The 144,179-nt window shown below is 41.8% G+C and overlaps 3 protein-coding genes and 1 long non-coding RNA gene across 5 annotated transcripts; 3 read left to right on the top strand and 1 right to left on the bottom strand.

Moving 5' to 3' along the window:
* Positions 1–13,824: 13,824 nt before the first annotated feature.
* On the top strand, positions 13,825–20,382 carry LOC139374631 (uncharacterized). The gene is made up of 3 exons (XR_011627704.1): positions 13,825–13,968; positions 14,072–14,338; positions 20,293–20,382. It is a non-coding gene; the product is annotated as an uncharacterized lncRNA (long non-coding RNA).
* Positions 20,383–38,747: 18,365 nt separating this feature from the next.
* On the top strand, positions 38,748–69,254 carry LOC139374626 (receptor-type tyrosine-protein phosphatase H-like). Its single transcript, XM_071115660.1, has 13 exons — positions 38,748–38,990; positions 42,468–42,510; positions 42,696–42,962; positions 43,367–43,633; positions 47,415–47,684; positions 53,364–53,624; positions 54,119–54,388; positions 60,156–60,431; positions 64,683–64,766; positions 64,851–65,225; positions 67,357–67,496; positions 67,739–67,848; positions 68,583–69,254. Exons 1-13 carry the CDS (start codon positions 38,988–38,990, stop codon positions 68,710–68,712), a joined length of 2,496 nt encoding a protein of 831 aa, XP_070971761.1. The 5' UTR covers positions 38,748–38,987; the 3' UTR covers positions 68,713–69,254.
* A 4,731-nt stretch (positions 69,255–73,985) lies between these two features.
* LOC139374628 (fibronectin-like) lies at positions 73,986–103,151 on the top strand. The gene is made up of 11 exons (XM_071115661.1): positions 73,986–74,046; positions 78,579–78,854; positions 79,193–79,459; positions 84,458–84,727; positions 91,604–91,873; positions 94,675–94,944; positions 97,428–97,511; positions 97,596–97,994; positions 101,313–101,452; positions 101,529–101,638; positions 102,075–103,151. The coding sequence occupies exons 2-11, from the start codon at positions 78,794–78,796 to the stop codon at positions 102,205–102,207; spliced, it is 2,004 nt and encodes a 667-aa protein (XP_070971762.1). The 5' UTR covers positions 73,986–74,046; positions 78,579–78,793; the 3' UTR covers positions 102,208–103,151.
* Positions 103,152–106,904: 3,753 nt separating this feature from the next.
* LOC139374625 (interferon-induced very large GTPase 1-like) lies at positions 106,905–137,354 on the bottom strand. 2 transcript variants are annotated; one of them, XM_071115658.1, is made up of 8 exons: positions 137,269–137,354; positions 121,826–122,231; positions 121,627–121,682; positions 120,329–120,419; positions 116,028–116,083; positions 115,717–115,800; positions 114,919–115,003; positions 106,905–114,591 (listed from the first exon to the last, which is right to left on the bottom strand). In XM_071115658.1, exons 2-8 carry the CDS (start codon positions 122,163–122,165, stop codon positions 109,928–109,930), a joined length of 5,376 nt encoding a protein of 1,791 aa, XP_070971759.1. In that variant the 5' UTR covers positions 122,166–122,231; positions 137,269–137,354; the 3' UTR covers positions 106,905–109,927. The 2 variants fall into 2 exon arrangements, with proteins under 2 accessions (XP_070971759.1, XP_070971760.1); XM_071115659.1 differs by lacking the exon at positions 137,269–137,354 and adding an exon at positions 130,302–130,704.
* Positions 137,355–144,179: the final 6,825 nt, after the last annotated feature.

Below are 144,179 nucleotides of genomic sequence, written 5' to 3' on the forward strand. Positions count from 1 at the left end.
TGCAACTGGGTCCTGGACTTCCTGTCGGGCCGCCCCATGTGGTGAGGGTAGGAAACAACATCTCCACCCGATGATCCTCAACACTGGGGACCCACAAAGGTGCATTCTCAGCCCTCTCCTGTACTCCCTGTTCACCCATGACTGCGTGGCCATGCACGCCTCCAACTCAATCATCAAGTTTGTAGACAACACTACAGTGGTAGGCTTGATTACCAACAACGACGAGACAGCCTACAGGGAGGAGGTGAGGGCCCTCGGAGTGTGGTGTCAGGAACATAACCTCACACTCAACGTCAACAAAACAAAGGAGATAATTGTAATTGTTTACCAAGACGACAATGAATGTTCCCGAATCGCCTAGTTACAGTTTTGATTTAAATGGGCTTGAAAATCTATGGCAAGACTTGAAAATTGCTCTCCAGCAATGGTCAACAATTGTTAAAAGAATAATGTGCAAATATTGTACAATGCAGGTGTACAAAGCTCTTGGCAGTTTACCCAGAAATGCTCACAGCTGTAATCCCTGCCAAAGGTGTTTCTAACTTGTAATGAGTCAGGGGTGTGAATACGTATGTCAACTTGATAGTTCTGTACATTCAATACATTTGCAAACATTTCAAAAAACATATTTTCACTTTGTCATTATGGTGTATTGTGTGTAGTTTAGTGAGATTATTTTTTTAATTCATTTTGAATTCAGGCTGTAATTCAACACAATGTGGAATAAGGGCTATGAATCCTATCTGAAGGCACTGTACATTCAACTGTGTTTGGTATTATAGCACTGCAATCACTGAGCTGTTTGAATATACAGATTATTGCTGCAAGAACTGATTCATATAAGCATAATGACACAACTATACAGCATGGGAGAGAAAAGTGGATTGATTCTTTGTTCAAAATCTCAGCATTCTTTTATCGTAGAAAAGTGCATGCAACCTATTTCGATTAATCTGTTAAACATTTACAAACAAAGATGTACACGATTTATAATTGAATACTTTTTAAAATAACAATTGTTTAAAGGACTATAAATGAAAAACATAAAAAATAAATACAACTCTGTAACATTATTTCTAATTGTGGTGAATGATCCCAAATAAACTACAATAAGTCTGTATAAATAGAGAGGAAATTGAAAGAAAATGATGGAGGAAAAAGAGAGATGGAAGAGAGAGATGAGGAGAGGGGGAGAAAGGTGTAAAGAGAGATGAAAGAGAGAGAGGGGGAGAAAGGTGTAAGGGTGAGAAGGGTGCGGCTCGGGTCGGATCGAAGTTCTTTCCGGTAAGAAACTGAAAGTAAATTCGTAAACTCTTTTATGTGGCTTCAAGTGAGTCTGCTCGACAGGAAGAGAAATGGTAGGTTCTTATTTTAATTATTTAAGTCAGGTGTAAGATCATTTAGGAGTCAATTCTTATTTATCCCAACGAAACGTGAAGATAATAAGCCCGATTTTCAATTTATTTCTAATAGACGGCAGGTAAATACCCAACTAGGCCCAGTATGGCGGGGAGCGCACAAAAGTCTACGGAAGGTGTTCTCTTTTACACAGCGATCTGAAGCTGAGATGTATTCGATTAAGCCGATATATTTATCCTAAATATATTTAGCCTAAATAATACATTATGTAGAAAGTAACAATAGGTACTCGTGTGTATACAGTTTATTTCTTCCAAATTTTGATAGGCGGTAATGTCATTGAGTGCGCTTATAGGCCTATTTGAGTTTCATGACATTTTTACAGTGCTGTCCGTATACCCATACTTACCTAATATGCCTGCTAATTAAACGCATGTGAAAATAGAGAGTTTGGTGAAATTTGGAAAATAATGTAACATTTCAAAAGTCGAGTGCTTAAAATGCCATGATTTTATACTAATTTAGGCTTTGGTAGATTAAGCTCCACATTCGAGGAAGTGTACCCAAATGAACGGTGAGGCTAGTATGAATAATGTTACTTACTGCATTCATTTTTACTAAACAGTACGTTCTAAATTGTATGTAGTACGGATTAGTACACTGCGTAATTTTAGTAATTAGTTAACAATAGATTTCAGACATGGCCTATGACTTCCTGTAGCAGGTGCTCCCAGTCAACCCGGACAGAATGGATGTAAGAAAATGGCAAACACTGCCATCTATATTTAAGTTGGGACCATGAAGTTAGAGGACTCCTCTTCGTATCTATGCCATTTATCATCTCTGATATCATGGGCAGCACCGATAAGGCCATCTCCATTTTAAAGTAGTACATTTTCTTCTTCAGCCAGTGAAGTTGGAAGTCCCACCCAGTTGACTACATTAATATGATGGCATCCCGCAATGTGATGGCAGGTAGCCTAGTGGTGGGAGTGTTGGGCCAGTAACTGAGAGGTTGATGGATCAAGCTGATACATCTGTCGTTCTGCCCCTGAACAAGGCAGTTAACCAACTATTCCTAGGCTGTCATTGTAAATAAGTTGTTCTTAACTGACTTTCCTAGCTAAATAAAGGTTTAAAAACATGACAGTTTTTTGGCCACTAGAGGCCTCTATCATGCTCTATGGTTTGGGCAGGTTGGGAAGTTTGGGCTAGAAGGGATACATCTTTGATGTCAATTATACATGAACTGACCCCCATCTAGCCATGACTGGCGGATAGGTGTCTAGTCTTGGCTTGGGTCATTTCTACAATGCTTTGCGTTTTCTGTCTCCAGGAAATATCACTTATTTTAGTTTAAAATGTGGATTCCAAAAGGCTTTAAATATATGGCCCGGTGTGTCATCACTTCTTTGGTGGGAAAACAATGGTCTAAATCTACATAAATATAAAGACTCAGTTGTATCTATTTTTCATTTGTCTACACTATGTCCCACTGCGTGTCCCACTCATATCTGCGTGTCCCACTCATATCTGCGTGTCCCACTCATATCTGCGTGTCCCACTCATATCTGCGTGTCCCACTCATATCTGCGTGTCCCACTCATATCTGCGTGTCCCACTCATATCTGCGTGTCCCACTGTATGTCCCACTCATATCTGCATGTCCCACTTATATCTGCATGTCCCACTGTATAACCCACTCCTATCTGCATTTCCAACTCCTATCTGCATGTCCCACTGTATGTCCCACTCATATCTGCATGTCCCACTGTATGTCCCACACATATCTGTATGTCCCACTGTATGTCCCACTCATATCTGCATGTCCCACTGTATGTCCCACACATATCTGCATGTCCCACTCATATCTGCATGTCCCACTCATATCTGCATGTCCCACTGCATGTCCCATTCATATCTGCATATCCCACTGCATGTCCCACTCATATCTGCATGTCCCACTGCATGTCCCACTCATATCTGCACGTCCCACTCATATCTGCACGTCCCACTCATATCTGCATGTCCCACTGTATGTCCCACTCATATCTGCATGTCCCACTCATATCTGCATGTCCCACTGCATGTCCCACTCATATCTGCATGTCCCACTCATATCTGCATGTCCCACTCATATCTGCATGTCCCACTGCATGTCCCACTCATATCTGCATGTCCCACTCATATCTACATGTCCCACTGATATCTGCATGTCCCACTGCATGTCCCACTCATATCTGCATGTCCCACTCATATCTGCATGTCCCACTGTATGTCCCACTCATATCTGCATGTCCCACTGTATGTCCCACTCATATCTGCATGTCCCACTGTATGTCCCACTCATATCTGCATGTCCCACTGTATGTCCCACTCATATCTGCATGTCCCACTGTATGTCCCACTCATATCTGCATGTCCCACTGTATGTCCCACTCATATCTGCATGTCCCACTGTATGTCCCACTCATATCTGCATGTCCCACTGTATGTCCCACTCATATCTGCATGTCCCACTGTAGGTCCCACTCATATCTGCATGTCCCACTCATATCTGCATGTCCCACTGCATGTCCCACTCATTTCTGCATGTCCCACTGCATGTCCCACTCATTTCTGCATGTCCCACTGTATGTCCCACTCATATCTGCATGTCCCACTGTATGTCCCACTCATATCTGCATGTCCCACTGTATGTCCCACTCATTTCTGCATGTCCCACTGTATGTCCCACTCATATCTGCATGTCCCACTGTATGTCCCACTCATATCTGCATGTCCCACTCATATCTGCATGTCCCACTGTATGTCCCACTCATTTCTGCATGTCCCACTCATTTCTGCATGTCCCACTGCATGTCCCACTCATTTCTGCATGTCCCACTGTATGTCCCACTCATTTCTGCATGTCCCACTGCATGTCCCACTGCATGTCCCACTCATTTCTGCATGTCCCACTGTATGTCCCACTCATTTCTGCATGTCCCACTGCATGTCCCACTCATATCTGCATGTCCCACTGCATGTCCCAATCATATCTGCATGTCCCACTGCATGTCCCAATCATATCTGCATGTCCCACTGCATGTCCCAATCATATCTGCATGTCCCACTCATATCTGCATGTCCCACTCATATCTGCATGTCCCACTGCATGTCCCACTCATATCTGCATGTCCCACTCATATCTGCATGTCCCACTGTATGTCCCACTCATATCTGCATGTCCCACTGTATGTCCCACTCATATCTGCATGTCCCACTGTATGTCCCACTCATATCTGCATGTCCCACTGTATGTCCCACTCATATCTGCATGTCCCACTGTATGTCCCACTCATATCTGCATGTCCCACTGTATGTCCCACTCATATCTGCATGTCCCACTGTATGTCCCACTCATATCTGCATGTCCCACTGTAGGTCCCACTCATATCTGCATGTCCCACTCATATCTGCATGTCCCACTGTATGTCCCACTCATTTCTGCATGTCCCACTGCATGTCCCACTCATTTCTGCATGTCCCACTGTATGTCCCACTCATATCTGCATGTCCCACTGTATGTCCCACTCATATCTGCATGTCCCACTGTATGTCCCACTCATTTCTGCATGTCCCACTGCATGTCCCACTCATTTCTGCATGTCCCACTGTATGTCCCACTCATATCTGCATGTCCCACTGTATGTCCCACTCATATCTGCATGTCCCACTCATTTCTGCATGTCCCACTGCATGTCCCACTCATTTCTGCATGTCCCACTGTATGTCCCACTCATTTCTGCATGTCCCACTGTATGTCCCACTCATTTCTGCATGTCCCACTGCATGTCCCACTCATTTCTGCATGTCCCACTGTATGTCCCACTCATTTCTGCATGTCCCACTGCATGTCCCACTCATATCTGCATGTCCCACTCATATCTGCATGTCCCACTGCATGTCCCAATCATATCTGCATGTCCCACTGCATGTCCCACTCATATCTACATGTCCCACTGCATGTCCCACTCATATCTGCATGTCCCACTCATATCTGCATGTCCCACTCATATCTGCATGTCCCACTCATATCTGCATGTCCCACTCATATCTGCATGTCCCACTCATTTCTGCATGTCCCACTGTATGTCCCACTCATTTCTGCATGTCCCACTGCATGTCCCACTCATTTCTGCATGTCCCACTGTATGTCCCACTCATTTCTGCATGTCCCACTGTATGTCCCACTCATATCTGCATGTCCCACTGCATGTCCCACTCATATCTGCACGTCCCACTCATATCTGCACGTCCCACTCATATCTGCATGTCCCACTGTATGTCCCACTCATATCTGCATGTCCCACTCATATCTGCATGTCCCACTGCATGTCCCACTCATATCTGCATGTCCCACTCATATCTGCATGTCCCACTCATATCTGCATGTCCCACTGCATGTCCCACTCATATCTGCATGTCCCACTCATATCTACATGTCCCACTGATATCTGCATGTCCCACTGCATGTCCCACTCATATCTGCATGTCCCACTCATATCTGCATGTCCCACTGTATGTCCCACTCATATCTGCATGTCCCACTGTATGTCCCACTCATATCTGCATGTCCCACTGTATGTCCCACTCATATCTGCATGTCCCACTGTATGTCCCACTCATATCTGCATGTCCCACTGTATGTCCCACTCATATCTGCATGTCCCACTGTATGTCCCACTCATATCTGCATGTCCCACTGTATGTCCCACTCATATCTGCATGTCCCACTGTATGTCCCACTCATATCTGCATGTCCCACTGTAGGTCCCACTCATATCTGCATGTCCCACTCATATCTGCATGTCCCACTGCATGTCCCACTCATTTCTGCATGTCCCACTGCATGTCCCACTCATTTCTGCATGTCCCACTGTATGTCCCACTCATATCTGCATGTCCCACTGTATGTCCCACTCATATCTGCATGTCCCACTGTATGTCCCACTCATTTCTGCATGTCCCACTGTATGTCCCACTCATATCTGCATGTCCCACTGTATGTCCCACTCATATCTGCATGTCCCACTCATATCTGCATGTCCCACTGTATGTCCCACTCATTTCTGCATGTCCCACTCATTTCTGCATGTCCCACTGCATGTCCCACTCATTTCTGCATGTCCCACTGTATGTCCCACTCATTTCTGCATGTCCCACTGCATGTCCCACTGCATGTCCCACTCATTTCTGCATGTCCCACTGTATGTCCCACTCATTTCTGCATGTCCCACTGCATGTCCCACTCATATCTGCATGTCCCACTGCATGTCCCAATCATATCTGCATGTCCCACTGCATGTCCCAATCATATCTGCATGTCCCACTGCATGTCCCAATCATATCTGCATGTCCCACTCATATCTGCATGTCCCACTCATATCTGCATGTCCCACTGCATGTCCCACTCATATCTGCATGTCCCACTCATATCTGCATGTCCCACTGTATGTCCCACTCATATCTGCATGTCCCACTGTATGTCCCACTCATATCTGCATGTCCCACTGTATGTCCCACTCATATCTGCATGTCCCACTGTATGTCCCACTCATATCTGCATGTCCCACTGTATGTCCCACTCATATCTGCATGTCCCACTGTATGTCCCACTCATATCTGCATGTCCCACTGTATGTCCCACTCATATCTGCATGTCCCACTGTAGGTCCCACTCATATCTGCATGTCCCACTCATATCTGCATGTCCCACTGTATGTCCCACTCATTTCTGCATGTCCCACTGCATGTCCCACTCATTTCTGCATGTCCCACTGTATGTCCCACTCATATCTGCATGTCCCACTGTATGTCCCACTCATATCTGCATGTCCCACTGTATGTCCCACTCATTTCTGCATGTCCCACTGCATGTCCCACTCATTTCTGCATGTCCCACTGTATGTCCCACTCATATCTGCATGTCCCACTGTATGTCCCACTCATATCTGCATGTCCCACTCATTTCTGCATGTCCCACTGCATGTCCCACTCATTTCTGCATGTCCCACTGTATGTCCCACTCATTTCTGCATGTCCCACTGTATGTCCCACTCATTTCTGCATGTCCCACTGCATGTCCCACTCATTTCTGCATGTCCCACTGTATGTCCCACTCATTTCTGCATGTCCCACTGCATGTCCCACTCATATCTGCATGTCCCACTCATATCTGCATGTCCCACTGCATGTCCCAATCATATCTGCATGTCCCACTGCATGTCCCACTCATATCTACATGTCCCACTGCATGTCCCACTCATATCTGCATGTCCCACTCATATCTGCATGTCCCACTCATATCTGCATGTCCCACTCATATCTGCATGTCCCACTCATTTCTGCATGTCCCACTGTATGTCCCACTCATTTCTGCATGTCCCACTGCATGTCCCACTCATTTCTGCATGTCCCACTGTATGTCCCACTCATTTCTGCATGTCCCACTGTATGTCCCACTCATTTCTGCATGTCCCACTGCATGTCCCACTCATTTCTGCATGTCCCACTGTATGTCCCACTCATTTCTGCATGTCCCACTGCATGTCCCACTCATATCTGCATGTCCCACTCATATCTGCATGTCCCACTGCATGTCCCAATCATATCTGCATGTCCCACTGCATGTCCCACTCATATCTACATGTCCCACTGCATGTCCCACTCATATCTGCATGTCCCACTCATATCTGCATGTCCCACTCATATCTGCATGTCCCACTCATATCTGCATGTCCCACTCATATCTGCATGTCCCACTGCATGTCCCACTCATATCTGCATGTCCCACTCATATCTACATGTCCCACTGATATCTGCATGTCCCACTGCATGTCCCACTCATATCTGCATGTCCCACTCATATCTGCATGTCCCACTGTATGTCCCACTCATATCTGCATGTCCCACTGTATGTCCCACTCATATCTGCATGTCCCACTGTATGTCCCACTCATATCTGCATGTCCCACTGTATGTCCCACTCATATCTGCATGTCCCACTGTATGTCCCACTCATATCTGCATGTCCCACTGTATGTCCCACTCATATCTGCATGTCCCACTGTATGTCCCACTCATATCTGCATGTCCCACTGTATGTCCCACTCATATCTGCATGTCCCACTGTAGGTCCCACTCATATCTGCATGTCCCACTCATATCTGCATGTCCCACTGCATGTCCCACTCATTTCTGCATGTCCCACTGCATGTCCCACTCATTTCTGCATGTCCCACTGTATGTCCCACTCATATCTGCATGTCCCACTGTATGTCCCACTCATATCTGCATGTCCCACTGTATGTCCCACTCATTTCTGCATGTCCCACTGTATGTCCCACTCATATCTGCATGTCCCACTGTATGTCCCACTCATATCTGCATGTCCCACTCATATCTGCATGTCCCACTGTATGTCCCACTCATTTCTGCATGTCCCACTCATTTCTGCATGTCCCACTGCATGTCCCACTCATTTCTGCATGTCCCACTGTATGTCCCACTCATTTCTGCATGTCCCACTGCATGTCCCACTGCATGTCCCACTCATTTCTGCATGTCCCACTGTATGTCCCACTCATTTCTGCATGTCCCACTGCATGTCCCACTCATATCTGCATGTCCCACTGCATGTCCCAATCATATCTGCATGTCCCACTGCATGTCCCAATCATATCTGCATGTCCCACTGCATGTCCCAATCATATCTGCATGTCCCACTCATATCTGCATGTCCCACTCATATCTGCATGTCCCACTGCATGTCCCACTCATATCTGCATGTCCCACTCATATCTGCATGTCCCACTGTATGTCCCACTCATATCTGCATGTCCCACTGTATGTCCCACTCATATCTGCATGTCCCACTGTATGTCCCACTCATATCTGCATGTCCCACTGTATGTCCCACTCATATCTGCATGTCCCACTGTATGTCCCACTCATATCTGCATGTCCCACTGTATGTCCCACTCATATCTGCATGTCCCACTGTATGTCCCACTCATATCTGCATGTCCCACTGTAGGTCCCACTCATATCTGCATGTCCCACTCATATCTGCATGTCCCACTGTATGTCCCACTCATTTCTGCATGTCCCACTGCATGTCCCACTCATTTCTGCATGTCCCACTGTATGTCCCACTCATATCTGCATGTCCCACTGTATGTCCCACTCATATCTGCATGTCCCACTGTATGTCCCACTCATTTCTGCATGTCCCACTGCATGTCCCACTCATTTCTGCATGTCCCACTGTATGTCCCACTCATATCTGCATGTCCCACTGTATGTCCCACTCATATCTGCATGTCCCACTCATTTCTGCATGTCCCACTGCATGTCCCACTCATTTCTGCATGTCCCACTGTATGTCCCACTCATTTCTGCATGTCCCACTGTATGTCCCACTCATTTCTGCATGTCCCACTGCATGTCCCACTCATTTCTGCATGTCCCACTGTATGTCCCACTCATTTCTGCATGTCCCACTGCATGTCCCACTCATATCTGCATGTCCCACTCATATCTGCATGTCCCACTGCATGTCCCAATCATATCTGCATGTCCCACTGCATGTCCCACTCATATCTACATGTCCCACTGCATGTCCCACTCATATCTGCATGTCCCACTCATATCTGCATGTCCCACTCATATCTGCATGTCCCACTCATATCTGCATGTCCCACTCATTTCTGCATGTCCCACTGTATGTCCCACTCATTTCTGCATGTCCCACTGCATGTCCCACTCATTTCTGCATGTCCCACTGTATGTCCCACTCATTTCTGCATGTCCCACTGTATGTCCCACTCATTTCTGCATGTCCCACTGCATGTCCCACTCATTTCTGCATGTCCCACTGTATGTCCCACTCATTTCTGCATGTCCCACTGCATGTCCCACTCATATCTGCATGTCCCACTCATATCTGCATGTCCCACTGCATGTCCCAATCATATCTGCATGTCCCACTGCATGTCCCACTCATATCTACATGTCCCACTGCATGTCCCACTCATATCTGCATGTCCCACTCATATCTGCATGTCCCACTCATATCTGCATGTCCCACTCATATCTGCATGTCCCACTCATTTCTGCATGTCCCACTGTATGTCCCACTCATTTCTGCATGTCCCACTGCATGTCCCACTCATTTCTGCATGTCCCACTGCATGTCCCACTCATATCTGCATGTCCCACTCATATCTGCATGTCCCACTGCATGTCCCAATCATATCTGCATGTCCCACTGCATGTCCCACTCATATCTACATGTCCCACTGCATGTCCCACTCATATCTGCATGTCCCACTCATATCTGCATGTCCCACTCATATCTGCATGTCCCACTCATATCTGCATGTCCCACTCATATCTGCATGTCCCACTCATATCTGCATGTCCCACTCATATCTGCATGTCCCACTCATATCTGCATGTCCCTGTTTTTAACAAAGTTTACCTACGGGTAGTGTATGCCCATGGGCGACTTGTCTTGGTTCCCCCTTTTCCCACCAGCAAACAAACACCATAACCAAAAACAATACTCACAGGTGAGGCCAAAGTGATATGGAGGTACTCAAACAAAAGATAGCTCAATACATAAAGAGACATAGTAGGAGCGCGTGAACCATAGAGATCTACAGACATATGGCATATACAGAGAGATTGAGCTCCAGAGCAAACAACTGACAGGGTTTTTAAACCAAGGGATATGTCCCACTCATATCTGCATGTCCCACTCATATCTGCATGTCCCACTGCATGTCCCAATCATATCTGCATGTCCCACTGCATGTCCCACTCATATCTACATGTCCCACTGCATGTCCCACTCATATCTGCATGTCCCACTCATATCTGCATGTCCCACTCATATCTGCATGTCCCACTCATATCTGCATGTCCCACTCATATCTGCATGTCCCACTCATATCTGCATGTCCCACTGTATGTCCCACTCATTTCTGCATGTCCCACTGCATGTCCCACTCATTTCTGCATGTCCCACTGTATGTCCCACTCATTTCTGCATGTCCCACTGTATGTCCCACTCATTTCTGCATGTCCCACTGCATGTCCCACTCATTTCTGCATGTCCCACTGTATGTCCCACTCATTTCTGCATGTCCCACTGCATGTCCCACTCATATCTGCATGTCCCACTCATATCTGCATGTCCCACTCATATCTGCATGTCCCACTGCATGTCCCAATCATATCTGCATGTCCCACTGCATGTCCCACTCATATCTACATGTCCCACTGCATGTCCCACTCATATCTGCATGTCCCACTCATATCTGCATGTCCCACTCATATCTGCATGTCCCACTCATATCTGCATGTCCCACTCATATCTGCATGTCCCACTGTATGTCCCACTAATTTCTGCATGTCCCACTGCATGTCCCACTCATTTCTGCATGTCCCACTGTATGTCCCACTCATTTCTGCATGTCCCACTGCATGTCCCACTCATATCTGCATGTCCCACTCATATCTGCATGTCCCACTCATATCTGCATGTCCCACTGCATGTCCCAATCATATCTGCATGTCCCACTGCATGTCCCACTCATATCTACATGTCCCACTGCATGTCCCACTCATATCTGCATGTCCCACTCATATCTGCATGTCCCACTCATATCTGCATGTCCCACTCATATCTGCATGTCCCTGTTTTTAACAAAGTTTACCTACGGGTAGTGTATGCCCATGGGCGACTTGTCTTGGTTCCCCCTTTTCCCACCAGCAAACAAACACCATAACCAAAAACAATACTCACAGGTGAGGCCAAAGTGATATGGAGGTACTCAAACAAAAGATAGCTCAATACATAAAGAGACATAGTAGGAGCGCGTGAACCATAGAGATCTACAGACATATGGCATATACAGAGAGATTGAGCTCCAGAGCAAACAACTGACAGGGTTTTTAAACCAAGGGAAAGGAACTGTGATTGGGTAGGAAACAGTAGGAGGTGTGTCTTCTGATTAATGATTGATTGGTGACTGATTGGGGAGTGATGATTTTCACCTGTGAGGGGAGAAGGAGAGAAAAGAACACAGGACACACACACACACACACACACAGGATACCTGTATCCGTAACACCATGCACGCCTCCGACTCAATCATCAAGTTTGCAGATGACACTACAGTGGTAGGCTTGATTACCAACAACGACAAGACGGCCTACAGGGAGGAGGTGAGGGCACTCGGAGTGTGGTGTCAGGAAAATAACCTCACACTCAATGTCAACAATACAAAGGAGATGATTGTGGACTTCAGGAAACAGCAGAGGGAAGACAGTTTAAGTTCCTCGGCATACACATCATGGACAAACTGAAATGGTTCACCCACACAGACAGCATGGTGAAGAAGGTGCAGCAGTGCCTCTTCAACCTCAGGAGGCTGAAGAAATTCAGCTTGTCACCAAAAACCCTCACAAACTTTTACAGATGCACAATCGAGAGCATCCTGTTGGGCTGTATCACCGCCTGGTACAGCAACCGTATCATGAGATACTCTACCTCAGGCGAGCAAAACCTTGAGACTTCCTTAGATATCGTGCACCCACTTTTGTTTACAAATATACATAGACCGCCACCCCTTGTCTTACCAACACGCCGCTGTTCTAACCTGCTGATACAGTGTATAACCCACCAGCTGTATGTTAATTATGTCGTCATTCAGCCACGACTCGGTGAAGGATAAGATATTACAGTTTTTAATGTCCCGTTGGTAGTTTAATCTTGCTCGTAAGTCATTGATTTTATTTTCCAATGATTTCACATTAGTCAATAGAACGGATGGCAGTGGGGGATTATTAGATCACCTACGAATTCTCAGAAGGCAGCCCGACCTCCACCCCCTTTTCTTCTCTTCACGCAAATGGCAGGGATTTCCCGGGAAAGCAGTATGTCCTTCACGTCGGGCTCGTCGGACTCTGTTTAAATATCTGTTTGACATTTTTCAACGTAACAATTTCTATGTTTTTAAAGTAATGACTGATTCATATTTTGTTCCCACACTTTAAGAGTTGTTACGGCGACCAGCACACAATGCTGTCCTCAGATGATGGTAGGTATGGAAGCACAGAATATACTGACACAAACAAAAGTATTTCATTTAAATCTACATTTAAGAGGATACATTTGCTAAGATATCAAGTGTTGTCCCTTAACTGCTGGGATAAATAATACACGTTTGTTTATATAATTTTATTTTCAATAAAGTCTGGTTTCACTCTCTCTCATTATTCCTTCACCAGTGCTGCCCCCTCCTGGTGACTTCCAGGTCCGGTTGCTGACATTAGATTCTGTGTCTCTGAGATGGAGTTCTCCTCAGGGGCTGACAGGACCACAGACATTCAGAGTGACCTGGGGGTGTGACGGTGAAACAAGATCAACAAGAGTGAAAGGTGGGCATCATCTTGAAATAAGCAGTCTCAAACCTTGTGAAAAGTACCAGTTCAACATGGCAACAGAGGGAGAAGATGGAAGACGAAGCAGATGGGTCTCAGCATCCCTATCTACAGGTACAGTAGGCTAACTTGTGTTTTTATTCAGACTACATATTTAATTCATTCCATGAGACATTTTTGGACTCTCTTTCTAAACAAATCTTGGTTTTTGTTCCAGTGGTCCCACCCAGAGATTTAAAGGTAGACCATTTGGAAGAGACCTCCTTCACTCTCCACTGGTCCAAGGCTGAAGGGATGGAGAAAGTCCCACAGCGCTTCTTCATATCCAACTGCATCCCAGGAACAGACCCTCTCGCAGCCGTTACTGACGACTGCCACAAAACCTTCTCAAACCTGCATCCTGGCACCGAGTACACTGTTAGTGTTGCAACTGTGCTGAGCAATGGGGAACAGAGTGAACCTGTCTCTACAACAGTCTGCACTAGTAAGAGATCTTCCCCCAATTACAGCTCATTGTCTCTTTACCAGTAACTACAACAATTGTGTTACATTACAAATACAAGTTTTGTTCATTTTGTTCAGTTTCTAGCTTATTTCTTCCCACATCAAAAGCCCTGGATTTATTCTACTTTTCCATCCGTAAGGCTATAAACATTTGATTAAATGTTTTAAGGGATTCAATTTTCTTTTAAAAAAAGAGGTGGGTTAAAATTTAAGGTAGACTAGTTGTGGATGTGGATGTTGTTTCATAGTCAAACACAACAAAATGAACAGTGCTTTCTAAGGTGATGATTCATTCAAAACACCCATGAGCATAAGAGTTTATGTATAGGCCTATATGAGCCCCCCAAAATAAAACTGAATTAAAATAATTATTGTGCCGCCATACAATACATAGCCTGCGCGGCAGAAAAACGTAAAACATAAATACATGTCAAGATGTCTTTGGTACATAGCCTCTAGATCACCCTCAACTCTTGGCGGCAGTAAGAAAGACATCTCCATCTGCACCCATTCAGCATAGCCTAGATTTACGTTTTTATTACTTCTAAACAAAATAACTTTTTGGGGTTCTCATACACTCACAATTATGATTACAAAGACTGCGTCGTCATCGTCATACCCCTCTCCTTCTCAGTGGCTGATGTAAGACATTTAAACGTGTTAACCCTCGCAAGGCTGCTAGCCCAGACGGCATCCCTAGCCACGTCTTCTGAACATGCGCAGACCAGCTGGCTGGTGTGTTTACAGACATTTTCAATCGCTCCCTATTCCAGTCTGCTGTCCCCACATGCTTCAAGATGGCTACCATTGTTCCTGTACCCAAGAAGGCAAAGATAACTGAACTAAAGGACTACTGCCACGTAGCACTCACTTCTGTCATCATGAAGTGCTTTGAGAAACTAGTCAAGGATCATATCACCGCCACCCTAGACCCACTTCAGTTTGCATACCACCCACAGATGACGCAATCGACTGCACACTGCCCTATCCCATCTGGACAAAAATAATACCTATGTAAGAATGCTGTTCATTGACTACAGCTCAGCATTCAACACCATAGTACCCTCCAAACTCATCATTAAGCTTGAGACCCTGGGTCTCAACCCCGCCCTGTGCAACTGGGTGCTGGACTTCCTGATGGCCCAGGTGGTGAATGTAGGAAACATCTCCACTTCGCTGACCCTCAACACTGGGGCTCCACAAGGGTGCGTGCTCAGCCCTCTCCTGTACTCCCAGTTCACCCCCGACTGCGTGGCCATGGACGCCTCCAACTCAATCATCAAGTTTGCAGACGACACATCAGTAGTGTGCTTGATCACCAACAATTACGAGACAGCCAACAGGGAGGAGGTGAGGGCACTCAGTGTGGTGTGAGGAAAATAACCTCTCACTCAAGGAAAACAGGAAAAGAAAGGAGATGATCTTGGACTTCAAGAAACAGCAGAGGGAGCACCCCCCTATCTACATTGTAGGGACAGTAGTGGAGAAGGTGGAAAGTGTTAAGTTCCAGGGCGTACACATCATAGACAAACTAAAATGGTCCACCCACACAGACAGTGTGGTGAAGAAGGTGCAACAGCGCCTCTTCAACCTCAGGAAGCTGAAGAATTTCATTCAAAACCCTGACAAACTTTTACAGGTGCACAATTGAGAGCATCCTGTCAGGCTGTATCACAGCCTGGTACGACAACTGCACCGCCCTCAACCGCAGGGCTCTCTAGAGGGTAGCGAGGTCTGCGCAGTGCATCACTGGGGGCAAACTATCTGCCCTCCATGACACCTACAGCACCCGATGTCACAGGAAGGCCAAAAAGATAATCAAGTACAACAACCACCCGAGCCACTGTCTCTTCACCCCGTTATCATACAGAAGGCGAGGTCAGTACAGGTGCATCAAAGCTGGGACCGAGAGATTGAGAATCAGCTTCTATCTCAAGGCCATCAGACTGCTAAACAGCCATCACTAACTCATAGAGGCTGCTGCACACATTGAGACCCAATCACTGGACACTTTTATAAATGGATCACTAGTCACTTTAAACAATGCCACTTTAAATAATGCCACTTTAATAATGTTTACATATCTTAAATTACTCATATCACATGTATATACTGTATTTTATACCATCTACTGCACCTTGCATATGCCACTCAGGCATCGCACATTCACGTACTTATATGTAAATATTCTCATTCATCCCTTTAGATAGACTGGTGTTCGTATTATTCCATGTTGTTTCACGAGGTTTATTTGTTTGTACATAATTATTGTGACTGTTTGCGCGTTTTGCACTTTTGCCAATTGGCTGGAGGTTTTGACACAGTTGCATCCGTGTGTTGGTTTCTCCTGCCTCAATAAAGTGTGTGCCTGTTCACAACTCTCTGCTCTCCTGCACCTGACTTCGCTACCAGTACGCACACACCTGACAGAATATCACACCACCCATGGAGTCAGCAGGAGCAGGTACCCCGGTCCGAGGAGTTGAGGAACGTGTCCGAGAGCACTCGGCAATGCTACAACATCTCGGTGCCATGATGGATCGCGTTGTACAGCCCATGGACCGCTGGGAGAGACAGGAAGTCTCTCCAGCACCTTGACCAGCGCAACCGGGGTTACCTCTACCTGTCCCTCCTGGATCCAGTCCAGTGGCATGTGTCTCTCCCTTCCCAGGGAGTATGATGGGACGGCAGCAAGGTGCCAGGGGTTCCTATTACAGCTGGACCTCGACCTGGCCACCGTTCACCCAGCTCCCTCGGGAAAGGAGAGGGTGTCTCGTGCCTCTCGGGGAGAGCTCTGGAGTGGGCAACCGCCGTGTGGGGAGAAGGAGACACATCGTTGGACCACTTCGAGGAGTTCACAGCTCTTCCACTTGAGACAGGGAACGAGGAGCGCCCAGGAGTTCGCCCTGGAATTCTGGACCTTGTCCGCCGGAGCGGGATGGAACGACAGGGCCCTTATCGACCACTACCGATGCAGCCTGCGCGAGGACGTGTGACGGGAGTTGGCCTGCAGGGATGCCACCATCACTTTTGACCAACTGGTGGATCTGTCCATCTGGTTGGATAACCTGCTGGTCACCCGTGGACGTCCAGAGAGGGCTCTGTCGGTTCCATCTTCCAGCACCCCTGCTCCGGTATCCATGGAGCTGGGAGGGGCTACTCTTAGGGAGGCTGGAGGAGGGCTCTGTCGGTTCCATATTCCAGCACCCCCCCTCCGGTACCCATGGAGCTAGAAGGCGTTGCGCGTTGGGAGGCTGGAGGAGGGGCCTTCACGCAGTTGGCACACTGCCGGTTGGTGCCAGGTTGGTCCCTCTGGGAGTCGAGACAGCAGGCAGGGCACTCTGGCATCACCCCAGGTGAGTCTGCACCACTCTCATCCAGAGTCCTCTGTTGTTCAACTGTTTGCACCTGTTTGTTTTCATGCGTTTTCCCCGCATTCCCAGCATAAGGCGCTAGTCGATTCAGTCACAGCTGGGAATTTTATAGACAGAGCCCTTAGTTTAAGGATCCCCATTGTTCCTGTGGTTAGACCTTTCCCGGTACATGCTCTGGATAGTCGACCATTAGGGTCCGGGTTAATCAGGGAAGCCACTATCTACCTGGCCATGGTGACGCGGGGGGTCACGAGGAGAGAATCAGTCTCTTCCTCATTGACTCTCCTGCGTTTCCCTTGGTACTAGGCCTTCCCTGGTTAGCTCGTCTTGACCCCACCATTTCATGGCAACAGAGGGCTCTCGCGAGGAGTTTTCATTGATGCTACAACAGTGGAAAGTACCGACCAGGTCTCCACCCTGCGCATCCCCCCAGAATATGCCGATTTGGCTCTCACCTTCTGTAAAAAGAACACAACTAAATTACCACCCCATCGACTGGGGGATTGTGCGATAAATCTCCTGGTAGACGCTGCACTTCTCAGGAGTCAGGTGTATCCCCTGTCGCAAGCGGAGACGGTGGGTATGGAGACAAATGTCTCTGAATCCCTGCGTCAGGGGTACATTCGGCCTTACACTTCACCCGCCTCTTCAAGTTTCTTTTTTGTGATGAAGAAGGATGGAGGTCTGCGCCCGTGCATTGATTATCAAGGTCTCAATCAAATCACGGTGAGGTACAGTTACCCTCTACTTCTTATCGCCACGGCGATTGAGTCAATGCACGGGACGCACTTCACTAAACTGGATCTCAGGAGCGCGTACAACTTGGTGTGTATCTGGGAAGGAGACAAGTGGAAGACGGCGTTTAGTATCACCTCAGGGCATTATGAGTACCTCGTCGGGTTGATAAATGCTCCATCAGTCTTCCAATCCTTTGTAGACGAGATTTTCAGGGAAGGTGTAGGGTGATTATCGATGACATTCTGATATACCTCGCTACACGCGCCGAGCATGTGTCCTTGCTGCGCAGGGTACTTGAACGACTGTTGGAGCATGACCTGTACGTCAAGGCTGAGAAATGCCTGTTCTTTCAGCAGGCCATCTCCTTCCTAGGGTATCGCATTTCCACATCAGCGGTGGAGATAGAGAGTGACCGCATTTCAGCCGTGCATAATTGGCCGACTCCCACCACGGTAAAGGAGGTGCAGCGATTTTTAGGGTTTGCCAATTACTACCGGGGTTTTGGCCAGGTGGCTGCTCCCATTACCTCACTGCTGAAGGGGGTCATGAAGGGGGTCCTGTACGTCTGCAGTGGTCGGTTGAGGCGGACATGGGTTTTGGGTACCAAAGAGCTCAGTTTACCTCTGCTCCCGTGCTGGCCCATCCGGATCCCTCTTTGGCGTTCGTAGGGGAGGTGGACACATCCGAGGCTGAGATAGGAGCCGTGCTCTCTCAGCGCTCAGGCACGCCACCGAAACACCGCTCCTGTGCTTTCTTCTCGAAGAAGCTCAGCCCAACGGAGCGTAACTATGATGTGGGGGACCGGGAGCTGTTGGCTGTGGTTAAAGCGTTGAAGGCGTGGAGACATTGGCTCGAGGGGTCTAAACACCCTTTCCTCATCTGGACTGACCACCGCAACATGGAGTACATCCGGGCAGCGAGGAGATTGAATCCTCGTCAGGCAAGGTGGGCCATGTTCTTTACCCATTTTGTGTTTACCCTGTCCTACAGACCAGGTTCCCAGAATATGAAGGCAGACGCACTGTCCCGGCTGTATGACACAGAGGAGCGGCCCATGGATCAGACTCCCATACTCCCGGCTTCCTGCCTGGTAGCACCGGTCGTGTGGGAGCTGGACGCGGACATTGAGCAGGCGTTGCGTAAGGAGTCTGAAGTCCACAAAGCACATTGCATGTATCAAACAGTTACATGACCTACAGTATCAAGCCAGTAATTTTTCCGACATTTTTGGACGACTAAACCACTATTGATTTATAATCACGAGTTACCACAAGTCAAAAATGAAACGGGAGTGGCCTCCAATATTCCAGCACCATTTCAACATCATCTAATCACCTCTGTTTAGTCTAATACAGTCTCAAAAAAAGGTACCAAAAAACAACATAAGCTGAATATGATGTGGCTGTCCATGGTTCTGATTTATGTGTGTTTGCGTGCGCGTTCGTGCAAGTAGAAAGACGTGTTGACTCTGTAGAGAAACACCAAGGCCATCCTCCTCTCTTTCGTGTTGACGAAATGGTCACTCTGTCATACAGGAGAGGATTTATAATCACAACATTCTTTTCATTTATATTGATTTATCTTTGGTGTGGCAACAATCTGGCAGCGGCACAGCACCGTTACTAAATGAATATAGCAGAAACCCTTCATTTGTGTTAATTTACAAATCCAACTGCTGTTGTGACTTCTGTGTTTAGCTTGTTTCTTCCCATATCTAAAGGAATTGCAGGCAGCCTTTTCTACTTTGTCTACTATTCTACTTTTCTTCCTGCAGTTTATTTCTGGAGTTAAACTGTAGCCCTGACAATGTATTTTCCGTTAGTACTTCCTGCTCCAGACCAGCTGACTGTTGACTTAGTGGAGACCAGATCAGCTGCTGTTAGCTGGAACCAGCCACCAGGATTGGACCAAACCCAACACCATTACCAGATCTCCTACCACTGTCCAGGGACAGAACCACACATCACTACAACATCTTCACCCAGCATCACTCTCTCTGACCTGCAAGGTGGAACTCAGTACTCTGTCACTGTCTGCACTGTGCTGGAAAATGGAAAGCAAAGTCAACTGGTGTCAACAACTCTCACCACAGGTAAGGAATTATCCTACTAAAGTATTATGTTTGGTGTCAAGGGTTATTACATTTTAACTAGTTATCAAAATTACTTAACTAATCATAATGGATGTGTCAGCATGAGAAGTGAAGGTACATTATATTTGACTACTATTCTACTTTTCCTCCTGTTAGAGGATAGAAATCCTCATCATTTCATGATTTAATTATTTCTATATAGTCTAAACTTTCTCACTCTAAACTTCTAACGCCAGTGGAATGGGTGTGACTTCTTGACAATGATCACAATGTCTCCAACGTACAACGCTCCTGTAGCAATTAGGATGAAGTGCCTTGTTCAAAGGCACAACATATTTTTCACCTTGTCCGCTCCGGTATTCAAACCTGCAACCTTTCGGTTTCTGGCCCAACATTGTAACCTCGAGGCTGCCTATCTCTATCTCTACCTTACCCCTACCTACAGTACCCTCTGTTAATATTAAGGCTACCTGTCTCTACCTTACCCCTACATACAGTATCCTCTGTTAATATTGAGGATGCCTGCCTCTACCTTACCCCTACCTACAGTGTCCTCTGTTAATATTGAGGATGCCTGCCTCTACCTTACCCCTACCTACAGTGTCCTCTGTTAATATTGAGGCTACCTGCCTCTACCTTACCCCTACCTACAGTACCCTCTGTTAATATTGAGGAAACTCTAATTAACTTTGGGCCCTTTAATTCAGATTTTTACTTTGCAAACAGAAACAAATATTTTTCACGCCAAGGTAGCAGATCCAGCCAGATAGGTTCTGGAATCCATCAGTCCAAAACTGAGAGGTGCTGTTCCTGTTCCCGCAGGATCAGGATCAAATTAAACACTGATGATACAAGTAAAACACATTACCAAAGATCTGACTTTAATAACTTGTTATTCACTAGATTTTCAGTGGTGGAAGAGACCCTACAGAGTTGCTGCAGTGTTTGTTCTACTGGCTGTCATCATTGGCCTGTGGGATTCCTGTAAGTTAATGTTTTTTTATTAAACATTTGTAGTCAATGTTGTGACAGTTACACGTTTTGATTGACTTTTCCCTTTTACAGGTGCAGAGAGAGACCAGCTACAGATTAGTCTAAATACCAGGACCACTGAGCGAGACCAGTTGCAGAATATTCTAAATACCAGGACCACTGAGAGAGACCAGTTACAGAATAATCTAAATACCAGGACCACTGAGAGAGACCAGTTACAGACCAGGCTTAGGTTCTATGGTGAGTGCAGTCCTTTAATTTTCTTAATTTCGAAGTATCATGTTATTTCATACTTAGAAGAGATGTAATATATTTGTAGACTTTTAAATGCCTGCTGTTCTGTTGTGATTATCTCAGAGAAACCCTGTCTGGATGGATGGTGGAAGTTTGGCACCAGCTGTTATTATGTCTCCTCCACGATGGACTCATCTGGGGCCGGTCAGAAGGAGTGCAGAACAATGGGAGGAGAGTTGGTTATTATAAACAGCAGAGAAGAACAGGTAATAGATACTACATTATTAATACTACTGCTGCATTATTATTATTCTCTACTTCTCTGACTAATATTCAACACGTTTAACCAGTTGTATCACCAATGTTCATGTCACTGTCAATTTATAAAATATACTTCCTGTCAGAAAAGCCAGTGTGCTTGAGATTATATCTCTAATTATACTACAGTAAAGTAGCTGAGGCTGCAACTTGATCTAATAGTTTCACTTTGAAATTCAACCTAATCTGGATGAAAGTCTAGTTTGTACGCATTCATTCTGCCTGGCTACAGGGTTAATTCTACGTGGTTACAGGGTTAATTCTGTGTGGTTAGAGGGTTAATTCTGTGTGGTTACAGGGTTAATTCTGTGTGGTTACAGGGTTAATTCCGCGTGGGTACAGGGTTAATTCTGCGTGGTTACAGGGTTAATTCTGCGTGGCTACAGGGTTAATTCTGTGTGGTTACAGGGTTAATTCCGCGTGGGTACAGGGTTAATCCTGTGTGGGTACAGGGTTAATCCTGTGTGGCTACAGGGTTAATCCTGTGTGGCTACAGGGTTAATTCCGCGTGGCTACAGGGTTAATTCCGCGTGGCTACAGGGTTAATTCCGCGTGGCTACAGGGTTAATTCTGCGTGGCTACAGGGTTAATTCTGCGTGGCTACAGGGTTAATTCCGCGTGGCTACAGGGTTAATTCCGCGTGGCTACAGGGTTAATTCCGCGTGGCTACAGGGTTAATTCCGCGTGGCTACAGGGTTAATTCTGTTACTGGAAATGACACAACAACAAGTTTCCAGTTTACTATACCGTATGAACACACTACAAGGTAGCCATTCCACTCTAGGTCCATCAACCACAAGACTCCCTGCGCAGGCACATTCTTGACTGAGTGATAGCCCCGTAATAACAGAAATATAGGGATACTTAAAAAATGAACTTAACAAATTCCTTGTTACAGGGTTGAAACAGATACAACTCAAATGGTTATGTTAAGGTTAGGGCTATGGGCTGTTCCCATCAAGTACTCTCCATGCTTGATAGAGCACTGTGAACTGCTGTGGTCTGAGCACGCTTCCCCTCGAGCATCATGAGGAAGGGACCTTTTTCAAACATTCTAAATCCCCTTGTATTTCTAGTGACCAGAACGACTACATTATACTACTACTACTATTAGGCTACTACTACTATTATTTATAAAATGTAAAAGTGTTTCTCTGCTGTGGAGATTAAATGATGGCCATTGTTTTTCTTCTAAAATTCTATTATAGATATTTATCCATGGATTTAAGAATGTCTGGATTGGTAAATATAAAGAAGATGGAATCTGGGAGTGGGTTGGCAAAACACCATTTAAACCTACGTGAGTGAAGTGGTTCTGGAGGACTTTTACACTTTTCTGTTGTAATAAATGACTTTTCACAGTCTGATAATCTCGTCCTCAGCCAGCTCTCTCTCTCCCTCTCTGTAGAATGGTAACAACTGAGCCTGGGGACTAGGTTAACTGTCTGATTCTCTCTGTAGAATGGTAACATCTGAGCCTGGGGACTAGGTTATCTGTCTGATTCTCTATGTAGAATGGTAACAACTGAGCCTGGGGACTAGGTTATCTGTCTGATTCTCTATGTAGAATGGTAACAACTGAGCCTGGGGACTAGGTTAACTGTCTGATGCTCTATGTTGTATTGGATGATTTTTAACTCTGATTCTCCGTGTTGTTTATAGCTATTGGATGGAAGGGGAACCTAATAACTTGAATGACGAGATGAGTTGTGTTGAGATCCCACAGACGGCATCAGACCCATTGAAGAGTTGGAAGGTTGCACCATGTACTACTCCAAACCACTGGGTGTGTGAAAAACCGTTCACACTGTAGTCTAATTATAGTAGCAAATGTACATTGAAGGAGCGCACAACAGAACATTGTCCTACACTCGGTTTGTTGTTTATATGAAGTATTTTTCTTTAAATCGATTCTTATTAAAAACTAAAGTTTTGTTGCTAAGGATTCCACGACGCGGTTAGCCTTTACGGCTGGGACTGTAAGTTTGGGTTCCATTGTTGCTAAGGATTCCACGACGCGGTTAGCCTTTACGGCTGGGACTGTAAGTTTGGGTTCCATTTTTGCGTGGATTCCGCGAGTGCTAACTGGCTGTACTACAGACACCTGTCGTCGTCGTGGGAAAGACTCATTGTTATCTTTTTGTAAAACAACTGGTTGCAGTAAAGAGCCAATCTGGATACGAAGGAGATCCTGAGGGAAATCTACGAGTACCAACAGCTTTACGCTATGGAGGAACAACCTACTCCTTCGTGGAAAGATCCGACCACTTCACAAAATGACTTTAATCCGACAATAAAAAAATAAAAGAATTGAACCTACAGACACGTACGATTTACTTACCATTGAGGTAGAGGCTAGTGCTCTGGCTGGAATACATGCCACATTGGAAAAGTTGTGTGAGGAGGCAGCAGGGCTGAGAGTTCAGCCAGAGTGAAATTCTCACTCTCCGAAGAGAAACAAGACACTCACAGCCAAGGTAAAAATACACGATTCCAACATGGATTGTCTACTCAGGGAAAACAGGGTGATGAAGGAGACGCTACTAAACACAAAGTCGTATTGTGTGAAAATCCTTTTTTTCTGGTATTCCTGAGGACGCATCCAATAATCCAGAGGGCGCAATCAGAGAATTCATGCAATCCGCCTTAACTTCCTATAGAGACTAAACAAGTTGGCTTTCCACCGAGTACACATACTTGGAGCTGGAAGCGACAAGACCAAGGGTCCCCGACCGATCATCGCAAAATTTGAAAACACCAACAAAAGGAGCTGATCAAAAGCAGAGCTTAAAAGGGACCAAATTCGGTCTCAATGACCAATTTCCAAAAGAGTTAAACGAACGTCGTAAGAGACTGTATCCGGTACAGAGGCAACAAAGGGAGAAGGGTAAGCGTGCCTTTATCATTGTGGACAAACTCTTTATAGATGGACAGCTATTCCGAGACAGCTCCATCACACTGTGGCTGTACTAAATTCTACTGGGACTTCAGGTAACATAAAAGAAGGTATGGGAACTGTAAAAATATCTGAACATTATGAAGTGGATATGAACACACATGTACTCAACTACATGCTTGCTTACACATAAACTTATACACACACACACGTGATCTCGCTCTCTTCTCTCACTCTTTTCTATTGTCGAGAACTGTTTTATAATTTAATGTGTTTTTGTCTTTTTTATGTATATGTCAACAAGTTTATATATGTTTACAACAAGCAAGGGGAAGATATCAGAATATGGGTATTGAGGAATAATAACATATTGCATGGAATACATTTGTACTGTAGTGAAGCCGTCTCTAGATTAATGCAAGGTCTCTTTCATGATCATGTGAAACGTCAATCGCTATGGAAATGCTGGGATGTGTTTTTCAATGATTTTAAAGGTAATTATGATGCAACTATGATTGTGATACGATATGGATTAGAATTATGAATATTAAGGCCATACGCAGTACATGTTTCACACAGACACTCAAACATGCAAATTGGCAGAGTTGTTATTTATTTGGACATCACACATTATATTCTTACTCTTATACAGACATCGTACACACTCTCATTAAATTATATCCAATATCATACACATCAACCTACTCAGATTTGCTACACACATAATTTGTCTCAATTTTCTAACATCTGTGGCATTGGCTCACAGGCAAACAGGCAAGGGAATAAAACACATATTGCTAGAACCTATTTCTTGAATTCTAAATATCAGACATTTGAAAGCTCTAGTTTTGACCTTCATAATACCTCTGATGGCAGTAACTTTACAAGCACTAATTCTGGTCAATATAGCCTGAGAATTGTATCGAATTATGGTAAGGGGTGAAATAAGTAAAGCTAGTTATAATTGTAACAGTTTGGCAGATCATAAAATAAGAGGATCAGTCTTTACATGGCTAAAAGAAAAGGAATATAATATATACTATTTACAGGAAACTCACTCTACATCTTTAGATGAAGTTGCGTGGGAAAAAAGAGTGGGAAAAAGGAATGAAGTAATTGTATTTATTTTTTATTTTACCCCTTTTTTCTCCCTGATTTCGTGGTATCCAATTGGTAGTAGTTACAGTCTTGTCTCATCGCTGCAACTCCCATACGGACTCGGGAGATGCAAAGGTCGAGAGCCATGCGTCCTCTGAAACACAACCCAACCAAGCCGCACTGCTTCTTGACACCATGCACATCCAACCCGGAAGCCAGCCGCACCAATGTGTCGGAGGAAACACCGTACACCTGGCGACCTGGTCAGCGTGTACTGCGCCCGGCCCGCAACAGGAGTCGCTAGTGTGAGATGAGACAAGGATATCCCTGCCAGCCAAACCCTCCCTAACCCTAATAAACAAAAATGTTGGTCTGAATGTGCAAATAATCAGGAATGATTCCCAAGGAAGGTGGATCCTTTTGAAAATGAAAGTGGATGAGAGAGATTTGGCTCATTAATCTATATGGTCCAAATCCACACTTCTTCGAAAAACATTTATACCAATTTATTGAATTTACAGGCAACAAATGATCTAATCATTATGGTAGGAAACTATAACACAGTGTTAAGTACCATAACGGACCTTAAAGGTAATCATTCTACAAACTATCATCACCGTGCCCTTAAGGAAATCACAAATATTATGGACACATTAGAAATAGTGGATATTTGGAGACTAAAAAAACCCAACCTAGGGAGATATACATGGAGGAGACTTAATCAAGCTAGTCGTCTTGACTACTTTCTTGTCTCTTTCTCTCTTGTACCAAAGGTTTAAAAAGGTTTTAATAGGAGACAGAATGCGATCGGATCATCATCTAATTGGCATTCACATAACTCTTATAGATGTTCCACGTGGATGGGGATATTAACTAAGACAAAGTAATTTTAAAATAACAAAAAATTCCAAATTCACAAAATTATTCCTGAATCTTCAATATAGAAACGCTAACAAAAAGAATTTGCAGAAACTCGTTACTGAAGACAGTCATTTATGATTCTCTGAATGATATTTTAAGAGGAAGCTAATTATTTTAGGCAGATGTTCTCATTTCATTCTCATCCTCTCCCACTGAATGAAGATAAAGGTAAGGAGTTCTTTCCAAATAATATAAAAAATTGAAAATTAACAAATATTCAGGAAGATCAGTGCGAATGCCAAATTACAGAGGAAGACATTTTTGAGGCTATTAAATCCTTTCAGACTGGAAAAACCCCAGGGCTTGATGACATACCGGTAGAGGTATATCAAGTATTTTTTGATATACTAAAAACTCCATTGTTCGATTGTTTGAACTACTCCTATAGAAATGGTAGTCTGTCAAGTACTCAGCAGGAAGGTCTGATTTCTCTATTATTAAAACAAGACCGAGATGGCAAATTTAAAGACCCCCCAGTCTATCTAAAAAACTGGAGGCCCCTTACAATGTGTGATGCAAAATGCATAGCACTCAGAATTAAAATGGTTTTACCAGGTATTGTTCATCATGATCAAACAGGTTTTTTACATGGAAGATACATTGGAGATAATATACAACAACTACTAGAAATAATAGAACATCATGAAACATATAAGAAGCCAGGGATGGTATTTATAGCGGATTTTGAAAAGGCATTTGATAAAGTAAGACTGGATTTTATTTATAAATGCCAAGATTTTTTTCAATTTCGGTAATTCTCTTATAAAATGGGTAAAAATAATGTATAGCAACCCCAGGTGTAAAGTAGTAAATATCGGATACTTCTCAGAGTTTTGAATTGTTAAACAAGGGTGTCCACTGTCACCATATCTATTCGTTATGGCCATTGAAATGCTAGCTATTAAAATCAGATCCAATAACAACATTAGAGGAATAGAAATCCAAGGCTTAAAAACAAAGGTGTCCATGTATGCTGATGACTCAAGTTGTATGATAACTCCGCAGGCTAGATCCCTGCAATGTCTCATTAAAGATCTAGATAACTTTTCTGTACTCTCTGGACTAAAACCTAATTATGATAAGTGTATTGCGTATTGGAACTTTTACATTACCCTGCAGCTTACCTATAAAATGTGCTGATGGTGAAGTAGACATACTCGGTATTCATATCATGAGTTGATATATAAAACAACGCAAGATTCAAGACTACGTGATTTTCAGCAAAAATTATTATATAGAATTCTTGCCACCAACAAAATGTTGAATATTTGAGGCATAAAGTCATCAGTGGCAGTGTTTTTAAGCTAATGCCGGTTTGCCTGAGGCTGATGCCGTGCAGGTGTTTGTACACATGCATATACACACACTCTCATTCAAATAAACACATACAAGAACACATACATACAGTTGGCATTGCTGTTATGATTTTAGGTGTCCTTGATGTCATTTGTTTTAAATGTATTCTTTTGTTATGTATTTTTTTGCTGTTTTCTTCTGTCTTTTCCTTTTTTCTCTTTCGTTCATTCTCTTGGTTGTTGGTGCATTGGGGGGGTTAGGGGGTGGGGAATGGAATTCATTGTATTTATTATATTTTTTATTCCGGGGGGTTGTGGGAGGGATCTTGGAGGGTTCGGGTTTTTTATATAACTGTCATGCACACGCACCCTCACACATAAGGATGGCTCTGTTGTGGAAAGACTGATACATGTCTGATAGTGTCTTGATGCTGTATTGTTTGTCCTTCATGTTCCAATACTTTAATGTTACCCCTTCCTTGTGTTTTTTTGTAACACAATTTTAAAAACTACATTGAAAGATGTATTTAAAGACACCAGAGCTATGTGGAGTTTGTTCGCCATTCATCAGGCCCAGGAAAGTGGAACTGCGGTCTAGTAGGTACTAAACGGGTTTATAAAAAAATATATTTACCATATTTACAATTTTACCACTATGGTGTGCACATAACAATTTAACAAGACACTGTTTTAATTTCAAAACTTTTTCAAGTTTTTACAGCTATCAATCCATTTGAAATGCAGCAGCTATGTTCTATGTTTGCTTCCATTCTGTTCCATGTGTTCCATGTGTTCATTCTACTGATTAAATACATCTATGTACTGTGGTCCAGGTATCTAATTTACTTGTCAAGTGTACTGTATTACTAATTATTGTAATGTACTAATAGTAACTCCAGTGTTTTCCTTCTAAATGGTGTCAGTTATTAGTTAATATAGCACAGTAAAAACACTTGAGTTAATAGACAGAAATTAGTTATATCAGTAAAGTTAAAGCAGTACCAGAATTGACCACTAGAATTGTGCCATCCATGGACATGACTAGAACCTGTATTCACAAAGCATCCCAGAGTAAGAGTGCTGAACTAGGATCAGTTTGGTCTTTGACCTCTCTCTGGTAATGCTCATATTTCTTCTTTACTAAGCTTACCCAGTACAAAGGAACCAATGGGATAGTCCCAAAAGTGAAAACTCTGCCCAACCAGCAACACAATACTCCTGTTGGATAAAATATTCACATTGAAAAATCTATGCAGTATTCTGTAACATGAACTTTCAGTTGACTGTGAACTTTAGTTCCTCATACTGCCTGTTTCCAACCACCCACACACTTTCTGAATAAGCCCAAGTTAACCACATGTTACCATATATCTGAACATATCTTCCAGTAGTATATTAGTTATTAGTTCATAATTGTTTGTCCAAATAAGGTAATGGCTACCCTGATGTTGACACAGAATGTGGGCTCGTTTGGTCTTTAATACACATGAAACAACTTCAGTCTTACATTGTGTGATCACTCAGTACATTGTGTGATCACTCAGTACATTGTGTGATCACCCAGTACATTGTGTGATCACCCAGTACATTGTGTGATCACCCAGTACATTGTGTGATCACTCAGTACATTGTGTTGCCCTCGTCTTATTTACGAACCAATATATGATATTTGGATTCATCCAGTTTCCACCCTCAAAGACAGTAGTAAAATGTATTTTCTCAATTTCACCAGATATGATCATTTTATGCATTATCTGATTATTTTGGAATGTGTTTGTGGTTCTGGGGGACGGAGCAGATGGAACCACAACTTAATGATCAATAGAGCAACTAATCCCTTACAGCCAGAGAAAAGCCGCAAGTATCTGATGTTATAATACTCTGTGATTCAGTAAATTTTCTGTGGTGGGAGATGCTGTTAGCAATTTATGTTATTCTTCAATAACACAAACTCCAAAGCAAATCAGGGGGAGAAAAACAGGTTTAATCAGAGAGGACAAATCAAGATGTTATGCTGGGAGGTAGATGTTCAGTCTCCCCTGTCCTCAGCTTTTCCCCAAAGAACAAAGGAACAGGATGCCATTTATAACCCCCCACCCTAGCCTGGGGTTGGCCAATCAGAAGTCCTTGCAGTACAACTTGGCCAATGGCCAAATCACCAGTATCCCGCTCCCGACTTTATGTACAGACCAATGAAAACGTGGCTCTGAGTTCAGGAGTAACATTCCACAGATTCTGAACAGATGTTGAACTGAAACCCAACTCCTATTTACAATTCCCTATTGACCATTAGTACTATATTGACCATTAGTACTCTATTGACCATTAGTACTCTATTGACCATTAGTACTCTATTGACCATTAGTACTCTATTGACCATTAGTACTCTATTGACCATTAGTACTCTATTGACCATTAGTACTCTATTGACCATTAGTACTCTATTGACCATTAGTACTCTATTGACCATTAGTACTCTATTGACCATTAGTACTCTATTGACCATTAGTACTCTATTGACCATTAGTACTATATTGACCATTAGTACTCTATTGACCATTAGTACTCTATTGACCATTAGTACTCTATTGACCATTAGTACTCTATTGACCATTAGTACTCTATTGACCATTAGTACTCTATTGACCATTAGTACTCTATTGACCATTAGTACTCTATTGACCATTAGTACTATATTGACCATTAGTACTCTATTGACCATTAGTACTCTATTGACCATTAGTACTCTATTGACCATTAGTACTCTATTGACCATTAGTACTCTTAGTTTTTAGTCCTCTCATCCTCTCAAACTCTGCATTGTGTATTTATCTTCAACAAAATCTTATAATACGCTCTAGAGTTTCTACACTGGGATCATAGCCATGTTTGTCTATTGTAAGTTTACTATACATTAATAGTGAGTTACTGTTTGTTTTGACTGAAATATTTATCAGATTCAATGGTGTGGTAGCTTGTGTTTGATGAACTTTTCCCTTTTACAGAATGTTGGGTTAAAATGTTAATAAGGTTAGGTTTAGCTTAAAGGGTTTGCTAAAAGGGTTAAGGTTGGGGTCAGGGGAAGGGTTAGCTAAAAGGGTTAAGGTTGGGGTCAGGGGAAGGGTTAGCTAAAAGGGTTAAGGTTGGGGTCAGGGGAAGGATTAACTAAAAGGGTAAAGGTTAGGGTCAGGGGAAGGGTTAGCTAAAAGGGTTAGGGTCAGGGGAAGGATTAACTAAAAGGGTAAAGGTTAGGGTCAGGGGAAGGATTAACTAAAAGGGTTAAGGTTGGGGTCAGGGGAAGGATTAACTAAAAGGGTAAAGGTTGGGGTCAGGGGAAGGATTAACTAAAAGGGTAAAGGTTAGGGTCAGGGGAAGGGTTAGCTAAAAGGGTTAGGGTCAGGGGAAGGATTAACTAAAAGGGTAAAGGTTAGGGTCAGGGGAAGGATTAACTAAAAGGGTTAAGGTTGGGGTCAGGGGAAGGATTAACTAAAAGGGTAAAGGTTAGGGTCAGGGGAAGGGTTAGCTAAAAGGGTTAGGGTCAGGGGAAGGATTAACTAAAAGGGTAAAGGTTAGGGTCAGGGGAAGGATTAACTAAAAGGGTTAAGGTTAGGGTCAGGGGAAGGGCTAGCTAAAAGGGTTAAGGTCAGGGGAAGGGTTAGCTAAAATGGTAAAGGGAAGGGTTAGCTAAAACGGTTAAGGTTAGGGTCAGGGGAAGGGTAAGCTAAAAGGGTAAAGGTTAAATGGATTTAGCTAACCCTTCACCTAACCTTAACTCTGTTAGCTAACCCTTCATCTGACGCTAACCTTAGCCCTTTTAGCTAACCCTTCACAAAACATTTGAGCTAACCCTAACCCTTCCCCTAGCCTTAATTAACCCTTTTAGCTAACCCTGACCCGAACCTTAACCCTGTTAGCTAACCCTTCACCTAACCCTAACCATTTTAGTTAACCCTAACCTTAACCATTTTAGCTAACCCTTACCTTAACCTTTTTAGCTAACCCTTCCCCTAACCTTAACCTTAACCCCTTAACCTAACCTTAACTCTGTTAGCTAACCCTTCATCTGACCCTGAACTTAACCCTTTTAACTAACTTTTTTAATTAAAAAATATTTTAATTTGACAATTCATGATGGTGACTTCACTAGTGAATATTAGAAGGACAGTTTGTACATAGTATGGTTGGAGTCTGAGTAAGTCATTATGATAGTGTGAAAAGGGTCAACTCTGTTTAATTTGGATAATGTCAACATGAATACATTGTCAAGATGTGTTTAAATGTCCTTTGTGCTATTGGCGCCATTTTCTCTTTGTTGCAAAGAGTAGAAAGAAAAAAAGTTCCTGAATTCTCTCCTCTTTGGATACTCAAAAGCCTGCCTGGTCTTTTACCCAGTAACACACTAGGGATGAAGGCTAGTCTAGCGGTTAAGAGCATTGGGCCAGTAACACACTAGGGATGAAGGCTAGTCTAGCGGTTAAGAGCATTGGGCCAGTAACACACTAGGGATGAAGGCTAGTCTAGCGGTTAAGAGCATTGGGCCAGTAACACACTAGGGACGACGGCTAGTCTAGCGGTTAAGAGCATTGGGCCAGTAACACACTAGGGATGAAGGCTAGTCTAGCGGTTAAGAGCATTGGGCCAGTAACCGAAAGGCAGTTAACACCCCAACATCATCTGCTCCCCGGGTGCCGATGACATGGACGTTGAGTAAGGGAGCCCCCCGCACCTCTCTGATTCAGAGGGGTTGGGTTAAAATCGGAAGAATGCATTCAGTTGTTTACCTTAGTAGCTATCCCCTTTCCCCACATGCAGATCAGAAGACGGTCTGCTGATGTTCTGTGCGCCTAGAGGTCAGATGCCAAGCAGTTGCCATAACACGCGGTGATGCAGCCAGTCAAGATGCCCTCAATGGTACATCTGCAGAAATTCTTGAGGACCTGAAGTTCCATGCAAATATTTTCATCCTCCTCAGCAGGAAGAGGCATTGTCGTACCCACTTCACGACTGTTGGTGTGTGTGGACCACGACAATCCCTTAGTGATGTGGACACCAAGGAACTTGAAGCTCTCGACCTGTTCCCCTACAGCCCTGATGATGTTGATGGGGGCATGCTGGGCCCTCCGTTTCCTGTAGTCCAAGATCATGTCCCTTGTCTTGCTGACGTTGAGGGAGAAGTTGTTGAATATTCCTCAATTCCATTATTTTACTTTTAGATTGGTATGTATTGTGTGTATTGTTGTGAATTGTTAGATACTACTGCACTGTTGGAGCCAGAAACAAGTTTTGCTACACCCGCAATAACATCTGCTAAAAATGTGTATGTGACCACTAAATTTGATTTGGATTTGATTTGTTGTCCACACAGCCAGGTCTCTGACCTCCTCCCTGTTTTATCGTAGTCTGTGATCAGGCCTACCACCATCATGTTGTCTGCAAACTGCAAACTTAATGATAGTGTTGGAGTTGTTCACGGCCACACAGTCGTGGGTGAACAGGGAGTTCAGGAGCGAACTAAGCACGCACCCCTGAGGGGCCCCCGTGTTGAAGGTCAGCATGGCGGATGTGTTGTTGCCTACCCCCACCACCTGGGGTGGCCCGCCAGGAAGTCCAGAATCCTGTTGCAGAGGGAGGTGTTTTATCCCAGGGTCCTTAGCTTGGTGATGAGCTTTGAGTGCACTATGGTGTTGAACACTGAGATGTAGTCAATGAATAGCATTCTCACGTTGCCTTGGTGTTCTTGGGCACAGGGAATAATGTGGTCTGTTTGAAACATGGGTATCACAGACTGGGTCAGGGTCGAGGTTGAAAATGTCAGTGAAGACATTTGCCATCTGTTCAGTGCATGTCCTGGTAATCTGTTTAACCTTTTATAACTAGAGGGCAGTATTTTCATTTTTGGATAAAAAACGTTCCCGTTTTAAACAGGATATTTTGTCACGACAAGATGCTCGACTATGCATATAATTGACAGCTTTGGATAGAAAACACTCTGACGTTTCCAAAACTGCAAAGATATTGTCTGTGAGTGCAACAGAACTGATGTTACAGGCGAAACCCAGATAAAAATCCAATCAGAAAGTGCCGCATTTTTTGAAACCGCCTCATGCCAATGACTCCTTATATGGCTGTGAATGAGCTACGAATGAGCTTACATTTTCTACGTATTCCCCAAGGTGTCTACAGCATTGTGACGTCTTTTTACGCATTTATGTTGAAGAATAGCCGTAAGGGACCACATTTAGCAAGTGGTCACATGATGGCTCCGGCAGAAAATCTTGCATAAAGTACACAAGTAGCCATTTTTCCAATCGCTTCTTTATGAGAAACCAATTGTCCCGACGGATATATTATCGAATATAAATGTGAAAAACACCTTGAGGATTGATTCTAAACAATGTTTGCCATGTTTCTGTCGATATTATGGAGCTAATTTGGAAAAAAGTTTGGCGTTGTAGTGACTGCATTTTCCGGTCGATTTCTCAGCCAAACCTGAAGAACAAACGGAGCTATTTTCCCTACAAAAATAATATTGGGAGTCTCCTGAGTGAAAACATCCGAAGTTCTTCAAAGGTAAATGATTTAATTTGATTGCTTTTCTTATTTTCGTGAAAATGTTGCCTAATGCTAGAAGAGCCTAGCCATAGCATTATGCCATGATAAACTTACACAAATGTCTAGCGTTGGCACAAGCATTTCGCTACACTCGCATTAACATCTGCTAACCATGTGTATGTGACAAATAAAATTTGATTTGATTTGGCTGTAAAGCATATTTAAAAAATCTGAGATGACCATGTGATTAACAAAAGGCTAAGCTGTGTCTCAATATATTTCATTTGTGATTTTCATGAATAGGAACATTTTCTAGGAAGATTTATGTCCGCTGGGTTATGCTAATTAGTTTGAGGCTATGATTACGCTCCCGCATGCGGGATGGGTAGTAAAGTCTTACTCACACTGTCTACAAAGAACTTGAACACAGTCGTCCGGAACGGCTAGTGCGCGCTTGCATGGATCAGTGTTACTAGACTCGATGCGAGCCCACCAGAAGAGCTAAATTCCGTCTATGCTCGCATCGAGTCTAGTTGTCATTGGACAGCTCGCGGCTGGGTTTCCCTTTGTAATCCATGATAGTTTGCAAGCCCTGAAGTCGGAGATTTCCGAGTTCCCAGGTATTTTGAACGCGGCATTAGGGGATCTGTTCTCCACCACCCACAACCTTCCTGGGTACATTTCTACATTTTGTCATTAAAAAGATGAAAATAACAATTTATGAGATCAGATATGGTACACTGCCGGCCCAGACGGCATCCCTAGCCGCGTCCTCAGAGCATTCGCAGACCAACTGGCTGGTGTGTTAACGGACGTGTTCCATCAATCCTTATCCCAGTTTGCTGTTCCCAAATTCTTCAAGAGGGCCACCATTGTTCCTGTTCCCAAGAAAGCTAAGGTAACTGAGCTACAGTGCCTTGCGAAAGTATTCGGCCCCCTTGAACTTTGCGACCTTTTGCCACATTTCAGGCTTCAAACATAAAGATATAAAACTGTATTTTTTTGTGAAGAATCAACAACAAGTGGGACACAATCATGAAGTGGAACGACATTTATTGGATATTTCAAACTTTTTTAACAAATCAAAAACTGAAAAATTGGGCGTGCAAAATTATTCAGCCCCTTTACTTTCAGTGCAGCAAACTCTCTCCAGAAGTTCAGTGAGGATCTCTGACTGATCCAATGTTGACCTAAATGACTAATGATGATAAATACAATCCACCTGTGTGTAATCAAGTCTCCGTATAAATGCACCTGCACTGTGATAGTCTCAGAGGTCCGTTAAAAGCGCAGAGAGCATCATGAAGAACAAGGAACACACCAGGCAGGTCCGAGATACTGTTGTGAAGAAGCTTAAAGCCAGATTTGGATACAAAAAGATTTCCCAAGCTTTAAACATCCCAAGGAGCACTGTGCAAGCGATAATATTGAAATGGAAGGAGTATCAGACCACTGCAAATCTACCAAGACCTGGCCGTCCCTCTAAACTTTCAGCTCATACAAGGAGAAGACTGATCAGAGATGCAGCCAAAAGGCCCATGATCACTCTGGATGAACTACAGAGATCTACAGCTGAGGTGGGAGACTCTAGGACAACAATCAGTCGTATATTGCACAAATCTGGCCTTTATGGAAGAGTGGCAAGAAGAAAGCCATTTCTTAAAGATATCCATAAAAAGTGTTGTTTAAAGTTTGCCACAAGCCACCTGGGAGACACACCAAACATGTGGAAGAAGGTGCTCTGGTCAGATGAAACCAAAATTGAACTTTTTGGCAACAATGCAAAACGTTATGTTTGGCGTAAAAGCAACACAGCTCATCACCCTGAACACACCATCCCCACTGTCAAACATGGTGGTGGCAGCATCATGGTTTGGGCCTGCTTTTCTTCAGCAGGGACAGGGAAGATGGTTAAAATTGATGGGAAGATGGATGGAGCCAAATACAGGACCATTCTGGAAGAAAACCTGATGGAGTCTGCAAAAGACCTGAGACTGGGACGGAGATTTGTCTTCCAACAAGACAATGATCCAAAACATAAAGCAAAATCTACAATGGAATGGTTCAAAAATAAACATATCCAGGTGTTAGAATGGCCAAGTCAAAGTCCAGACCTGAATCCAATCGAGAATCTGTGGAAAGAACTGAAAACTGCTGTTCACAAATGCTCTCCATTCAACCTCACTGAGCTCGAGCTGTTTTGCAAGGAGGAATGGGAAAAAATGTCAGTCTCTCGATGTGCAAAACTGATAGAGACATACCCCAAGCGACTTACAGCTGTAATCGCAGCAAAAGGTGGAGCTACAAAGTATTAACTTAAGGGGGCTGAATAATTTTGCACGCCCAATTTTTCAGTTTTTGATTTGTTAAAAAAGTTTGAAATATCCAATAAATGTCGTTCCACTTCATGATTGTGTCCCACTTGTTGTTGATTCTTCACAAAAAAATACAGTTTTATATCTTTGTTTGAAGCCTGAAATGTGGCAAAAGGTCGCAAAGTTCAAGGGGGCCGAATACTTTCGCAAGGCACTGTAAACGACTACCGCCCTGTAGTACTCACTTCCGTCATCATGAAGTGCTTTGAGAGACTAGTCAAGGATCATATCACCTCCACCCTACCTGACACCCTAGATCAGGGGTGTAAATACGTATGTCAACTTGATAGTTCTGTACATTCAATACATTTGCAAACATTTCTAAAAACATATTTTCACTTTGTCATTATTGTGTGTAGTTTAGTGAGATTATTTTTTAAATTCATTTTGAATTCAGGCTGTAATTCAACACAATGTGGAATAAGGGCTTGGAATAAGGGCTATGAATCATATCTGAAGGCACTGTACATTCAACTGTGTTTGGTATTATAGCACTGCAATCACTGAGCTGTTTGAATATACAGATTATTGCTGCAAGAACTGAATTATATAAGCATAATGACACAACGACACAGAATGGGAGAGAAAAGTGGATTGATTCTTTGTTCAAAATCTCAGCATTCTTTTATCGTAGAAAAGTGCATGGAACCTATTTCGATTAATCTGTTAAACATTTACAAACAAAGATGTACACGATTTATAATTGAATACTTTTTAAAATAACAATTGTTTAAAGGAAAATAAATGAACACATAAAAATTAAGTACAACTCTGTAACATTATTTCTAATTGTGGTGAATGATCCCAAATAAACTACAATAAGAAAGAGAGATGGAGAAAGGTGTAGAAAGAGAGGTGTAGAGAGAGAGAGAGAGGTGTAGAAAGAGAGGTGTAGAGAGAGAGATGGAGAAAGGTGTAGAGAGAGAGGTGTAGAGAGAGAGATGGAGAAAGGTGTAGAAAGAGAGGTGTAGAGAGAGAGGTGTAGAAAGAGAGGTGTAGAGAGAGAGATGTAGTAAGAGAGGTGTAGAGAGAGAGATGAAAGAGAGAGGGAGAAAGGTGTAGAAAGAGAGGTGTAGAGAGAGGTGTAGAAAGAGAGGTGTAGAGAGAGAGGTGTAGAAAGAGAGAGGGAGAAAGGTGTAGAAAGAGAGGTGTAGAGAGAGAGTTGTAGAAAGAGAGATGAAAGAGAGAGGGGGAAAGGTGTTGAAAGAGAGGTGTAGAGAGAGAGGTGTAGAAAGAGAGATGAAAGAGAGAGGGAGAAAGGTATAGAAAGAGCAGGTTGAGAGAAAATAAGTTATGTCACTTAATCTCTGTGACCACACTCTTTATTTCATAAAAGCATTGAATATAATGAATATTTTATTGGGTCTCCGTACCGCATTGAAATCATCCCTGAGCTTCTTCACTCTTATCATGTCTGCTTTCTGACAACGTTTTAGGACCATCAGCTCCACAAATACCTCTGCTTCCACCTGGAGGAACAACGGAGTGATTACAACTGTCACAAAAATGACAAAAAAAACAAGGAAGAATACTATATGTTTTCTGGTCTGTTTGTTTGTTTGTATGTTAACAGCATTTAACCACGAGCTGAAGACATTTCAACTTGATCAAATGTTTTCATGTATAATAAATATTTTAAATAGTGTTTAACTGAAATAGTAAGTGAAAGTAGTCGTGAAACTGAAAGTAAATTCGACAACTATTTTATGTAGCTTCACACGAGACAGCTCAACAGCAGGAGAAATGGTAGGTTAATATTTGTATTATATAAGTCAGGTGTCAGATCTTTTGGCGTCACTTCTTATTTATCCAAAAGAAACGTGAAGATAATAAGGCCGATGTTCAACGTCTTGCTAATAAATGGCAGGTAAAAATATAGAATACCAAACTAGGCCCAGTATGGCGAGGGGCGCACAAAGAAGTCTACGAAACGTGTTCTCTTTTACACAGCGATCGAGTGTATTCAGTGTATTTCTTCCACACTTTGAAAGGAGGTCATGTCATTGATTGCGCTATAAGCAGAATTGAGTTCCGTTACATTTGTTCGGTGTATATCCATACTTGCTTTTAATTAGTAGGCATTTTAGGATGGGCGAAAATAGGGACTTTTATATTATGTGAAATTTGGAAAATAATGTACAATTTCAAAAAGTGAGTACTTTAAATGCCAGGATATTAAACTAATTTCTGCCGTGGTAGATTTCGACCAAGATAATCTTCTTTACATACTCAGGTATTTACTTACTGCATTCATTTTTACTAAACAGTACGTTCTATATAGTATGTAGATTTCAGACATGGCCTATGACTTCCGGTAGCAGCTGCTCCCAGTCGACCCATACAAAACGGATGCGTAAAAACTGTAAAAATGCAGACAATTTTGGGGTTGAAGGTGGGACCATGGCGATAGATAGATGACTCAACTTTGTATCTATGCCATTTAACATCTGAAATCATGGGCAGCGCCATGAGTGTATCTCCATTTTAAAGTAGTACATTTTCTTCTTCAGCCAGTGAAGTTGGAAATCCCACCCAGTTGACTACATTAATACGATGAAATCCCTCAATGGCGCTGCTCATTTATAATATAGTTCTTTGGCCACTAGAGGCCTCTATTATTCTCTATGGTTGGGGTAGGTTGGAACATTTGGGCTAGTAAGGTACAACTTTGACGTCAATTATACATAAACTGTATCCCATCTAGCCATGACCAGGTTCGGGCGGATAGGTGTCCAGCCTAGGCCTGGGTCATTTCTACAACGCAGTGCGTTTTCTGTCTCCAGGAAATATCACTTTTTATTTAGTTTCAAATGTGGATTCCAAAATTCTTTAAATATAAGGTCCTTAAAAACTAAAATATTCATCCTGAAAGGATGTTTTTGAACACTATTCTTCAGTGGATGAAAGTGTTTTTGCCATGTCCCTGGGTGTTATTTGTTTGAATGTTAATGACGAGACAGAGGCATTGATGCGAGTAACCAGTCTTGTTCAGTACATCACAACACATCCGGGTATCTCAAGCACCCCGGTAAAACACAAGAGTTGCAGTACTGAACATTTACCAACAGATGGCATCACAGATGGCATAACATTATTCATCAACTTCCGCAGGAAACATAAGCAATACATTATTGTATCTTTCTTCATTATTTTATAGTTCCTAGTTAAATTCTCTCATCAATAATGTTTTTTAAATTATTTGTATTATTGCATTATTATTATTGTGTTTAAGATGTTCTGTGTGTCCCTGATATCACTTTCCACCCTGTTAGTTTGTTGTAAATCTCCATTTAAGAAAACAACCATTTCCTAAAGTGACACCACATTCAGGAAGTGTCATAATTTCTTTGGTGGGAAAACAATGGTTTTAAGCTACAGAAATATAAACACTCAGTTTTATCTATTTTTCATGTTTCATGATGTTAGTCTGTACACTATGTCCCACTGTACGTCCCACTCATATCTGTATGTCCCACTGTACGTCCCACTCATATCTGTATGTCCCACTGTACGTCCCACTCATATCTGTACGTCCCACTCATATCTGTATGTCCCACTGTACGTCCCACTCATATCTGTATGTCCCACTGTATGTCCCACTCATATCTGTATGTCCCACTCATATCTGTATGCCCCACTGTATGTCCCACTCATATCTGTATGCCCCACTGTATGTCCCACTCATATCTGTATGTCCCACTCATATCTGTATGTCCCACTCATATCTGTATATCCCACTGTACGTCCCACTCATATCTGTATGCCCCACTGTATGTCCCACTCATATCTGTATGTCCCACTGTATGTCCCACTCATATCTGTATGTCCCACTCATATCTGTATGTCCCACTGTATGTCCCACTCATATCTGTATGTCCCACTCACATCTGTATGTACCACTTATATCTGTATGTACCACTCATATCTCTATGTCCCACTGTATGTCCCACTCATATCTGTATGTCCCACTGTATGTTCCACTCATATCTGTATGTCCCACTCATATCTGTATGTCCCACTGTATGTACCACTCATATCTGTATGTCCCACTGTATGTCCCACTCATATCTGTATGTCCCACTCATACATGTCTACCCTGTTAGGTTAAATAGAGAAAAATCACAACATTTCTAAATGTTAAAAAATGTTTGATAGAGAAGTTCAAATCCTGTTCAAGTGTCCACCATTGTACTAGCTCAAACTAGCTCAGTCATACATGTCCTTTTTCTGATAGAATACTACAAAATTTCCTAAAAGATGACGACATGAAAAAGACAACGAAATAACCTAGTTACATAACGACTATAATTGATTTATATCATCTTTGGCTACCATTACAAGATAGCCTAGGTTACCATTACAAGACAGGTAGCTACTGTTTTATCTTGTTTCATTACTCAGGGTTGTACAGTACAGTTCTGAGGTGCTGAAAAGTTAGGTCAGGTACCGTATCAACAGAACTATTGTTGCAATGTGTGACCACACCGTCAGTGTTTTATCCGAACATGATATTGGTTTTAGAATGCTATGAAACGTGCAGTTGTGCTTGTTTCCTGGCACACTGCACGTCTCCTTCACAGTGGCAAATCATTCATGAGAACTTCAGTGCCCGTATAAGTGGGAATGCTGTGAAATAATATACAGGTATCTGACCAAATAAAGTATCTTAACAAGGAGCCACCATGAGCCAGAACAGCTTCAATACACCTTGCCATACATTCTACAAGTGTCTGGAACTCTATTGGAGGGATGCAACACTTTTCTTCCAAGAGAAATTCCATCATTTGGTGTTTTGTTGATTGTGGTGTAAAACGCTGCCTCAGGCTCGGCTCCAGAGTCTCCTATAAGTGTTTCATTGGTTTGAGATCTGGAGACAGACACACCCTTTAAAGCCCTTATGCTCCTTTTGAGAGCCCTCTTTCAGAGTCACTGAGATCTCTTCTAGCCCTGTTAGCCAAAATAATGGGCAACTGGAAGTAGTTATACATGACCCAATGCATGATGGGATGTTTTAATGGCTTAATTAACTCAGGAACCACACCTGTGTGTATATACTTTGTATCCCTCATTTACTCCAGTGTTTCCATTGTTTTGTAGGTTACCAGTAGGTCAAAAGCAGTTGATGTATCTTGACTTTAAAATATTTGTTGTACATTTAGCAAAATAACTATTTCTATGTTGTTATAGAAATGACTCATTCTTATTTTGTTCTCACACTTTAAGAGTTGTGATGGCGACCAGCACACAATGCAGTCCTCAGATGATGGTAGGTATGGAAACACAGAATAAACTGACAAACAAAAGTATTTCATTTAAATCTACATTTAAGAGGATACATTTACTGAGATATCAATTGTTGTCCCTTTACTGCTGGGATGAATAGTACACTTTGTGTTTAGTAATTTTATTTTGAATAAAGTCGGTTTATCTCTCTCATTATTCCTTCACCAGTGCTGCCCCCTCCTGGTGACATCCAGGTCCTGTTGCTGAAATTAGATTCTGTGTCTCTGAGCTGGAGTTCTCCTCAGGGGCTGACAGGACCACATACATTCAGAGTGACCTGGGGGTGTGACGGTGAAACAAGCTCAACAAGAGTGAAAGATGTGCATCATCTTGAAATAAGCAGTCTCAAACCTGGTGAAAAGTACCAGTTCAACATGGCTACAGAGGGAGAAGATGGAAGACAAAGCAGATGGGTGTCAGCATCCCTATCTACAGGTACAGTAGGCCTCAGCATCCCTATCTACAGGTACAGTAGGTCTCAGCATCCCGATCCACAGGTACAGTAGGCCTCAGCATCCCTATCCACATGTACAGTAGGTCTCAGCATCTCTATCCAAAGGTACAGTAGGTCTCAGCATCCCTATCCACAGGTACAGTAGGTCTCAGCATCCCTATCCACAGGTACAGTAGATCTCAGCATCCCTATCCACAGGTACAGTAGGTCTCAGCATCCCTATCCACAGGTACAGTAGGTCTCAGCATCCCTATCCACAGGTACAGTAGGCTAACTTGTGTTTTTATCCAGACTACATCAGTCATTCATTACTAGAGACATTTTTGGACTCTCTGTCAAAAACAGCACATTCTCTATTCTAAACTAATCTTGGTTTTTGTTCCAGTGGTCACACCCAGAGATTTAAAGGTAGACCATTTGGAAGAGACCTCCTTCACTCTCCACTGGTCCAAGGCTGAAGGGATGGAGAAAGTCCCACAGCGCTTCTTCATATCCAACTGCATCCCAGGAACAGACCCTCTAGCAGCCGTTACTGACGACTTCCACAAAACCTTCTCAAACCTGCAGCCTGGCACCGAGTACACTGTTAGTGTTGCAACTGTGCTGAGCAATGGGGAACAGAGTGAACCTGTCTCTACAACAGTCTGCACTAGTAAGAGATCTTCCCCCAATTACAGCTCATCATCTCTTTACCAGTAACTGGAGAGATTTTGTTACTTTACAAATAACATTTTTGTTTTGTTGTTAGTGATCTGTTTCTTTTTTGTGTGTGTGTGTTTTTCTCTCATATCTAAAGCCCTGGCTTTATTCTACTTTTCCACCCTTAAGGCTATAAACATTTGATTAAATGTTTAAGTGATAAATATTTTTGAAAATGAGGTGAACTAAAATGTTAAGGTAGAAATAGGGCTGTTGCGGCATATTGCATGAACAGTAACAGACAGTTACATGACCTTTCAACATCATCAAATCAGAACCATGGACAGTGTAGTGACTTTAAATAACAGTCCTCAGATTAATGTTAAACTAATCAATGAACTATGTACTAAAATGAATCATGTAACACTTAACTCATTAGGATTTGGGGCACCACGAGAGCGGTTCTTTAAAGAGTTACCATCTCCCGAATTAAACTCTTCAAGGTCTTTACCTATCACATCTATAAACAGTCAACTTATGAACCATGACCTCGTATCATATCACCATTCGTAAACTCGTTGCATCTGCAAAAACCTGAGTCTTACTTATGTTTCAGAACTACGGAAATTGGTTTAATTATTTATTTAGATGCTAATTAAATGGGAACACAGGTGAAAACACAACCACTGTACAGGTTATTGACTGGAGACATAATGTGATGAAAACAGGTCCCTAGCAGAATTACAACTTTGATCAATAGTTGTTTAGTGGGGGGGGGGGGGGGGGCTTCCCCTGTGATTTTACCCACACACAGCTACTGAAATTGAAAACAGATTTGACGTATTATACTGAACAAAATATAAACGCAACATTTTATATAATTTTACTGAGTTAAAGTTCATATAAGGAAATCTGTCAATTTAAATAAATTAATTAGGCCCTCATCTATGCATTTCACAATGGGAGCCAGGCCCAGCCAATCAGAATGAGTTTTCTCCCACAAAAGGGCTTTATTACAGACAGAAATACTCCTCAGTTTCATCAGCTCTCCTGGTGGCTGGTCTCAGACAATCCCGCAGTTGAAGAAGACAGATGTGGAGGCACTGGGCTAACGTGGTTGCACGCGGTCTGTGATTGTGAGGCCGGTTGGAAGTACTGCAAAAATCTCTAAAACGATGTTGGAAGCGGCTTATGGTAGAAATATGAACATTCAATTATTTGTCAACATCTCTGGTAGACATTCCTGCAGTCAGTATGCTAATTGCACAATCCCTCAAAAGTCATCTGTGGCATTGTGTTGTGACAAAACTGCACATTTTATAGTGGCCCAATATTTCCCCCAGCACCTGTGTAATGATCATGCTGTTTAATGCCATGCCTGTCAGGTGGAGGGATTATCTTGGCAAAGGAGAAACACTCACTGACAGGGATGTAAACAAATTTGAGAGAAATTAGCTTTTTGTGCAAATGGAACATTTCTAGGATATTTTATTCCAACGAATGAAACATGGGACCAACCCTTTACATGTTGCTTTTATAATTTTGTTCAGTCTAGTAAAGACACAATTAAATTGAGAATAGTTTGATGGGTGAAAATATGATCACTTGATGAGAGAACAGTGTGTGCAGTCTGAAGCTTTTTTGCTTGCACTCGGTCCCTATAGTCCTATCATGCAGCCCATATATGTTTTGATTTCTAAGACATTCTGAAGGTTTCCATAATTCAAAACTAAGGTTGCCAAATAACTTTTAATCTAGCATATAGGACCTGTTTCAAATTATCACTTTTACACTCAACATAGACACTTGGTATGCGCACCAGCTCTGGATTGGGAAAAATATCCTCTCTATTTTATTCAGCTAAGTTCCATTATATTCTTCTTACTATAAATGTATATAATATAAAATAATCGCACAGGACTTAAGCATATATTGTCTGCTAAATGAACAAGTCTACATGCTATGGCATGGCACATAGCCAGATAACATACAGTAGAACTCTTCATATATTGTCTGCTAAATGAGCAAGTCTACATGCTATGGCATGGCACATAGCCAGATAACATACAGTAGAACTCTTCATATATTGTCTGCTAAATGAGCAAGCCTACAGTCTATGGCATGGCACATTGCCAGATAATATACAGTAGAACTCTTCATATATTGTCTGCTAAATGAGTAAGCCTACAGTCTATGGCATGGCACATTGCCAGATAACATACAGTAGAACTCTTCATATATTGTCTGCTAAATGAGTAAGCCTACAGTCTATGGCATGGCACATTGCCAGATAACATACAGTAGAACTCTTCATATATTGTCTGCTAAATGAGTAAGCCTACAGTCTATGGCATGGCACATTGCCAGATAACATACAGTAGAACTCTTCATATATTGTCTGCTAAATGAGCAAGCCTACAGTCTATGGCATGGCACATAGCCAGATAATATACAGTAGGTCAAATCTTCTGTTCTTCTGAAATACATTGTCTTCATATCATAATGTTTCTTTAGTCCTGCCTAACATAAATCATTGATTATTGTGATGGTGTATATTCAATTGACTTTAAACAAATATATAGATATTGCAAAGCTATGCATCATATCCCAGGCGTTTATTTGCATAAATCCCTGGACACAACAGGCAAATATCAGAGCCAGGCTTCTATTTGAGCCAGGCATCTATTTCCTTTATGTACACACCTTTTGCTCATTTGCATAGTTAATTGTTTAATTCCAGGATTCACTTCCAGCATTGTAATACATGTATTCATTTCCTATACTAAATGAGTTATCATTTACCCGTCACATTTATTTGGTCTTAGTATTCCTCTATTTCGATTCTAAAAAAATACTTATTTTGACAGAATAATCTTGACAGAATAATTGTCTTTGACTGCATTTTCAGCAGTTCTTACTTGCACCACTAGAGGGCGATCAGCCGATTTCTTGTAGTCTGTACTCCCGAAGCGCTTCACTTTTTGTGCTTGCCAGTTAGCAGTTGTCAGCTGTTAGCAGCCAATGGCTAGCAGTTTCTTACTGGCTATAAACATGGATGATTGCCATAATGATTGCATGACAATAACCAGCTGACAAAATGTCGTGACCTCCACATCCCTAGCGAGAACATCTTAAAATACTACAGCAATCTTAGTGAAACACCTAGCAGCCTAATCAAGAGATGTTGTACTGCTGGGGAGGCTGAAAGAGGCCTAGTTCAGACATTATCTGAGAGGAAGTTATGTATGTCTTCATCAAAAGCTTGAGGACTTTCTTTTTTTTTTTACAAGTTTTACATTTTTCTGATTATACAATTTTTGAGAAATGTTAAGTGGGACATCTATTAAACATTTAATTACATTTGAGTGTACAACACATTTTGCCCTCAGAACAGCCTCAATCTGTTGGATCATAGACTCCTCAAGGTGTCGAAAGCGTTCCACAGGGATGCTGGCCCATGTTGACTCCAATGTTTCCTACAGTTGTGTCAAGTTGGCTGGATATTCTTTGGGTGGTGGAACATTCTTGATACACACTTGAAACTGTGGAGTGTGAAAAACTTAGCAGCGTTGCAGTTCTTGACCCAAACTTAAATATTTCTGTCTTGCTCATTCAAGACAGAAAGTATATTTAACGAGTGACATCAAAAAGGATCATAGCTTTCATCTGGATTCACCTGGTCTGTCATAGAAAGTCTGTCATGGAAAGAGCATGGAACCTTAATGTTTTGTACACTCAGTGTATATCTGGAGTTAAACTGTAACCCTGACAATAATGTGTTTATTTTCCCTTAGTACTTCCTGCTCCAGACCAGCTGACTGTTGACTCAGTGGACACCACATCAGCTGCTGTTAGCTGGAGCCAGCCACCAGGATTGGACCAAACCCAACATCATTACCAGATCTCCTACCGCTGTCCAGGGATAAAACCACACATCACTACCACATCTTCACCCAGCATCACTCTCTCTGACCTGAAACCTGCTACTGAGTACTCGGTCACTGTCTGCACTGTGCTGGAAAATGGAAAGCAAAGTCAACTCGTGTTAACAACCTTCACCACAGGTAACTACCCTACTTAAGTATTAAGTCTGGTTATCAAAATGACTATATGTGAATTCCCCAGATCTCAAAATGCAGTTTGGTAGTGAAATCAATAAAAGTTGTGCATCCTATTTCCATTGGTCCTCCTTGATATGTTTCTACAACTTGATTGTAGTGCACCTGTGGTAAATTCAATTGATTGGACATGATTTGGAAAGGCACACACCTGTCTATATAAGGTCCCACAGGTGACAGTGCATGTCAGAGCAAAGCCACCAAGCCATTTGGTGGATGGAAGGTCCCCAAGAACACAGTGGCTTCCATCATTCTTAAATGGAAGAAGTTTGTTACCACCAAAACTCTTCCTAGAGCTGGCCAAAACTGAGCAATCAGGGGAGAAGGGCCTTAGTCAGGTAAGTGACCGAGAAACCGATGGTCACTCTGACAGAGCTCCAGAGTTCCTCTGTGGAATGGAAGAACCTTCCAGAAGGACAACCAGCCCTGCATCACTCCACCAATCAGGCCTTTATGTTAGATTGTCCAGACGGAAACTGTTACTCAGTAAAAGGCTAATGAAAGCCCATTTGGAGTTTGCCAAGAGCCACCTAAAGGACTCTCAGACCATGAGAAACAAGATTATCTGGTCTGATGAAACCAAGATTGAACTCTTTGGCCTGAATGTGAATCGTCACGTATGTAGGAAACCTGGCACCATCCCTACGGTGAAGCATGTTGGTGGCAGCATCATGCTGTGGGGATATTTTTCAGCGGCAGGGACTGGGAGACTAGTCATGATCGAGGAAGAGATTAACGGAGCAAAGTACAGAAAGATCCTTGATGAAAACCTGCCCCAGAGCGCTCAGGACCTCAGACTGGGTGGAAGGTTCACCTTCCAACAGGACAATGACCCTAAGCACACAGACAAGACAATTCAGGATTGGCTTCGGGACAAGACTGTGAATGTCCTTGAGTGGCCCAGCCAGGGCCCGAACTTGAACCCGATCAAACATCTCTGGAAAGACCTGATAATATCTGTGCTTTGACGCCCCCATCCAACCTGACAGAGCTTGAGAAGATCGAAAAAGAATGGGATTAACTTCCCAAATACAGGTATGCCAAGCTTGTAGCGTCATACCCAAGAAGACTCACGGATGTAATCGCTTCCAAAGCTGCTTCAACAAAGTAATGAGTAAAGGGTCTGAGTATTAATGTAAATGTGATGTTTTAAATCAAATTTGCAATATAAAAAAAATACAAATGTTTTGTCACTATGGAGTATTGACATGGGGGGGAAAATTATTTAAAACATTTTAGAAAAAGGCTGTAACGTCACAGAGTGTGGAAAAGTTAAGGGGTCTTAATACTTTGCGAAAGCACTAATATCAGAGTTCACGCTTTCACACTTTCGAATAGCCCCCACGATATGCAACTTTTCAGGGAAGTTAGGGACCAATATACACAGGCAGCTAGGAAAGAAAAGGCTAGCTTTTTCAAACAGAAATGTGCATCTTGTAGCACAAACTCCAAAAAGTTCTGGGACAGTGTAAAGTCCATGGAGAATAAGAGCACCTCCTCCCAGCTGCCCACTGCTCTGAGGCTAGGAAACACTGTCACCACCGATATATCTGAGATGATTGAGAATTTCAATAAGCATTTTTCTACAGCTGGCCATGCTTTCCACCTGGCTACCCCTACCACGGTCAACAACTCCGCACCCCCCATAGCAATTGCCCAAGCCTCCCCAGCTTCTCCTTCACCTAAATCCAGATAGCTGATGTTCTGTAAGAGCTGCAATATCTGGACCCCTACAAATCAGCTGGGCTAGACAATCTGGACCCTCTCTTTCTAAAATTATCCACCGCAATTGTTGCAACCCCTTTTACTAGCCTGTTCAACTCTCTTTCATATCGTCTGATATCCCCAAAGATTGGAAAGTTGCCGCGACCATCCCCCTCTTCAAAAGGAGAGACACCCTAGACCCAAACTGTTACAGACCTATATCTATCCTACCCTGCCTCTCTAATGTCTTCGAAAGCCAAGTTAACAAAGCATTTCGGATCCCACCGTACCTTCTCTGCGTTTACATTTTGGTTTCCGAGCTGGTCATGGGTGCACCTCAGCCACGCTCAAGGTCCTAAACGACATCATAACCGCCATCGATAAAAGACAATACTGTGCTACCGTATTCATCGACCTGGCCAAGGCTTTCGACTGTCAATCACCGCATTCTTATCGGCAGACTCAATAGCCTTGGCTTCTCAAATGACTGTCTCGCCTGGTTCACCAACTACTTCTCAGATAGAGTTCAGTGTGTCAAATGAGAAGGCCTGTTGTCTGGACGTCTGGCAGTCTCTATTCAATTCTCGGGCCGACTATTTTCTCTGTATACATCAATGATGTCGCTCTTGCTGCTGGTGATTCTCTGATCCACCTCTACGCAGACAACACCATTCTGTATACTTCTGGCCCTTCTTTGGACACTGTGTTAACTAACCTCCAGATGAGCTTCAGTGCCATACAACACTCTTTCCGTGGCCTCCAACTGCTCTTAAATGCAAGTAAAACTAAATGCATGCTCTTCAACCGATCGCTGCCCGCACCTGCCGCCCGTCTAGCATCACCTGTCTGGACGGTTCTGACTTAGAATACGTGGATAACTACAAATACCTAAGTGTCTGGTTAGACTGTAAACTCTCCTTCCAGACGCATATTAAGCATCTTCAATCCAAAATTAAATCTAGAATCGGCCTCCTATTTCGCAAACAAAGCATCCTTCACTCATGCTGCCAAACATACCCTCGTAAAACTGACTATCCTACCGATCCTTGACTTCGGCAATGTCATTTACCAAATAGCCTCCAACACTCTACTCAGCAATTGGATGCAGTCTATCACAGTGCCATCCGTTTTATCACCAAAGCCCCATATAGATGACCTGGAGCCAGTGGGTTTCGCGACGAATATGAGGCGAGGGCCAGCCAATAAGAGCATACAGGTCGCAGTGGTGGGTAGTATAAGTATTTTCTAGGTAAAGCCCTGCCTTATCTCAGCTCACTGGTCACCATAGCAGCACCCACCCGTAGTACGTGTTCCAGCAGGTATATTTCACTGGTCACCCCCAAAGCCAATTCCTCCTTTGGCCACCTTTCCTTCCAGTTCTCTGCTGCCAATGACTGGAACGAACTGCAAAAGTCACTGAAGCTGGAGACTCATATCTCCCTCTCTAACTTTAAGCACCAGCTGTCAGAGCAGCTTACATATCATTGCACCTGTACATAGCCCATCTGTAAATAGCCCACCCAACTACCTCATCCCCATATTGTATTTTTTCCTCCTATGCACCCCAGTATCTCTACTTGCACCCCAGTATCTCTACTTGCACATCCATCTTTTGCACATCTATCACTCCAGTGTTTAATTGCTAAATTGTAATTATTTTGCCAATATGGCCTATTTATTGCCTTACCTCCCTAATCTTACCTCATTTGCACACACTGTATATACATTTGTCTATTGTGTAATTGACTGTATGTTTGTTTATTCCATGTGTAACGCTGTGCTGTGGTTTGTGTCGCACTGCTTTGCTTTATCTTGGCCAGGTCGCAGTTGTAAATGAGAACTTGTTCTCAACTGGCCTAGCTGGATAAATAAAGGTTAAATAAATAAAAATATACTGGGCCTTGCGAAAGTATTCGGCCCCCTTGAACTTTGCGACCTTTTGCCACATTTCAGGCTTCAAACATAAAGATATAAAACTGTATTTTTTTGTGAAGAATCAACAACAAGTGGGACACAATCATGAAGTGGAACAACATTTATTGGATATTTCAAACTTTTTTTAACAAATCAAAAACTGAAAAATTGGGCGTGCAAAATTATTCAGCCCCCTTAAGTTAATACTTTGTAGCGCCACCTTTTGCTGCGATTACAGCTGTAAGTCGCTTGGGGTATGTCTCTATCAGTTTTGCACATCGAGAGACTGACATTTTTTTCCCATTCCTCCTTGCAAAACAGCTCGAGCTCAGTGAGGTTGGATGGAGAGCATTTGTGAACAGCAGTTTTCAGTTCTTTCCACAGATTCTCGATTGGATTCAGGTCTGGACTTTGACTTGGCCATTCTAGCACCTGGATATGTTTATTTTTGAACCATTCCATTGTAGATTTTGCTTTATGTTTTGGATCATTGTCTTGTTGGAAGACAAATCTCCGTCCCAGTCTCAGGTCTTTTGCAGACTCCATCAGGTTTTCTTCCAGAATGGTCCTGTATTTGGCTCCATCCATCTTCCCATCAATTTTAACCATCTTCCCTGTCCCTGCTGAAGAAAAGCAGGCCCAAACCATGATGCTGCCACCACCATGTTTGACAGTGGGGATGGTGTGTTCAGCTGTGTTGCTTTTACGCCAAACATAACGTTTTGCATTGTTGCCAAAAAGTTCAATTTTGGTTTCATCTGACCAGAGCACCTTCTTCCACATGTTTGGTGTGTCTCCCATGTGGCTTGTGGCAAACTTTAAACAACACTTTTTATGGATATCTTTAAGAAATGTCTTTCTTCTTGCCACTCTTCCATAAAGGCCAGATTTGTGCAATATACGACTGATTGTTGTCCTATGGACAGAGTCTCCCACCTCAGCTGTAGATCTCTGCAGTTCATCCAGAGTGATCATGGGCCTCTTGGCTGCATCTCTGATCAGTCTTCTCCTTGTATGAGCTGAAAGTTTAGAGGGACGGCCAGGTCTTGGTAGATTTGCAGTGGTCTGATACTCCTTCCATTTCAATATTATCGCTTGCTCAGTGCTCCTTGGGATGTTTAAAGCTTGGGAAATCTTTTTGTATCCAAATCCGGCTTTAAACTTCTTCACAACAGTATCTCGGACCTGCCTGGTGTGTTCCTTGTTCTTCATGATGCTCTCTGCTCTTTTAACGGACCTCTGAGACTATCACAGTGCAGGTGCATTTATACGGAGACTTGATTACACACAGGTGGATTGTATTTATCATCATTAGTCATTTAGGTCAACATTGGATCATTCAGAGATCCTCACTGAACTTCTGGAGAGAGTTTGCTGCACTGAAAGTAAAGGGGCTGAATAATTTTGCACGCCCAATTTTTCAGTTTTTGATTTGTTAAAAAAGTTTGAAATATCCAATAAATGTCGTTCCACTTCATGATTGTGTCCCACTTGTTGTTGATTCTTCACAAAAAAATACAGTTTTATATCTTTATGTTTGAAGCCTGAAATGTGGCAAAAGGTCACAAAGTTCAAGGGGCCGAATACTTTCGGAAGGCACTGTATATTATTCCATTCCTGTGAGTCATCATACAGTTTGGTGCTGAAATGAATACACGTTTTTATAGTGTCTGAATTCTTGTTTTCTTCCATTAGTGTGAGTCATTATGTCAAGGAGTTGATCTGCTTCTGCTTGCTTTAACTTGATCAGTTAGTACAGTATTAAACACTTGTTATTGTGGAGATATAATTACACCATTCTTTTCATTTATTTTTATTAATGAATATAGCAGAAACTCTTCATTTTTTTTACATTACATATCTGACCTCTGTTCTGACTTCTGCTTTAGCTTATTTTTTCCCATATTAAAAGGAATTTCAAGCTTATTTTTCAAGTACTATTCTACTTTTCCTTCTGTAGTTTCTAGAGATAAACAATAGCCCTGACAAAAGTTTATTTCCCCTTAGTACCCACTGCTCCTGGCCAGCTGACTGTTGACACCACATCAGCTACTGTTAGCTGGAGCCAGCCACCAGGATTGGACCAAACCCAACATCATTACCAGATCTCCTACCACTGTCCAGGGACAGAACCACACTACACTACCACATCTTTACACAGCATCACTCTCTCTGACCTGCAAGGTGGTACTCAGTACTCTGTCACTGTCTGCACTGTGCTGGAAAATGGAAAGAAAAGTCGACTGGTGTCAACAACCCTCACCACAGGTAAGGAAGTACTCTGCTTAAGTATTCTGTTTAGTGTCAAAGCTGATTAAACTTGAACTAGTTATTGAAATAACTATGAACTAATGATAATGGATGTGTCAATATGGGATGTAAAGGTCCAGTATCTTCCCTGATGAGAAATATATGATGGTTAATTCCCCAGACCTCATCATGCAGTTTGGTGCTGAAATTAATAAAGGTTTTTATAGTGTGTGAATTCTTGCTTGCTTCCCATTAGTGTGAGTCATTATGTCAAGGAGTTGATCTGCCTCTGATTGCTTCAACTTTATCAGTAGTACAGTGTTAAACACTTGTTATTGTGGAGAGGATTTATAATGACACCATTATTTTATTTTATATTTAAAGAAATTGGAGTGGCGACAACAATGTAGCAGCAGCAGACCACCGTTGATAAATGGATACAGCAGAAACCCCTAAATCCAACTTCTGTGTGACTTCTATTTTTTAGCTTATTTCTTATTTATCTTTCTTAGTACTTCCTGCTCCAGACCAGCTGACCGTTGACTCAGTGGACACCACATCAGCTGCTGTTAGCTGGAGCCAGCCACCAGGATTGGACCAAACCCAACATCATTACCAGATCTCTTACCGCTGTCCAGGGACAGAACCACACATCACTACCACATCTTCACACAGCATCACTCTCTCTGACCTGCAATGTGGTACTCAGTACTCTGTCACTGTCTGTACTGTGCTGGAAAATGGAAGGCAAAGTCGACTGGTGTCAACAACCCTCACCACAAGTAAGGAAGTACCCTACTTAAGTTTTCTGTCTGGTGTCACATTTTGACTAGATATCAAAAAGACAAATGTAATTTAACAAATCATAATTATGTGTCTGTTTTATGTTCCCAAAAGACAAACAGTCGTCACTCCCAGAAAAGGGAACTAACAAAGATAATCACTTCAACAACCAAACACAGAAAGGGTTTCAAAAGGGCTTCTGATAGACACCATGGGGGTTCCCACTGAAAGATGGCAAAGCCACTAGTAACGGGTTCTAAAGACACCATGGGGGTTCCCACTGAAAGATGGCAAAGCCACTAGTAACAGGTTCTAAAAGACACCATGGGGGTTCCCACTGAAAGATGGCAAAGCCACTAGTAACGGGTTCTAAAAGACACCATGGGGGTTCCCACTGAAAGATGGCAAAGCCACTAGTAACGGGTTCTAAAAGACACCATGGGGGTTCCCACTGAAAGATGGCAAAGCCACTAGTAACGGGTTCTAAAGACACCATGGGGGTTCCCACTGAAAGATGGCAAAGCCACTAGTAACGGGTTCTAAAAGACACCATGGGGGTTCCCACTGAAAGATGGCAAAGCCACTAGTAACGGGTTCTAAAGACACCATGGGGGTTCCCACTGAAAGATGGCAAAGCCACTAGTAACGGGTTCTAAAAGACACCATGGGGGTTCCCACTGAAAGATGGCAAAGCCACTAGTAACGGGTTCTAAAGACACCATGGGGGTTCCCACTGAAAGATGGCAAAGCCACTAGTAACGGGTTCTAAAGACACCATGGGGGTTCCCACTGAAAGATGGCAAAGCCACTAGTAAGGGCTTCTGATAGACACCATGGGGGTTCCCACTGAAAGATGGCAAAGCCACTAGTAACGGGTTCTAAAGACACCATGGGGGTTCCCACTGAAAGATGGCAAAGCCACTAGTAACGGGTTCTAAAGACACCATGGGGGTTCCCACTGAAAGATGGCAAAGCCACTAGTAACGGGTTCTAAAGACACCATGGGGGTTCCCACTGAAAGATGGCAAAGCCACTAGTAACGGGTTCTAAAGACACCATGGGGGTTCCCACTGAAAGATGGCAAAGACACTAGTAACGGGTTCTAAAGACACCATGGGGGTTCCCACTGAAAGATGGCAAAGCCACTAGTAACGGGTTCTAAAAGACACCATGGGGGTTCCCACTGAAAGATGGCAAAGCCACTAGTAACGGGTTCTAAAAGACACCATGGGGGTTCCCACTGAAAGATGGCAAAGCCACTAGTAACGGGTTCTAAAAGACACCATGGGGGTTCCCACTGAAAGATGGCAAAGCCACTAGTAACGGGTTCTAAAGACACCATGGGGGTTCCCACTGAAAGATGGCAAAGCCACTAGTAACGGGTTCTAAAGACACCATGGGGGTTCCCACTGAAAGATGGCAAAGCCACTAGTAACGGGTTCTAAAGACACCATGGGGGTTCCCACTGAAAGATGGCAAAGCCACTAGTAACGGGTTCTAAAGACACCATGGGGGTTCCCACTGAAAGATGGCAAAGCCACTAGTAACGGGTTCTAAAGACACCATGGGGGTTCCCACTGAAAGATGGCAAAGCCACTAGTAAGGGGATCTAAAGACACCATGGGGGTTCCCACTGAAAGATGGCAAAGCCACTAGTAACGGGTTCTAAAAGACACCATGGGGGTTCCCACTGAAAGATGGCAAAGCCACTAGTAACGGGTTCTAAAGACACCATGGGGGTTCCCACTGAAAGATGGCAAAGCCACTAGTAACGGGTTCTAAAACACACCATGGGGGTTCCCACTGAAAGATGGCAAAGCCACTAGTAACGGGTTCTAAAGACACCATGGGGGTTCCCACTGAAAGATGGCAAAGCCACTAGTAACGGGTTCTAAAAGACACCATGGGGGTTCCCACTGAAAGATGGCAAAGCCACTAGTAACGGGTTCTAAAAGACACCATGGGGGTTCCCACTGAAAGATGGCAAAGCCACTAGTAACGGGTTCTAAAGACACCATGGGGGTTCCCACTGAAAGATGGCAAAGCCACTAGTAACGGGTTCTAAAAGACACCATGGGGGTTCCCACTGAAATATGGCAAAGCCACTAGTAACGGGTTCTAAAGACACCATGGGGGTTCCCACTGAAAGATGGCAAAGCCACTAGTAACGGGTTCTAAAGACACCATGGGGGTTCCCACTGAAAGATGGCAAAGCCACTAGTAACGGGTTCTAAAGACACCATGGGGGTTCCCACTGAAAGATGGCAAAGCCACTAGTAACGGGTTCTAAAAGACACCATGGGGGTTCCCACTGAAAGATGGCAAAGCCACTAGTAACGGGTTCTAAAGACACCATGGGGGTTCCCACTGAAAGATGGCAAAGCCACTAGTAACGGGTTCTAAAGACACCATGGGGGTTCCCACTGAAAGATGGCAAAGCCACTAGTAACGGGTTCTAAAAGACACCATGGGGGTTCCCACTGAAAGATGGCAAAGCCACTAGTAACGGGTTCTAAAAGACACCATGGGGGTTCCCACTGAAATATGGCAAAGCCACTAGTAACGGGTTCTAAAACACACCATGGGGGTTCCCACTGAAAGATGGCAAAGCCACTAGTAACGGGTTCTAAAGACACCATGGGGGTTCCCACTGAAAGATGGCAAAGACACTAGTAACGGGTTCTAAAAGACACCATGGGGGTTCCCACTGAAAGATGGCAAAGCCACTAGTAACGGGTTCTAAAACACACCATGGGGGTTCCCACTGAAAGATGGCAAAGCCACTAGTAACGGGTTCTAAAGACACCATGGGGGTTCCCACTGAAAGATGGCAAAGCCACTAGTAACGGGTTCTAAAACACACCATGGGGGTTCCCACTGAAAGATGGCAAAGCCACTAGTAACGGGTTCTAAAGACACCATGGGGGTTCCCACTGAAAGATGGCAAAGCCACTAGTAAGGGGATCTAAAGACACCATGGGGGTTCCCACTGAAAGATGGCAAAGCCACTAGTAACGGGTTCTAAAAGACACCATGGGGGTTCCCACTGAAAGATGGCAAAGCCACTAGTAACGGGTTCTAAAGACACCATGGGGGTTCCCACTGAAAGATGGCAAAGCCACTAGTAACGGGTTCTAAAACACACCATGGGGGTTCCCACTGAAAGATGGCAAAGCCACTAGTAACGGGTTCTAAAGACACCATGGGGGTTCCCACTGAAAGATGGCAAAGCCACTAGTAACGGGTTCTAAAAGACACCATGGGGGTTCCCACTGAAAGATGGCAAAGCCACTAGTAACGGGTTCTAAAAGACACCATGGGGGTTCCCACTGAAAGATGGCAAAGCCACTAGTAACGGGTTCTAAAGACACCATGGGGGTTCCCACTGAAAGATGGCAAAGCCACTAGTAACGGGTTCTAAAAGACACCATGGGGGTTCCCACTGAAATATGGCAAAGCCACTAGTAACGGGTTCTAAAGACACCATGGGGGTTCCCACTGAAAGATGGCAAAGCCACTAGTAACGGGTTCTAAAGACACCATGGGGGTTCCCACTGAAAGATGGCAAAGCCACTAGTAACGGGTTCTAAAGACACCATGGGGGTTCCCACTGAAAGATGGCAAAGCCACTAGTAACGGGTTCTAAAAGACACCATGGGGGTTCCCACTGAAAGATGGCAAAGCCACTAGTAACGGGTTCTAAAGACACCATGGGGGTTCCCACTGAAAGATGGCAAAGCCACTAGTAACGGGTTCTAAAGACACCATGGGGGTTCCCACTGAAAGATGGCAAAGCCACTAGTAACGGGTTCTAAAAGACACCATGGGGGTTCCCACTGAAATATGGCAAAGCCACTAGTAACGGGTTCTAAAACACACCATGGGGGTTCCCACTGAAAGATGGCAAAGCCACTAGTAACGGGTTCTAAAGACACCATGGGGGTTCCCACTGAAAGATGGCAAAGACACTAGTAACGGGTTCTAAAAGACACCATGGGGGTTCCCACTGAAAGATGGCAAAGCCACTAGTAACGGGTTCTAAAACACACCATGGGGGTTCCCACTGAAAGATGGCAAAGCCACTAGTAACGGGTTCTAAAGACACCATGGGGGTTCCCACTGAAAGATGGCAAAGCCACTAGTAACGGGTTCTAAAAGACACCATGGGGGTTCCCACTGAAAGATGGCAAAGACACTAGTAACGGGTTCTAAAAGACACCATGGGGGTTCCCACTGAAAGATGGCAAAGCCACTAGTAACGGGTTCTAAAACACACCATGGGGGTTCCCACTGAAAGATGGCAAAGCCACTAGTAACGGGTTCTAAAAGACACCATGGGGGTTCCCACTGAAAGATGGCAAAGCCACTAGTAACGGGTTCTAAAAGCCACCCTCCATGGATGCCCCTTAAGGTTTGTCTCAGATAAGCAAACACCAACTTAGGATCTGAAGTTAAAAGGGATATGGAGCTAAATAAACAGGAGTTTCTCGCTAAATGCCGTGGCCATCCTAACATGAGGTGTAGGTATCCCAATATGCCCAAATGTGCCTCATTTGTTTATTAATAACTTTTCATGTTCAAAATTATACACTCTCCTCAAACAATAGCATGGTATTATTGCACTGTAAAAGCTGCTGTAATTTGGACAGTGCAGTTAGATTAACAATAATTTAAGTTTTCTGCCAATATCAGATATGTCTACGTCCTGGGAAATTTTCTTGTGACTTACAACCTCATGCTAATCGCATTAGCCTATGTTAGCTCAACCTCATGCTAATCTCATTGGCCTATGTTAGCTCAACCTCATGCTAATCTCATTGGCCTATGTTAGCGCAACCTCATGCTAATCTCATTGGCCTATGTTAGCTCAACCTCATGCTAATCTCATTGGCCTATGTTAGCGCAACCTCATGCTAATCTCATTGGCCTATGTTAGCTCAACCTCATGCTAATCTCATTGGCCTATGTTAGCTCAACCTCATGCTAATCTCATTGGCCTATGTTAGCTCAACCTCATGCTAATCTCATTGGCCTATGTTAGCTCAACCTTCCCATGGAAGGGAAACCGATCCCAAATAAGTTTTAAATTCCAGCAGGACCAGCAGCTCTTAAATACCAGCAGGGCCAGCACAGCTGTAACACATACTGACTAACGAGGTGACTCCAATCAGAGTGCCCAGCCTAGTCAACCTCTAAATGGATAGAGAAACTGAAACTCGTAACAGAACCGAAACCCGTAACAGTCAGCATGGGGTGTAAAGGTCCAGTATCTTCCCTGATGAGTTATATATGATGGTGAATTCCCAGATCTTATCATGCAGTTTGGTGCTGATATCATTAAACATTGTTTATAATACAGTGTCTGAATTCAGGCTGTCTTCTATTCCTGTGAGTCATTATATCAAGGAGTTGATCTGCCTCTGATTGCTTTAACTTTATCAGTAGTACAGTATTAAACACTTGTTATTGTGGAGAGGATTTATAATCACAACATTCTTTTCATTTATATTGATTTATCTTTGGTGTGGCAACAATCTGGCAGCGGCACAGCACCGTTACTAAATGAATAGAGCAGAAACCCTTCATTTGTGTTACTTTACAAATCCAACTGCTGTTGTGTGACGTCTGTTTTTAACTTATTTCTTCCCATATCTAAAGGAATTGCAAGCTGGCCTTTTCTACTTCATTACAACTATTCTACTTTCCCTTCTGTAGTTTATTTCTAGAATTAATCTGTAGCACTGACAATAATGTATTTTCCCTTAGTACTTCCTGCTCCAGACCAGCTGACTGTTGACTCAGTGGACACCACATCAGCTGCTGTTAGCTGGAGCCAGCCACCAGGATTGAACCAAACCCAACATCATTATCATTACCAAATCTCCTACCAGTGTCCAGGGACAAAACCACACATCACTACCACATCTTCACACAGCATCAGTCTCTCTGACCTGCAATGTGGTACTCAGTACTCCGTCACTGTCTGCACTGTGCTGGAAAATGGAAAGCAAAGTCAACTGGTGTCAACAACTCTCACCACAGGTAAGGAATTATCCTACTAAAGTATTATGTTTGGTGTCAAAGTTTATAAGATCTTAACTAGATATCAAAATAACCTCCTACATAGGCGATTACATCACCTGGTTTAAACATCTCTAGAGACTATATCACTCTCTTCATTACTCAATGTCTAGGTTTACCTCCAATGTACTCACATCCTACCTTACCTTTGTCTGTACATTTTGCCTTGAATCTATGCTATCGTGCCCAGAAACCTGCTCCTTTTACTCTTTGTTTACGAATGTGCTAGACGGCCAGTTCTTATAGCATTTAGCCGTACCCTTATCCTACTTCTCCTCTGTTCTTCTGGTGATGTAGAGGTTAATCCAGAACCTGCAGTGCCTAGCTCCACTCCCACTCCCCAGGTGCTCTCATTTGTTAACTTCTGCAACCGTAAAAGCCTTGGTTTCATGCATGTTAACATTAGAAGCCTACTCCCTAATTTTGTTTTACTCACTGCTTTAGCACACTCTGCCAACCCGGATGTCTTAGCCATGTCTGAATCCTGGCTTAGGAAAACCACAAAACCCCCTGAAATTTTCATCCCTAACTATAACATTTTCTGCCAAGATAGAACTGCCAAAGGCGGCGGTATTGCGATCTACTGCAAAGATAACCTGCAGAGTTCTGTCTTACTATCCAGGTCTGTACCCAAACAATGCGAGCTTCTACTTCTAAAAATGAACCTTTCCAGAAACAAGTCTCTCACCGTTGCCACTTGCTATAGACCACCCTCTGCCCCCAGTTGTGCCCTCGACACCATATGTGAATTGATTGCCACCCATCTATCTTCTGAGCTTAACCCCGGCCATCCTACAATCTAAGCTTGATGCCCTCAATCTCACACAATTTATCAATGAACCTACCAGGTACAACCCCAAATCCGTAAACACGGGCACCCTCATAGATATCATTCTAACTAACTCGCCCTCCAAATACACCTCTGCTGTTTTCAATCAAGATCTCAGCGATCACTGCCTCATTGCCTGCATCCGTAAAGGGTCTGCGATAAAACGACCACCCCTCATCAGTGTCAAACGCTCCCTAAAATACTTCAGCGAGCAGGCCTTTCTAATCGACCTGGCCAGGGTATCCTGGAATGACATTGACCTCATCCCGTCAGTAGAGGATGCCTGGTTATTCTTTAAAAGTGCCTTCCTCAACATCTTAAATAAGCATGCTCCATTCAAAAAATGTAGAACCAGGAATAGATATAGCCCTTGGTTCACTCCAGACGTGACCAGCAAAAAAACATCCTGTGGCGTTCTGCATTAGCATCGAATAGCTCCTGTGATATGCAATTTTTCAGGGAAGTTAGGAACCAATATACACAGGCTGTTAGGAAAGCTAAGGCTAGCTTTTTCAATCAGAAATGTGCATCCTGTAGTACAAACTCCAAAATGTTCTGGGACACTGTAAAGTCCATGGAGAATAAGAGCACCTCCTCCCAGCTACCCACTGCTCTGAGGCTAGGAAACACTGTTACCACCAATAAATCCAGTATAATTGAGAATTTCAATAAGCATTTCTCTATGCACCCTCCACAGCAACCCGCCCAAGCCCCCATCATTTCTCCTTCACCCATATCCAGATAGCTTATGTTCTAAAAGAGCTTGCAAAATCTGGACCCCTACAAATCAGCCGGACTGGACAATCTGGAACCTCTCTTTCTAAAATGATCTCTCGAAATTGTTGCAACACCTATTACTAGCCGGTTCAACCTCTCTTTCATATTGTCTGAGATTCCCAAAGATTGGAAAGCTGCCGCGGTCATCCCCCTCTTCAAAGGGGGAGACACTCTAGACGCAAACTGCTACATACCTATATCTATCCTACCTCTCTAAGGTCTTCGAAAGCCAAGTTAACAAACAGATTAACGACCATTTCGTATCCCAACGTACCTTCTCCGCTATGCAATCTGTTTTCGGAGCTGGTCAAGGGTGCACCTCACCCACGCTCAAGCTCCTTAACAATATCATAACCGCCATCGACAAAAGACATTACTGTGCAGCCGTGTTCATCGACCTGGCCAAAGCTTTCGACTCTGTCAATCACCACATTCTTATTGGCTAACTCAACAGCCTTGGTTTCTCAAATGATTGCCTCGCCTGGTTAACCAACTACTTCTCTGATAGAGTTCAGTGTGTCAAATCGGAGGGCCTGTTGTCCGGACCTCTGGCAGTCTCTATGGGGGTGCCACAGGGTTCAATTCTCAGGCCGACTCTCTTCTCTGTCTACATCAATGATGTCGCTCTTTCTGCTGGTGATTATCTGATCCACCTCTACACAGACGACACCATTCTGTATACTTCTTGCCCCTCTTTGGACACTGTGTTAACTAACCTCCAGACGAGCTTCATTGCCATACAACTCTCCTTCCATGGCCTCCAACTGCTCTTAAATGCAAGTAAAACTAAATGCATGCTCTTCAACCGATCATTGCCCGCACCTGCCCGCCCATCCAGCATCACTGGATTGCTCTGACTTAGAATACGTGGATAACTACAAATACCTAGGTGTCAGGCTAGACTGTAAACTCTCCTTCCAGACCCACATTAAGCATCTCCAATTCAAAATTAAATCTAGAATCGGCTTCCTAATTCGCAACAAAGCATCCTTCACTCATGCTGCCTAACATACCCTCGTAAAACTGACCATCCTACCAATCCTCGACTTCGGCTATGTCATCTATAAAATAGCCTCCAACACTCTACTCCACAAATTGGATGCAGTCTATCATAGTGCCATCCGTTTTGTCACCAAAGCCCTATACACTACCCACCACTGCGACCCATACGCTCTCGTTGGCTGGCCCTTGCTTCATACTCGTCACCAAACCCACTGGCTACAGGTTATCTACACGTCTCTGCTAGGTAATGCCCCGCCTTATCTCAGCTCGCTGGTCACCATAGCAGCACCCAATCGTAACACGCGCTCCAGAAGGTATATTTCACTGGTCACCCCCAAAGCCAATTCCTCCTTTGGTCACCTTTCCTTCCAGTTCTCGGCTGCCAATGACTGGAGCAAACTGCAAAAATCACTGAAGCTGGAGACTCCTATCTCCCTCACTAGATTTAAGCACCAGTTGTCAGAGCAGCTCTCAGATCACTGCACCTGGACATAGCCCATCTGTAAAAAGCCCATCCAACTACCTCATCCCCATGCTGTATTTATTTGCTTATCTTGCTCCTTTGTACCCCAGTATCTCTACTTGCACATCCATCTTTTGCACATCTACCATTCCAGTGTTTAATTGCTATATTGTAATTACTTCGCCACCATGGCCTATTTATTGCCTTAACTCCCTTATCTTACCTCATTTGCACTCAGTATATACTTTTTTTTCCTACTGTATTATTGACTGTATGTTTTGTTTGTTCCATGTGTCACTCTGGGTTGTTGTATGTGTCGAACTGCTATGCTTTATCTTGGCCAGGTTGCAGTTGCAAATGAGAACTTGTTCTCCACTAGCCTACCTGGTTAAATAAAGGTGAAATAAATAAATAAATACTTTAGTAATCATAATGTATGTGTCAGCATGGGATGTAAAGGTACATTTTCTTTGACTACTATTCTACTTTTCCTCCTGTTCAAGAGTATAGAAATCCTCAGAATTTCATTGATAATTTTAGCGTAATTATTTCTATATAGTCTATACTTTCTCACTCTGAACTTCTAACTCCAGTGGGAAGGGTGTGACTTCTTGACAACGATCACAATGGCTCCAACCTGCAGCAATTAGGATGAAGTGCCTTGTTCAAGGGCACAACATATTTTTCACCTTGTCCGCTCCGGTATTCAAACCTGCAACCTTTGGTTATTGGCACAACACTGTAACCTCGAGGCTGCCTGCCTCTACCTTACCCCTAACTACAGTGCCCGTTAATATTGAGGCTACCTGCCTCTACCTACAGTGCCCTTTTTCAGGTGCGAGCTGAAAATCTACGTTTTCACATTGCATTTGTTTTAGGGGGTAGGAGAATTGACGAGGAGAAAACTCAAAATAACTTTGATTGCTTTAATTATAATTTTTTTACACTGCAAATTGTAACTATTTTTAATGCCATGAGAGGTAGCGGATCCAGCCAAATAGGTTCTGGAATCCATCAGTCCAAAACTGAGGTGCTGTTCCTGTTCCTGCAGAATCCAGCTCAAATAAAACAATGATACAGTAAAACACATTACCACATTACCACATTACCAAAGATCTGACTTTAATAACTTGTTATTCAGAACATGTTCAGTGGTGGAAGAGACCCTCCACAGTTGCTGCAGTGTTTGTTCTACTGGCTGTGATCATAGGCCTGTGGGATTCCTGTAAGTGAACATTGTTTTTTACTAAAACATTTGTAGTCAATGTTGTGACAGTTACACATTTTGATTGAGTTTTCCCTTTTACAGATGCAGCTGCAGAGAGAGACCAGCTACAGACAATTTACAACACCCTGACTAAAGAGAGAGACCAGCTACAGAATAGTCTAAATACAAGGACCACAGAGAGAGACCAGCTACAGAATAGTCTAAATACCAGGACCACAGAGAGAGACCAGCTACAGAATAGTCTAAATACCAGGACCACAGAGAGAGACCAGCTACAGAATAGTCTAACTACCAGGACCACAGAGAGAGACCAGCTACAGAATAGTCTAAATACCAGGACCACAGAGAGAGACCAGCTACAGAATAGTCTAAATACCAAAACCACTGAAATAGACAAGTTGATGAAGAGACTGAACACTATAACTATGGAGCATGACCAGCTACAGAAGGATATAGGTAAGGATAGACCTGTCCCCCACATGCCACAGGAGATCAGAGTTAATCAGAACTACCTACCTCGAACACCCTCAGATTTAGGTTTGTCAGTCAAGGAAGTTAGATAAATTGTTGTTGGACATTTTTTTATAATTCACCAGTGGCCTTGTGGTTAGTCCGCCCTGAGATTGGAAGTCTGGGAGTTTGATCCCCGACCGAGTCATATGAAAGGCTGTAAAATGTTACCCGATGAGTGTCTGATTGGCACTCAGCATAAAGGAGATAAAGCAGAGGTCCTACGATAGACTAGTGTCCAGCGGGTGTACTTACATTTTTATTTTATTTAAACAGGATCAACTAGGACCAATGTCTCATTTGCAGTAGAGCCCTGTTTTCAATACAAATAAATAAAACACATACATGCACAACTACTTAGACACAAGACATATACACCTTAAGAAAACAATCACAATGAACAGTTAAAAACTGTTCCACATGTAAGGTGCATCACAACTGAAGGGACATTTTCTGATCTGTGTAGAAACTGGGGATCTGAAGTGTAATGTAATTAATTGACCCAGTTTTATAATGAGTAATTCTAGAAGAGACTAGAGACTAGAGACTGAGAGTGTTTACTTGAACATCAAGCTGCCTCTACAGAAACAGGAGACTAGATCCTATGAGCTGTTCTGGCCCCTCATAAGCCAAGGCTCATGCAAAGCTACTTATTGAATGTGTGAATAAATAATAGTTGCAAAAGTTATGTTTAACGTGTAAATGTCAGATACACTGAACAAAAATATAAACGCAACATGTAAAGTGTTGGTCTCATGTTTCATGAGCAGAAATAAAAGATACCAGAAATGCTCCAAAAGCCAGTTTCTCTCAAATGCTCAAATTTGTTTTCATCTCTGTTAGTGAGCATTTCTCCTTTGCCAAGATGATCCGGTCCACCTGAAAGGTGTGGCATATCCACCATCTCCTATCCTTCTCCACCGCCCCTCCCTCGCTTTCTTCTCTCTCATGCTCCTCCACTCAGTTGCCTTCTTCCGCCGCTTTTCCTGGTTCTCCTACTCCCGTGCCTTCCGTTTCCTTCTCTCTTCCATCCGCCGCTTCTTGATCCTCCTCCTTCCTTGCGACCCTCCCCTCTGGACCTGTACTCTGGTCATGAGGCGTGCTTCCTTCCCCTCCTCTTCTTCCCCCGCTCCTGCTCCCCCCCCCAGCCACAGACGCGTATGACCTCTGACAAGCCGGGCACCCCCGCCACAGGTGTGCCACACCCGTGGCACGCCTTAGGCTCGTCACAATCCTTCGCCTTGTGCTCCCCAGATCCACAAAATCTGCATTTTCTTGCGCTGCACGAGGCGAGGATGTGGCCGTAGGCCATACAGCGCCTGCAAAATGGAGGCTGACGTGCATAAAACAACGTCCCCCTGTCAGCCCCCAGGGAGAACATAGCAGGAGGATGGAGGTAGCCACCATGTCCCTTTGGGTCCTCCCTGAGGAGGGCCTGGAAGCCTCTCCTCCCATTCCAAAACCCAAGGGAGTCTTTGAGGTGCCTTGCTGAGGAGACGTTATCCATGTATCTCCCCAGAAAGGCCCTCACCTTTTCGTTCTTAACGTATGGGTTGTAAATGTTGACAGTTACAACCCTAATGTTGTTCCTCGCCAGGCTTGTTATTTCATAGTGGCTCATCGGCCTCTCACCTCCCACTGCTCTTGCCCTTCTCAGGATATCATCGTGTTTCTCCTCTGTATGTAGTGCCACGTCGTATGCTCCCTCCCGTTGGAGTTGCCTTGGAAACAAAACACGTCCTTCACCGTCAGCTTTAGAATCCCCATCAAAATTGTCCTTCCAAAAGTTTCCCGTCCTAAAGGCTCCAACTCCTTTTCCTTCCAAGCAAACCGACTCGTGTTAGCCAGCCCAATCCCAGGGACCGACCGTGTTGATAGATTTTGCACCATCTCCGCAAGGACAGAGCCTGGGCGCAAACCCAGAGTCTCTGGTGGCACAGCTGGCACTGCAGTACAGCGCCCTTAACCACTGCGCCACCCGGGAGGCCATGTTCTTTTTATTTTAAATAACATTTGAGTGTCAAAGTCATAGTAAATGTCATTCAAGTAACACCTATGGTAAATGTCAAACTTCTAGGGTCCTGTCCTGAAGGATGGAGAAGGTTTGGCTGCAGCTGTTACTACCTCTCTACTGAGAGGAAATCCTGGAAGGAGAGTAGACAGGACTGTCTGGAGAGAGGAGCAGATCTGGTTATCATTAACAGTGAAGAGGAACAGGTGAGAGACAGACATGTATCTAGCACTGCATCTCACTAGACACTCTGGTTCGAATCCAGGCTGTATCACAACCAGCCGTGATTGGGAGTCCCATAGGGCGGCGCACAATTGGCCCGGCGTCGTCTGGGTTTGACCGGTGTAGGCCGTCATTGTAAATAAGAATTTGTTCTCAGCTGATTTGCCCGATTGAATAAAACATAAATGAGTTAAACTGTACCAATGTTTTTTCTGTTCCACAACAGACATTCATCAATGGGTTTGAATCAGTCACTTTTGCCTGGATTGGTCTGACTGACTCTGTTACTGAGGGGACCTGGAAATGGGTGGACGGCACCCCACTGACCACCCCAAGGTAAGAGACTACTGCTCTATAGTAACACTGACCACCCCAAGGTAAGAGACTACTGCTCTATAGTAACACTGACCACCCCAAGGAAAGTGACTACTGCTCTAATAACACTGACCACCCCAAGGTAAGAGACTACTGCTCTATAATAACACTGACCACCCCAAGGTTAGAGACTACTGCTCTATAATAACACTGACCACCCCAAGGTAAGAGACTCCTGCTCTAATAACACTGACCACCCCAAGGTAAGAGATGACTGCTCTATAATAACACTGACCACCCCAAGGTTAGAGACTACTGCTCTATAATTACACTGACCACCCCAAGGTAAGAGACTCCTGCTCCATAGTAACACTGACCACCCCAAGGTAAGAGACTCCTGCGCTATAGTAACAATGACCACCCCAAGGAAAGAGACTACTGCTCTAATAACACTGACCACCCCAAGGTAAGAGACTACTGCTCTATAATAACACTGACCACCCCAAGGTAAGAGACTACTGCTCTAATACCACTGACCACCCCAAGGTAAGAGACTCCTGCTCTAATAAAACACTGACCACCCCAAGGTAAGAGACTACTGCTCTATAATAACACTGACCACAGTGGAAGAAGTAGGACTGATTCTGTGTTGTTCATACTCTAGGTTCTGGGAGAGTGGTAAGTCTAACTCTGTGTTGTTCATACTCTAGGTTCTGAAATAGAGGTCAGTCTAACTATGTGTTGTTCTACTACAGGTATTGGTGGAGTGGAGAGCCTGATGGTTGGAGAGACCAGAACTGTGTGGAAATATACATGTTGTCAGGCCAAGGAGTATGGAGGGATTATGATTGTACCTTTTCACAACAATGGATCTGTGAGAAATAGGCTTCTCATAGGTACTTTCTCTGCACTGCTGATTAATGAACTCTACTGTATGTTAATGATGTTCTGAAGACTGGTTTGATTTGATAGAATTGTACTCAACTACAGCTAGGAGAGAAACACATACAAACACATTCACACACACGAAGATAGTGATCTGAACCAGAGTCTCGCACAGGAGAAGCCAACGTCTTAATTAGACAAAGAGGAAATTCCCTTTCGGGCCGAGAGCTGACACTGATTTTGAAGTTGCAGGCAGGGCTACCTCATCACATGACTATGAGCAACCAATCATGACCGAGTCATGTCCTCTACACAAGCTTTCACATAATTAATTTGTCAAACAATGATGTGTAGAATAGGGGTGTAATATCATTCAATTGCCGCTGTCAATCAATTACTGTTGTTTTACACTTCAAATACATTTAAAATGACTATATGTTTCAGGTAAACAGTATGTTTGCTTCTTGTGCTTTATCATTCTGAACATAAACTATGTGTTCTTCCTGCTAATTCAATAAATCATTCAACCGAGATTAAAGACATTTCCTGTCTAGTACATTATTGTTCTCTACTATGTTTAAGCTAACATGGAATCTAGAAGGACAAGACACTCTCTGCCACTTTAGGATAGAGAGTGAATGTTACTGTTTACATTTGGACTCATATCTTGTTAACTTCCTGCTTGTGGTGACAACACCAGAATGTAGGGTTGGATCATAAATCACCATCATTTATCAAAACAGTGTCTATGGTTTTGTTACTAAACTAACTAGGACTAATCATTGACTACAGTAGAACAGGTGGCAAATACCTCCAGTTATCAGAGAGACAGCCTTAGGCAGGGTTTTGTTGGTGTGTGTGCATGAAATTGACAGAATGCATGAGATTCATCTAATAGGGTATAAATCATTGGAGGCTGCTGAGGAGGACGGCTCATAATAATGTCTGGAACAGAGCAAATAGAATGGCATCAAACACAGAAACCATACGCTTGATGTATTTGATACCATTCCACTAATTCTTCACCAGCCATGACAAGCCCGTCCTCCACAATTAAGGGTCCACCAATAAACATGTGTGACCGGCCTAGAGGAGCTGCAGCCTGTGCTAATTCAACACTACACTACACAACACTAACCCAATACACCTGGGCTCTTTCTCAGTCTTCTAAACATCTGTCTTCTCCTTCACTGATCTGGAAGAGTTGACCAGGTGAAAGTTAAGCAAATCTAATGAGCTTCCTTCCACCATATTGTTTTCACCTGTTAAGCCAATCAGTGCAGAGGTAGGGGAGGAGACAAGGACAGGGAGACTATAGTGAAAGAGCCTCTGGCCACATTCAGATGTCAAACTTGGTCAAAAGTTGCAGATATAAATTATATCAATAAAGCGGAATTGATTCCTTATTCTACATGTCAGAGAGGCGTGTTTTTTTTTTACTACATACTATATTTAAGTTCCTAAAACGTTGCATCCTGCTGAACGGGACTCTGGTCTGGTCACATGTCCATAGATTACGTACCAAGTCCACCATCTACTGGTCAATTATTATACTGCTAAAACTTTCCTCATTGACTAGTTTCTAACAAAGATATGCATTACCCCTTGACAACTGACAGGGGGCGCTGTTTTGAAGCCTCTGCACATTCATTTTGGTGCTACTCCATTGTAAAGATTTTGGAAGATACAGAAATGCATTTATTAATGTCTACATTCAAATGGCAATTATTATATTAGATCATTTAAAGCATACTTTAAAATTATATTAAATTAAGATGGGGTTGAGGTCAGGGCTCTGTGCAGGCCAGTCAATTTCTTCCACACAGATTTCAACAACCAATTTCTGCATTGACCTCGCTTTGTGCCCGGGGGCATTGTCATGCTCAAACAGCAAAGAAAATTGTTCCTCCTCCACCAAACTTTACAGTTGGCACTATGCATTGAGGCAGGTAGTGTTCTCCTGTCATCCCCCAAACTCAGATTTGTCCATCAGAATGCCAGAAGGTGAAGCGTGATTCATCACTCCAGAGAACGCGTTTCCACTGCTCCAGAGTCCAATGTCAGCAAGCTTTACACCACTCCACCCGATGCTTGGCATTGCACATGGCCACGTTGAAAGTCACCGATAAAAGCACTCACAATCCTTATTAGCCGTACAGTTTGTATTATTTATGACAATATACTACATCCAGTATATAAGGCCTTTCTTTGAGGGCCTTGTTATTCAGAAAATCTCCCTGAAAAATGCTATATGGTTATGTTTTTTCCCCATGTCATTTTGTTTGATTAGAAATAGTGAAAATAGCCAAAGTATTTCTGACCCCTGAACCTACAGTGTAGCGCTACCACCTGAGCTTAGGTTTCCCATCGCTTAAGGTTTGTTAAAATAGAGCCCTAGGTGTTCTAGCTAGAAAATGGGGGACTATGTACAAAAAGTGCTGTCATTCCTAAATGGATGAAAATACCCTCAAATTAAAGGTGACATTGTTTGATTTCAAATGCAAACTTTTAGAATAAAGAGTCAAAAGAATAAAAAAATATTCACTGTCCCAATCATTAAAAAGGGCACTGTATCTCAAGGAATGCTTTTCCAAGAGTCTTGAAGGAGTTCCAATATATGCTGAGCACTTGTGTTGGCTACTTTTCCTTCACCTTGCGGTCCAACTCATCCCAAACCATCTCAACTGGTTTGAGGTCGGGTGAAGTTATTAAGGATACTTTGGATAGTGTATCAATACACCCAGTCACTACAATACAGGCGTTATTTCCTAACTCAGTTGCCAGAGAGGAAGGAAACCATTCAGTGATTTTACCATGATGCCAAATGTGAATTTAAAACCATTACAGAGTTGAATTGCTGTGATAGGAGAAAACTGAGGATGGATCAACAACGTTGTAGTTACTCCACAATACTAACCTAAATGACAGACTGAAAAGAAGGAAGCCTGTACAGAATACAAAATATTCCGAAACATGCATCCTGTTTGCAATAAGGCACTTAAGTAAAACTGCAAAAAATGTGGCAAAGAAATGAAATAGAAAGTACAAGTACAAAGCATTATGTTTGTGGCAAATCCATTACAACACATAACTGTATATCCCTCTTCATATTGTCAAGCCTGGTGGTGGCTGCATCATGCTATGGGTATCCTTGTCATTGTAAAAGAATAAGGATAAAAGTAAATGGAATGCAGCTTTAAGGACAGGTGAAATCCTAGATGAAAACCTGGTTGAGTCTGCTATCCTACAGACATCAGTAGACAAATTCACCTTTCAGCAATAACCTAAAACACAAGGTCAAATATACACTGTAATTGTTACCAAGATGACATTAAATGTTCCCGGGTGGCCTAGTTACATTTTTGACTTAAATATATGGGAAGACTTGAAAATGGCTGTCCAGCAATGATCAACAACCAACTTAACAGAGCTTGAAGAATTAAAAAAATAATAATGTGCAACTATTGTACAATCCAGGTGTGCAAAGATCTTAGAGACTTACTCAGTAATACTCACAGATGTAATTGCTGCCAAAGGTGATTTTAACACTCAGGGGGCTGAAAACGTATGTAAATGAGATATTTCTGTATTTCATTTTCAATAAGTTGGCAAACATTTCTAAAAACATGTTTTCACTTCGTCATTATAGGATATTGTGTGTAGATTTGTAAAACATAATTCATTTTGAATTCAGGCTGTAATACAACTAAATGTGAACTACTGTGTTTGGGATTATAGCACTGTTATCATATACTGATTATTGCTGATAGGACTCATTCATATAAACATAATGACACAACTTTTCAGTACAGGAGAGAAAAGTGTATTGCATCTTTGTTAAAGATGCACAATGTAAAGAATGACTTCTGATTATTTTTTTAAAATCTCTGCATTCTTTAATTGTATAAAAATGGATGCAACATATCTCAGTTTAATGAATAAATATGTAACACTTCATCATTAAATACTTTTTAAAATAATTGTTTATAGAAAAATTAATTAACACATAAAAAATAAATACAACTCATTGAATGAACATTATTTCTAATTGTGGTGATTTCTCCCAAATAAACTACAATAAGTATGAACACATAGAGAGGAAATGGAAAGCAAAAGGAGAGCGAGAGAGGCGAGAGAGCGAAGAGGCGAGAGAGCGAGGAGCGAGAGGTGTAGAAAGAGCAGGTTGAGAGAAAATACGTTCTGGCATTTAATCTTTGTGCTCTTCAGATACACACAAAACCAATCTCTTCATATCATAAACGCATTGAATATAATTCACACTGGGTCTCTGTACCTCTGAACTCATCCCTGAGCTCCTTCACTCTCGTCATGTCTGCTTTCTGACAACGTTTTAGGACCATCAGCTCCACAAAGACCTCTGCTTTTACCTGGAGGAACAAAGGAGTGATTACAACTGTCGCAGGGATGACAAAAAAGAGAATAGGAATACTGTACATTTTCTGGTCTATGTTTGTTGGTATGTTAACAGCATTTAACCACGAGCTGAAGACATTTCAACTTGGTGAACCATTTGAATGTAGAATAAATATTTTAAATAAAGCTTGCGGCGTATGCCAAGATTTATCAGATGCGTTGTTATTTCCAGATGTTTTTAATTTATTTGACACCAGAAAAATGACAATTATCAGAACTACATACTCTGGCTCTTAGAAAACGTAGAACTGTTTTTTAAAGAGTCGTTTGAAGCTGAAAGTGCGTCGGTTACAGTTAACGAGACAGTTGAGTGGACAACAGTCCAAGAATGGAACAAAAAGTGCTAAGATTGTTGTGGAAAACGAGTCTGATGAATCGTTCCTTGTTGGAATACGCTTTTTTGGATAACAATGTTAAGGGTGAAAGAGTTGAGGTGTCAAGCAAATCTATTTTGTGGTGGTGGTGAAGAACATTGAAAGGGCAAGAGGCCACAGTTCTGAAGAAGATGCACCACAACCAGTTGCAAATGTTATACTTCAATCAAGTGATCTGGATAAAGTATTGTGAAAAAGGTGGATTTTGTAGAATGTATCGCCACTGTTATTAAATGTCCTCCACAAGTGTCCAAGAAGCTGGACATCATTATATCCGCAGCCGATACGTTTTTGGGTCTCCTTGCAGTGCAAGGACTACTCTCGCCTGGAAATGTCCCGCAATCACATGATCCTTCTGAGCCAGTGTAGGGATACCTGTTAAAAAAATATTATTATTATCCACCTGTACAGTAGGTGGCGGAATGCACATATAATTGTTGCGAATGCCATTAAGACAAAGAAGAAGGTACATTTGACAACTATTTTATGTAGCTCTACCTGAGGCTTCTCGACAGCGGGATAAATGGTAGGTTAATAATATTTCTATTATATAAGTCAGGTGTAACATTCTATAGGAGTCCATTTTTATTTATCCCAAAGAAACGTGAAGATAATAGCCCGATTTTCAACTTCTTTCTAATAAACGTCAGGTAAAAACACAAACACCCAACTAGGCCCACTATGGCGGTGTGGCCACAAAGTCTACAAAAGGTTTTCTCTTTTACACGCGATCAGACGCTGAGATGTGTTTTGTTAAGCCGATATATTATATTTATCCTAAAATAATACATGCTTATGTTGAAAGAAACAATAAGCGATAGTGTTAGTGTATTTCTTGCTAACTTTGATAGGCGGTCATGTCATTGAGTGCTCTATAGGCCTTATTGAGTTCTATTACATTTGTAGTGTCCGAATACCCATCAGATTTGAAGGAAAAATATGTAGCCGAAGTCAGGCGACTAAGGATACAAATTCATTGTTTTTATTAATGACATGTTTTAAGAAACTGTTGAACAATGTAGTGACTTTTGAAATAAGTTACACGTTGGTTGAAATTTTGTTTGTTGGCTACAAATGTATTTATTTGTTATTTAGCCGTTATTTAACTAGACAAGTTAGTTAAGAACAAATTCTTATTTACAATAACGGCAGGGTTGGTATAATTTGTGGAACGTTCCAACAGGAATCTGTTCCAAAGACTTCAAGTACACGGTTGTCAACAAACATGTTCAAAGTAGCATGGTCAATTCACGTAGCTAATTAGCTGGCGAATAGGAATCAACTCACCACGTAGCTTATTCTTTATGTTTGTCCACAGGCTACCAGAGTGAGGAAATACTTTTTTCAGAATAAACATGGTGAGTGAAAAACTTAATGAAATAGCCCAGTCCCCACCCGGTATTTTATTTTGCCGCTATAAAACTTTATATGCGTTGTTTGTTGGCAACCTTGTTATTTGCTAAGTTTTTGGAACAGATTCCTGTTGGAACGTTCCACAAACTATACCCACCCCTATATGCTATCTAACTACCCAACATTCATTGGCTTGATTACTCACATCATGCTAAGTTAAGTGCTATAGTCTTTGCACATTCTCAATAGACATTGTTAATTCGGGTGTGTTTGTAAATTCGCTCTGGCTATCTACTCTGATTTCAGAGCCCTCTCCTCTGAGTGTGCCTGAGCGCAGAATAACTGATGAATTTACGAAGGCTGAACACCCCTTGAATATGACCGGTGTAAGTAATCTTAGGCGAAAAGGCGTTATTAAGTTGTTGCCAGCAGCACAGCTACAGTCACCAATGAGTTGGATAACATGAAAACAGCCTAACCAGCTCAGCTAGAGTGAATAAAATGGCCAGAGTGAGGTGTTCTCTCATTTATGTCTGGGAGTAGCTACTGTAGCAAGCTAGCCAACGTTAGTCAGTTAGCTTGGGAGCTTGACTGCCGTTGTGAGGCCAGAACGCTTTGATCAACCCTACTACACCCTGGCCAGAGCGTCCAGTGTGCGCTCTGAACTCTCCGGGAGCGAAACGCTCTGAATTTACAAATGGGCAATCTGACAACGCTCTGAATTTACTGTCGCCCGGACCGAAATTTGGCACTCCAGATTAAATTTACGAACACACCCTAGGTAAGTATTATACAGTATGTTAGTATGCGGCACTGGTTCCCAAACTTTTTATAGTCCTGTACCCCTTCAAACATTCAACCTCCAGCTCTACCCCCTCTAGCACCAGTGTCAGTGCACTCTCAAATGTTGTTTTTGCCATCATTGTAAGCCTGCCACACACACTCTATATGATACATTTATTAAACATAAGAATGAGTGTGAGTTTTTGTCACAACCTGGCTTGTGGGAAGTGACAAAGTGCTCTTACAGGACCAGGGAACAAATAATAATAAATCATTTTGCTCTTTATTTAGCCATCTTACATATAAAACCTTATTTGTTCATCAAATTGTACAAAAAATACATCATCCAGATAGGCCAGTCGTGTGAGAAACTCATCATCATGCAAGCGGTCAGACAAGTGAAAATTATGGTCAGTAAAAACTTTAAGCTCGTCTCTCAATTTAAAAAAAATTGCCCCTTGATAACCAGCGCACTTCTGTATATTGTAAAAGCGTTACATAGTCGCTGCCCATATCATTGCATAGTGCAGAAAATACACGAGAGTTCAGGGGCCTTGCTTTAACAAAGTTAACCATTTTCACTGTAGTGTCCAAAATGTATTTCAAGCTGTCAATCATCCTCTTGGTGGATGCTGCAGTGTACCCAAGTGGTGTAGGGAGCAACCACTTGCACGCACGCTACCACTCCACTATGTCTCCCTGTCATGGCTTTTGCACCATCAGTACAGATACCAACACATCTTGACCACCAAAGTCCAATTGATGTCACAAAGCTGTCCAGTACTTAAAAAATATCCTCTCCTGTTGCCCTGGTTTCCAGTGGTTTGCAGAAGAGGATGTCTTCCTTAATTGACCCCCCATAAACGTAACAGACATTTAACAGGAGCTGTGCCAGGCACGCCACGTCTGTTGACTCATCCAGCTGTAACGCATAGAGTTCACTGGCTTGTATGCGAAGCAGTAATTGTTTAAAAACTGAATCGATTGGATTCAGGTCTGGACTTTGACTTGGCCATTCTAACACCTGGATATGTTTATTTTTGAACCATTCCATTGTAGATTTTGCTTTATGTTTTGGATCATTGTCTTGTTGGAAGACAAATCTCCGTCCCAGTCTCAGGTCTTTTGCAGACTCCATCAGGTTTTCTTCCAGAATGGTCCTGTATTTGGCTCCATCCATCTTCCCATCAATTTTAACCATCTTCCCTGTCCCTGCTGAAGAAAAGCAGGCCCAAACTATGATGCTGCCACCACCATGTTTGACAGTGGGGATGGTGTGTTCAGCTGTGTTGCTTTTACGCCAAACATAACGTTTTGCATTGTTGCCAAAAAGTTAAATTTTGGTTTCATCTGACCAGAGCACCTTCTTCCACATGTTTGGTGTGTCTCCCAGGTGGCTTGTGGCAAACTTTAAACGACACTTTTTATGGATATCTTTAAGAAATGGCTTTCTTCTTGCCACTCTTCCATAAAGGCCAGATTTGTGCAAAATACGATTGATTGTTGTCCTATGGACAGAGTCTCCCACCTCAGCTGTAGATCTCTGCAGTTCATCCAGAGTGATCATGGGCCTCTTGGCTGCCTCTCTGATCAGTCTTCTCCTTGTATGAGCTGAACGTTTAGAGAGACGGCCAGGTCTTGGTAGATTTGCAGTGGTCTGATACTCCTTCCATTTCAATATTATCGCTTGCACAGTGCTCCTTGGGATGTTTAAAGCTTGGGAAATATTTTTGTATCCAAATCCGGCTTTAAACTTCTTCACAATAGTATCTCGGACCTGCCTGGTGTGTTCCTTGTTCTTCATGATGCTCTCTGCGCTTTTAACGGACCTCTGAGACTATCACAGTGCAGGTGCATTTATACGGAGACTTGATTACACACAGGTGGATTGTATTTATCATCATTAGTCATTTAGGTCAACATTGGATCATTCAGAGATCCTCACTGAACTTCTGGAGAGAGTTTGCTGCACTGAAATGAAAGGGGCTGAATAATTTTGCACGCCCAATTTTTCAGTTTTTGATTTGTTAAAAAAGTTTGAAATATCCAATAAATGTCGTTCCACTTCATGATTGTGTCCCACTTGTTGTTGATTCTTCACAAAAAAAATAAAGTTTTATATCTTTATGTTTGAAGCCTGAAATGTGGCAAAAGGTCGCAAAGTTCAAGGGGGCCGAATACTTTCGCAAGGCACTGTATTTGACATTATTTCGCTGAACACTAGATGGTTTCATTTTATTTTTGGCAGTGAACCGAAGCTATTCAGGCGAGGGGAAAAACACCACCCTAATGTACAGCCCTATTGGAGAATCTAAATGGACAGTTTGAAAATGTGAAACACATTTTTATTTGGCATAACCCCGACAGCATTGCCCGTATCCCAGTTTGGGAATAGCCTGTATGGGGTATTCAAACGCAGCTCAGGATTTACTTTTTGTAGCAGGTTGATAAGGAGAAATTATGCAGCAAGTTAGGACAATTAACATAGTAGGTTAGGATAATCGGGTTAAGGTTAGGAAAAGGGTTAGGGTTAACTTAAATGCAAAAAGAAATCAACGGCTGACGTCAATTAGACATCAACTGTATCCCGTCTAGCCATGACCAGGTTCAGGCAGATTGGTGTCCAACCTAAGCCTGGGTCATTTCTACAACGCGGTGTGTTTTCTGCCCCCAGAAAATATAACTTCTTATTAGTTTAAATGTGGATTCCAAAAGTCTTTAAATATGAGGTCCGGTGTCCTTAAAAACAAAAATATGGCTCTTTAAGGGGAATATTTTGTATTTTGAACACTTTTCTTCAGTGGATGTAGTTGTTTTTAACATGTGTTAACTGCTGGGATGAATAATACACTTGTTTTTGTAATTTTACTGTCAATAAAGTCTGTTTTTCTCTCTCTCTCTCTCTCATTATTCCATCACCAGTGCTGCCCCCTCCTGGTGAATCCATGTCCTGCTGCTGACATCAATATTTGACAGAAGTATTTGTGTCTCTGAGCTGTAGTTGTCCTCAGTGGCTGACAGGACCACAGACATTCAGTGACCTGGGGGTGTGACGGTGAAACAAGCTCAACAAGAGTGAAAGGTGGGCATCATCTTAAAATAAGCAGTCTCAAACCTGATGAAAGTACCAGTTCAACATGGCAACAGAGGGAGAAGATGGAAGACAAAGCAGATGGATCTCAGCATCCCTATCCAAAGGTACAGTGGATCTCAGCATCCCTATCCACAGGTACAGTAGGCCTCAGCATCCCTATCCACAGTTACAGTAGGCCTCAGCATCCCTATCCACAGTTACAGTAGGCCTCAGCATCCCTATCCACAGGTACAGTAGGCCTCAGCATCCCTATCCAGGTACAGTAGGTCTCAGCATCCCTATCCACAAGTACAGTAGGTCTCAGCAACCCTATCCACAGGTACAGTAGGCTAACTTGTGTTTTTATCCAGACTACATCAGTCATTCATTACTAGAGACATTTTTGGTCTCTGTCAAAAACAGCACATTCTCTATTCTAAACTAATCTTGGATTTTGTTCCAGTGGTCCCACCCAGAGATTTAAAGATAGACCATTTGGAAGAGACCTCCTTCACTCTCCACTGGTCCAAGGCTGAAGGGATGGAGAAAGTCCCACAGCGCTTCTTCATATCCAACTGCATCCCAGGAACAGACCCCCTCACAGCCGTTACTGACGACTGCCACAAAACCTTCTCAAACCTGCATCCTGGCACCGAGTACACTGTTAGTGTTGCAACTGTGCTGAGCAATGGGGAACAGAGTGAACCTGTCTCTACAACAGTCTGCACTAGTAAGAGATCTTCCCCTAATTACAGCTCATCATCTCTTTACCACTAAAGCCTCTCTCCAACCTTTTATCCAGTCGCTCCTTTCTGGGGAGGTTCCCATTGCTTGGAAGGCAGCCACGGTTTGTCCTTTATTTAAAGGAGATCAAGCTGATCCTAACTGTTATAGGCCTATTTCCATTTTGTGCTGTTTATCAGAAGTGTTGGAAAAACTTGTCAATAATCAGCTGACTGACTTTCTTGATGTCTGTGGTATCCTCTGGTATGCAATCTGCTTTCCGCTCAGGTTATAGATGTGTCACTGCAACCTTAATGATGTCACCATCACGCCCTTGATTCTAAGCAATGTTGTGCAGCCATCTTTTTTGACTTGGCCAAAGCTTTTGATACGGTAGACCATTCCATTCTTGTGGGCCAGCTAAGGAGTATTGGTGTCTCCGAGGGGTCTTTGGCCTGGTGTCTCCGAGGGGTCTTTGGCCTGGTGTCTCCGAGGAGTCTTTGGTCTGGTTTGCTAACTACCTCTCTCAAAGAGTGCAGTGTATAAAGTCAGAACAGCTTTCTCTACCCTTAACCTTGTTCTGAACATCTCCAAAACAAATGTGGTTTGATAAGAAGAATGCCCCTCTCCCCACAGGTGTCAAGCTCTAAACCCTCAGAGGTAGTAGTCACCTCATACAAGTCCTTAGGAGTATGGCTAGCCGGTATACTGTCCTTCTCTCTGCACATATCAAAGCTGCAGGCTAAAGTTAAATCTAGACTTGGTTAAATCTAGACTTAGTTTCCTCTGTCGTAATCGCTCCTCTTTCACCCTAGCTGCCAAACTAACCCTGATTCAGATGACCATCCTACCCATGCTAGATTACGGAGACATCATTTATAGATCGGCAGGCAAGGGTGGTCTCGAGCAGCTAGATATGCTCTAACATTCGGCCATCAGATTTGCCACCAATACTCCTTACAGGACACATCACTGCACTCTATATCATCTCTGTATACCTGTCTCAATGCTTATTTATAAAACCCTCTTAGACCTCACTTCCCCCCCTCCCTAGCTGAGATATCTACTGCAGCCCTCATCTTCCACATACAACACCTGTTCTGCCAGTCACATTCTGTTAAATGTCTCCAAAGCACACACATCCCTGGGTCACTCCTATTTTCAGTTCGCTGCAGCTAGCGACTGGAATGAGCTGCAACAAACACTCAAACTGGTATCTTCAATCAAAGACTCAGTCATGGACACTCTTACTGACAGTTGTGGCTGATTTCTGCGATGTATTGTTGTGTCTACCGTGCCCTTTGTGCTGTTGTCTGTGCCCAATAATGTTTGTACCATGTTGTATTGTTACCATTCTGTGTTGCCATGTGTTGCTGCTTTGCTATGTTGTCTTAGGTCTCTCTTTATGTAGTGTTGTCTCTCTTTATGTAGTGTTGTCTCTCTTTATGTAGTGTTGTCTCTCTTTATGTAGTGTTGTCTCGTGTGTGTTGTGTTATATAAATATATTTTTATCCCAGCCCCCGCAGGAGGCGTTTTCTTTTTAGTAGGCCGCCATTGTAAATAAGAATGTTTTTAACTAAGTTGCCTAGTTAAACAAATAAAAAATAAACGAACTACAACAATTGTTACATTACAAATATACATTTTGTTGCTTCTGTTCTGTTTCTAGCTTATTTCTTCCCATATCAAAAGCCCTGGATTTATTCTACTTTTCCATCTGGAGGGTTATAAACATTTAATAAAATAAAACTTTTACCGGTGGAAAAGTAGAGTGATGTGGTGACCATGAAATGGTTAAATCTATACCAAGAGTTAGTATCCATCCAAGTATACAGCTATATTCTCATATAGTACACGTTTCTAATATTGTCAGTCGTTTTCATTTCGAGTTAGTGTACTTTTAGCTAGCTAACGTTACGTATGATCTGTGTGTAGTTATAATATTCGTATATCAGAGCCTTTGCTGGTTATAGCTAGTTATGAACCTGGTTGGTTAGCTATCTGCAGATTCATGCAGGGTAGTAACGTCATGCGTTGGGGTTATGGTTCATTCTTTAGCTAGCTACAAGTCTTCGATACGAAAGACTCCACTATGCAAGTTACCATTTAAATAGAATGGTCATGTCACTGCGACAACTGTTGATAGATGTAGCTGGCAAATTCCCTCTAGCTGTCTACTCCGATTTCAGAGCACTCTCGTCTGTGTGCCAGAGGGCAGAATAACTGACCAATTTACGAACGCTCTACACTTGTTGAATGTGTCAGTAAACGTTGGTCATTTAAACATAATTAAATTGTTACCAGCAGCACAGTTACAGTCACCAATGTTCTGGATAACATAAAAACAACCTAACCAGCTCTGCTAGGGCGAGTGAAATGGTCACAGTGTGGTGTTCTCTCATTAATATCTGGATGTAGCTCCTAAACTAGCCAACGTTAGCCAGTTAGCTTGGGTGCTTGACTGCTGCTGTTAGGTCAGAACGCTCGGATCAATCCTACTTTAGGGCCATAGCTTCCAGTGTGCGCTCTGAATTTACAAACGGACATTCTGGCAACGCTCTGAGTTTACGAACACCCAGAGCACACTCTGGCACTCTAGATAAAAATTTATGAACACACCGTAGTATAAACCAGCTTTTAGTCTTGAAATGGTTAGCACATGGCCTCACATGTGAATCCCTAAAGAGATGGGTGAGGCTAAAGCTTAACAGGGGGTGAACGATGCTGAATGGGAGTAGACAAAGAGTATTCAAAGACCATTTTCTCAAAAGTGAGGTTACAAGTTTATGTAGTGTAAGTTATACAACTTTGTAGCTCTGAGTCTCTATTTTTATCCAATGTGAAAAAACACAATTTATTTTGCTGCATAAGACCGAATCGAGCCGGTCAGTCACATATTACCGGCAGTCATGGGTCATGACCTCAGTAATATTCCACATGACTACTGAGTTAAGGTCATCTATTTTTTGCACTCTGGACATGCTTTGGTAGTACCCAACTTGCAAACTACCAGCAGGTCCTAATGGCTTGGTACTCAGGGTTCTATTGTCCCTCTGACGTCAATGCAATCGAAAATCACATCAAACACTTAAACAGTATGTGCTTTTAAAACTCACCTCACTGTGATGACCAATTTGAAGAAAGAAGTTCAATAACAGGTTGAAACTGAATGGAAAACATGGTAATTGTGGATGTAGTTTCAAAGCGCAACACAACGAAATTAACAGCCCTTTCTAAGGTGATAATTCATTCAAAACACACATGAGCATTAGGTTTTACGTAGAGGCCTATATGAGCCCCAGCCCCCCAAAAGTAAAACTGAATTAAAATAATGATTATGTATTCTTCTTACGATAAAATTATATAAAATAATCGCACGGGACTTAAGCATATCTTGTCTGCTAAAATGAACAAGTCTACATGCTATGGCATGGCGCATAGCCAGATAATATACAGCAGAACTTCTGTTCTTCTGAAATACATTTTCTTCATATTATGTTCATTTAGTCCTGCCTAAAATACATCATTGATTTATTGTGATTGTGTATATTAAATTATTTTTTACACTTTAAAAAATGTAGATACTCCAATGGCACGTATCAGCGGCTTGTAGGTGTTGAGGCCTGGAGATGTTAAACGTGTTTACCATAAAAGTGAAATTAATATTCCAGGGGTTTATTTGCATAAATCACTGGAAACAACAGGCGCTTATTAGAGACAGGTTTCTATTTGAGCCAGCCGTCTATTTCCTTAATGCACACACCTTTTGCTCATTTGCATAGTTAATTGTTTAATTCCAGCATTCACTTCCAGCATTTTAATAAATATACTAATGTGTTATAATTTACCCGTCACATGTATTTTGTCTTAGTATGCCTTTATTTCAAATAAAAAAATAACTTCCTTGACAGAATATTCTCTTCTTTGACTGTGCATTTTCGGCAGCTGATTTCTTGTGGTCTGTACTCCCGAACTTCACTGTTTTTGTGCTTGCCAGTTAGCAGTGGTCAGCTGTTAACAGCCCATGGCTAGCAGTTTCTTACTGGCGAATTATTCATGAATTATTTAATGTATCGAATCAAACATTAAACATTGTAAATAATTCACGAATTCACGGTCAATTGCCATGAGACCGGCTGTCTATTGCATGACAATAAACAGCTGACTAAATGTCATGACCTCCACAGCTCTAGGTAAAACATCTTCTTAAAACATTATGGCAATCCTTAGTGCAACACCTAGCAGCCTAATCAAGAGATGTTGGCCTTTTGTGGAGGCTGAAAGAGGCATAGTTCAGACATTATCTGAGAGGAAGTTATGTATCTCTTTATTGAAAGCTGGGGGACTTTCTTTTTTTACAACTTTTACATTTTTCAGATTATTTAACTTATGAGAAATGTTAAGTGGGACATCTGTTAAACATTTAATTACATTTGAGTGTACAACACATTTTGCCCCCAGAACAGCCTCAATCCATCAGGGCATGGACTCTACTAGGTGTTGAAAGCGTTCTACAGGGATTCTGGCCCATGTTGACTCCAATTCTTTCCACAGTTGTCAAGTTGGCTGGATGTCCTTTGGGTGGTGGAACATTCTTGATACACACGGGAAACTGTTGAGCGTGAAAAACCCAGCAGCGTTGCAGTTCTTGACCCAAACTTATGCTCTTGGCACATACCATACCCCGTTCAAAGGCACTTAAATATTTCTGTCTTGCCCATTCACCCTCTGAATGGCACACACACAAAATCCTTCTTTAACCTGTCTCCTTCTTTAACCTGTCTCCTTCTTTAACCTGTCTCCTTTTTTAACCTGTCTCCTCTCCTTCATCTACACTGATTGAAGTGGATTTAACAAGTGACATTAATAAGGGATCATAACTTTAATGTGGATTCAACTGGTCAGTCTGTCATGAAAAGAGCAGGTATCCTTAATGTTTTGTACACTCAGTGTATATCTGGAGTTAAACTGTAACCCTGACAATAATGTATTTATTTTCCCTTAGTACTTCCTGCTCCAGACCAGCTGACTGTTGATTCAGTGGACATCACATCAGCTGCTGTTAGCTGGAGCCAGCCAGCAGAATTGGACCAAACCCGACATCATTACCAGATCTCCTATCGCTGTTCAGGGACAGAACCACACATCACTACCACATCTTCACCCAGCATCACTCTCTCTGACCTGCAACCTGCTACTGAATACTCTGTCACTGTCTGCACTGTGCTGGAAAAGGGAAAGCAAAGTCAACTGGTGTTAACGACCCTCACCACAGGTAACTACCCTACTTAAGTATTAGTTCTGGTTATTAAAATGACTGTATGTGAATTCCCCAGACCTCAAAATGCAGTTTGGTGCTGAAAACAATGAATGTTTATAATATCTGAGTTCATGCTTTATTCCATTTCTGTGAGTCATCAGTGGTGGTGTCAGAGTCCTTCAAGAACAGTGGGTTTGGAGTCAGGTGCAGAGAGCAGAGGGTTCGAATAAATGTATATTTATTATTACCGGGAAAAAACGGTCACGCCAAAAACACAAGGCGCATTAACTGACCGGCCCATACACAGGACCATACACAGGACCATACACAGGACCATACACAGGACCATACACAGGACCATACACACAGGACCATACACAGGACCATACACAGGACCATACACAGGCCCATACACAGGACCATACACAGGACCATAAACAGGACCATACACAGGACCCAAAACTGTCTGGAGAAACAAAACACAAAGGAACATCCACAAACTAACAGCATAGCAATCCCGCACAAACCTAGGCGGGCCTAACAGGCTTAAATAGACAAACATCAAGAAACACAGAAAGGAACAGGTGCAACTAATAAGACCAAACTAACAGAAAAGGAAAAAGGGATCGGTGGCGGCTAGTAGACCGGTGACAACGACCGCCGAGCACCGCCCGAACAGGCAGGGGAGACACCTTCGGTGGGAGTTGTGACAGGTTGAAAAAGTAACCATTTGTCATACTTGAGTAAAAGTAAAGATAATAGAAAATGACTCGAGTATAGAGTCACGCAGTAAAATACTACTTGAGTAAAGTCTAAAAGTATTTGGTTTTAAAGATACTCAAAAGTAAAAGTATAAATAATTTCAGATGGAACCATTTTTATTTTTTTACAGATAGCCAGTGGTACACTCCAACACTCAGACATCATTTCAGATTAGGGTGTCCGCCAGATCAGAGGCAGTAGGGATGATCACTTGATAAGTGTGTGAATTAGAATATTTTCCTGTCCTTCTATGTATTCAAAATGTAACGAGTACTTTTGTGTATCAGGGAAAATGTATGGAGTAAAAAAGTATGTTATTTTCTTAAGGGATGTAGTGAAGTAAAAGTAGTCAAACATAAATAGTAAAGTAAAGTACAGATACCTTAACTACTTAAGTAGTACTTTCAAGTAATTTTATTAGTACTTTCAAGTATTTTTATTAGTACTTTCAAGTATTTTTTATGTAAGTACGTTACACCACTGTGAGTCATTATGTCAAGGAGTTGATCTGCTTGCTTTAACTTTATCCAAAGTACAGCGTAAAACACTTGTTATTGTGGAGAGGATTTATAATCACAGCATTCTTTTAATTTATATGAATTTATGAATATAAATCAAATCAGTTTATTTGTCACGTGCGCCGAATACTTCTCCAAGAGATCGCATAGCAGTTCAGACGTCTTTTGTCCTCGTCTTGTCGTGTCCTGTATATATATATATTTACAACTTTTTTCACATACATTTTATTTTTATTTTCCATCAACTCATCTTCTAAACACTCTCCTGCAACCAGCCTCACCAATTTATATTTATAAAAAAGTATTATTTACCTCAGATCTGTAATCCTCCAAGAAGCTAGCCAGAAACTCCAAGAAGCTAGCCAGAAACTAGCCAGAAGCTAGCCAGGAGCTAGCCCAGAAGCTAATCCAGAAGCTAATCAGAAGCTAGTTAGCTTCTTTACTGGCAAATCGTTAGTATTCAGCTAACCACGGTTTGTGGTCATCAGCTATCCTTTAGCTCGAAAATCCATCGAAAATCTATCGCCAGTTTTGTACGGCGCAGCGCGGCTCGGAACGGAACATACCGGACCAATTTTTCTCTCCATGTCCCTGGATTTCAACTGCTCTCTGGACATTCATACCCGGATCTCACAGCTAGCTAGCTGCTATCCGTGTGACAGTCGGCTTTCGTCGATTCCGGAGCAAACATCGATTGTTCCGGTGCTAGCCAGCTCCGTCAATCACTCCTGAGTTCCATCATTCACTCCTGGGCTGCAGTCACCTATCTGGACCCGTTTCACTGCCTACGCGGAGCCCCACCGGGCCTTCACAACTGGACTGCCAACGTTATCTACCTGAATGAGATCCGGCTGGCTCCTCTGTCGCGACGTTACCTGAACGCCCATCTGCGGCCCGCTAACCGTTAGCTGTCTTACCGGCTGCTATCTGAATAGACAATCGGACAATTTATTTATTTTTATTATTATTATGTTTTCTTCTCGGGCCTCTATAACTATATCTATTGTTCTTATTTTTGTTGTTGTTGTGTGATTTGGATTAATCCCCTCTACCTCACGGAACCCCACTAATCTACTGACCGAACGCAAGAGGTGGCTAACAACAGACTCCATCCTATGCTAGCTTGCTACCGGTTGGCCTGGCTAGCTGTCTAAATCGCCGTGACCCTCAACCAACCTCTCCACTCACTGGACCCTTTTGATCACTCGACTAAGCATGCCTCTCCTTAATGTCAATATGTCTTGTCCATTGCTGTTCTGGTTAGTGTTTATTGGCTTATTTCACTGTAGAGCCTCTAGTCCTGCTCACTATACCTTATCCAACCTATTAGTTCCACCACCCACACATGCAATGACATCTCCTGGTTTCAATGATGTTTCTAGAGACAATATCTCTCTCTTCATCACTCAATACCTAGGTTTACCTCCACTGTATTCACATCCTACCTTACCTTTGTCTGTACATTATACCTTGATGCTATTTTATCGCCCCCAGAAACCTCCTTTTACTCTCTGTTCCAGACGTTCTAGACGACCAATTCTTATTGCTTTTAGCCGCACCCTTATTCTACTCCTCCTATGTTCCTCTGGCGATGTAGAGGTGAATCCAGGCCCTGCAGTGCCTAGCTCCACTCCTATTCCCCAGGCGCTCTCTTTTGACGACTTCTGTAACCGTAATAGCCTTGGTTTCATGCATGTTAACATTAGAAGCCTCCTCCCTAAGTTTGTTCTATTCACTGCTTTAGCACACTCTGCCAACCCGGATGTTCTAGCTGTGTCTGAATCCTGGCTCAGGAAGACCACCAAAAATTCAGACATTTTAATTCCAAACTACAACATTTTCAGACAAGATAGAACTGCCAAAGGGGGCGGTGTTGCAATCTACTGCAAAGATAGCCTGCAGAGTTCTGTCCTACTATCCAGGTCTGTACCCAAACAATTTGAACTTCTACTTTTAAAAATCCACCTCTCTAAAAACAAGTCTCTCACCGTTGCCGCCTGCTATAGACCACCCTCTGCCCCCAGCTGTGCTCTGGACACCATATGTGAACTGATTGCCCCCCATTTATCTTCAGAGCTCGTGCTGCTAGGCGACCTAAACTGGAACATGCTTAACACCCCAGCCATCCTACAATCTAAACTTGATGCCCTCAATCTCACACAAATTATCAATGAACCTACCAGGTACCTCCCCAAAGCCTTAAACACGGGCACCCTCATAGATATCATCCTAACCAACTTCCCCTCTAAATACACCTCTGCTGTCTTCAACCAAGATCTCAGCGATCACTGCCTCATTGCCTGCATCCGTAATGGGTCAGCGGTCAAACGACCTCCTCTCATCACTGTAAAACGCTCCCTGAAACACTTCAGCGAGCAGGCCTTTCTAATCGACCTGGCCGGGGTATCCTGGAAGGATATTGACCTCATCCCGTCAGTAGAGGATGCCTGGATATTTTTTAAAAATGCCTTCCTAACCATCTTAAATAAACATGCCCCATTCAAGAAATTTAGAACCAGGAACAGATATAGCCCTTGGTTCTCCCCAGACCTGACTGCCCTTAACCAACACAAAAACATCCTATGGCGTTCTGCATTAGCATCGAACAGCCCCCGTGATATGCAGCTGTTCAGGGAAGCTAGAAACCATTATACACAGGCAGTTAGAAAAGCCAAGGCTAGCTTTTTCAAGCAGAAATTTGCTTCTTGCAACACTAACTCAAAAAAGTTCTGGGACACTGTAAAGTCCATGGAGAATAAGAACACCTCCTCCCAGCTGCCCACTGCACTGAAGATAGGTAACACTGTCACCACTGATAAATCCACCATAATTGAACATTTCAATAAGCATTTTTCTACTGCTGGCCATGCTTTCCACCTACCCCTGTCAACAGCACTGCACCCCCAACAGCAACTCGCCCAAGCCTTCCCCATTTCTCCTTCTCCCAAATCCATTCAGCTGATGTTCTGAAAGAGCTGCAAAATCTGGACCCCTACAAATCAGCCGGGCTAGACAATCTGGACCCTTTCTTTCTAAAATTATCTGCCGAAATTGTTGCCACCCCTATTACTAGCCTGTTCAACCTCTCTTTCGTGTCGTCTGAGATTCCCATAGATTGGAAAGCAGCTGCGGTCATCCCCCTCTTCAAAGGGAGGGACACTCTTGACCCAAACTGCTACAGACCTATATCTATCCTACCATGCCTTTCTAAGGTCTTCAAAAGCCAAGTCAACAAACAGATTACCGACCATTTTGAATCTCACCATACCTTCTCTGCTATGCAATCTGGTTTCAGAGCTGGTCATGGGTGCACCTCAGCCACGCTCAAGGTCCTAAACGATATCTTAACCGCCATCGATAAGAAACATTACTGTGCAGCCGTATTCATTGATCTGGCCAAGGCTTTCGACTCTGTCAATCACCACATCCTCATCGGCAGACTCAACAGCCTTGGTTTCTCAAATGATTGCCTCGCCTGGTTCACCAACTACTTCTCTGATAGAGTTCAGTGTGTCAAATCGGAGGGTCTGTTGTCCGGACCTCTGGCAGTCTCTATGGGGGTGCCACAGGGTTCAATTCTTGGACCGACTCTCTTCTCTGTATACATCAATGAGGTCGCTCTTGCTGCTGGTGAGTCTCTGATCCACCTCTACGCAGACGACACCATTCTGTATACTTCCGGCCCTTCTTTGGACACTGTGTTAACAACCCTCCAGGCAAGCTTCAATGCCATACAACTCTCCTTCCGTGGCCTCCAATTGCTCTTAAATACAAGTAAAACTAAATGCATGCTCTTCAACCGATCGCTACCTGCACCTACCCGCCTGTCCAACATCACTACTCTGAACGGCTCTGACTTAGAATACGTGGACAACTACAAATACTTAGGTGTCTGGTTAGACTGTAAACTCTCCTTCCAGACCCATATCAAACATCTCCAATCCAAAGTTAAATCTAGAATTGGCTTCCTATTTCGCAACAAAGCATCCTTCACTCATGCTGCCAAACATACCCTTGTAAAACTGACCATCCTACCAATCCTCGACTTTGGCGATGTCATTTACAAAATAGCCTCCAATACCCTACTCAACAAATTGGATGCAGTCTATCACAGTGCAATCCGTTTTGTCACCAAAGCCCCATATACTACCCACCATTGCGACCTGTACGCTCTCGTTGGCTGGCCCTCGCTTCATACTCGTCGCCAAACCCACTGGCTCCATGTCATCTACAAGACCCTGCTAGGTAAAGTCCCCCCTTATCTCAGCTCGCTGGTCACCATAACATCTCCCACCTGTAGCACACGCTCCAGCAGGTATATCTCTCTAGTCACCCCCAAAACCAATTCTTTCTTTGTCCGCCTCTCTTTCCAGTTCTCTGCTGCCAATGACTGGAACGAACTACAAAAATCTCTGAAACTGGAAACACTTATCTCCCTCACTAGCTTTAAGCACCAACTGTCAGAGCAGCTCACAGATTACTGCACCTGTACATAGCCCACCTATAATTTAGCCCTATCAACTACCTCTTTCCCAACTGTATTTAATTTATTTATTTATTTTGCTCCTTTGCACCCCATTATTTTTATTTCTACTTTGCACATTCTTCCATTGCAAAACTACCATTCCAGTGTTTTACTTGCTATATTGTATTTACCTTGCCACCAAGGCCTTTTTTGCCTTTACCTCCCTTCTCACCTCATTTGCTCGCATTGTATATAGACTTGTTTATACTTTATTATTGACTGTATGTTTGTTTTACTCCATGTGTAACTCTGTGTTGTTGTATCTGTCGAACTGCTTTGCTTTATCTTGGCCAGGTCGCAATTGTAAATGAGAACTTGTTCTCAACTTGCCTACCTGGTTAAATAAAGGTAAAATAAATAAATAAATAAATAAACTTACAAGCCCTTAACCAACAGTGACATTTTTAAGTAAAAAAAATATATTAGGTAAACAATAGATTAGACGTTTTTTTTATCTGTCATCTGCAAACTTAATGATGCTGTTGGTGACGTGCCTGGCCTGCAGTCACGGGTGAACAGGGAGTACAGGAGGGTACTGAGCACGCACCCCTGAGGGGCTCCAGTGTTGAGGATCAGCGTGGCAGATGTGTTGCTACCTACCCTCACCACCTGGGGGCCCGTCAGGAAGTCCAGGCGTGGGGGACGGCCCGTCAGGAAGTCCAGGCGTGGGACGGCCCGTCAGGAAGTCCAGGCGTGGGGGACGGCCCGTCAGGAAGTCCAGGCGTGGGACGGCCCGTCAGGAAGTCCAGGCGTGGGACGGCCCGTCAGGAAGTCCGGGGGGGGCGTCAGGAAGTCCAGGCGTGGGACGGCCCGTCAGGAAGTCCGGGGGGGTGGGGGGGCGTCAGGAAGTCCAGGCGTGGGACGGCGCCGGAAGAAATGGTGCCGGAATAGCAGAAACACTTCATTTTTGTTACATTACAAATCAGCGTCTCTTGTGACTTCTGCTTTAGCTTATTTCTTCCCATATCAAAAGGAATTGCAAACTGGCTTTTTCTATTTTTTAAACTACTATTCTACTTTTCCTATTGTAGTCTATTTCTGTAGTTAAACGATAACACTGACAATAATGTGTTTATTTTCCCTTAGTACTTCCTGCTCCAGACCAGCTGACTGTTGATTCAGTGGACACCACATCAGCTGCTGTTAGCTGGAGCCAGCCAGCAGAATTGGACCAAACCCGACATCATTACCAGATCTCCTATCGCTGTTCAGGGACAGAACCACACATCACTACCACATCTTCACCCAGCATCACTCTCTCTGACCTGAAACCTGCGACTGAATACTCTGTCACTGTCTGCACTGTGCTGGGAAATGGAAAGCAAAGTGAACTGGTGTCAACAACCTTCACCACAAGTAAGGAAGTCAAATACGTCAAGTTTGTCACCAGACATAAAATTATCGAACCTTAACTAGTTATAAAATAACTATGAACTAATCATAATGGATATGTCAGCATGGGATGTTAAGGTCCAGTATCCTTCCTGATGAGAAATATGATGGTGAATTCCCCAGATCTCAACATGCAGTTTGGTGCTGAAATTAATCAAAGTTTTTTATAGTGTCTGAATTCTTGCTTTCTTCGATTAGTGTGAATAATTATGTCAAGGAGTTGATCTGCCTTTGCTTACTATAACTTTATCAGTAGTGCAGTGTTAAACACTATTGCGGAGAGGATTTAGAACTGCAGTGTTTTTTGCTTTGTTGCCATGGTGACAACAATGTAGCAGTGAAGTTGATAAATGCATATATAACCTCTGTTGTGACTTATGCTTTAGTTTATTTCTTCCCTTCCCATTACCCTCATAAAACTGACCATCCTACCGATCCTTGACTTCCACGATGTCATTTACAAAATAGCCTCCAACACTCTACTCAGCGAATTGGATGCATTCTATCACAGCGCCATCCGTTTTGTCACTAAAGCCCCATATACTCCCCACAACTGTGACCTGTATGCTCTCGTTGGCTGGTCTTCGCAACATATTCGTCGCCAAACCCACTGGCTCCAGGTCATTTTTAACTCTTTGCTAGGTAAAGCTCCGCCTTATCTCAGCTTGCTGGTCACCATAGCAACACCCACCCCTAGCACACGCTTCAGCAGGTGTATTTCACTGGTCACCATAGCAACACCCACCCGTAGCACGCACTTCAGCAGGTGTATTCCACTGGTCACCATAGCAACACCCACCCGTAGCACACACTTCAGCAGGTGTATTTCACTGGTCACCATAGCAACACCCACCCGTAGCACGCACTTCAGCAGGTGTATTTCACTGGTCACCATAGCAACACCCACCCGTAGCACACACTTCAGCAGGTGTATTTCACTGGTCACCATAGCAACACCCACCCGTAGCACACACTTCAGCAGGTGTATTTCACTGGTCACCATAGCAACACCCACCCGTAGCACGCGCTTCAGCAGGTGTATTTCACTGGTCACCATAGCAACACCCACCCGTAGCACACACTTCAGCAGGTGTATTTCACTGGTCACCATAGCAACACCCACCCGTAGCACACACTTCAGCAGGTGTATTTCACTGGTCACCATAGCAACACCCACCCGTAGCACACACTTCAGCAGGTGTATTTCACTGGTCACCATAGCAACACCCACCCGTAGCACACACTTCAGCAGGTGTATTTCACTGGTCACCATAGCAACACCCACCCGTAGCACACACTTCAGCAGGTGTATTTCACTGGTCACCATAGCAACACCCACCCGTAGCACACGCTTCAGCAGGTGTATTTCACTGGTCACCATAGCAACACCCACCCGTAGCACACGCTTCAGCAGGTGTATTTCACTGGTCACCATAGCAACACCCACCCGTAGCACACACTTCAGCAGGTGTATTTCACTGGTCACCATAGCAACACCCACCCGTAGCACACACTTCAGCAGGTGTATTTCACTGGTCACCATAGCAACACCCACCCGTAGCACACGCTTCAGCAGGTGTATTTCACTGGTCACCATAGCAACACCCACCCATAGCACACGCTTCAGCAGGTGTATTTCACTGGTCACCATAGCAACACCCACCCGTAGCACACACTTCAGCAGGTGTATTTCACTGGTCACCATAGCAACACCCACCCATAGCACACGCTTCAGCAGGTGTATTTCACTGGTCACCATAGCAACACCCACCCATAGCACACGCTTCAGCAGGTGTATTTCACTGGTCACCATAGCAACACCCACCCGTAGCACACACTTCAGCAGGTGTATTTCACTGGTCACCATAGCAACACCCACCCGTAGCACACACTTCAGCAGGTGTATTTCACTGGTCACCATAGCAACACCCACCCGTAGCACACACTTCAGCAGGTGTATTTCACTGGTCACCATAGCAACACCCACCCGTAGCACACACTTCAGCAGGTGTATTTCACTGGTCACCATAGCAACACCCACCCGTAGCACACACTTCAGCAGGTGTATTTCACTGGTCACCATAGCAACACCCACCCGTAGCACACACTTCAGCAGGTGTATTTCACTGGTCACCCCCAAAGCCAACACCTCTTTTTGCTGCGTTGCCTTCCAGTTCTCTGCTGCCAATGACTGGAACGAATTGCAAAAATGACTGAAGTTATATCTCCCTCACTGACTTTAAGCATCAGCTGTCAGAGCAGCTTATCGATCGCTGCAGCTGTACACAGCCCATCTGTAAATAGCCCATCCAACCAACTACCTACCTCATCCAATATCTGTTTTTGTATTTCTACGTGCACATCCTCTTCTGCACATCTATCACTCCTGTGTTAATTGCTCATTTGTAATTACTTTGCCACTATTGGCCTATTTATTGCCTTACCTCCTTACTTCATTTGCACACACTGTATACAGATGTTTCTATTGTGTTATTGACTGTATGTTTGTTTACTCCATGTGTAACTCTGTGTTGTTTTTGTCTTACTGCTCTGCTTTATCTTGGCCAGGTCGCAGTTGTAAATGAGAACTTGTTCTCAACCGGCCGACCTGGTTAAATAAAGGTGAAATAAAAAAATAAATATCAAAAGGATTTGCAAGCTGACCTTTTCTACTTTTAAGCTACTATTCTACTATTCTACTTTCCCTCCTGTAGTATATTTCTGGAGTTAAACTGTAGCCCTGACAATAATCTATTTTCCCTTAGTACTTCCTGCTCCAGACCAGCCGACTGTTGACTCAGTGGATACCACATCAGCTGCTGTTAGCTGGAACCAGCCACCAGGATTAGACCAAACCCAACATCATTACCAGATCTCCTACCACTGTCCAGGGACAGAACCACACATCACTACCACATCTTCACACAGCATCACTCTCTCTGACCTGCAACCTGCTACTCAGTACTCTGTCACTGTCTGCACTGTGCTGGAAAATGGAAAGCAAAGTCAACTGGTGTCCACAACCTTCACCACAAGTAAGGAAGTACCATACTTAAGTATTGTGCCTGGTGTTAATGTAATGAATGTGTTGCGATGTTCCTGCTTGTTTCTGTTCCTGTGGGTCATTATGTCAAGGAGTTGATCTGCCTCTGCTTGCTTTAACTTTATCAGCACTACAGTGTAAAACTCTTGTTATTGTGGAGAGGATTTATAATGCATTCAGAAAATATTCAGACACCTTGACTTTTCCCACATTTTGTTCTGTTACAAACTTATTCTAAAATTGATCAAATGTTTTTTCCTCGTCTATCTACACACAATACCCAATAATGACGAAGTGAAAACAGGTTTAGAAATTGTTGCAAATATATAAAAAACAGATACCTTATTTACATAAGTATTCAGATCCTTTGCTATGAGACTCGAAATTGAGCTCAGGTGCCATGAGGTCGAGGGAATTACATTTCTAATGCCAGTGGGACTTTGTGACAATGATCACAATGTCTCCAACGTACAGCGCTCCCGGAGCAATTAGGATGAAGTGCCTTGTTGAAGGGCACAACAACAGATTTTTCACCTTGTCTGCTCCGGTATTTAAACCAGCAACCGTTTGGTTACTGGCCCAACACTGTAACCTCAAGGCTACCTGCCTCTACCTTACCCCTACCTACAGTGCCCGTTAATATTGAGTTTACCTGCCTCTACCTTACCACTACATACAGTATCCTCTGTTAATATTGAGCCTACCAGCCTCTACCTTACCCCTACCTACAGTATCCTCTGTTAATATTGAGGCTATCAGCCTCTACCTTACCCCTACCTACAGTTCCCTCTGTTAATATTGAGTCTACCTTACCACTACATACAGTACCCTCTGTTAATATTGAGGCTACCAGCCTCAACCTTACCACTACATACAGTTCCCTCTGTTAATATTGAGGCTACCAGCCTCTACCTTACCCCTACATACAGTACCCCCTGTTAATATTGAGGCTACCAGCCTCAACCTTACCACTACATACAGTACCCTCTGTTAATATTGAGGCTACCAGCCTCTACCTTACCCCTACCTACAGTACCCTCTGTTAATATTGAGGCTACCTGTCTCTACCTTACCCCTACCTACAGTATCCTCTGTTAATATTGAGGCTACCTGTCTCTTACCTTACCCCTTCCTACAGTATCCTCTGTTAATATTGAGGATACCTGCCTCTACCTTACCCCTACCTACAGTATCCTCTGTTAATATTGAGGCTACCTGTCTCTACCTTACCCCTACCTACAGTATCCTCTGTTAATATTGAGACTACCTGTCTCTACCTTACACCTACCTACATTATCCTCTGTTAATATTGAGGATACCTGCCTCTACCTTACCCCTACCTACAGTATCCTCTGTTAATATTGAGGCTACCTGTCTCTACCTTACCCCTACCTACAGTACCCTCTGTTAATATTGAGGCTACCTGCCTCTACCTTACCCCTACCTACAGTACCCTCTGTTAATATTGAGTCTACCTGTCTCTACCTTACCCCTACCTACAGTACCCTCTGTTAATATTGAGTCTACCTGTCTCTACCTTACCCCTACCTACAGTACCCTCTGTTAATATTGAGGCTACCTGTCTCTACCTTACCCCTACCTACAGTACCCTCTGTTAATATTGAGTCTACCTGTCTCTACCTTACCCCTACCTACAGTACCCTCTGTTAATACTGAGGCTACCTGTCTCTACCTTACCCCTACCTACAGTACCCTCTGTTAATATTGAGTCTACCTGTCTCTACCTTACCCCTACCTACAGTACCCTCTGTTAATACTGAGGCTACCTGTCTCTACCTTACCCCTACCTACAGTACCCTCTGTTAATATTGAGTGTACCTGTCTCTACCTTACCACTACCTACAGTACCCTCTGTTAATATTGAGGCTACCTGCCTCTACCTTACCCCTACCTACAGTACCCTCTGTTAATATTGAGGCTACCAGTCTCTACCTTACCCCTACCTACAGACCCTCCGTAGTTATTGGGACAGTGAAGCATGTTTTCTTCTTATGGCTCTATACTCCAAAAGTTTGGATTTTAAATAATGACTATGGGGTTAAAGTGCAACTCGTCAGCTTTAATTTGAAGGTATTGTCATCCATATCGGGTTAGAAATAACAGCGTAATGAGTAATAAAATTGTGAAAAGTTTAGTATTCTCAGAAAATCAGTCCCGGGATAGAAATCTACGTTTTTACATTGCATTTATTTTAGGGGGCAGGAGAATTAACGAGGAGGAAACTCAAATTAACTTTGAGCTCTTTAATTCAAATTCTTTCATTGCAAACAGTAACAATTATTTTCTATGCCACGAGAGGTAGCGGATCCGACCAAATAGGTTGTGGAATCCATCAGTCCAAAACTGAGAGCTGACGGATCCTGTTCCTGCAGAATCCAGCTCAAATAAAACACTGATACAGTAAAACACATTACCACATTACCAAAGATCTGACTTTAATAACTTGTTATTCAGAACATGTTCAGTGGTGGAAGAGACCCTCCACAGTTGCTGCAGTGTTTGTTCTACTGGCTGTGATCATAGGCCTGTGGGATTCCTGTAAGTGAACATTGTTTTTTACTAAAACATTTGTAGTCAATGTTGTGACAGTTACACATTTTGATTGACTTTTCCATTTTACAGATGCAACTTCAGAGCGAGACCAGCTACAGAATAGTCTAAATACCAGGACCACAGAGAGAGACCAGCTACAGACCAGTTACAACACCCCGACTAAAGAGAGAGACCAGCTACAGATAAGTTATAACACCCTGACTAAAGAGAGAGACCAGCTACAGAATCTTCTAAATACCAGGACCACAGAAAGAGACCAGCTACAGACCAGTTACAACACCCTGACTAAAGAGAGAGACCAGCTACAGATAAGTTACAACACCCTGACTATAGAGAGAGACCAGCTACAGAGTAGTCTAAATACCAGAACCACTGAAATAGACAAGTTGAAGAAGAGTCTGAACACTACAACTATGGAGCGTGACCAGCTACAGAAGGAGATAGAAAGACTGAACTGGGAGAACAAAGGTAAATGTGTACAAAGGGCCCACCTTTTTATTTGCTTCCTGATCCACAGTTTCTGTAGTTGACCTGTTATCTCACACACAAGCATATTCAAGAAGTATTGTCAATGCTATCCATGACCATTAGGACCAGAAACAAATTAAGTTGACTGGAGCTGTGTTGTGCCTTTGCGCTCAACACACGCCACAGGAGATCAGAGGTCATCAGAACTACCTAGAACTCAGATTGTATTATTTTTTAGGGGGTAGATCAGCTTTAATGTTGCAGATAGATTGTGGCTTCCTTCAATGTGGAGCGGCAGGGTAGGGGCAGCAGGGTAGCCTAGTGGTTAGAGTGTTGGACAAGTAACCGAAAGGTTGAAATATCGAATCCCCGAGCTAGCAAGGTAGAAATCTGTCGTTCTGCCCCTGAACAAGGCAGTTAAACCACTGTTCCTAGAACGTCATTGAAAATAAGAATTTGTTCTTAACTGACTTGCCTAGGTAAATAATTAAATATAAAAACATGTAATTGTCTGCACCATTTCCAATCCCCCATTTATATTGTCTGTAAAGGGTTTTTCTTTATTTGTACTATTTTCTACATCGTAGAATAATAGTGAAGACATCAAAACTATGAAATAACACATATGGAATCATATAGTAACCAAAAAAGTGTTAAACAAATCTAAATATATTTTATATTTGAGATTCTTCAAATAGCAACCCTTTGCCTTGATGACAGCTTTTCACACTTGGCATTCTCTCAACCAGCTTCATGAGGTAGTCACCTGGAATGCATTTCAGTTAACAGGTGTGCCTTCTTAAAAGTGAATTTGTGGAATTTCTTTCCTTAATGTGTTTGAGCCCATCAGTTGTGTTGTGACAAGGTAGGGGTGGTATACAGAAGATAGCCCTATTTGGTAAAAGACCAAGTCCATATTATGGGAAGAACAGCTCAAATAAGCAAAGAGAAACCACATTCCATCATTACTTGAAAGATTCTCAAATATAAAATATATTTTGATTTGTTCAATAGCATGTGTTATTTCATAGTTGTGATGTCTTCACTGTTATTCTACAATGTAGAAAATAGTAAAACTAAAGAAAAACCCTTGAATGAGTAGGTGTGCCCAAACTTTTGACTGGTAGTATATATATTTAAAAAATATATATATTTTACTTATTAATTCCACATACCCTACCGCCCGTCCCCTAATTGTTGTAAACCAACTGAAAACAACACTTAGTCTTCTACTTCCAGCTTGTGCATACTATAAACATATTATGGACTGAGCATATTTTACAATAATTATATTTAGCTTGTTTTTAGTCCCATCCTTCAGCTCCACTCAACCCCTCCCATCTATATCTGAACACCATCCAGTTTTGATTCATATTTGTCATATTTTTCAATTGTGCTGTGACGTTTCACAAACATCTGGAACCTTTCTAGTCTCACAGATTCCACATATTGTAACAATAAAGTAAAAACGTTTTGCTAGGAGTATTATTATAATATTGATCGATTGACTATGGCTTTTTAAATCACCCAGCAGGGCTATCTGCAGAGTTAGCTCCGGGTAAATGTTGCAATTATTCAGTCATTCCTGAACCTGCGACCAAAAACAAGCTACATATGGACAGTACCAAAACAATTGATCTAATGATTCTTTCTCTAAGCAGCTAAATCTGTGGAGCTGGGATGGTTGTATCCCCTCCATATACAATGCATTCAGAAAGTATTCAGACCCCTTCACTTTTTCCACATTTTATTAAGTTACAGCCTTATTCTAAATTGGATTTTAGAATGGCTATCCTCATCAATCTACACACAATATCCCATAATGACAAAGCGAAACAGTTATTTGGGGGGTGTGCAAATTGAATAAAACAGATACCTTGTTTACTTAACCTCTGAAGTGTCTGACCTTTTTCTTGTTAAATGTTCGCCTAAAATGACATACCAAAATCTAACTGCCTGTAGCTCAGGACCTGAACAAGGATATGCATGTTCTTGATACCATTTGCAAGGAAACACTTTGAAGTTTGTGGAAATGTGAAATGAATGTAGGATAATATAACACATTAGATCTGGTAAAAGAGAATACAAAAACAATGTTTGTTTTCTCCATCTTTATAATGCAAAGAAAGGCAAATATATGACTACGGAATTTAGATTTTGTCCACTAGATGGCAGCAGTATATGTGCAAAGTTTTAGACTAATCCAATGAACCATTGCATTTCTGTTCAAAATGTTGTATCAAGACTGCCCAAATGTGCCTAATTGGTTTATGAATACATTTAAGTTCATAACTGTTCACTCTCTTTAAACAATAGCATGGTATTATTCAGGACCTCAGACTGGGGGCGAAGGTTCACCTTCCAACAGGACAGCGACCTTAAGCATACAGCCTAGAAAACACAGGAGTGGCTACGGGACAAGTCTCTGAATGTCCTTGAGTGGCCCAGCCAGAGCACGGACTTAAACCCGATCCAACATCTCTGGAGAGACCTGAAAATAGCTTTGCAGCGACACTCCCCATAAAACCTGACAGAGCTTGAGAGGATCTGCAGAGAAGAATGGAAGAAACTCTCCAAATACAGGTGTGCCAAGCTTGTAGAGTCATACCCAAGAAGACCTCAAGGCTGTAATCACTGCCGAATGTGCTTCAGCAAAGTACTGAGTAAACTGTCTTAATACTTATGTAAATGTAATAATTCCGTTTTTTATTTTTAATACATTTGCAAAAATGTTTTTTTAACTGTTTTTGCTTTGTCATTATGGGGTATTGTGTGTGGATTGATGACGGGGGATTTATTTTTACATTTAACACTTTCTGAATGCACTGTATATAACCTTCTATTGGTTGCAAGAATTGTGTGTAATAATTTTAACTTAATATGTACATGGAAAATCTCTTCCCCAACGTTGGTTTTCATTTTGAGTAGAACAGACATTTCCATATATTTTTGTTAGCTGCATGTGTAACAACTCTACCAGTCCTATTTCTAGAACGTAGAAAGATTATAACGCTTTACATAAAAAATAAAGTTATTCTTAATCAATTAGTATATTTGAGTTTAACCATAATATTTGGAATAAACTGAAATTACAACCAACTTTTTATGGCTTGTTTTAAAAATAATGATATTTTTGAGATTTTTTTTCATTTTAAAATAACCAAAAGTGAGAGGTTGTAATCTGAATAAAGAGAAAAATGTCATTTTTGAACATGGGGTGAGACATTATTACTAATCTGATGGAGAACCACTTCAGATTTAAGTATAACTTTAGTATGACTGAAGCCTTTAGTGAGAGGTTTAATGTGAAACTTCTAGGGTCCTGTCCTGAAGGATGGAGAAGGTTTGGCTGCAGCTGTTACTACCTCTCTACTGAGAAGAAATCCTGGGAGGAGAGTAGACAGGACTGTCTGGAGAGAGAAGCAGATCTGGTGATCATTAACAGTGAAGAGGAACAGGTGAGAGACAGAGAGAGATACTTTATTTATTATTCCATCATGTGTTAGTAACAATGCTTTTTCTGTGTCACAACAGACATTCATCAATGGGTTTAAATCAGTCAAATATGCCTGGATTGGTCTGACTGACTCTGTTACTGAGGGGACCTGGAAATGGGTGGACGGCACCCCACTGACCACCCCAAGGTAAGAGACTACTGATCTATAATAACACTGACCACCCCAAGGTAAGAGACTACTGATCTATAATAACACTGACCACCCCAAGGTAAGAGACTACTGCTCTAATAACACTGACCACCCCAAGGTAAGAGACTACTGCTCTAATAACACTGACCACCCCAAGGTAAGAGACTACTGATCTAATAACACTGACCTCCCCAAGGTAAGAGACTACTGCTCTATAATAACACTGACCACCCCAAGGTAAGAGACTACTGCTCTAATAACACTGACCACCCCAAGGTAAGAGACTACTGCTCTAATAACACTGACCACCTCAAGGTAAGAGACTACTGATCTAATAACACTGACCACAGTAGAAGGAGTAGGACTGATTATCTGTTTTGTTCATACTCTTTCTGAGAGAGTGGTCAATCTAACTCTGTTGTTTCTACTGCAGGTATTGGTGGAGTGGAGAGCCTGGTGGTGGTACGTACCAGAACTGTGGGGAAATCTATTACATATCGTCAGGCCAAGGCGTATGGAGGGATTTGGGATGTTCATTTTCACAAGAATGGATCTGTGAGAAATAGGCTTCTCATAGGTACTTTTAATGAACTCTACTGTATGTTAATGATGGTCTGAAGACTGGTGTGATTTGATAGAATGGTACTCTGAACTACAGGTAGGAGAGAAACAAATGTTCACATTCAGACAGACACACACACACAAGAAGACACTGATCTGAACCTGAGTCTCCCACAGGAGAAACCAACTTCTTAATTAGATAAGGACGTAATTCCCTCTTGGGCCGAGAGCTGACATTGATTGTTGAAGTCGCAGGTGGGGCTGCTGCATCACGTGACCAGGAGCAACATGACTGACTAATGTCTGCAGCACAAGCTGACACACAATCATGTATTCATACTGTATGTCAAAAAGTGTGAATAAATAGGGGCATAACATCTGTAATCTAGAAGGACAAGACATCTCTCTGCCTCTTTAGGACAGAGTGAATTTTACAGTGTACATTTTAACTCATATCTTGTTCACTTCCTGTTTGTGGAGGCAACACCAGAATGTAGGGTTGGATCATAAATAACCATCAGTTATCAAAACAGTGTCTAAGGTTTTGTTACTAAACTAACTGGGACTAATCATTGACTACAGTAAGACAGGTTGCAATGACTGTCAGTGCAATAAACAGGTCATGACCCCTGGTGACCTTTAATACAGGTAGTGATTACATTCAGCTGTTTTGAAAAGCAGATATTATTTAGCAAGTGAATGTAGTTGTTTAATGGTTGTATTATATTTCAGAGGGAGGGATAGAATCCCAAATGATACCCTATCCCCTTTGTATTGCATTCCTTTTGGTGAGTAGTGCACTATAAAGGGAATGGGGTGTCATTTGGGATTCTCTCACAGCCAGAGAGTTAGGCAGAATACAGGGAGAGACAGCTTACGCACGACTCACCGTGGCCCAATGGAGGCCCGTTGAGGCTCTTCAGTTGGCCATCCCAAGGGCTCAACAAAATCACAACAAGGAAAACAAAAAGACTATCCAAACCAAACCAACCTGGTTGGGAGGCTACTTTCATATAGCTTCTCTGATCAGTAATTACCTACCTGTCAATCATCCATGCCTGAGAGCAACAGGGTTGGGAGGCTACTTTCATATAGCTTCTCTGATCAGTAATTACCTACCTGTCAATCATCCATGCCTGAGAGCAACAGGGTTGGGAGGCTACTTTCATATAGCTTCTCTGATCAGTAATTACCTGTCAATCATCCATGCCTGAGAGCAACAGGGTTGGGATCAATTCCATTTAAAAAAGGAAACGCCACATGTACGTTTAACCATTTCTTAGAAAAGATTACAATGCATAGTCTTGGAGGTTGGCAGTGAGCTACCCTGAAGGAGCAGAGCCTGAGTGAAGTGTCATATTAACTTAATAATATAGAACTGTTCTGTAGAATAGACCACATGTAAGTACAGTGTGAATCCAATTGGCACAATATCTGCTGATGCAATAAACTGATGTCACCACACTCAGGTTTCTTTCATGAACTGGCTTCGCTTCATATCCATTCAGTCAATTCAAGAAATAAACAGACATTCCTATTTAACATTGTTTCTCATAGACAACTCCAACTTCCAATTTCAACATTCTCATTACATAGACAACTCCAACTTCCAATTTCAACATTCTCATTACATAAACAACTCCAACTTCCAATTTCAACATTCTCATTACATAGACAACTCCAACTTCCAATTTCAACATTCTCATTACATAAACAACTCCAACTTCCAATTTCAACATTCTCATTACATAGACAACTTCCAATTTCAACATTCTCATTACATAAACAACTCCAACTTCCAATTTCAACATTCTCATTACATAGACAAGCTTTGAGGAAAATGTATTTCAGTTTATTCACTGTATTGAAATGGAATTGACCCTAAACCTGGTGCGAAATCACTTTCTTAAAGGCCCAGTCCAACAGGAACTTGGCCCTGGCTGCTGCTGCCCCCTAGTGGTAGGATGTGAGACGTGGAAATAGACTTGATTCGTCCCAATCTCTCTCCTCCCGACAAGTTTAAAAGCATTGGATTGGTTTAGGCATAGGCCATGGAACAAGTTTCCATACCTGGCATTTTCTTTCCAATTGTAAATTTTATTTCACCTTTATTTAACCAGGTAGGCCAGTTGAGAACAAGTTCAAATTTACAACTGCGACCTGGCCAAGATAAAGCAAAGCAGTTCGACACAAACAACAACACAGAGTTACACATGGAATAAACAAACATACAGTCACACAATAGAAAAGTCTATTTACAGTGTGCGCAAATGAGGTATCCAAGAAGGGAAGTGAACAAGTGCACACTACAGGAGAAGGGAGATATTGGCACGCATCCTGTCGCATAATCCACATATCTACCTCCATTCCTAACATCATTACACTGCGTCTCATACTAAATGTTTATTTTTATGTTTATAATTACAAAATGCATCGATGTGATTGAATGTGTTAGAAAAATGGTTTGAACGCATTTCTGTTGTGAAATGTTAACTAAAAAAGTAGACTCAGCAATATGACGTAGATGCAGAAAGTAAACCGCATAGTGGGTCAATTTCAACAACCACTAAGAGTGTTCTTCTCTGCTGTTTTGGTGCCCTGGATACCACACTTTAAACAGCGTGATGCGAACCTGTGCACATGCGCAGATACTGTGTGTGACTGCGAAGTGTTGCATCTCGTTAATCTCAATATCTCCGGTGCGGCCCGTGGCATCGTCATTTCACGGAGTCTACCTGGATGTGTTATATTTTCCTTGCGCCAAAATGACAGGTATATTTATCAATGGCTTGAGCAGGGAGGTCTAGATTGGACTTCAGCCATACAGAGGGAGTTTGGGAGTGGGTTGATGGCACCAGTGGTGTAAAAAGTACCCAATTATCATATTTGAGTAAAAGTAAAGATACCTTAATAGAAAATGACTCAAATAAAAGTAATCCAGTAAAATACTACTTGAGTAAAAGTAAAAATGCATTTGCTTCTGAATATAGTTAAGTATCAAAAGAAAATGTATAAATAGTGGGTTGATGGGACACCTCATCTTATGGATATCAATTTCAAGTTTTAAGCAGTTTGTTTTTATTTGTAATTAAACTGGCATATCAGAAATGTATGTAATCTAGTGCACTAAATATATAATAGAAGTTAGCAGGTGTTATATAAGTCGTGAAGAATACATGTACACCATTGTGTAATGTATTGTAGTGAATGTGGGGACTAGTCCCTCATCCAGCAACTGTCAACCCAACACCTTAGTTGTTACACCAAGAGATATGAAACCATTGAAGAGGTTGCTAGGTGTTGGGTTAAGGTCACTATAGTATAAACTCAGTATATACCAGGTTATGAGGTTGCTAGGTGTTGGGTTAAGGTCACTACAGTATAAACTCAGTATAGACCAGGTTATGAGGTTGCTAGGTGTTGGGTTAAGGTCACTACAGTATAAACTCAGTATAGACCAGGTTATGAGGTTGCTACAGTAGGTGTTGGGTTAAGGTCACTATAGTATAAACTCAGTATAGACCAGGTCATGAGGTTGCTAGGTGTTGGGTTAAGGTCACTACAGTATAAACTCAGTACAGACCAGGTTATGAGGTTGCTAGGTGTTGGGTTAAGGTCACTACAGTATAAACCAGGTTATGGGGACTGTTCGGTAATTAGTCAAATCCTATGTCATTGGGACAGAAAAAGTAATGATCTGTAGTCAATGTATAATAAACATTGTATTGTTAAAACATGTTTATTGTGTTAATAATGAACACAGTGTGCTGCAATCTGTTCACTCTGTTTATTTAAACCAGTCTTGCTGTCTGTGGAACATGTCTATGGCTGAATATGGACCAGAACACTAGTGTGATTCAGGAAGGATTCTGGAATGTTAAAGGCAAGATTCACACATTTTGAATCTTATATCGTATTCGTGTATCTGAGCAATTTTTGCCAGATAACTGACCTGTTATAGTAGTGTAGATGTCAACACTATACTATCACCAGATAACTGACCTGTTATAGTAGTGTAGATGTCAACACTATACTATCACCAGATAACTGACCTGTTATAGTAGTGTAGATGTCAACACTATACTATCACCAGATAACTGACCTGTTATAGTAGTGTAGATGTCAACACTATACTATCACCAGATAACAGACCTGTTATAGTAGTGTAGATGTCAACACTATACTATCACCAGATAACTGACCTGTTATAGTAGTGTAGATGTCAACACTATACTATCACCAGATAACTGACCTGTTATAGTAGTGTAGATGTCAGAAAACCTGGAGAACAGTGATGGTGTTGAACGTAGTTATCTGTGTGATCACCAGACAGAGGTTTCTCTCCGGTTTTGTGACGAAACAAAGGTTTAGTTGTGTCTTCTTATTATCTCGGCCTTAGGCCTATATATCACCGTGTCAAGGCATATGAAACTAACAGGTTATAGAGCAAACAACATAATTATCACAGCAAGGGTTGTAATATGGCATTTTTTCCTGACTTCCACAGTGATTTTACCTACACACCACTACTGGTGTGATGACTAGTTGTGATTATTAAAGAGAATTAAACTTGTTAACAAGTAGTGCAGAAGTGGTTTGATTGTTGTTCCAATCCCAGATTTAAACTGAAGATGAAATATTGAATTCAGATTCAAGGACGAGTGATGAGACGACTCAAGGAATCTATGACAGGTTCTCCAGGTCCAATATTATTTTAATACAACACAGTGGAAGGGTTGCCTTCAACAACCACCTTGACAATGTCTATGTTGCCAACTCACACTATTGGTGGGCCCAAAACCACCCATACATTTGATTGGTCGACATTGGAAGGTTCCTCGGCCGTCACTGCAACCGATAATTATAGAGTTGACAGGTCAAAATTACTTAAATATGGCATAAACATGTTTTACAGACAGCTAACATGGTACGAAGAGCACTGACATGGTACTTAAAACTATCTGGTCAACAACTCAGGTTTCAGAATGTCTTGGTCAGTGTTTTCACTGGTCCAGAATGAGCAGATAGAGGAATTTCTCTGCCAGCTTGTCTGTGACCGTTTTAAATGTGGATTCTGATTTCGGAGTGAGGATCCCAACCCAACGCAAATAATATATAGAATATACTGGAAACAAATATTGGGTATATATTGCATTATAATAATTGAGAATATATATAGGTTAAATATAGAACCAATGACTAGTTATTTTATTCAACACACAACACAACCCTTATACACTTATACACTGGCTCTTTCTCAGTCCTCTGAAAATCAGTCCTCTCCTTCACTGATCTGCCAATCAGTGCAGATTCAGGGAACAAGACAAGGAGAGAAGGGATTTTTAAGCAATTGGTCTGTTTAGATTTCCACATATGCCTTACCCACATCACCATCGAGTGGTCAATTCTGATGTTTATGATCACCAGGGACCGAATAATGTATTAAGCATCTCAGAGTAACATTGCTGATTTGTGATCAGTTTAGCCTTTTAGATCTCATTGAATAAGACTACATGGACAGGGAGGACCTGATCCTAGATCAGCACTCTACTCTGAGACACATGATGCTCACATTGTGGGCCTTTATTTGTCTAATAGCTGATAAAAATGTTATAGCCTACAACTGATTCCAAGTGAACCAAACCATGTTATTAAAACAAATAATGTTTTGTTAACTGACTGATTTGTATTCATCATCTCTAGTCACAAGATAATGCAAATTGAAAAAGTATTTTTAGTTTCAATGGAAGCAAATTATGCATAATCTCACAACATATCTGTAAAGTATGTATGTGTTCACTGCAGAACAAAAAAAAACATTTGTAAGACATCATATACAACATCAATTTTTTTGTCTTCATCATGGTTATAATTTGACCAACTGAAAGTCATTCCCTCCAGTCCCTACAGAGTTCCATCTCACATCATCATACTTGTTTGTCATCAACTACAGAAATCAGATAAACATCAATAACAAAATCCTTGTCAAAAACAAAAAGAAAAAAGTAAAAACATCAACAACAAAATTAAATCCTCATCATCAACAACAAAATGAAATCCTCATCAACAACAAAATTAAATCCTCATCATCAACAACAAAATGAAATCCTCATCAACAACAAAATTATATCGTCATCAACAACAACAAAATGAAATCCTCATCAACAACAAAATAATATCGTCATCAACAACAACAAAATGAAATCCTCATCAACAACAAAATTATATCGTCATCAACAACAACAAAATTATATCCTCATCATCAACAACAAAATTATATCGTCATCAACAACAACAAAATGATATCGTCATCAACAACAACAAAATTATATCCTCATCATCAACAACAAAATTATATCGTCATCAACAACAACAAAATTATATCGTCATCAACAACAACAAAATTATATCGTCATCAACAACAACAAAATTATATCGTCATCAACAACAACAAAATTATATCGTCATCAACAACAACAAAATTATATCGTCATCAACAACAACAAAATTATATCGTCATCAACAACAACAAAATGATATCGTCATCAACAACAACAAAATTATATCGTCATCAACAACAACAAAATTATATCGTCATCATCAACAACAAAATTATATCCTCATCATCAACAACAACAAAATTATATCGTCATCAACAACAACAAAATTATATCCTCATCATCAACAACAACAAAATTATATCGTCATCAACAACAACAAAATTATATCGTCATCAACAACAACAAAATTATATCGTCATCAACAACAACAAAATGATATCGTCATCAACAACAACAAAATTATATCGTCATCAACAACAACAAAATTATATCGTCATCAACAACAACAAAATTATATCGTCATCAACAACAACAAAATTATATCGTCATCAACAACAAAATTCTATCCTCATCATCAACAACAAAATTATATCCTCATCATCAACATCATCATCCAGGCAGATCGCTCAAGATTGACTTTGAAATGAGGATGTCCTGAGGATGTCGGTAAATGCCTTCCAAACCGGCCACGTCATTGAACAACTCATAAGATGTGGTCCAACAAAAACAGATTTTAAATATTCTTAGTAATCATTGTTGCTAAAATAAATTATTCAAAGTATAATCAATGTATAATACCTTCTATATGAAAAAAACTAATGCATTTTTTCCCAATAAAATTACATTAAGATTAAAATGCTAAATGTCAAATGACAAAAACCAAAGCCAAGCCAACCGTTTACCACTAAACAACCATGCAGTCCCTTCTAATCATTCATCTGTGATTAAGGCATATCAAGCCATAGGTTATAAAATTTGATTTGATTTGATGGTAAGTACATGAGAGAAATATAATTATTATAATAGAAATTAAATTACCAATGGCACACTAGCTCCTTATTTGCCTGTGTATTGTGTTTACTTATGGACATTAGCAAGTAAAGTACTCTGAATCTGTTGGTTAACTTGTTGGTGTTCAGATTTACTGATTTGTTGGTGTTCAGAATGTAGCTTGAAGCGTTTTGCTTAAATCTACATTTTGACGTTAAATGTTGTATTCCTACTCCTTTAGCAATTTCATTATGGAACATCTGATCTGTAAATTCCTAAGATGTTTTATAGTTTATGAATGCATCTGAAAATAGGTTTTTCCTGCTGCAGTTGTTCTTTTCTAAATTGCATTGGGTATGTTTTTGTTCAGCAAGTCATTACATAGTACTCCACTTTATTTCATGTTGAATGACCTTTTCAAGCTCTTCATTGCATCATCAGGTGTTAAAGCCTTCCAGTCCTCTGGGATATCAGCAGGGAGTGCATGTTTGGCTTCAGCGATTCTCTCATTGAATGTGACCATCACATACTTCCAGTAGTCTGAAGCCTCAATGCTGGAATCTCCAGTTATCACCCAGTCAGGGTAATGTGTCTGGTAGTCCTTGTAGGGGTGAAATGTTCCTCCAGTCTTGGCGTTGGAGAATGTACAGTCACTAACCACAAGAGATGAACATATATCAATCGTTAATTTTTTTGAATCCCTCCACCTATAACCATTGATACCTTCTGAACGATGAATGTAGGCATGGTGTGTTTTGTGCTCTGTACCCCCTGCATCACAGGGTACACCACAGAAGGGACATGCCTCCCCACATCCAAACAGACTGGTGAACATCTTGTCATGAGGCTTGAATGGAAGAGATCTGAGTCTCTCTTTGATGTCTCCTCCCTTGTTGTACTCAGCTGCCAGTGACTGCTCCATTTCTCCCACTAACTCTGTGAGGAAGTCAGCAAACTGTTCTGTGTTTGCATCTTCAGGAATAAGCATCAGAATGGAATCCAGAGCATCTTTAGGAAAGACAAGCTTCTCTCCAAGAGCATCGCAAATAATGCCAATGAACATCTTGATATCATTTACCGTAGTTTTATTGCTGACATTTGAAATGGCAGCAATTATGATTTTGATTATATCTGACAGATGTTTTATCTCTAGTTTATTCAGACCGTTGTTCTTTGAAAGTCGTTGGACAATTTGGTCAAACAGCCAGTCCTTCACAAAGCTTTCATAATTGTCAATGTACTTTTCATATTTCTCATCTGTCAGGAGCTGTTTCAAAATGGAGAACTGGAAAGCCCCTCGGGTGCTGTAATCCTCTGACCCTTTACCTGTCTTTACTTCATCAACCACATCAGGACCAATCATTTTGGTCACATAGTCCTGTACAGCTGGCTGTAGACAGAGCTTTGTGAAGTCCTTAGCTTTCTTTAGGCACTGGTCTCGGTTATGAAATAAGTCTCTGAACTCAGTAAGGTACTTGCTCTTAGACAGTTCCAGACACTTCCTTGGGTCATTGACTTCAATAAAATCTTCATGCATCTTCTGGAACTCTCTGGCTGCTCTGCCACAGATGTGTAGCTTCAGAGAAACCTCACATTCCTCACTTGCTTGAATTTGTGTGTGTTGTTGCAATGTTTTGTCAATTATTCTCAGCAGTTCTTTGATGTGTGTGTCATGGTAATCAGTTTTGCTTCTCACCCTCTGGGTCATAAACTCCAGACACTGTTTTATGATGTCATCACAGAGGTCTTGTAGTTTTTTCCTGTGATAGTCGGAAGACCCGTGCTGTACTTTGTTTTTAGCCTGCTGCCACAAACTCTCTGATTCCACAACAAAGGCTTTTCTCCCACAATCCAACAGACTGTTTCCAACCAACATCTTGTTGACAAGACCCCCCCTCATTGTCAGATTATCACGTAACATGAGGAAGGCATCAAGAGCCACATCTCTTCTTTGGAGTCCTTTGAAAGTTATCTCAGACAGAGTGTTCCTCCACATGATGTCAAACTCTTCACTGAGGGCCTCATCTGATAGAACAGATTCTTTCTTTCTACAGTTCTGCAGCAGAGTCAGAACCTTCTTTTCCATTGTACTGGCCTGAGAGCTCTTGATGTTGTTCAGTTCTGTCATTCCCTCTTTGATCTCAACAGCACCTAGCAGTTTGTTCTTCACTGTGTTTTCTATCTCTTTTCTCAGCGTTTTTGCACTGGACACAAAGTCCTCCTTGAATTTTTCAACAAGATTGACATGGCCATCTTGCTTCTCAAAGTATTTCACTAGATTGTCTTGGATTTTCTTTTCTCCCAATGACAGTTTCTCAGATGCTTCTATCATTAAGTATTGTAGCACATCTCTTATGGACCTCTGGGGATGTTGATCTGACATGCCAATATTGGACATTTTAGTTTCAGCACTCACCATCCATTTATACATCTCCTTCTGGAAGGTCCATTCCCAACCATTGTACTCAGAGCATAATCTGGAGTATGCATCTGCAACCAAGCTGTTTCTGAAACTGAAGATGAATTTCTCAAATTTAACTGCCTCCCACAAGCTTTGTGTCCACTTCAAGAAATGTGTCAAGTCATCATTTTTCTGGCATTTTCTGAAATCTTGCATCAAGCTCTTTTTTAAATCATACACAGACTCACTGTAGCCAACATTGACTGGAGCCATAGGGGGAGTCCCATGCCAAAGTCCTGGGATGTAGCAGCTGCTAGTGTCTGGATCATACTCCATCACATCAGTGAACTTGGTGATATTCTCCTTCTTCTCCATTCTGGCTGCTGCCTGGGTCATTTCATTCAACTGTTCCAACAACTTCTTCCTGTCCCTCATGTTGTTGTCATGAGCAGACATGTCTGACACATTCTGGTGCACAAAATGACATATCGGCTTCTTCCCCACTTCCTTCATCCTGATAAAAGCATGAACAACAATCTGTAGAATGTCTTTCATCTCTGTGGAGTTCTCCATGGCGATGTTGATGATAGTGACATCACTGAGTCCTATCACCAGTGTGGCCAGTTCATTGTCATGTTCATGGCTGTCATCTAGTTGAGCCAACTCTGGTGATTTCAACCCCTCTGTGTCAATGATCATGATGAAGTCACATTTCAGCTCCTCCTTGAGTTCTTTGTTGACTTTAATCAGTAGCATGAAGGCACCTCTGGTGCATCTTCCACTGCTGACAGCAAACTGGACCCCAAACATGGTGTTGAGGAGAGTGGACTTCCCAGTGCTTTGGACCCCTAAAACTGTCACAACACGGATCTTGCTGTTAGAGTCCACAAGAGCATGAAGCTGAGTCAGAACAGCTGATATCCATTTCAGAGGGATATTTGATGCATCTCCATCCACAAGCTCAACGGGGAAACCATCCAACAGCATCTGAGCACACAATCCAGGGAGATACTCCATCTGTTTCCTTTGAGGACTGTCTTCAGGGAGGGAGCAGGCAGCTTCATATAACTGGCCCAACTCACGCAGGAAGTGTTCAAGGCCTAAGGAACAGTCAGATAATTGCTTATCCAAATCTTTAATTTCGTCCTTTTTCTCCGGAGAATTTTGGCAAAGATCTTTGTACCGGCCCCTCAAAGCAGACAGGTTCTGACGTGACAGATTGTCCAGATTTATCCGCATCCATTTGAGGAAATAGGAACGCTCAGGTCCTGATCTTGACATTCCTAAAATGAAGCTTGTCATTACATCTGACATGTCACATTTATTTTGCTTCTTTCTCAGCTCTTCCTCCTTCCTCTTCAGAGAGCTCTTGTAGTGTTCAATGTCTTGACCTCCTGCTTTTCTCAGTCTACACTTCTCTTTTTCTAACTGGGAAAGCTCTTTCCAGATTGTTCCCTGTAAGGGTAGCTGTTTGTCTTTGAATTGAATTGTGTCTTTGATGTTCCTAGTGATTTCATCTGCCATCTTCCTGGCACTCTGACAGTCATCACTGTCTTCATCAACCAGAATCCCCATCTGATGAGCCACGTCAGCCATGTTTTCAATTGTCAATCTGTTTTTTCTATTTTCGATGATGTCACCCACAGATGACTGCAGGATTTTGACAAATTCTGCATCATTCTGCTTCTTCTTCACAATCACATTTGTTGGGTTGATACTGTAGTTTGTGATTATTTTCTTCAATGTGTCCACCCTGAATGTTTTATTCTGAGAGTTGACAACCAGAAATAACTCTGCTTTTGTGATTTTGCCTTCCAAAACCTTGAAATCTGCCTCGAAATCATCAGTGAAAATGTAAACTGCAGCTGATGTTTGACACAGAAAGGAGAACTGTGTTTCAAAGGACCTGATGTCTCCTCTGAGATTGGCCACCGCCACAGGCTCTGTGAACATGTCTGTGTTTTTGTTCCCAGATGGAAAGTACCAGCTGATTTCAACCAGTCCATTTGAGATTTGCAAAGGGACATCTCCACATTCCATATCATGATGAACAAAAGTGTCATGGTACTGTTGAGGGTTACTAAGCAACTTGTTCAAAATATGAGACTTGGACAAGCTACTCTCTCCTATCCTAACAAAGGACACCATAGGAATATCAGAGACAACAAGTCTGTCCTCCACAAAAGTCTTTGTGGATGTTTGGGAAGAGGGTCTGAACTTCCTCACTATGTCCCTCAAGGCCCACAGCATCAAAGTGCTTTGTTCTGTGTCACAGTTTGGCAGCAGCAGAGGAACAGCAAACTGACACATGGACATTTTCTGGACCATCTCCTGCTGCAGGAAACCATCTGAACACAGAAACAGGGCAGTTATCAGGTCCAGTGGATTAATTACATTGCTGCTATCAGAGTCAGTGTCCAGGTTGTCTACACCATAATATGAAACCTCCTGGTCAGTGGTCAGACATTTCACACTCCTAGCATTCACATTTGCCATCATTAATTTATTCAGGAAGGCCCCTGGAAGTGACTGCATAGTGGTAAGAGGTTCATCTGATGTAGTATCAGCATTTATCTCAAGGACAGTACTTAACGTCAGCTTGTTTTCATAATGATCTTCTAGTCCAGTCTTTGACAACAACTCCCTGAGCCAAGGTCCTGTAAATAGAAATGAAAAGAGAGCCATGATTACAAATCCTCCTCAAAGAATAGCAGAAAAGCGCACTAACAGGTGTTTTACACTGTACTTTGGATAAGGTTACAGAAGGCAGAGGCAGACCATTTCTGGACTCAATAACTCACAAAAAAAGGAAGCTAACATTTAAATGTGAATTCAGAAATGAAAAGACAAATTTACAATGCTTACAAATACTTATAATGATTACAAATGTGTAGAAATGCTGGAACAGTGCACACATGTAAAACCTTTTAAATAGTTTATAAATGCTTATTAATAATGCTATTGAAAGTGAAGTATTGTGGTACCTTGGGGTGTTTCTCCTGAGGAACCCTCCTTCTTTGGATTTGACTCATCACTGGCTTTTGGCAGTGGCTCTTCCTCTTCAATTTTCTATAAAAAGTTGAATTCACAGGTTAACATGTTTAATTTATTATGACATTGAATCTACAATTCTGGTCTGTTGAGGATAGAGCACAATAGCTTCCATTTAGAATAATGGCACATTAATGTCTAGTCTGGCATGCATAGCTTTTGTTAAATTAACATTAAGGATGTGGTTTCCCTGTTGTGATGCCTATCATACAAACATTGGCAATGTTGCATCAGGATAGGCAGTATGATTGGAAAAAGAAAAGTTACTTTACACTTTTTAAATAAATATGTCCCGTATCTTCCCATTTTAACCTTTTGCGACAAGCAATCCCGGATCCGGGATCGTAATCATAGCCTCAAACGAATTAGCATAACGCAGGGGACATAACTACCCCTAGAAACTTTTCCTATTCATGAAAATCACAAATGAAACGAATTAAATATATTCAAACACAAGCTTAGCCTTTTGTTAACACAGGTATTAAATCATATTTGAAGATCCAGTATATCCCTGTTAAAGCAGCAGCCATAACATCAAACTATCCATGATAAACTATTCAACTTTTTCAAAGTGAACCCCTAGAAAGTTCAAGATCTCACCCACTAGACTTAATTAGAGCAAGATTACACAATGTGATCGCACAACAACAGTGGTTGGCTGCACTCTTGGATTTTATGGAAGTAAATATGTTCATAGTAGCCTACACAGCACAACCCTAGTCAACACCCACTTTTAGTTTTCCTTGTTCTCCCTGGTGAATCTTCTCTTCCCAGCCCTTCAGTGGTTTGGAAGGAGATGGAATCTCTGGATGGGGCTTTGGGTCAAGAATACATCCACAAATTAGTGATTTCACTAGATTCAGAGTTAATTTACTGTTTTATTGTTATTCACTTTACATAGCTTATTTTCAAAATGTATATTACACAGAAACAAGCTGGAACGCAACGTTATATAACATTTAGCTTTAACCTTGAAATGAAACATGTCACATTACAGGAACATGATCAGCATGATCACTGAGGATGTAAAAGTGTGTCTTACCCTCTCTGCCTCTTCCTTCTTGTCATTGTGATTCCCCAATACCTCCTCTGCTGCACCTGGAATAGAGGTTGAGATATAATACTTTAGTGATGGCAGTATCTCAGATGCGGAAGGGAGATGCAGTGAGATCAGTGAAACCGTGTTTATGACTCTGGCTTACAAAGCCCTGACCTCAATCCCATAGAAAATTTGTGGGCAGAACTGAAAAAGCGTGTGCGAGCAAGGAGGCCTACAAACCTGACTCAGTTACACCAGCTCTGTCAGGAGGAATGGGCCAAAATTCACCCAACTTATTGTGGGAAGCTTATGGAAGGCTGCCTAAAACGTTTTACCCAAGTTAAACAATTTAAAGGCAATGCTAACAAATACTATTTGAGTGTATGTAAACTTCTGACCCCCTGGGAATGTGATGAAAGAAATAAAAGCTGAAATAAATCATTCTTTCTACTATTATTCTGACATTTCACATTCTTAGTGGAGATCCTAACTGACCTAAGTCTGGGCATTTTTACTATGATTAAATGTCAGGAATTGTGAAAAACTGAGTTTAAATTTATTTGGCTAAGGTGTATGTAAACTTCCGACTTCAACTGTACATAGTAATTGCTATTAGCTAATTCATATTGTAGTTTGTAAGCTGAGAGTTAGAAAATATGACCGCTTGTGTTGCTCAATCTTTCCTCAGTTAGCGTTAGGACAAATGTAGCCTACATTTGTCCGGTTAGGATGATTGTGTTATGCTATAGTTACTTCTGTGATTAACTGAACAATGCATCCAAAAATAAACTGCTCACATTTTGGACATAACTTTGTAAGGACTGTGTTTGTGTAAATAGTTTCAGAAAAAATGTGGCCAGCTCAAACGCTGATTGTTGCGTCATTCGAAACTGGCCGTTCTAAATAAGAGTTATAAATAAGTGTCCTAATCACACAGGTGTAATCGTATGCTTCAGGGACCACTGTGGAATGATCACACCCGTGTGATGGTACGTGTGAAAGGGTTAATTAGATACCACTATTACTACCAACTATATACATAATTATATACTACTACTACCACTACTACTACTACTACTACATAATAATAATTATTATAATAGTACTACAACTACTAATACATACTAATACTACTACTACCACTATTTAATGATATACTACTACTACTACTACTGCTACTACTACTATATAATTAGATACGATTACTACTACTACCACTACTGTCACGCCCTGGCCTTAGTATTCTGTGTTTTCTTTATTATTTTGGTTAGGCCAGGGTGTGACATGGGTGATTTATGTGTCTTGTTTTGTCTAGGGTTTTTTGTAGTCTATGGGGTTGTGTTCAGTTGAGTGTTCTAGGTAAGTCTATGGTTGCCTGGAGTGGTTCTCAATCAGAGGCAGGTGTTTATCGTTGTCTCTGATTGGGAACCATATTTAGGCAGCCATATTCTTTAGGTATCTTGTGGGTGATTGTTCCTGTCTCTGTGGTTTGCACCAGTTAGGACTGTGTCGGTTTTTCCACGGTTTCTTATTTTGTATAGTTGATCAAATGAAGTGCCGTTTTCTTTGATAAAATCCATTTTTATAGCCTAAATCGAAATATTTTGTAAACCGTTTGTGACGTGAATTCCATCTCTATCAATTTTTTACGAAGCATTCGGCATGGTGAGTTTCAGTGCATTCCTCTGGATGTTTGCAACACAGTCCAACATCACTTTTTTTTTGCAGGGAGAATTGACCGAAGTGAGCTGATTTGAAGACAACTATAAATGACTGCCTTACGCACCAATAATTTTAGCGAAGCTTCATTGATTGACTATTTCTGCCCAATGACCACTGATCTTCTTGAAATCTAGCTGGGTAGATAGCCAATGAGCTGAGGTAAAAGCCATTATGTAATGGTTTGGGGTTGGACCACAATTCCTTGTTTGTAATCGCATGCGCAGGGAACTCCATTTTCGCCTTGACGATCAGAGGAGTTGCTGTAAGGCTTTTTATGCGCAGCTGTTTTTCGGAAAGTTGTAGTTTCAACGATTTCATTGAAGATATAAAGGCGAATAAATCATGTAAAGCAAAGTGAAAGTGAGATATTTTGTTTGAGGAATCTTGAAGTGTTATGATTCAAACAGGAACTGAGGAGCTGTTTCTGCAAGGACAGGACGTACTTCTGGACGGGTAAGTGCTAATGCCATTTTATGAAATATAAAAATATATACGTATTATATATATAAAAAATAAAACATATTTTTTTGCAATGAAATGTATGGTGTGTGTGTCCTCTCCTTCCCAGGAAGAACCGTTACAACTACAATATAATTAAATAGTGCTACTTCTACTACTATACAACTAGATACTAATACTACTAGAACTAAGACTATAACATTATATACTACTATCAGTACAACTAAAACTATATAAGTAGATACCACTACTACAACCATTAATACTACTGTATAATTAAATACTACTACTACTAGTGATACTACTTCTACTACTAATATATAATTACAAACTACTACTAGAGATTTAGATACTACTACTATATAAATATATACTACTAATAATAATACATCTACTATATAATTTGATACTACAACTACTACTATATAATTAGATACTACTACTACTATATAATTAGATACTACTACTACTATATAATTAGATACTACTACTACATACATAATTAGATATTACTACTACTACTACTATATAATTAGATACTACTATATAAATAGCTACTACTACTAATAATACATCTACTATATAATTCGATAATTCTACTACTTTATAATTAGATACTTCTACTAGTATATAATTATACACTACTACTAGTATATAATTATTGACTACTATATAATTATATACTACTACTACATACGTATATACTACATAATTAGATACTTCTACTACTACTACTAATACTATATAAGTATATACCACTATTACTATATAATTAGATCTTACTACTACTATATAATTAGATACTTCTACTCCTACTACTATATAATTAAATACTACTGCTACTACATAATTTGATACTACTACTACTATATAATTAGTGTATATACTACTACTACATAATTTGATACTACTACTACTACTGATTCAACTTCTACTACTATGAGACTCCTACTACTACTACATAACGTTCCATTACTATGCCAACTTCAATAGTTTGAGTTATTATATTGACAAAATGTACATTTTAGTCATTAGAGATCATGCGAATTTTTGCAGCTTTTTGTGAAAAATCGCGCAACTTTTCAACGTCCTGCTACTCATGCCAGGAATATAGTATATGCATATGATAAGTATGTGTGTATAGAAAACACTCTGAAGTTTCTAAAACTGGTTAAATCATGTCTGTGGCTATAACAGAACGTGTTCAGGAGTAAAAATCCCAGGGAAAACTGTTCACCAAAAACACACAAAAAATATTAATCAGCCAGTCTTTGAATTGTCTAAGGCGATAGAAAATAGATGAGGTTCCCATTACAATGCCTACAGCTTCCACACGATGTCGCCAATACTGGCATTTTATTGCAGGTTTATCCTTGGTGGGATGACGTGTAGGCACTTCCTGTCTTGTGGTGCACCGAGGAAGTTTATGAAAGTGAAAAAATGGACGACGATTTCAAGACTTGCTGCTATCGAATACAGATCGCTCCGTGATCAATTTGATCGATTATTAACGTTTATTAATACCTAAAGTTGGTTTACAAAAGTAGTTTGAAGTGATTTGTAAAAGTTTATAGGCAACTTGTTTAATTTTAAAAAGTGACGTTGCGTCTTGTAAAGGTGATTTTTTTTTTTTCTGGATCAGACGGGCTTTATAAATAGACATTTTAGGTATACAATGACGGATTTAATCGGGAAAAATACCCAATTGTGATGTTTATGGGACATATAGGAGTGCCAACAAAGAAATTAATGTTTTATATTTTATTTCTGCGTTTTGTGTAGCGCCGGCTACCGCTAAATCTTTCGTTTAGGTCTCGTTCAGGTATTTCGGGGGGTGCATGCTATTAGATAATAGCTTCTCATGCTTTCGCCGAAAAGCATTTTACAAATCTGACATGTTGGCTAGATTCACAACGAGTGTAGCTTTAATTGAGTACCTTGCATGTGTGTTTTAATGAAAGTTTGAGTTTTATCGAGGACTACAGGTGGCGCTCTGAAATTTCCGCTGATTTTGGTTCCTGTACAGGAACAACAATACGCGTCATCCTTAAGAGGTTTTAACAGACATGACGTTTAAGGGCAATTAAAGGTGGTGTAAAGAACTTTAAAACAGGAGACAATACCTTTGGTTGTTTCTCTGTTTCCTTCTGAAGAGCCATCGGTCTCTGGTTTTGACTCATCATCGGACAAAGGCTGTTGAACATCTTCCAATTTCTAACAAAACAGTTAAATCAATAAATAACATTGGTTAAACTGAACTTGAAAATAAAAAGGGAAATTCCACCACTTTTTAATCTAATTTCCATTTATTAACCATTTACTAATCACTAGTAAAGTGTTTTTGCAACCCCTCATCTAAAGCGATTGCTGTTCATTCTTTATAAATGTTTTGCAAAGTGATGCATTGGTAGACCTGCCATTGGTAGACCTGCTGTACTTGATGCCCCTTTAAGGTGTCAAAATGGCTCAGAACATATCAATGGTAAAATAATAATCACAGAATGTGAAAGGAAACGTATCATATAAGCTATATAAAAAAAAAAGAGAGCAGCACACTATATATATATAGTCCCTGGGAGTATATCTCTTTATTTTTATACCTTACAGTTTATTGGGCGTTAGTCATCACTACATCAAATATTTTTATCTGGGTGTGCGCCAGCTCATGTATATTAAAGGAAATATATCAAACATTTTCTATAAATAATTTGCAAATGTTGGGGTAATGGTGAGCAAACTGTTTCTAAATGCTCTATACATAGTTTATTACTGACTGTTAATACATAGTATTACCCTTTTGTCTGTTTATACATGGTTTATTACTGACTGTTAATACACAGTATTACCCTGTTCTGTCTGTTTATACATGGTTTATTACTGACTGTTAATACACAGTATTACCCTGTTCTGTCTGTTTATACATGGTTTATTACTGACTGTTAATACACAGTATTACCTTGTTCTCTCTGTTTATACATGGTTTATTACTGACTGTTAGTACACAGTATTACTCTGTTCTCTGTTTATACATGGTTTATTACGGATGTCTAATACACAGTATTACCCTGTTCTCTCTGTTTATACATGGTTTATTACTGTCTAATACACAGTATTATCCTGTTCTGTCTGTTTATACATGGTTTATTACTGACTGTTAAGACTGTTCTGCCCCTGAACAGGCAGTTAACCCACTGTTCCTAGGCCGTAATTGAAAATAACAATTTGTTCTGACTTGCCTAGTTAAATTTAAAAAAATACAAAGTATTTCCCTGTGATCTCTCAATTACTATGAATTTCACAAACATGTAGAGGCCCCTGGATGGAAATTCATCAGGGTTTTTAAATATCAGTTTTAACTTTAGATGACATCATAATGTGATACTTTCTTAGGACCTTTTCTTCTTATGTAATTGTGTCTTACCATCTCTGCTGCCTCCTCCTTGTCAACGTGTTCACCTGATACCTCCTCTGCTGGGTCTAGAATGGAGGGTGAGATATAGTACTGTAGATCAGCATACATGCAGAAAGTGGTTAGTTTGCAGACTGCTTATGAACTGTTGAAATGTTGTCTATTGTATAGTTATACTCAAATAGCTGCATCTTTTTGATGAACAACTTGCCTCGAGACTGAGGAGCTGGTCTTGTCAGAGTGTCTGGGTTTGCTGCTGCCAGAGTGATCACAACACACTGTTGCTTTGTCTTTCCTTTCTGCACCTCCTCCTGTAGCTGGCTGATCTGCTGCTGCATCTGTTGCTGCATGGATTGCATTGCCTGTTGCATTGACTGCGGTTGCTGTTGCATTGACTGCTGTTGCTGTTGATTCAATATGAAGTCCTGTAGCATGACTCCTCGTGCTGCCATGCCATCAGGAGTGCCAGTGTTGTGAACAGGTGTGGTGTCTCTTCCGTCCCCTTCACCACCTGTTGCACCTTGTGACCCCTCATCACCAGGCCTCTCCATCACTAGAACCCCACCAGGTGGGGAATCCCACCACCTAAAGATGGACGGGCTGCAGCAGTCTAACGTCTGGCAGGGAAAACATAATATTGTTTTTAGAGTTTCTCAAAGTAAAAACATTGTTAGTGGTTTAGTCTCACAAAACAATACATTGAGTGGAGTGTGCAAAGTGACCAACACTAAGAACAGATCTCATATTAGTCATATGTTGTTCTCCTTACACTGGCTGTCAGTGGTATTGTTTTATAAATTCTCTAGATCACCTACATAGCCCCTGAATATTTAGCAACATTTTTGGTACATTACAAAACACACTGTCTTTCAAAGATTCCTTGACATATCCAATACACAGTCAAAGTACTACAAAGCGTTTATTTCTGCAGGCTTCAAAATGGCTAACATGCATGAAGATGTCAGAATACAGATATGATGTCATTGTTTTAAAATAAAAAGCACACGTTTTTAACAACAGAGCACAACATGGTTCAACGTGGCAATACATCAGCACAGTCTTTATTCACGTTTTTTTTTTAAATCACAGCCGTCTGGGAGCTAGATAAGGAATTCTATTACATTTTTTATTTTACATTTATTCAACCAAAGAAGTCACTTTCAGATTGACATCTCTTTTTCAAGTGAGCCCTGGTCAAGAAACCAGCATACATATAGTTAGTTACACAACACATCAAAAAACAGTTAAAACAGTGTCAAGTGCATAGGGGAGTTTAAAAGTGCCGGTTTAAAAACATAAAACTTGTGGTCAACAGCCCTACAATCTGGGATTTAAATGCATCAAACAGAACAAAATGTTCTAGTTTTAAGTCCTTTTCCAAAGTTTTTCAAGGGCAGCAAAGTCACGCGTAACCAACTCAGTTATTGTGTTGGGAACAGTTCTGTGTTCTCAGATGGTAATGTCCATGGGAAGAATCTGAATTGCATACTCCTCGTGTCCTCTCTTCTATCCTTGCCTCTTTCTCAAGCCCTATTGAATGAGAAAGCCAGAGGTACCACCACTCTGACCTTCTCCTCCAATGGGTTTTGAGAAAGAGGCAAGGATAGAAGAGAGGACACGAGGAGTATGCAATTCAGATTCTTCCCATGACTCTGTAGGATATACACTACATTACCAAAAGTATGTGGACACCGGCTCGTCGAACATCTCATTCCAAAATCATGGCTATTAATATGGAGTTGGTCCCCCCTTACTGCTATAACAGACTCCACTCATCTGGTAAGGCTTTCCACTAGATTTTAGGACATTGCTGCGGGGACTTGCTTCAGCCACAAGAGCATTAGTGAGGTTGGGCACTGATGTTGGGCAATTAAGCCTGGCTCTCAGTCGGGGTTCCAATTCATCTCAAATGTGTTTGATGGGGTTGAGGTCAGGGCTCTGTGCAGGCCAGTCAAGTTCTTCCACACCAATCTCGACAAAGCACTTCTGTATGGACCTTGCTTTGTGCACAGGTGCATCGTCATGCTGAAACAGGAAAAGGCCTTCCCCAACTGTTGCCAAACATTTGAAGCACAGAATCATCTAGAATGTCAGTGAATGCAGAAGCGTTGATTTCCCTTCACTGGAACTAAGGGGCCTAGCCCGAACCATGAAAAACATTTGGCACCAAACGTTACAGTTGGCACTATGCATTAGGGCAGGTAGCATTCTCTTGGCATCCGCCAAACCCAGATTCGTCTGTCGGACTGCCAGATGGTGAAGCGTGATTTATCACTCCAGAGAACGTGTTTCCACTGCTCCAATGAGTCCAATGGCAGCGAGCTTTGCACCACTCCAGCCAATGCTTGTCATGTACATTGTGATCTTTTTAAGCGCTACGTGGTATGAGCTTGTGTTGCCTACCACTTCGCATCTGTGTCGTTGTTGCTCCTAGACGTTGCCAATAACAGCACTTACACTTGACCGGGGCAGCTCTAGCAGGGCAGAAATGTGAAGATCTGACTTGTTGGAAACGTGACATCCTATGACAGTGCCATGTTGAAAGTCACTGAGCTCTTCAATCAGATAATTTAAAAAAACATTTTACTTCACCTTTATTTAACCAGGTAGTAGGCAAGTTGAGAACAAGTTCTCATTTACAATTGCGACCTGGCCAAGATAAAGCAAAGCAGTTTGACACACAACAACACAGAGTTACACATGGAGTAAAACAAACATACAGTCAATAATACAGTATAAACAAGTCTATATACGATGTGAGCAAATGAGGTGTGATAAGGGAGGTAAAGGCAAAAAAAGGCCATGGTGGCAAAGTAAATGCAATATAGCAAGTAAAACAATGGAATGGTAGATTTGCAGTGGAAGAATGTGCAAAGTAGAAATAAAAATAATGGGGAGCAAAATAAATTAATTAATTAATTAAATACAGTAGCGAAAGAGGTAGTTGTTTGGGTTAAATTATAGGTGGGCTATGTACAGGTGCAGTAATCTGTGAGCTGCTCTGACAGAGAGCTAGTGAGGGAGATAAGTGTTCCCAGTTTCAGAGATTTTTGTAGTTTGTTCCAGTCATTGTCAGCAGAGAACTGGAAGGAGAGGCGGCCAAAGAAAGAATTGGTTTTGGGGGTGACCAGAGAGATATACCTGCTGGAGCGCGTGCTACAGGTGGGTGCTGCTATAGTGACCAGCGAGCTGAGATAAGGGGGGACTTTACCTAGCAGGGTCTTGTAGATGACATGGAGCTTGGCGACGAGTATGACGCGAGGGCCAGCCAACGAGAGTGTACAGGTCGCAATGGTGGGTAGTATATGGGGCTTTGGTGACAAAACGGATTGCACTGTGATAGACTGCATCCAGTTTGTTGAGTAGGGTATTGGAGGCTATTTTGTAAATGTCATCGCCGAAGTCGAGGATTGGTAGGATAGTCACTTTTACAAGGGTATGTTTGGCAGCATGAGTGAAGGATGCTTTGTTGCGAAATAGGAAGCCAATTCTAGATTTAACTTTGGATTGGAGATGTTTGAAAGGAGAGTTTACAGTCTAACCAGACACCTAGGTATTTGTAGTTGTCCACGTATTCTAAGTCAGAGCAGTCCAGAGTAGTGATGTTGGACAGGCGGGCAGGTGCAGGCAGCGATCGGTTGAAGAGCATGCATTTAGTTTTACTTGTATTTAAGAGCAATTGGAGGCCACGGAAGGAGAGTTGTATGGCATTGAAGCTTGCCTGGAGGGTTGTCAACACAGTGTCCAAAGGGCTAGAAGTATACAGAATGGTGTCGTCTGCGCAGAGGTGGATCAGAGACTCACCAGCAGCAAGAGCGACATCATTGATGTATACAGAGAAGAGAGTCGGTCCAAGAATTGAACCCTGTGGCACCCCCATAGAGACTGCCAGAGGTCCGGACAGCAGACCCGCCGATTTGACACACTGAACTCTATCAGGGAAGTAGTTGGTGAACATTCTACTGCCAGTGTTTGTCTATAGAGATTGCATGGCTGTGTACTTTATTTTATACACCTGTTAGCAACAGGTGTGGATTAAATAGCAGAATCCACTCATTTGAAGGAATGTACACATACTTTTCTATATATAGAGTATATACAGTTCATTCGGAAAGCATTCAGACCTCTTGGCTTTTTCCACATGTTATTACGCTAAAGCCTTATTCTAAAATAGATTAAATAAAAAATCTACCCATAATGCCAAAGCAAAAACAGGCTATTAGAAAATGTTAGCAAATTTAAATAAAACATTTTTATTTATAAAATAATAATACCTTATTTGCATAAGTATTCACACCCTTTGCTATGAGACTCGAAATTGAGCTCAGATGAATCCTGTTTCCAATGATCATCCTTGAGATGTTACCACAGGAGTGCCCCTAGTAAATTCAATTGACTGGACATTATTTGGAAAGGCACAAACCTGTCTATATATAAGGTCTCACAGAGCAAAAACCAAGCCACGAGGTCAAAGCATATGTCCATAGAGCTCCAAGACAGGATTTTGTCAAGGAACAGATCTGGGGAAGGGTACCAAAACATTTCTGAAGCATTGAATGTCCCCAAGAAAACAGTGGCCTCTGATCTTGGGGACATTCAATGCTGCAGACATTTTTTGGTATTTATGTTTTAGAATTTTTTATACATTGCAAAAATGTCTAAAAAACATGTTTTTGGTTTGTCATTATGGGGTACTGCGTGTATATTGAGGAGGAAAATAAGGTTGTAATGTAACAAAATGTGGAAAGAGTCAAGGGGTCTGAATACTTTCTGGACACACTGTATCATCACCCTTGTCACTCCTGTTTAATAATTCAAAATCATTTTGGCACAGTAGGCATCAAGTCACTTGCCGATAATGTTGCAGAGCCCCACCTGTTTTGAGACCCACTTGTTTAGCATGTTATTTTGGCATTAATACATACCAGTTTGAAAAAAATATATATATATATAATTGAGTTAATAAAGCTGCATACAGATATTATTAGCTTAGTGCTTTCTGTGGTGGTGGGGCAGCCGGCTAAAGCACAGAGCACTGACATTGGTAATTTTCTCTAGTTGCGCCGTAACTGGCTCAGTGTTCTTTCACTCATGGGGACACCACATCACCACATAGTCTTCAGAGAGAGCTAAACAGTTCAAGCACCCTTGAGTGCTTCCATTGACATACATTAGAAGTGCCTGTCCAAGAAGGCTCAGGGTCATTGGCCACAGATACCATGATGTCAAATCACGTTTAATCTACTGTAGCTTTGATTGGACTGATCATGTCAACATCATACTTTCAAAATCTTAGCTAGCAAGCAGTCATCATCATGAATCTACTGGCAAATCCTTTTCAATCCTTGTCCTAAGAAGATCAATTACAGATAAAACGTATCATCGGCCACTGGACATAAACATAACACAAGTCAAATCGCAAATTCAACAGTGAGTGTTTTGGAAGGAATCAGTGGCTAACTGCAAAGCAAAGGAACTGGGAAATCTCTGACTTTAGTGCATTCAAAACAACTGGGAACTCAGAAAAAACTAGCTCCAACTGGGAAAAGATGTTTCGAACAGTCATCCTACTTGGAATTTCAAGTCGGGAACTCGGGTCTCTTTCTAGAGCTCTGACTTTCTGACCTGAAGATCACTCACTTCATGAATCAACCTTGTTTTTTATTTTAGTTCCCAGTTGTCTTGAACGCATCATCAATCCAGAGAATGCCAGACTTTGATGACAAAGTTTGCCCACAAGAAGGACCGCAGCTCTAGTTTTCTGTTCAAGTGAGCACAGAACAACAATGGTGAGTCCAAAAATAGGTTTTGTATGCTGCTTCATAAATGAAATATACCAGGGAGATACAGTGGGGAGAACAAGTATTTGATACGCTGCCGATTTTGCAGGTTTTCCTACTTACAAAGCATGTAGAGGTCTGTCATGTTGTGACCATTCCATATTTCAGGAATCACATCATATTTCTCATCTTGATTCATTAGTTCTCAATATTTTTGTTGGTCCAGGATATGGCCAGCACCATTTTAAATTGCGATAGTAATGATTGACGCCAGTGAGTCACTGGCAGGAATTAGCTAATTGTCTGTGGTATTGAGTTTTAGCGTGAATGGAAGAGTTGAAGTTTGGGTGTGGACAACGAAAATGGCAACAACAAGTAGTAATTCAAACATGAGCTGTATAGCGCAAGGCTGTATGATTAGGCAAAAATAAATTCCCTCTGTAAAATACCATAGGCTACCCAAGTACCACATATTTTAAATATGTGGCTCCATGTCCTAAAAGGGAAGGAAATGCCAGCTTGAGCTAGCAGGATCTGCAGCCATCATGGACAAAGACTTTGCGATGAAGGGCACTTTTGATGCGCCAACTGGGAGTTTCCGAATGGAAGGGTCATAGGCCTACATTGAAGCCCTCTGCTTGAACCTCCATATTCAAATTCAAGGGTTATGGTGTAGGGGTTACTGAACGACCATCATCAACAACGCTGACTTCGGAGTTAAGCCAAAGCTGAACTGAATGAAGGAGGCGACGCGAGTCAATGCCGCCTGAGGTAAAGTTAACCGATCAGGAGTCATGACTGTTGTTGACTAAGCTAGTGATACACTGGACAACTTTGTTGCAACTTTAGTTGAAGGTAATTGCGTCCAAAGTGCTTTGTGTAACACCCCCAGCAACTAGCAAGCAACTTAACTGCAACACATTTTTTCCATGAGCCCTGTTATTAGATAGCTATTGTTAGCTAACTTCCACCTCAGATAGTCAATTAATACATCTTGCTGACAGATTAGTTTGTTTTTAGCTCCACCTCAGAGAGCTAGACTGAATTTCACATCACTAATGTTTACAAAAAAATAAATGTCCCTGTATTTGCTTTTGTGTGTGTGTGCTTACATAGCATACAAGACAGGTAGCTTGTTAATGCCAACTGTTATATTTGGGTTCAGTTGTCTTAACAAAATGTTTGTTTGTTTTCAGGATGACATCATCATCCCTGAAAAGATTTTCATCCTGGAGTAGACTAGGCAGAGGAGGTACATTTAAGCTCAGTTTTTCACAATTCCTGACATTTAATTCTAGTTAAAATTCTCTGTTTTATGTCAGTTAGGACCACCACTTTATTTTAAGAATGTGAAATTAGTATTTGGTAGCATTCCCTTTAAATTGTTTAACTTGGGTCAAACATTTTGAGTAGCCTTCCACAACATTCCCGCAATAAGTTGGGTGAATTTTGGACTATCCATCCTGACAGAGCTGGTGTAATTTTCACAACCTGGCCTAAGCAAAATAGAGAATAAAAACCTCTCTATGGCCAGGGTGTGAAAATTACACCAGCTCTGTGTAATTTAGGGTGGGCAATCTAGTTTCTTCATTTCTATGTTTTCTGTTTCTATGTTTTGGCCGGGTATGGTTCTCAATCAGGGAAAGCTGTCTATTGTTGTCTCTGATTGGGAATCATACGTAGGCAACATTTTTTCCTTCGCATTCTGGTGGGTAGTTGACTTTGTTAGTGGCACTAAAGCCCTAGTAAGCTTCACGGTCGTTTCTTTGTTTCTTGTTTTGTTGGCGACATTTCTATAAATAAAAGGAATATGTACGCTCACCACGCTGACAGTAACTGAGTCAGGTTTGTAGGCCTCCTTGCTTGCACATGCTTTTTCAGTTCTGCTTACACATTGTCTATAGGATTGAGGTCAGGGCATTGTGATGGCCACTCCAATACCTTGACTTTGTTGTCCTTAAGCCATTTTGCCACAACTTTGGAAGTATGCTTGGGGTCATTTTTCATTTGGAAGACCCATTTGCGACCAAGCTTTTTAACTTACTGACTGATATCTTGAGATTTTGCTTCAATATATCCACATAATTTTTCTCCCTCATGATGCCATATATTTTGTGAAGTGCATCAGCCCCTCCTGCAGCAAAGCACCTCCACAACATGATGCTGCCAACCAGATGCTTCACGGTTGGGATGGTGTTCTACGGCTTGCATGCCTCCCCCTAAGGCTTGCATGCCTCCCCCTCCATATATAACGATGGTCATTATGGACAGTTCTATTCTTGTTTCATCAGACCAGAGGATATTTATCCAAAAAGTGCGATCTTTGTCCCAATGTGCAGTTGCAAACCATAGTCTGGCTTTTTTTATGGCGGTTGTGGAGCAGTGGCTTCTTCCTTGCTGAGCGGCCTTTCGGGTTATGTCGATATAGGACTTATTTTACTGTGGATGTAGATACTTTTGTACCTATTTGAAATAATCTGTCTGTAAACAATTGTTGGAAAAAGTACTTATGCACAAAGTAGATGTCATAACTGACTTGCCCAAACTATAGTTTGATCCAGGAAAAAACTGCTTTAGAAAACGCAACGTCATTTTTTAAAATTAACAAAGTTGCCTATAAACTTTGACAAAACACTTCAAACTACTTTTGTAATCCAACTTTAGGTATTAGTAAACGTTAATAATCGATCAAATTGATCACGGGGCGATGTGTATTCAATAGCTCCACGTCTTGAAATGATGGTCGATATTCTCTCTTCCAAAACATACCCACAAAACCTTTTCTCACCTGTGTTTTGCGGGTAGTTATTTTCGGTTTTGTGTTTCTGCACCTGACAGAACTGTTCGTTTCACGCTTTGTTATTTTTGTTCTAGTGTTCAGTTTTAATAAAAATCATGAACACTTACCACGCTGCGCTTTGGTCCGATCCTTCTTCATCAGACGACCGTTACACAGAGTTCCACAATAAATGTTTGTTTTGTTCAATAATGTCCATCATTTATGTCCACATTCCTCCTTGATGTTAGCGCGTTCGCCCAGTAATCCAACTTTATGACGCATGAGCAGTCCAAAAGTGCCTTTACAGTCTGTAGAAACATGTCAAACGAAGTATAGAATAAATCTTTATGTTTTTAACATCAATCTTCAATAATGTTCCAACCGGAGAATTCCTTTGTCTGTGAGAAAAGCAATGGAACGCGAGGTCACGAGCGCGTGGCTCTCTGCCAGACACCTGACTCATTCCCCTCTCATTCAGCCCCACTTCACAGTAGAAGCCTGAAACAACGTTCTAAAGACTGACATCTAGTGGAAGTCTTAGGAAGTGCAACATGTCCAATATCCCACTGTATCTTCAATAGGGAATGAGTTGAAAAACGACCAACCTCAGATTTCCCACTTTCTGGTTAGATTTTTTTTCTCAGGTTTTTGCCTGCCATGAGTTATGTTATACTCACAGACATCATTCAAACAGTTTTAGAAACGTCAGAGTGTTTTCTATCAAAATCTACTAATTATATGCATATTCTAGCTTTTATGGCTGAGTACCAAGCATTTTAATTTGGGCACGCTTTTCATCAAATTCCCAATGCTGCCCCCTACCCTAGAGAAGATAAGATAAACTACTGTTGTATTATTCTTGTGAATTAAGCCTTTCATGTGATGCCTCTTCTTGTTTCATTGGAACATTGTAAAAACACCTTAATTACCCCTGTAATTTACTAGCTAGCTATGTACAGTATGTTTGTAATCTGTCTCCACTACCATGTATCCAGTTTGCTTTGGATAAATAACACTTGATTTGATTTACTATTTGTACATAAGGTGCTGGAATTAGTCCTATGTCTTGAAAAACTTAAAGCAGGCTAGATTCACTAAAAGGACTGGTTTTATTCCAACTCAAACCCTATGTAGATGCCACTTGCTTCTGGGTATGCGCACCTTATGGGAGACACCACTCACCTAGAGATGATGCGACCTACACCTCGTCCAATTCTCTCTTGTGCCAATAGGGTGAACTGGCACTAAGCATAATGTAGTTATATTGAGCACTCATTGGTTAAAATGAGATTTCATGATGCTGACTGCGATTCAAACTCTAGTCGTCTAATCAAAAGGTGAAAGCATGCCAAATAACACTGGTAATAATTACTGTTGTAGGTTACTGATTGTATATAAATGGAGCACTCCGCCATTATTGGTCTTCATAAAAAAACCTGATGTTAGCTTCAAACAACTTATAATCAAGAAAAATGGTAGTAACTATTTAACTGGCATATCGGCTGCTGACTGGTCGAGTAACCTCTTCTGCCAGGAAGTCCTTCATAAGGATTAGTGAAACGTCCAATATATTGGCCATTATCTGTCAGAATCCGCACTCACACCAGTTTGTCAACACTACGCCAACCCTCTAGCTGAGGTGTCGCTGGCGGCATATACAGTATATGTCTTCCTACTGCTACGAGAACAAACTCTCTGATCTGGGGTACCGATTGGCTCAAAAATAAATGGTTTCAGTAAGTTTATTGGCTCCCTAAGTAACATTATTTTCTCTGTCATAAACTCTTTCGCAGACTTGGTGTTACTTTGCCACTCTGTAAATTCAGCCATTTTTGGGATTTCCAAAACTCAGGGCTGCCAACTTCTGAAGAAAGCTTGGAGTGAGATGTGAAATGCATTGCCCCTGGCACTAGATGGGAAAAATGTTACTGTTTTACTCATTTCCTGTAATTCTACGTTTTTTGACATAGTAAAAATATAAAATAAACCCAGATCAGGGATATTCAGGATGATTTGAACACTAAATGAACACTTAAAATTCAACAATTTTGTTACTTTGAGATTTTGAGGGGGGTGACATTTTAGTATGTTATTCTTTTTTTGGGTGATTTGACGCTTTATTCAGTCAGTAAGGAAATGAGATGGGAAGGTGGGAAGCAGGGATTGATCCCTTTTCTCAGGTGGAAAGTTGTATGTGACACGTGGGAGTATTACCACTACAACAATTGTAATATTAATGGTTGATGGCAGTTTGTAGCCAAATCCTAGATTGCAATCTCCTTGTCCATAGACTGCTTTCAAGGTAAGGACACAAACATTTCACATTTTTTAATTTGAACTATCTCTTTAAAATAGGGTTGGCAGAAAATCCTGCTTGCTCTCCAGGAGGGTTGGCCGACCATGATCTATGCTTCCCTAGTGCTGGGTGTTTGAAAATGTTCTTGTCATAACAATGTGTTTTTTTTATCACCAACCTTCAAGACAAATCTAATGAATATTAATATTCAGGTGGTTTATGTCTACTAGTTAAATATAACTTCCATCATCTTACTCTATATAGACAAAATATGATGTGTTTATGAGTTGACATTCCCCTTACCATCTCTGCCTAGCAGAGACTAAAATGAACTGAACTGAAACTAAAATGTCAAAAAGTATATTTTATTCCTGGAGCATTTAATATCCAATGCTTATTTCTATGATGTATTCAAAACTGTCCATGAATGGCTGCAAAAATACATAGCCTCTTATCAATTCATGTTCAAAGACACAAGTAGGCATATCAGATTTCAAATATGTAATTACACTGGCAAAATTGGGAAGTGGAAAAAGAAAGTGTGGGGCATAACAGCTTTGTTCTTTCTGATAAGCGCAGCAATTACCCTATATTTTAGGCCATTGTTAAGAATGCGAATTGTTCCACTGATCAGACTAAATAAAGTAAATAGATAATACAATCCACTGAAGATAATATTAGATTAATCTGCCCCACACCCTAACCAAATTATGTTTTTATTTATTGTCTCCCGTTTATAATCAAATGTTAACTTTTGGGTTCACAATCTGACAAAATTATTTTCATAGTTACAAAACAGGTCCCTGCTGCTTTTTCGTTGTCCCTTCCTAAATGCCAATCACCAGACCAGTGTGGATTACATCGATGTTAGTACATGTTGTCAAAAGCCAGCATTCTGCAATAGGGACGGGAGTAACAGCAACCAAATTTGTATATAAACCAACATTGTATATAAAACAGCGCCACCGTGCTACTCTTTCTACAGCTTTATAAACTCAGCAGAGAACGTTCTCTCCCCATTCATTTCCGTTCTAATCTTGAGTGGCGTTTCTTTAAAACATGCATCCAATCCCCTTTAGCACTTACATAACTAGACCAATCGTATGCTTCAATGTGGTCCGTTTCACAGTGCTGTGGCAAGACAGGACAATTATAGAGGTTCCTCTCATTTTGAGTTGCTCCGATTTCAAAATGATTTGAAGCACAGTTGAAAAGTTAACGCGCTGACTATATAATGGACTAATTACAAAAATAAAAGCAGTACTTTTCAGTGCGTGAGATATAAGAGGTGTGCAGTGAAAGCTTGAGAAGAGGGTCAAATGCGTGTTTACAGTCAATGCGTGAGAGTTGGCAGCTCTCAACTTTCTCTCGTGCCAGTGATGCAACACTGTCAATATGGCGGTTACAGTTAGCTGGCGTTCTAAAGCCAAGTGTTTCCATTTTCCTTTAAATCAATACTAGACCCGTTTTAGGAGTGTGCATAATGCTTTTATCATAATGCCTACATTATATTGCCTTTAATTACAAATTATGTTTCCATGAGTTACTCTAGGGTGGGTTCATAAATTCACTCTGGCTATCTACTCCAATTTCAGAGCACTCTCGTCTGAGTGTGCGAGAGCACACAAGAACTGATGCGCAACACCTGTTGAATATGACCAGTGTGAGTAATTAGTTGTTGCCAGCAGCACAGTTAAAGTCACCAACGCTCCAGAAAACATGAAAACAGCCGAACCTGCTCTGCTAGGGAGAGTAAAATAGTCAGAATGAGTTGTTCTCTCATTTGTGTCTGGAAGTAGCTAGCCAACTTTAGCCAGTAAACTTGGGTGCTTGACTGCCTTTGTGAGATCAGAACGCTCTGATCAACCCTACTCCTCTGATCATCCTCCTTACTCCTGGCCAGAGCTTCAAGTGTGCGCTCTGAACACTCCGAGAGCAAAGCGCTCTGAATTTACAAACGCCCAGAGAGTGGATTTACGAACACACCCCTCGTTACAATAGTCCGCCACAGTGGACACATCATAAAACCCATAAAAACACAGAAATTGTTTCAATTGTTTTTCCTTCATTCATATTTCACATTGTGAATAAATAAATAAAAATTGAATGAATTGTGTGTTTGGTGTAGGCTTAGCTAGGCGTGATGTTTTGATCGCCATGGAATCAGTGGACATTTTATCATGTAAATCTTGGTTGAGCAAACTCAAAACAATGTTTTTCGATACATGCCAGCAAAGCCACTACACAACACTAAACAATACATGAATTGCACTATAACGGTGACAAACTGTTGGGACAGCATTATGTAGGCCCTAACAGCAGAGCTTTCTTTTCAGCACCATGGAGTGAATCCTTACCACCGCTACACCTGGCTATAAGCGGAGCCTCGCCTGGCAGGGAAACAATTAATTTAGCCTCGTTTACTGCATTTAAAAAAAACATAGCTGTTATGGTTGACTTGCTTAAACAAATGTGGATTCCGCTCACAATTGAGATGTGCAAACTATGTCATAAGGGGACAACGAGCGGATGAGAGGCAATTCGTAATTTCGATGAAGACAATAATGAGCGAGCTAGGAAGGGTGTAGTCAATATAACTATTTGTTCAGCACTTTTGAAATGTGCAGTGACAAAATTCAGAACATGGACTGTTCTTACAATATTCTCCCTGTACACCAAGTCAGAACCGTAGGATAAATAAAGGGGGGGAATATAAGCAGACATTGAAAGCTCTGACAATATTCAATGATTATATTTCTCAAAAACAGGTTATAGGCTACATGTGCACCACCAAGTCAGAACAGTAAGCTAAGTTATGAGGTACCAAATTATTAGGGTGTGGCACATGGGCTACTAACAGCTTACTACACAACATACAATTAGTGTTACTTTCTTAGCTACAGTATACATATCTCCCGGGTATATTCCATCATGTATGCAGCGGCATACAATACATTTTTCGACTAACCTTGCTGTATTGTGCTCACTAGAACAGGAAGGTGGTGCAGCGATCCTTATAGTCACATTTTGTCTTCAAACTTTGGCAACAAAGTCTGGCATTCTCTGGATTTATGGTGCTTTCAAGACAACTGGGAACTGGGAAAAAAACATGGTTGAATCATGACGTCAGTGATCTTCAGGTTGGAGCTCTGGAAAGAGGCCTGAGTTCCCGACTTGGATTTCCGAGTTGGATGATCGTTCAAAACTTATTTTCCCAGTCGGAGCTCATTTTTTTCTAGAGTTCCCAGTTGTCTTGAATTCACTGAAGTCTGAGATTTCTCAGTTCCAAGTTTCCAGTTGTTTTGACCTCGGCAGAAGTCATGCTGGATGGACAGCATGGCCAATGTATTCAACCTTTTCTGGCCCATGGCATGTGAATGTAAAAGAGAACCTTAAACCCAGACTTGGACCACACACACACTCCACTAAATAGCAGGACAGTGATTGCTTTACAATACTTGCAGTTAGCAACTGATTCCTTCCAAACCAATCATTGTTCATTTTGTTGTGTAATGTTTATGTTCAATGGCCGATGAGCACTGATACATTTTATCTGTAAGTTCTCTTCATGTGACAAAGATTGAAAAGGCTTTGCCAGTAGATTGTTGGTGGGATTCATGATGATGACTGCTTGTCTAGTTTGCTAGTTAAGATTTTAAAAGTATGATGTTGACATGATCAGTCTCAAAGCTACGGTAGATACAGTATAATGTGATTTGACGTAATTTTATTTGTGGCCAATGAACTTGAGCCTTCTTGGATCGGCACTTCTAATGCAACTCTATGGCAGCAACCATGGGGCTTGAATTTTGTAGCTCTCCCCGTAGATTATGGTGACGTAGTGTTCCCATGAGTCACATTTTCACACACTGTATATAGACTTTCTTCTTTTTCTATTGTGTTATTGACTGTACGCTTGTTAATTCCATGTGTAACTCTGTTGTTGTTTGTGTCACACTGCTTTGCTTAATCTTGGCCAGGTCGCAGTTGTAAATGAGAACTTGTTCTCAACTAGCCTACCTGGTTAAATTAAGGTGAAATTTAAGGTGAAATATAAAATAGAAATAAATAAATAAACAGAGGGCTGAGCCAACTGAGCGCAACTAGAGAACATTACCAACCCCTACACTGCCTCACCACCACAGAAAGCACTGAGCTAGACTGAAACACCTGCATTGTGGAGCTGCCTTACTCAAGAAAGCAAAAAAGAGACCATGTTTGTATGCGGCTTTATAAACTCAATTATATTTTTTTACACTGTTTGCAAACTGATATGTGACACGAATTAATGCCAAATTAACATGCTAAATAGGTGGGGCTCAAAACAGGTGGGGCCCTCAAAACGGGTCGCCACTGCATGTAATTCTCTCTCGGACAAAGTGAGATTTATCAATATATTTGCCTCAATTTACTCAAAAAAAATTGCAATGCTACTTATTGATAAAAGTGATCTCGTCTGAGAGATATTTGCACGATTATCAAAACGTCACGTGAGGGTAGGCCTACACGAAACACAGACCTTATACAAAGAAGTTCTACAATCCCAGTTGGAAACATGCATGGTGAAAAAACTATTGGAACCATTTCCTGGTTTTATGACTCATAATGTGGTACTCAATAAACGTTTTACAGAAGGCTTTGTATAAAATCATTTGCATATAGTCTTTACGGAAGTCATGCTTCATTTTTGAATGTCAATTTAGAAAGAAAAAAACAACCGTTTGTTGTATTAATACATGAAACAATAATGTGGTTTAGGTTTGTGCCTTTGCAATAGTAACTTTAAAAAAAGTCCTTACCTGTTGAGTTGGTACCCAGAGTCATATGTCTACAAATGGAGACGCAGCTGACACTTTATAGCGATGTGGGGCGTAGGCTTAGTTGTACTTCATGAAGTGATAGGTCACACTTATCTTGAAGGTTTTCCTTTTCTAGTCAATCAGGTTATTTCTTGTAAATCATGGAGTTCCAGTCTGTCTAGTTCAGGTGCAGAAGCAGTTGCCCCTCCCTTGCATACTGCCTGCCTCACCTGGGACAACTTTAGAGATTCCAGTTTTCTAACAGTCACAAGGCTGTTGACAACCAAGGCACCTTTATTTATTTATTTATTTATTTTTATTTAACCTTTATTTAACCAGGTAGGCAAGTTGAGAACAAGTTCTCATTTACAATTGCGACCTGGCCAAGATAAAGCAAAGCAGTTCGACACATACAACGACAGAGTTACACATGGAGTAAAACAAACATACAGTCAATAATACAGTATAAACAAGTCTATTTACAATGTGAGCAAATTAGGTGAGATAAGGGAGGTAAAGGCAAAAAAGGCCATGGTGGCAAAGTAAATACAATATAGCAAGTAAAACACTGGAATGGTAGATTTGCAATGGAAGAATGTGCAAAGTAGAACAAAAAATAATGGGGTGCAAAGGAGCAAAATAAATAAATAAATTAAATACAGTTGGGAAAGAGGTAGTTGATAGGGCTAAATTATAGGTGGGCTATGTACAGGTGCAGTAATCTGTGAGCTGCTCTGACAGTTGGTGCTTAAAGCTAGTGAGGGAGATAAGTGTTTCCAGTTTCAGAGATTTTTGTAGTTCGTTCCAGTCATTGGCAGCAGAGAACTGGAAGGAGAGGCGGCCAAAGAAATAATTGGTTTGGGGGTGACTAGAGAGATATACCTGCTGGAGCGTGTGCTACAGGTGGGAGATGCTATGGTGACCAGCGAGCTGAGATAAGGGGGGACTTTACCTAGCAGGGTCTTGTAGATGACGTGGAGCCAGTGGGTTTGGCGACGAGTATGAAGCGAGGGCCAGCCAACGAGAGCGTACAGGTCGCAATGGTGGGTAGTATATGGGGCTTTGGTGACAAAACGGATTGCACTGTGATAGACTGCATCCAATTTGTTGAGTAGGGTATTGGAGGCTATTTTGTAAATGACATCGCCAAAGTCGAGGATTGGTAGGATGGTCAGTTTTACAAGGGTATGTTTGGCAGCATGAGTGAAGGATGCTTTGTTGCGAAATAGGAAGCCAATTCTAGATTTAACTTTGGATTGGAGATGTTTGATATGGGTCTGGAAGGAGAGTTTACAGTCTAACCAGACACCTAAGTATTTGTAGTTGCCTGCAGTTGTTTAAGATATCAGTCAACCTATTTCCTGTATTCTTGAAATGATTCAACATTTTGTTTAATGTAGTAAAGTTTATTTTCAATATATACTTCAAATGGAGCACACTTGATTAAAAACATATATTAAATGTCATTCAAATAAGTTGACTCGCCCACATACAGATACTAATACAGTTGCTCAGAGAAAGAGTTTTTGTTTAACAATTTATAAAATCTCAAAAAGATAGTGATCAATATGATTGGATCCTCTGTTTCCAGTACTTTTTCTAAAATGTTTTATGAGATTGGGAAACACATATTGGGAGAAATCGAAGACCATTCCCCCATACAGAATCTTTCCTTTTCCTTGGTATCCTTCATCTGCGCTTGTGAACTGCCCTCTTCAATTAAAGCCACAGGTTTCCTTTGGGGTTGAAATCTGGAGACGGAGATGGCCATTACAAAATGTTTTGGCCCTACAAATTAATACAAACCCATCGAAAGCGGAGACTGACATCATGAACACATACATACATGTGGGTTGATTTGCTCTACAACGCCCACAAGCCTCGAGACTTGTCTGAATGTAACCCATTTAAAAAATGAATGGAAGTACTTTAGAGCCCAAATAATTTTTACATTTAAAAAAATGGGTAATAAATACTGTATATATAATAATTTCCTGAGCCTTCTTATATCTCTAAGGTATAGAACAGACACTTCAAGGCATATTTACTTGTGATGAATTTTGGATGAATATGTTATCCAACGTGTTTTAGTCAGCTAATAGCAGTAAGGCCACATTTGATGTTTCATCAAATACTTTCTAATTTTTTTTGACACGCTCAGGAGTCCTAAAATTCCAAATCAAAAAGCAAAATGATCGTATTATCATCTTACCACCGATAAATCCACGACAATTGAGAATTTCAAAAAGTATTTATATGGCTGGCCATGCTTGCCACCTGGCTCAACAGCTCTGCACCCCAGCTGGGCTAGACAATCTGGACCCTCTCTTCCTAAAATGATCTGCCGCCATTGTCGCAACCCCTATTACTAGTCTGTTCAACATCTCTTTCATATCGTCGGATATTCCTAAAGATTGGAAAGCAGCTGCGGTCATCCCCTTCTTCAAAGGTGGAGACCCTCTAGACCAAAACTGTTACAGACCTATATCCATCTTGCCCTGCCTTTCTAAAGTCTTCAAAAGCCAAGTGAACAAACGGATTACTGACCATCTCGAATCCCACCGCACTTTCTCCGCTATGCAATCCGGTTTCCGAGCTGTTCACAGGTGCACCTCAGCCACACTCACGGTCCTAAACGATATTATAACTTCCATCGACAATAAAACAGTACTGTGCAGCCGTCTTCATTGACCTGGCCAAGGCTTTCGACTCTGTCAATCCCCGTATTCTTATCGGCAGACTCAACCGCGTTGGTTTCTCTAATGACTGCCTCGCCCGGTTCACTAACTACTTCTCAGATAAGAGTTCGGTATGTCAAATCGGAGGGCCTGTTGTCCGGACCTCTGGCAGTCTCTATGGGGGTGCCACAGGGTTTAAATATCGGGCTGACTCTTTTCTCTGTATATATCAATGATGTCGCTATTGCTGCGGGTGATTCTTTGATCCATCTCCACGAAGACGACAGCATTCGGTATACATCTGGCCCTTCTTTGGACACTGTGTTAACAAACCTCCAAACGAGCTTCAATGCCATACACTCCTTCCATGACATCCAACTTCTCTTAAACGCTAGTAAAACTAAATGCATGGTCTTTAATCTCTTCAATCGATAAAAATAATATAAAAATGTTTTGCAGGAGATCTAATAATTTGTCCAGGTAAAAATGTATTTGATCGCACATTTCACGATCTGACATATGGTAGCCAACTTTTGGGGCTTTACATTAGATACGTGCACATTTTCCATGGTTCTAGATTGTTTTTTCAACATTTTGAAGGAAGATCCATTTGTGAGACGTCTCTTTTACTTGAATGGGGTTAAATGAACAGACTCACAGAAAAATCTCGGAACGCCCATCCCCATCAGCCACACATACACTCCGCAACAGCCTGCTCTCTCGCTCGGTGCCTCAAATTAACAGCTTCAGTTAATAACGTAGCTAAATAATATATATTTTCTGCTGCTTCCCTCTCTCGGATCGGATCAGACCGGGTTTGTACAGGGCTGAACCTGGTTGTCCTCTGTCCATTCGGACAGGGTCTCCAAATTTGTAATTAATGTATTCGGGACGATCAGGTAGGAAGTTAAGACTCAGATGCAGACCAGGTCAAATAAACAATAGTTTAATGATCCAATAGGGGCAGGGAATAGACAAGTCAAGGCAGGCAGGGGTCTACAGAGGTGAGGCAACGGTACCGGACGGCAGGCAGGCTCAGGGTCAGGGTAAGGTATAAATCAACACCTCTTCGCTGATCCTCAACACAGGCGGCCCACAAGGGTGCGTGCTCAATCCCCTCTTGTTCACCCATGATTGCGGGGCCACGCACGCCTCCAACTCAATCATCAAGTCTGCAGATGACACAACGGTAGTAGGCCTGTTTACCAACAATTACGAGACAGCCTACAGGGAGGAGGTGAGGGCCCTGGGAGAGTGGTGCCAGGAAAATAACCTCTCAGTCAACATCAACAAGGCAAAGGAGCTGATCTTGGACATCAGGAAACATCAGGAAACAGCCGGGAGCACCCCCCTATGGGGCGGCAGCGTAGCCTAGTGGTTAAAAAATTGGACTATTAACCGAAAGGTTGCAAGATCAAATCCCTGCGCTGGCAAGGTACAAATTTGACGTTCTGCCCCTGAATAAGGCAGTTAACCCACTGTTTCTAGGCCGTCATTGAAAATAAGAATTGTTCTAACTGACTTGCCAAGTTATATAAAGAGATTTTTTTTAATTGATGAGACTGCAGTGAAGAAGGTGGAAAGCTTCAAGTTCCTAGGTGAACACATCACTGACAATTTGAAATGGTCCACCCACACAGACTGTGTGGTGAAGAAGGTGCAACAGCACCTCCTCAACCTCAGAAGGCTGATGAAATTTGGCTTGGTACATAACACCCTCACAAACTTTTACAGATGCCCAATTGAGGGCATCCTGTCGGCTGCATCACCGCCTGGTATGGCAACTGCACCGCCCGCAACTACAGGGCTCTCCAGAGGGCAAACTACCTGCCCTCCAGGAAACCTACAGCACCCGATGTCACAGGAAGGCCAAAAAGTTAATCAAGGACAACAACCACCCAAGCCTGTTCACCCCGCTATCATCCAGAAGGTGAGGTGAGTACAGGTGCATCAAAGCTGGGACTGAGAGACTGAAAAACAACTTATTTCTCAAGGCCATCAGACTGTTCAATAGCCATCACTAGGTCGGCTGATTCCACCCGGGTACGCAAGCCTTCACCTTAGAGGCTGCTGTCGTATATACATAGACATGGAATCACGGGTCACTTTTATAATGTGTACTTTTTCTTTACCCATCTCATATGTATATACTGTATTCGATTTTACTGTATTTTAGTCTATGCCACTCTGACATTGCTCATCTTAACATTTTATACATTTCTTTATTCCATTCTTCAACTTTTACATTGTGTATAGTTGTGAATTGTTAGACACTACTGCACTGTTGGAACTAGAAACACAAGCATTTCGCTACACCCGCAGTAATGTTTTCTTAATATGGGTATGTGACAATAAAAATGTGATTTGATTTGAAACTCAGATGCGTAACTGTGCGTAAAGACCAAAGCTGTGTTCGAATACTCATACTAACCCACTAACCATACTATTTGTGATGTAAATTGAGTATATAGTATGCTTTTTGGTCATAGTCTGGATATAGTTGGTATGCCAAAAGTTCCCGGATGTCGTACTCCATTCGCCAAAATACATTGGGCACTATTTCACTCTGGCTAGCTACTCCGATTTCAGAGAACTCTCGTCTGAGTGTGCCAGAGTGCAGAATAACTGATGAATTTATGAATGCTCATTACTCACTGAATATGGCAGGTAAATGTCAGCAAAAAAAGCATAATTAAATTGTTGCTAGCAGCGTAGTTAGTCACCAATGCTCTGGATAACAGTGACGTGTTCTCTCATTTGTGTCTGGAAGTAGCTAGCAAGCTAGCCAATGTTAGCCAGTTAGCTTGAGTGTTTGACTGCCGTTGTGAGGCCAGAATACTCACATCAACCCTACTACTCCCTGGCCAGAGCATCCGGTGCGCGATCTGATCGCTCCGAGAGCAAATTCTCTGAATTTACAAATGGACAATCTGACAACACTCTGAATTTACAAATGGACAATCTGACAACACTCTGAATTTACGAACGCCCAGAGCATACTCTGAGCGCACCTTGGCACTCCAGATTGAATTTACGAACACACCCTTAAAATCGTAAGATGTCTAGCTAGTAATTTGTTATGCTAAAAAGCTAGCAAGAGGTTGCATAGCAACAGCATCAACTTCCGGTAGACATGCTTAGCACAACTATGCTCAACTGAAAGGATACCATTTGTTTACAGTATACTAAAATTAACTTGTAGTATATAGTCATTAAGTATGTAGTGTATAATCTGCGGCATACAGCAGGTCAGCCACCAGGGGGAGACTCGTCGAGGCCTGGTGACAGATGGAGTAATACATCACGAGGCGATGGCTACGTCTGCTGGACGTGCCAGTTCTCGACGGGCTCTCCGCCCAGGACTAATTGGGGAGTTGGTGAGTAATCATGGGCTGATTGCTCACCAGCTGTACAAGCCCCATAAAGCTGCAAGAAGGACAGCAAACAGAGAGGACTTGGGGAAGTAAGGTGATTTCCATGTAGTTGTAGACAGTGCCTGATCTAAGACGAGGGACTTGAGTTTGTGTGCCCAACCGGATACAGCAAGACCCGGTGCCCAGAAGACGGTATCCCAGACAGGGTGTCATGGGGGAGAACTATCCTTTTCTTTTGATTTATTATTTCATAAACACCCTTGAAACCAAGCTAATCATACTCTGAACATGTCTGACCTGTGTAAACGTCTTGACCAACCCCCTGGCCCTTTTGAGATCATTGAACAATGTTTGAGAGCCCGAATCAATTAGTTCATAAAAAGTTAAGCAGTCCTCCAGGGCTGTTTCCAGGTATGGCCGTTTAGAGTCGTGTTTAGTGGACATATTCCCCAAAAAGTGGAGTGGCTGTTCGCAACCACGTGATGTGCCATTTCAAGGTGAGAGCAGATCAACTTTTCAGATTTTGAGTGGGCTTGGCTTGAACAAAGCTTTTGACCTTTTTCTTCGCAACCTTTGTATCAGTGTCTATAGACAAGGCTTGTGGGCTTGTTTCTTGATCAAGCGGGCCCCAGACAGGGTCTTGAGTTAGAGCAGGAGAAATGTAATTTTTAATGTCCTTGCTAAGGGTATTAATTCCTGAGGACCTGGTGTCTGGCAAATCCCCGTCTAGTCCTTTAGTTCTTCATGTAGTGGAACTTTTAGAGAACATTGGTCTACGTTTTGATTGTCCTTTAACCCTTTGTTACCCTTGTCCTCTGACACTTTGTGTGGGTTGGGTGCAGGAACGTAGCGAACAGGT

The sequence above is a fragment of the Oncorhynchus clarkii genome, chromosome 19, assembly GCF_045791955.1.
Source record: "Oncorhynchus clarkii lewisi isolate Uvic-CL-2024 chromosome 19, UVic_Ocla_1.0, whole genome shotgun sequence".
Classification (NCBI taxonomy): domain Eukaryota; kingdom Metazoa; phylum Chordata; class Actinopteri; order Salmoniformes; family Salmonidae; genus Oncorhynchus; species Oncorhynchus clarkii.

Bases quoted from the DNA above. Each gene is read 5' to 3' on its own strand.
- LOC139374625 (XM_071115658.1), bottom strand. From the start codon at position 122,165: ATGGAGAGGCCTGGTGATGAGGGGTCACAAGGTGCAACAGGTGGTGAA. The intron at 115,004-115,716 runs GTGGGTGTTGAC...AACTTTTTATAG, and splicing joins GAGAACAAGGAAAACTAAAA to AAAATTGAAGAGGAAGAGCC. The intron at 114,592-114,918 runs GTACCACAATAC...TTCTATTTACAG, and splicing joins CTCAGGAGAAACACCCCAAG to GACCTTGGCTCAGGGAGTTG.
- LOC139374626 (XM_071115660.1), top strand. The intron at 54,389-60,155 runs GTAAGGAAGTAC...ATTTTCCCTTAG, and splicing joins GTCAACAACCCTCACCACAA to TACTTCCTGCTCCAGACCAG. The intron at 67,849-68,582 runs GTAAGAGACTAC...GTTCTACTACAG, and splicing joins ACCCCACTGACCACCCCAAG to GTATTGGTGGAGTGGAGAGC.
- LOC139374628 (XM_071115661.1), top strand. From the start codon at position 78,794: ATGGCAACAGAGGGAGAAGATGGAAGACAAAGCAGATGGATCTCAGCA. The intron at 78,855-79,192 runs GTACAGTGGATC...ATTTTGTTCCAG, and splicing joins CTCAGCATCCCTATCCAAAG to TGGTCCCACCCAGAGATTTA. The intron at 97,995-101,312 runs GTAAATGTGTAC...TGAAACTTCTAG, and splicing joins ACTGAACTGGGAGAACAAAG to GGTCCTGTCCTGAAGGATGG.